The sequence below is a fragment of the Doryrhamphus excisus genome, linkage group LG20 (genome assembly GCF_037039965.1).
Source record: "Doryrhamphus excisus strain RoL-2023G ecotype Guam linkage group LG20, RoL_Dexc_Guam_v1.1, whole genome shotgun sequence".
Lineage (NCBI taxonomy): Eukaryota > Metazoa > Chordata > Actinopteri > Syngnathiformes > Syngnathidae > Doryrhamphus > Doryrhamphus excisus.
Window position 1 is genome coordinate 1,116,867 of NC_136376.1, and position 140,954 is coordinate 1,257,820.

At 42.9% G+C, this 140,954-nt stretch overlaps 13 protein-coding genes across 18 annotated transcripts; 8 read left to right on the forward strand and 5 right to left on the reverse strand.

Moving 5' to 3' along the window:
• Positions 1–10,219: 10,219 nt before the first annotated feature.
• rps24 (ribosomal protein S24) lies at positions 10,220–12,762 on the reverse strand. 2 transcript variants are annotated; one of them, XM_058058464.2, is made up of 5 exons: positions 12,663–12,762; positions 12,028–12,093; positions 11,739–11,948; positions 11,428–11,541; positions 10,220–10,298 (listed from the first exon to the last, which is right to left on the reverse strand). In XM_058058464.2, exons 1-5 carry the CDS (start codon positions 12,663–12,665, stop codon positions 10,296–10,298), a joined length of 396 nt encoding a protein of 131 aa, XP_057914447.1. In that variant the 5' UTR covers positions 12,666–12,762; the 3' UTR covers positions 10,220–10,295. The 2 variants fall into 2 exon arrangements, with proteins under 2 accessions (XP_057914447.1, XP_057914446.1); XM_058058463.2 differs by having other exon boundaries at positions 10,220–10,751.
• A 292-nt stretch (positions 12,763–13,054) lies between these two features.
• eif4ebp2 (eukaryotic translation initiation factor 4E binding protein 2) lies at positions 13,055–17,424 on the reverse strand. Its single transcript, XM_058059288.2, has 3 exons — positions 17,092–17,424; positions 16,090–16,269; positions 13,055–16,002 (listed from the first exon to the last, which is right to left on the reverse strand). The coding sequence occupies exons 1-3, from the start codon at positions 17,222–17,224 to the stop codon at positions 15,971–15,973; spliced, it is 345 nt and encodes a 114-aa protein (XP_057915271.1). The 5' UTR covers positions 17,225–17,424; the 3' UTR covers positions 13,055–15,970.
• Positions 17,425–18,093: 669 nt separating this feature from the next.
• ppa1b (inorganic pyrophosphatase 1b) lies at positions 18,094–22,749 on the forward strand. Of its 2 annotated transcripts, none has more exons than XM_058058079.2 (11): positions 18,094–18,262; positions 18,957–19,021; positions 19,314–19,367; positions 20,314–20,433; positions 20,521–20,607; positions 20,960–21,086; positions 21,160–21,287; positions 21,982–22,067; positions 22,148–22,223; positions 22,307–22,346; positions 22,418–22,749. In XM_058058079.2, exons 1-11 carry the CDS (start codon positions 18,112–18,114, stop codon positions 22,444–22,446), a joined length of 963 nt encoding a protein of 320 aa, XP_057914062.2. In that variant the 5' UTR covers positions 18,094–18,111; the 3' UTR covers positions 22,447–22,749. The 2 variants fall into 2 exon arrangements, with proteins under 2 accessions (XP_057914062.2, XP_057914061.2); XM_058058078.2 differs by having other exon boundaries at positions 18,095–18,262; positions 22,415–22,749.
• A 729-nt stretch (positions 22,750–23,478) lies between these two features.
• On the forward strand, positions 23,479–27,306 carry sar1ab (secretion associated, Ras related GTPase 1Ab). The gene is made up of 7 exons (XM_058059287.2): positions 23,479–23,587; positions 24,287–24,351; positions 25,197–25,316; positions 25,391–25,456; positions 25,544–25,647; positions 26,289–26,420; positions 26,619–27,306. The coding sequence occupies exons 2-7, from the start codon at positions 24,294–24,296 to the stop codon at positions 26,733–26,735; spliced, it is 597 nt and encodes a 198-aa protein (XP_057915270.1). The 5' UTR covers positions 23,479–23,587; positions 24,287–24,293; the 3' UTR covers positions 26,736–27,306.
• A 229-nt stretch (positions 27,307–27,535) lies between these two features.
• On the forward strand, positions 27,536–33,535 carry tysnd1 (trypsin like peroxisomal matrix peptidase 1). Of its 2 annotated transcripts, none has more exons than XM_078787363.1 (4): positions 27,536–29,141; positions 29,823–29,959; positions 30,020–30,205; positions 30,287–33,535. In XM_078787363.1, the coding sequence occupies exons 1-4, from the start codon at positions 28,102–28,104 to the stop codon at positions 30,487–30,489; spliced, it is 1,566 nt and encodes a 521-aa protein (XP_078643489.1). In that variant the 5' UTR covers positions 27,536–28,101; the 3' UTR covers positions 30,490–33,535. The 2 variants fall into 2 exon arrangements, with proteins under 2 accessions (XP_078643489.1, XP_057914058.2); XM_058058075.2 differs by having other exon boundaries at positions 29,823–29,953.
• Positions 31,474–57,209, reverse strand: spock2 (SPARC (osteonectin), cwcv and kazal like domains proteoglycan 2). Its single transcript, XM_058059278.2, has 10 exons — positions 56,851–57,209; positions 42,269–42,314; positions 39,414–39,528; positions 39,196–39,301; positions 38,079–38,187; positions 37,871–37,996; positions 36,423–36,641; positions 35,156–35,218; positions 33,596–33,727; positions 31,474–32,185 (listed from the first exon to the last, which is right to left on the reverse strand). Exons 1-10 carry the CDS (start codon positions 57,055–57,057, stop codon positions 32,049–32,051), a joined length of 1,260 nt encoding a protein of 419 aa, XP_057915261.2. The 5' UTR covers positions 57,058–57,209; the 3' UTR covers positions 31,474–32,048.
• Positions 57,210–62,709: 5,500 nt separating this feature from the next.
• Positions 62,710–64,131, forward strand: LOC131108316 (DNA damage-inducible transcript 4 protein-like). The gene is made up of 2 exons (XM_058059286.2): positions 62,710–63,124; positions 63,210–64,131. The coding sequence occupies exons 1-2, from the start codon at positions 62,962–62,964 to the stop codon at positions 63,707–63,709; spliced, it is 663 nt and encodes a 220-aa protein (XP_057915269.2). The 5' UTR covers positions 62,710–62,961; the 3' UTR covers positions 63,710–64,131.
• dnajb12a (DnaJ heat shock protein family (Hsp40) member B12a) lies at positions 63,927–68,510 on the reverse strand. Its single transcript, XM_058059281.2, has 9 exons — positions 68,323–68,510; positions 68,002–68,179; positions 67,307–67,452; positions 67,057–67,227; positions 66,020–66,099; positions 65,799–65,908; positions 65,547–65,719; positions 65,340–65,482; positions 63,927–64,499 (listed from the first exon to the last, which is right to left on the reverse strand). The coding sequence occupies exons 1-8, from the start codon at positions 68,453–68,455 to the stop codon at positions 65,361–65,363; spliced, it is 1,113 nt and encodes a 370-aa protein (XP_057915264.1). The 5' UTR covers positions 68,456–68,510; the 3' UTR covers positions 63,927–64,499; positions 65,340–65,360.
• Positions 68,511–68,582: 72 nt separating this feature from the next.
• trmt2b (tRNA methyltransferase 2B) lies at positions 68,583–71,463 on the forward strand. Its single transcript, XM_058059279.2, has 2 exons — positions 68,583–69,578; positions 69,677–71,463. Exons 1-2 carry the CDS (start codon positions 68,733–68,735, stop codon positions 70,280–70,282), a joined length of 1,452 nt encoding a protein of 483 aa, XP_057915262.2. The 5' UTR covers positions 68,583–68,732; the 3' UTR covers positions 70,283–71,463.
• A 963-nt stretch (positions 71,464–72,426) lies between these two features.
• Positions 72,427–77,448, forward strand: scdb (stearoyl-CoA desaturase b). The gene is made up of 6 exons (XM_058059284.2): positions 72,427–72,580; positions 72,681–72,874; positions 74,899–75,029; positions 75,107–75,312; positions 76,369–76,601; positions 76,772–77,448. Exons 2-6 carry the CDS (start codon positions 72,685–72,687, stop codon positions 76,969–76,971), a joined length of 960 nt encoding a protein of 319 aa, XP_057915267.2. The 5' UTR covers positions 72,427–72,580; positions 72,681–72,684; the 3' UTR covers positions 76,972–77,448.
• A 1,924-nt stretch (positions 77,449–79,372) lies between these two features.
• Positions 79,373–88,105, forward strand: wnt8b (wingless-type MMTV integration site family, member 8b). The gene is made up of 6 exons (XM_058059280.2): positions 79,373–79,514; positions 81,954–81,987; positions 83,439–83,577; positions 83,683–83,808; positions 85,020–85,162; positions 86,805–88,105. Exons 1-6 carry the CDS (start codon positions 79,378–79,380, stop codon positions 87,372–87,374), a joined length of 1,149 nt encoding a protein of 382 aa, XP_057915263.2. The 5' UTR covers positions 79,373–79,377; the 3' UTR covers positions 87,375–88,105.
• A 3,858-nt stretch (positions 88,106–91,963) lies between these two features.
• On the forward strand, positions 91,964–98,514 carry hif1an (hypoxia inducible factor 1 subunit alpha inhibitor). The gene is made up of 8 exons (XM_058058466.2): positions 91,964–92,395; positions 94,306–94,556; positions 95,034–95,182; positions 95,255–95,400; positions 95,579–95,685; positions 96,046–96,109; positions 96,324–96,434; positions 96,642–98,514. Exons 1-8 carry the CDS (start codon positions 92,216–92,218, stop codon positions 96,708–96,710), a joined length of 1,077 nt encoding a protein of 358 aa, XP_057914449.1. The 5' UTR covers positions 91,964–92,215; the 3' UTR covers positions 96,711–98,514.
• Positions 98,515–99,101: 587 nt separating this feature from the next.
• On the reverse strand, positions 99,102–103,079 carry cuedc2 (CUE domain containing 2). Of its 3 annotated transcripts, none has more exons than XM_058058783.2 (9): positions 102,963–103,079; positions 102,165–102,250; positions 101,927–102,070; positions 101,544–101,605; positions 101,339–101,469; positions 101,107–101,274; positions 100,960–101,024; positions 100,112–100,172; positions 99,102–100,046 (listed from the first exon to the last, which is right to left on the reverse strand). In XM_058058783.2, exons 2-9 carry the CDS (start codon positions 102,236–102,238, stop codon positions 99,900–99,902), a joined length of 852 nt encoding a protein of 283 aa, XP_057914766.2. In that variant the 5' UTR covers positions 102,239–102,250; positions 102,963–103,079; the 3' UTR covers positions 99,102–99,899. The 3 variants fall into 3 exon arrangements, with proteins under 3 accessions (XP_057914766.2, XP_078643491.1, XP_078643490.1); XM_078787365.1 differs by having other exon boundaries at positions 102,165–102,253; positions 102,963–103,071; XM_078787364.1 differs by having other exon boundaries at positions 102,165–102,277; positions 102,963–103,060.
• Positions 103,080–140,954: the final 37,875 nt, after the last annotated feature.

Below are 140,954 nucleotides of genomic sequence, written 5' to 3' on the forward strand. Positions count from 1 at the left end.
ACACACCTATTTCAACGATAAAGCCGTTAAAAAAATACCAAGAATGTTCCCGTAGTGATTGTGTCTGTTGTGAGAACGTTCAAACCTGCAGTCAAGTCTGGTGCTTGTGTGTCTCATGGAACATTACAGGAACATCCCAGACGTCTAGCAACCAGTGGTGAATGCTACATCACAACATTTTGGAATGCATCTTCTGAAAGCAAATTTGCATAAATATATATATTTTTTTTTTTAACCAGTCATGATATGCTATATCAGGACACATTATGTCATTGGATGCTCATATCACCTTGTATTTCGGTATGTGACAAAAAAAAAAAATAATAATTATATTAAATTAAATTATATTAGGAAAGCAGGAAGTGAACAAATGTCTATATGTGCCCTGTGATTGGCTGGCCACCAGTCCAGGGTGACCCCGCCTCTCACCTGAAGACAGTTGGGATAGGCTCCAGCACCCCCCGACCCTCGTGAATGAATTATTGTTATTGTTCTAAATCGGAGACGATGAGAACAGACATGCACGCATGCACGTGACAATATATTTTATAAACAAAATTTAAAAAATATTGTAATTAAAAAAATAAATAATAAATAAATAAACCTAATTATTTAATTAAAAATTTAAAAACATTTTATTAAAAAAAAATTAAAAATACCTTATTAGGCTATATTAGGAAAGCAGAAAGTGAACAAATGTAACAGTTACTCCCTTGTGTATGTTTATATATACATAGGTATTTTTATTTGTCAAAATACTATTTATTTGTAAATAAATTTAATTTATTTATGAATATTATTTATTCATAAATGTTATTTTAAAATGTTATTTTATTTGTTTTATTCGTATTTGATTTTGGTTGGTTTGTTGTGCTTTGGATGTTTTTCATATTTGAAATAAAGAAAAAAAATGTTAATAATAGGCCGTACTCGAGCATGAAAAAAACCACGATAGAGTAAAACCACAAACTTGTGTCTACTGTAGATCTACTTAGATCATGGATCTCCAGCCAGTTGATGTTTGTGGTGAGAATATTAAAATAAATAAATGTACATAACGTACATAAATCCCATCAGTGCCCCCCCTCCAGAAGAATGACCAGCGCCACTCATTGTGATCATCAAACACGCCCGTACGTCTTGCCGCCCGGAGCCCGGTGCCCAGATCCTGCATGGGGATCTACCAGGCATCTTCGGCTCCAAAGACTGTAGATCTGCTGGACTGCTAAACGCTCCCCAAAGTAGAAGCTGCTCCAGAAGCAAGTGATGTTGTACATCCAGCTTCTCCTTTGTCATCGCCGTAATCCCAAGGCAGCGACTCCTGTCGAAGCTTGAAATCCAAACGACACCCCGGATAAAACCACTAAGAACACAATCATATTTCACTTCCTGCGCTTAGGTATGTTCGGGAATCTTTTCATGTCGTCGTCGAATCTGAAAAAACATCACCGCTGGGATGTTTATTGTTGCGTTAGCGCTTAGAATAGCGTCGCCCGCAGGCATGAAATCACAAGTATGCTCCATGTGCCATTAGGGATTACCTCGGCGTTCCCTTTTATGACACGGAGGGAAGTTCTTCAGCGAATTGTTCCTCATGTAATGCATCGTAATGAGAGGCGCACAGTTCCCTTATTTCTAAAACAGCGATGGTGATTGCTGTTGAGTATTTGCAGCTATCGCTCAGCTAATTAAAGGATGTTTCCCTGCCAACTTCCCTGGACCGCTTTCTTCCTGACATCCATATTTCATAAGCTCTTCTCACCATTACCGCCCGTCTCCTATCCCGGCTCTTTCTCGTGCCAGTGCAGTTGACTGCACAACAGGGAGCAGCTTATATTCCAGGCTCCTCTTAATTATTAAAGCCATCCTCAGCACGCACTGAGCTTAATCCCGTCCACACAAGTGGAGACGGTGGTGACGCAGGGAAAAGACATTTCTTCTTCTGAGGTGTCGGGCGCTTTCATGAGGAGGCTGACCCACTTTCACCAGGTTTCATATCAGATAAGCCGCTGATAGCCCACAGCAACAACTCTTAGTTTTTTATCCTGAGGAGACACAATAAAGGCAGCGGGGATTGAGATGTGGCTTTTATATTATTTGGGGCGTGGTGTTTATTCCAATGGAGGCCACCATCTAAGGATATTTTGTTGGCCTCGTGGCAACGGCTGTTATTTTTTTTATCCTGAGAGGAATAAAGGAGGCGTGCATTGGAGATGTGATTTTAATATTATTTGGGGCACGGTGTCTATTTGAGTGGAGGCCACCATTTAAGGATATATAGTAACTGTTATTTTTTTATCATGAGGAGAATAAAGGCAGCGTGTATTGGAGATGTGATTTTAATATTATTTGGGGCATGGTGTTTATTCCAATGGAGACCACAATTTAAGGATATACAGCTGTTATTTTTTATCTTGAGGGGAATAAAGGAGGCATGTATTGGAGATGTGATTTTAATATTACTTGGGGCATGGTGTCTATTTGAGTGGAGGTCACCATTTAAGGATATACAATTGTTATTTTTTATCCCGAGGGGAATAAAGGAGGCATGTATTGGATATGTGATTTTAATATTATTTGGGGCACGGTGTCTATTTGAGTGGAGGCCACCATTTAAGGCTATACAACTGTTATTTTTATCCTGAGGGGAATAAAGGCAGTGTGTATTAGAGATGTGATTTTAATATTATTTGGGGCATGGTGTCTATTTGAGTGGAGGCCACCATTTAAGGATATACAATTGTTATTTTTTATCCCGAGGGGAATAAAGGAGGCATGTATTGGAGATGTGATTTTAATATTATTTGGGGCACGGTGTCTATTTGAGTGGAGGTCACCATTTAAGGATATACAATTGTTATTTTTTATCCCGAGGGGAATAAAGGAGGCGTGTATTGGAGATGTGATTTTAATATTATTTGGGGCACGGTGTCTATTTGAGTGGAGGCCACCATTGAATTATATTCAACTGTTATTTTTTTTATCCAGAGAATGAAGGAGCTGTGTATTGGATATGTGATTTTAATATTATTTGGGGCATGGTGTTTATTCCAATGGAGGCCATCATTTAAGAATATACCTGAGGGGAATAAAGGAGGCGTGTTTTGGCGTGCATGTCGTAAACAGCAGCAGTAGAGTAGCATTCTACTGGTCTCTAGGCTAACATATGCTCAATGCTAACGTGTTATTTATGTCTAAGGCGGCTTATTTGCTCTTATGATGTTGACTATATTGGGGAATAGCAGCGTAAAGGCGACTATAGGGGTGTTATATCATGTCTACAAGGCTTTTGCTATATTGACATGCAACTTTTTTGGTCTTACTTTGTTTTCATGCAGAATTTAATGATATCAAAAAGATGACTAAAGTAGCCAATAATTGCTTATTTTTTGTCAGCTGACATACACTGTGCTTATTAAATAGAATACATAGAAATATACATAGCATTGAATGAAAATGATTCATAATACAAAACCTTCCCATCCTGAGGAGTTGCTCAACCATTCCAAGAAAGCCAAAATCTGTCTGAATTCTCGCTTGGTGTCGTTGCTTAACATTTTACAGCATGAAGAAGTGGCGTGAATACGTGGCAGTACATCCAAAGAGTACTTGAATATTATTAGAATATTGCTTGATTTCATACGTCTGCATGGAGATTGCCAAAACACGAGCCAGTGATTATATCATCAGTCAGACATTTATATTTAAGGAATGAGATTAGCCAAGCACATTAGCCGTCGCCGACTAAAACAGGAAGCATCACTTACTCCGACTCATTTGGCCTTTAAACGACTCCACTTGCCGTACACGAGAGACACTAACAACGCCATAAATGAAGCATATCAGCAGCGACGGGGCCATATTTTTCTAAATGTGAAGGGAAATATGAGCAAATCCTCCTTCACGTTCACAGCGGTCCCGTTTAATGAATGGCTGGGAGATTGGCGCCATTAATCACGGCGTCTGTGCTGCTGATTGAAGAGGCTAATACGAGCAGGAATACCAATGAGCACGCTCACTCAAAGACGAACCCGAGTGTGCGGCGACGCCCAAACGTGTTCGCCATCCGAAGCCAATCTCCGCTTTGACAAGGAGCAAAGTTCATCACAATTAGGCGGGTGGCATGCAGGGGCTCCACTGCACCCCCGCGCCGCCACCCGGAGTATGCAAATGAAAGGAGTCGTCGCCAGAGTTGCTCCCAAAATAAAACATTTGCTCCACGCGGACAGGCCTCTTGGCTCAAGGGGGGTTCATTTTGTCCACAAATGGAAGATTTGAAACGGTAGATTTTTCCCCCTTATGGCCGCCATGCCTGGCAGTAGAGCGGAAGATGAAATTGAAATTATTTTCTGTCCAATTTATTCGGAAGCCCACGGCAGGTCCGATACTAAGCCGACAAAGCAAAAGCCACGAGATGAATTAGGCTGTTAATTGGGATGAAGTAGGGAACTGCTGTCAAGCTGGGAGTGTGCATGGTGTGCTGAGTAAAGACATGATAGTGACAAACAGGCCAATCGGTCTGTGGTACGATCCTTGTGTTTACACTTTTGTGGATTTGGTTCCTGAAAGGCTAAACTTTTTTGAAATGTGAACTTGTCTGAAATGGTTGACTGGTTAGCGTGCAGACCTGGGTTCAATTCCACCCTCGGCCATCTCTGTGTGGAGTGTTTTCTCCGGGTACTCCGGTTTCCTCCCCCATTTCAAAAACATGCTAGGTTAATTAGCCACTCCAAATTGTCCATAGGTATGAATGTGAGTGTGAATGGTTGTTTGTCTATATGTGCCCTGTGATTGGCTGGCCACCAGTCCAGGGTGGACCCCGCCTCTCGCCTGAAGACAGCTGGGATAGGCTCCAGCACCCCCTGCGACCCTCGTGAGGATAAGGATAATGGATGGGTGGATGGATGGATGGATGGATGGATGGATGGATGGATGGATGGATGGATGGATGGATGGATGGATGGATGGATGGATGGGTGGATGGATGGATGGATGGGTGGATGAATGGATGGGTGGATGGATGGATGGATGGGTGGATAGAAGGATGGATGGATGGGTGGATGGATGGATGGATGGATGGATGACTGGATGGATGGGTTAGTGGGTGGATGGGTAGATGGGTGGATGGATGGATGGATGGATGGATGGATGGGTTAGTGGGTGGATGGGTAGATGGGTAGATGGGTGGATGGATGGATGGATGGATGGATGGATGGATGGATGGATGGGTGGATGGATGGATGGATGACTGGATGGATGGGTTAGTGGGTGGATGGGTAGATGGGTAGATGGGTGGATGGATGGATGGATGGATGGGTGGATGGATGGATAGAAGGATGGATGGATGGATAGAAGGATGGATGGCTGGATGGATGGATAGAAGGATGGATAGAAGGATGGATGGATGGGTGAATAGAAGGATAAATAATAATAATAATAGGGTAGATGGGTGGATGGATGGATGGATGGATGGATGGATGGATGGGTGGATGGATGGATGGATAGAAGGATGGATGGCTGGATGGATGGGTGGATGGATGGATGGATAGAAGGATAGATGAATGGATGGATGGGTTGGGGGGTGGATGGGTAGATGGGTGGATGGACGGATGGATGGATGGGTGGATGGATGGATGGATAGAAGGATAGAAGGATGGATGGATGGATGGATGGGTGGATGGATGGATGGATGGATAGAAGGATGGATGGATGGATGGATGGATGGGTGGATAGAAGGATGGATGGATGAGTGGATGGATGGATGGATGGATAGAAGGATAGAAGGGTGGATGGATGGATGGATGGATGGATAGAAGGATAGAAGGATGGGTGGATGGATGGATGGATGGATGGATGGATGGGTGGATAGATGGATGGATGATGGATGGATGGGTGGATGGATGGATGATGGATAGAAGGGTGGATGGATGGATGGATAGAAGGATAGAAGGGTGGATGGATGGGTGGAGCGATGGATGGGTGGATGAATGGATATAATTTGTATTATGGTTTGTCTATATGTGCCCTGTGATTGGCTGGCCACCAGTCCAGCATGGACCTCGCCTCTCGCCGGAAGACAGCTGGGATAGGCTCCAGCACCCTTGTGAAGCAAAGCGGTAGAAAATGAATGAACTGAAATTGTAACGTGTTGATTGTGTTGTTAGTTGGTGTTTAGCACGTGCAGGTGATGACTTGGTGTAAACGCCCCAAGAAAGCATGCTATACGCGTTGGGGGGGTGGGGGGTGGGGGGTGGGGGGTTATTGTAAGCGGTTAGTTGTAAAAGCCAAGGACACAGCACACGTCCCCGTTTCCCAGTGGCTCCACACATTCCATCACACTGTCACTCACATCTGCTGCCCTTTCTCATTACGGCTCTCCTTTGCTTCCCCTTCACCGTGTTCCCCCCCTCCCTCTGCAGACATTCATGGCGTCCATAGCTGCTCTTCCTTGCTAACACATTTGCAGGGGAAAGGCTGTCGCTTAAAGAAACCCAGGATTAGACCGTGGGCATCAAACTGCAGCATCTAAGCGTGCGTATCCACAGGAGCTGTGCTGGTAGAAGCAGGCGTCGTCTGCCTGCATGTTCTTGCTTTCCCAGAGAGCTAAAACAAAACCACGTCAGGCCGCTGATGCAAAAAGGATAATTAGGATTCATGAAACACAGTTTGCCCTGCAAAAGCAAATCACATCCACCCCCCCTTCCAGCCGCCCACCCACCGCTACCCCCACCCCGGCGGTGCAGCCAAGGCTCAGATCATTTGATGCTGTATATATCAGCACCTAGCAACCAGCAGATGGGAGCGAGTGAGTGAGTGAACTTGGTGCGGGTTGCCAAACGCTGATGGGACACTGCAGGACTGCAAAAGAGAGCAGGCATGGCGAGGCCGGCAGGGGAGACGCCATCTCATTAGGATGCATTGGATCTTAGCAAGAAAAAGATGTTTGTGTGCCGCCCAAAACGGGCGGCCAGGAACGTAGACGTCTCATCAATTGTTTTTTTACTCTAAGGAGTCTGTTCCAGGGTCAAACCGTCACCAGCTGTACCTCTCCAATGAAGACCTGTTTGCTAATTGGAATAATATGGATGCCGGTTTGATTCCCTGACCATCTTACTTTCTAAGTAAAAGGCCAGTAAGGATAATTCATAATGCCGCCTACAGAGAACATACTAACTCCTTATTTCTAAAATCACAAATACTTCAACTTGCTGATGTAGTTCATCTTCGAACAGCTAAAATAATGCATAAGGCTAAAAATAACCAATTAGCTAAAAATGTCATCCAATACTTCTCTACAAGAGAGGAAGAAATATGATCTACATTTGAAACACTTCTATGCTAGGACTACGTTATGCTAGCCATAGCATTTCAGTATGTGGAATCAAACTATGGAATGGATTGAGTAAGGGAATCAAACAATGCACAACGATGAGCCAATTCAAGAAACAATACAAGCAGTTGATGTTTGCTAAATACAAGGATGAAGAGTCTTAAAAATAGAGAAATAGAAAAATATATTTTTTTAACAACTACATTTTTTTTATAAAAATTTATAAAATAAATTATAAATAAAATACATTTGCTAAAAACAAGGATGAAGAGTCTTGAACCAGTCATGATGTGCTATATATATATATCACTATATTGACACTTACTATGGTACCCATTATGGCATTGGATGCTCATATCACTTCATACTTCGGTATGTGACAAAAAAAAAATTATGAAATAATAAAATAAAAAAATAAAATAAAATAATTAATAAATAATGAATATATATAACATAAAATATGTATAATAATAAATAAATAATAAATAAATAAATGTAAAAAACATTTTAAAAAAATTAAATTATATTAGGAAAGCAGGAAGTGAACAAATGTAACAATTAGTGAGGGGTAGGATTTAATAAGCTTTGCTTCTTCCTACTCCTTTTGGACATGTGGAACTGGGAACTGATTATACTCAATTGGAATCTGATGCATGTTCAAATGAAATTAAACCATTACCAAATAAGCCAAACAAATCACGCCATCAACGCATGACCTCCGAAGAGTGTTTTCCTACAACATGTTGGTCTAGTTTCTTCTCGGCAGCCGATTGGCCCAAAATCCATCATGCGTTGCCGTAACCTTGGCACACGCAGTGCAGGAACTAATGACACATGTAAACACCATAAAAGGCACAGTCAGGCTTTTTAAACGCAGTATCTGGCGGACCTGCTGGCGAAAGCAATGAGTCATCAGTTGCTAGGTCACTTCTCCACAATAAGTCAATTCATGGTGCGGCGGCCATCGTGCTGCACCTGTTGCGAGGGTGTAAACACCTCGTAATAAACCTGAGCAAAGAGCAGCTTTGTCGGAGAGTCGAAGCAGGAAGGAGAGCGTTCTCCACGTGAGAGCCCATAATGCCCTGAAGGAAAAGCATGCAGCTTGATCAGGCTTTATTTGGCACATATAGGGGGCTCCCCCGGGAGGGGCCTGATGCTGACACTGCAGCTTCCGCAAGGCGTAAAAAAAAAAAAGTGGCTGTAAACACAGCAGCACGCACTTCAGTCCTTTTCTGTGGCCTTTCCTTTTAAAACGACACGAAAACGCCGACTAATCGCTTTCATCCTCCGCGTCCCCTTGCACGTATTTATTACATTAGTGTGCTAAACATCCCACTCCTTCTCTTATTAGAGCTCTTTTAATGAAAACACAAGAGAGCAGAGGAGACTAATAATTCCAGTCGCCCCCAACAAAAGGAGGAAGAGGCCATAGGAGATAAGAAGGAATGAGAAAAGGCAAGGAGACACCTCCTGGGACGTGCTGCAAAGGCTGCGGAGAGAGGAGCTTAATTTCCCAGCACCATCTGTTACCAGCGCCTGGGCTTGAAAGCTCCACTTATGTCAAACCTCCCACAACCGCACACCGGGTCCGGCCAGACGAGCGCATCCACGCTCACCCCCGCTTCGGCGCCGATAAATGAATCCGCCTGCCTCTTTTCTGGGTCATAATAAATTCTATTTAGGCACAAATAAGAGTAGGCTCAGGCGCAAATAAATGCTGTTTTTCTCCGATATATTCGCTGGGCTTAATCGATGGCTGAGGCCTCTTATGTGGGGCTGGCTTGCTAAATGATCTCGATCAACAGTCTGTGTTGAATCTCAGCCGTCTGGCATCGATTGGAGACGAGCCAATAGGGAATGGTGCATCTGTAGATATGTACAAAGTACACACGGGGTACTTTGCAGAGGCAAAACTGGACCTGCGACATCGCTACGTCGACGCAAACGCAACATTTGCATTCACTAGTTGGAACCGGACTGTTCAGGGCAGAGCCGGCTGGCCCATCAGGCAATATGGGCAACATGCTAAGGATGCTGTGGCCACCAGGGGGCGCCAACAGCAACACACTATTATAACAAGTAAGCCTTCGCACACTTTGTTTGTAAACATACATCAGCTTTTGTATTCAATTATTGCATCATGAAAATGCAGATTATGTGTAATTCTGTGTTTTTATAAACTATATATATATATATACACACAAATTATTGTGTGTGTGTGTAATTGCGGTTTGCCAGAAACCGCCATAAGGTGCACCGGCTACTCGGCGCATGTGCCTGAATACAGCGCACCTTGCTGTGCCACAGCAGGTGGCTCCCCCCCAATCACCTGGTAGCAGTGACGTGCTAGCTGTAATGTTATCTGTGATTAGGACAATTCACTATGTACACTTGGCCAAATTATTTTATATTCCAAACCCCCACGACTTTGAAGTCGTTTTGAAGACAAGGGCTGTCTTATCTAGTCTTTGAGCAACTGAGGTCTGTTCAGGTTAGAGACTAAACATCTTCACAATCTGAACAGTCCATGACATAATATTATAGTTGGGGGTAAGCAGGTAGACGGTGGAGCGTTCACTGTCATTTTCATTGCTTCATTCAAGCGGTCTTCTAGGGAGTCTAAATGCTATTTAGGTGGAAGTGAGATATACGGCATTCAGCTCCAAATGGCGCTGATAAAGGAACAAAAGGTTGAGTATTATTTGTATAACAAAGTATTCATGTGGGTCTTTGGAGCATGAAATGATGAATGAGTAAATCAGTAAACTACGGACAGGGGCGCCCCGGTGTGGTCAACCGAGGTACTACAGCATAAACTTGTATTGCTATTTAAGTGGGACTTGTTTAAGCATGGTAAAAAAATAAAATAAAAAAACATGTGAAACTGTCTTTTTCTCCAAACTTTTATTTGTGGACAATATACAAGAACATCTTGAGCATGAAGACCATCCCGGGTTGGCTGGGCTCACTGGGAGGGGAGACAAAACAAGCCAAAATTACTCCAAGCTTTATTTGTAATATTTATTCCTGGTATTGGGACGAAGACTTGAGTGAACCTCCGAGGAGCACATTAATAATGACTAACATGGTACGATGCCTGGAAACATGAAACATTGAGTTTCATCGTGGTGAGGTAAGGACACGCTGGCAAGGCTGCTCCACACAGAAAAACCAGACACTTGTGTTCCGCTTGACAGCAAGTGTCGGTTAAAACATAAGCTATCGTAGCTACTACGGTCCAGTGGTACGAAGGCCTGAGGCAAAGGAAGAATCTACCAAGGGGGGGGTTGGAAACACTAAAGGGGAGGGTAAACTGGGTGGGACATGCATGGTACAACTCCAACCTCCAGTATCTGCTTTGGATGTGCAGCACAAGGGCACTCCATGCTCCTACTGTATATTTATACCTGACACTTCATTTCTGCCAAAGTATTCCGTGGGATGCAAAGTCGGGAAGAAAAAGACGGAATAGAACGTTACTACAATGGCAATTTCAGGTAGACAGTATGTGAGGGTTTGTGGGTTAAAACTAAGCTACAACTCTGGTCTTCAAGCACCTGAGTTGCATTTGAAGATGCAACTGGGATGAGTGTGTCCAACCGGGTTGTTATTCAAACATTATTTCTGTTATTCAACCAGTATGTGCCACAGATGAGTTTGTAAACAAACCACTAAAGTAAAAGCAATATTTTACAGTGTCTTCTAAAAGCTGTCAACGATTAAGGTAATGTCACTAGTACATGGGTACTTCTAAACACACGTTTCTGATCTATTATACACACACACACTTCATAACAGTCAAGATTGACGACGCTAAACACCAAACCTTTAGTACTGTACTTCTGAAGCCATGCATACAAATACCAGGTACATGTGGGCTTAGCATGACGTCTGTTTTAACAGGTCAGGGAAGGTTAGCTATTATTCCAAACTGGACACAGGAATTATTAGCCTGCTGGTGAGCATTTACCTTCTATGGTATCCGAAGAACATTTGGTAAAATAGGAAGAACGACAAGATGCCGTCAACAGGACAGGACTTGCAAGTGCAACAGTAGTGCATTGGAAATATAGATGGACTCAAGTAACGCCACATACCTTTTTGCTGGCAGCGCCCACAGAGGATTTCTTGGTGCCTCGTACTTTCTTCATTCTGTTCTTGCGTTCCTTGCGCTGTTTCCTTGAGGTCTTCTTTTTCTCATAGAGACCGTGCTAAGGGACAGAGGTTCAATAAATTCACAACTAAGCTAGAAAGAAGGATTCATTATTCCTTGTGCTGCACATATGCAACATTACCTGAATGGTAAAATCAGTATGAAAGCATTAAAAAAATGAACCAGTTCTACCAGTACCACTAAAGGGGGGCTGTGCTGCACCAGGAGTACTGGTAGTGCTATATTGTGACTCACCCTGGCCAGTCTGTGTTTTGGCTCATTCTTCTTAGCGTAATCTAGGGAGTCGTAGACCATGGCGAAACCTGTTGTCTTGCCGCCACCAAACTGAGTCCTGAACCCAAAGACGAACACCACGTCGGGGGTGGTCTTGTACATCTTGGCAAGTTTCTCCCTGATTTCAGTCTTTGGGACTGTGGCCTTGCCCGGATGCAGAACATCGACAACCTGGAAGACAAGGACAAGCGATGAACACAAGCCCAAAAGGGAAGCCCCTTGATGGGATCATTTAACAAGTAAAACTCACCATTTGCTTCCTTTGAAGCAGTCTGTTTGTCATGAACTTGCGTGTCCTTACTGTAACCGTGTCGTTCTACAAGACAATGTGAAAACAGACATGAAATACGCCATGTTATTAACATATTAGCTAACATGTTAGCATCACAAATGCCACAAAAGAAAGCTGCATTTTAATGGACAATATGGTTATCATCCACAAAATATCTTAAACTGCTGGAATCTATGCCAAAACACTATCTTACACTAATATTGGAACTTATGCTAGGGGCCTCGAAACAAATTGCAGTATCGGAAGGATGCTAACGTTAGCCACCTATACACTTTTAAAATACCAATATGTATCGGTACATGTGTAATTAGGTCTCGAATGACTATTGTATTGTGTGAAATACACACAAAGTGAAATTATCAATTTCAAACCGTAATAGTCAGATCCCATGTCGCTCGCTGACGATGACATGTAGCTTAGCATTTGAAAGATGCCGATCATTTCCATTTAGACATCACGGACATTGTCAATATCTGTAACACATTACAGACTAGGACGCAAACTTCCACTCGGTGTGGGTAAAATGTGTGATTGTAAACGGATTGACTCGATGATTAGTGGATTTTAGTTGTGGTTTAGCCCTCGGGACTCACCATCTTGACGGCGGCCTCGCTCAGCGACGTAGAAAAGGAAGAAGGACCAGCAGGCGACCGTAGTAATGCCTGTCAGAAAAGAAGGTGAGCGCCTCGTGGATTCGCCTGACAGAAAAGCGAAAAATACTATACAGAATAGTTTGCAATTAGGAAAATATTTGTATTAGAAATTTAATTTAAAACAATGTGGAAGAGTTTATTGCTTCAAGGAAATTTACGGCAACTCTTGTGTCAGTAATGCAAGCTTGATGCGGTGCATTGTAGTAACAGTATTAGCAGGCTTTGTGGTTCGAAAATCTCAATGACAATATAAAGTATCTAGAATATGTATTTACATAAATAATACCCAATCCAGAAGTTACAAACAACTGAACTGAAGAACACAGTCATGCTTTCCTTGTTACAGAACTTTATTGATCTTGTAGCAACAGCGTCCACTGGCATTTTTGGAGTTTCATGAAAACATGAAAAATAAAGTTATCTTAAATCAGAACAGAAAGTTACAATAAGCTTGTTCCAAACCTTTTTAAAATATATATTTTTATGTCACATAATGATAAGCCCTCATTGTCCCACCGAACTGATGTGAAATAAATGTTGTCACAGATGGAAACGCATAACTTTCAAATGGGGTGAATTATTCTCATGGAACAAAACAATCACTAAATTAGCATGTGAGGGCGCTCATCCTTGACGTCATTCACCGTCCATACCCACTTGAGGAAAAGAAACAAAAACAAAGTAAAAATAATATGTTTTGTGTATTTTTTTTGCTCAGTTGCTGAATACAATGTCCAACATTTACAGTGAAAAAATAAACATCTGTTTGCAGTAGTACAAATTGATGAGCTGTAGTTTTTATGCACTGCATTGCATTTAAGTAAGGCGTGGGCACATGAAAAAAAACCTAAATAAAATACGGCCATTACGAGTAGAATGGATTAAGGACATGGGGGACAGACTTGCAGATGGCACCGTTCAAGCTCAACAAAACCTTTCCAGCCAAACAAGACCCTCGTTACAATAACCTGCACGTTTTTTAATAAAGAAAATAAAATCCATACAACATATCTGGATCACTTCAAGTCTTCCAAAAACAAACCTTTATGCAAAAAATTAACACCGGGCTGTTTTTCCACATAAAAGGTCTAAATATTCAAGTAAAGTATCACCTTCCTGTTTGAAGCTGAAAAAAAAAACACTTTCTGTGGGAATTAATGGGAATAGGCGCAAAATTGCATGTCAGGCTGGTATTATTGTAGTTTGCATGTCTTTCTTGTGTAATACTTTGTATACAATATTGTGACAAAATGACCACAAAATCCTAGTTAATTCTCCAAAAAGTGTCCACCTTTCAACATTTTCACAATTTCTCAGTTAAACCTTCCAGCTACTTTCGCAATTATAGTTTAGATGCACCCAGGATGTCAAAATAAAGCTCTTTAACTCCAACTGGAGGGGAAAAAAAAGATATGAATTTGTCCTTGCAGGGGATTAATGATACCATGTCCGCCAAGATTATCTAATGTTTAGGGCAGGGGTGTCCAAACTTGTTTTTTCCATTCAGCGACGTTCATCTAAAAATGGATTAATTACACGCTTAAATCCATCCAGTAATTTAGTATCAGAAAAATAACCTACATCTCAGCTTTTTGTACTTTTTACTTCAGCAACTAAATCCCCTTTTGAGAGTTGTCATATAAAAAGGTATCAGATTTTTGGACCTTAGCTGCCTAGAGGAGAAATACAAGCCGCCAGTGTCAGATCTGCTACACGTTCATCATGACAGAAAGCAGGAATATCCTCAGTGAGTCTAAACCGTAAGACACACAGGAAGTTGGCCAGTGTGTTTTGCAGGTGTCAAATCGTGCTTCATCTTATGGCTGCAGGCCCAGAAAAGACGAGCAGCCAAGCCACAAATGCACTTTGCTCAACTCAGATGTCGGGACGATTTAGCTCACTGCCTTCAATTCTAGTGATGTTTCTTTTGGCTTTTTCCTTTGAGATGAAGCTGTGACAATACATGCCACAGGTTAGCGTTACTGAGCTGTGGAGTGGCGTGAAAGCGGTCCCCAGCCAGGGCCACATCGTGACCATGCAAAGGATGCAAGGACCACTTTGATGTTTTGTCAATCTGTGTTTATATTGGCTATATTTAAAAAAAAACAGCATCTCAGCTTTGTGATAGATGTGAAAAAGCCGTTTAGCAGCACTTTTAGTTCTTTTTTCCATCTTCTTAAACTTTCTTCTTAAATAAGCTTTGTGAATTTTCTTTTCAATATGACGGTATAGTAAGTTTATTCCCATTTAATACTGTAACTTCCCCCAACCTAATTATCAAAAAATGGATTTATTTTTGTAACGTGCAACTTTTTTCTCTGCATATTTTGATCGTAGTCTCCTTTTCTGTGCTTTATTTTATTTTAACTATTTTAAGTTTCATTCTTCTCATAATGATGACTTTATTCCCATTTTTTGACTTCATTGTGGTAACACTAACACTTTCCAAATGTGACAACTGTATTCATTGTTTTGTTTCTCAAATGTGCAACTTGGAAAAAAAATAACATTTTATATATATACCTGTATATATATTACAATGTAAATGATGTTATTTTTCCTTCATAATATTATGATGTTATTCTGATATTCTTTTCTTGTTAGATTTCACCTTTTCCCTCAATATTTTGACGTGATTCTTGTAAAATGATGCTGATTTTTCTGATTTTGCTGTTTTTTTTGTTTTGTTTTCCTGTTAAATTCTATTTTTACAACAAATAAAGCAGCCACAGAGTGCAATGGACCCCGAGCCACGCTTTGGACACCCCTGGTGTTCATTAATTTAAAAATAATGAGACACACACCATGGAGCCTTTCGGGTAGGTCTAATATCCAAAATAAGGGGATGCAAATAAATGATTTGCTTTCCAACGATGAAATGTAAACTTTAAGGCCAAAGTAAAATAAAAGAAGCCCCTCCCTGCCTGGAGTAGGTGGGATGACCGTTTAGAAAGTGTGCTCTGTTAAGGATCCTTTAAAGTGTGCATGGTGGAACAGTACAGTAGTTATGGATATCTGCCCAAATAAACCCAGTTCCCAGTACCGGCACGCACTAAAGCCCCATGCCTTGAAACACACGTTACATCCAGCAGCGAGGAGGCGGAGAGCGAAAGAAGATGGCTGCCATGAGGGCGCAACAACATTGGTTTCTAATAAGCCAAGCCACTGGCACAGCGGAGCGTGCCAGGTCATTTACTTTTGGGTTTCTGTTGACTTTTTTTTCGTGTTACTGGTGCGAATGCGGTCTGTTAGATGTCCATTTCAAACTGAGCGTCGTCACCTTCAAGACAAAGACGAGAGCGAAAGGTATTATTGAGATGCAAACATTGTTGAGGATAGTTTCAACGGCGGACGTGATGTTACTTACCGGTGGCTGGCTTCCCGTCATGGTTGTTGATGTGGTTGTTGGCTTCGTTCTTGCGGTTCTCGTTGAGCGTGTTTTGGCTGGTCACTCCGGGGATGACAGGCAGGTGGGCCGGCGGGGTTTGGGCAATGGGCGAGTTCCGCATGTCCAGCAAGAACTTGCGGTCGTAGATGATCCGCGTCCCTGGAAACAACATGACAGAGCCGCTATTCATTCTTTTAAGGTCACGGGTGAGCTATAACTCGGCATGTTCATCAAAAGAAATGTTAAAACTCCATTCAATAAGTCAAGAAATTTCTCACTTTCGGGGTTTGATGCTCTCCAAAAGTGAAATTTGCTGACCTTTGTGCTTGACCCAGCACGTTATCACTGGCAAACCAATCAGATTCAGACATGTCTCTGACAAGCCGATACTTTGACCTGTCCCAGCAGTCACAATAACTTTATTATTACTTTATTACAGCTGCACTCGACTCTCCTGATTCACCTTTCAGCCTGGCCGTGCTACAGTACAATCATAACACAGATAAAGATTGCATTATCGTTAATGGCAACATATATGAAACGCACGTGCAACCATATCAACCAAATCAAGGGTAGTATCAACTTTTCAGTTCTCTTTTGTTGTTCAAAAATCACTTTTTTGATTCTGATTTTTGACTGAATTTGCAGAGGGCCAATGAAAAACGAGCAGCAGGCCGAAATTGCCCCCAGACTGCCCTTTGGGCACCCCTGTGTTAACTCAATACTGTACTCGTCTGACATGATACAGTGCAGGTGATCCTTGCTAATGAATAAAAAGGTGATTTCATAGCAAACGTCAGGATTTCTGCGTTGTAAAGGAGCCAATCACAGAGCAGGTCGCGAAAAGGGGGCGTGGCTTACATTTGTTTTTGTTTTGAACAGTATGACAAGGCAACTCGGGGCCACCATAATGACAGCAGCAGCGATGCTAAGCTAGCAGGGCTAACAGTCCCGGCTCGTCCCCGAAACATGACGACTTACCGCCAGGAGTGGTGGAGAATAAAGTGCCTCCAGGGGTGGTACAATAGTCATGAGGTAGCTGCGTTGTGTCGTTGATCAACACCGTCCTGGTCGGGATGGCCCTGCTCTCGCTCAGCTGACGACTAGTCGACATGTTTTTTTTCGGTGCCTCTTCGGTGACAATTTCGGCCGCTGCGGAAACTTGGCTTTATTTTTATCTCCCGACGGACGGTGGAAATCCGGGCCGTTTCCCCCGCTCTCTTGTGTCTTTCCGAAGGCTTTCTTGTCGCTCCTCGCGTCCTCCCAGCCGTCAGCACCGTCCCCTCCCTCGGCAGAGCAGGAAGCACGACAAGCGGTGATCGGATATGACGTCAGGAGGCGGAGCCACTACAATGTTCACTTCCTCGGAAATACAAAACGTAACATTTCCATCAATCGGGCATTATGATACATTGTAACGTATAATGGCATATAAAAAGGAGTGTGTATTATGTGACTGCATTAACACTCTAATATTTGTTAAAAGATACACATTATAGGAACCATTTAAAAGCGCTTTATGAAGGTCAAGCCATTATTGTAATTGTAGGCCTATACGCCAACACAATGATTTTCAAACTGCGAGTTCTACTTGTCTACTATTTATATGCGAGGTTGTTGGTCGAGGTCATACTGTACCGTACAGTGTGTTGTGTACTGTCTGTACCCAACTAAAGAACACTCTGAAAACATTCTGCAGCACCAGGCACAGACACACACACATTCTTTCTACAATGGAAATATAATATTCATCCCAACTGTTGATAAGATTTAGGTTTAGGTCTGACGAATTTTATTGGACACTAAGTTTCAAAGAGCTGACCATCTTTATTTTTCCCTACTGTAGTTCTACTATAGCTTTTACTTATAACGTGAATAACTACTTAAGTTAAGACGAGTGTGTGTTATTTTTAATTATACTGGACCGTATGAAATATCTTCGGCTGCCTTTTCTCGATAAAGTGCTAGTCTCCAACACTCCCTGAATGTCTCATCGGCGAAATGCGCATGCGCGATGCTCTTCCGCCCTGCTTTCGGTCTCCCCGGACTCCTCTTTCCGCCGCCATCCCTCATCGGAACCCGCATTTCATCATGAGCTTCACTGTGGAAGAGAGGGGGATCCCGAACTCCCTGAGCTATCGGCTGTTCTTCAGTAAGTACATTTGTAAGTCCATTTTTCAAAATAATGTTTATTTTCCTGTGAGGACGAGAGGGCACACAAATGCTAGCCGGAACCTCCCACGTGTCACTTATTCATTGAATGTTGCCATAAAATGTCATTACGTTGGATTCAGTTTTCCTTAAATTATTCACTTTATCGCCTTGCGCAGTGTTTATTTTTGTTAAATTTTCTTCTCAATTATTAAGAGAATTATCTGTCGTATTGAACCGGTTTGTCAGGTTATCGAACTGAAATGCAGGAGTCTGTCTCCTATAGAAACTTATTTTGGGATGGGAAGTGGTTCAGGTCGGTCCCACACGGATCTGCTGGGACAACGCCCTCTTATTTCCCACAAGTTGTGTATTAGCTTCATATCTGCATCCCCACTCCGTCTAATCGAACACGATCAGAACAAGAACATGCGCAAGTGAAGTGGATAATCTCGGTTTGTGGAAGCTTGTACACAATAGACGATCTTTGAACCCTTCCCGAGTGTACTGTAATAGGATGGCTATTATGGCTGTTTCATTTTTTAAATACACGAGTCTACATCAAGATTATTTCAATATAGAAGTGCTAAAAACAGAATTTGCAAGGAATCATAAAGACATATTGAATGACACGAGTGGCTGTAGGCAACCTCCTGATGTACTGCAGCTTTCACTAACTCCTCATTGTCTTCCAGAAAATTCCGAGGGGAAGTACATCTCACCGTTCCACGACATACCAATAAAAGCCGATGGCGGACAGGTACAATCACACCTAACATACTTTGTAAATATCATTTTTCTCATTGTAAATTGAGCAGCTGTGGCAATATTACAGTCACATTAGGTAATGTTTACCAGAAATGTGAGGTCATAGTCTCTCGGGCCATGACTTGGTCTCTTGTGACTTTAATAGTCATCCGTCCCGCCCTTTCCCGAGCCGATCACAATAATAAACGTATCGTTACCTCTGTGTCAGTCAGTCAGTATTGTGTCATGTTGTTTAGCGTACAGGGTATCTTGGATGGTAAAATCATGTTTTTCTCTCCTGACAGAACCTCTTCCACATGGTTGTCGAAGTACCAAGATGGACAAACGCAAAGATGGAGGTAGTTAATGCTCTCCTAAAGTAATTAGGGTTGCATCATACAACAGTTGTTATAGTCAATAAATAACTTCATATAAAGCGATATCGCCATTGAAATCAAAGTGTGTATTTCCATAATTTCAATAGTTTCTGTAAAATATACGTTACTTAATGGTATAAATATTTAGAAATTTCATATTAATAATTACAAATTTTTGTAATAATGTGCAAATATCAAAACAACAGGCAACTGTTGCTGAGGAGGAATAATGCAACATAGCTGCACATAAATGGCAAGAATATAATTCTATCAAACTATGACTGCCAACGGTAATTCTTTGTCTATTGCGGTGAATTGGTTCCAGACCCGACTGTGATAAGGGAATTTAGTAGGATTCTTAACTTGGAATTTCAATATTTTCCTACTTAGGAGTACAGAAAACCTGCCTATGACATTATAAATACTGCTTCGAACAATATTAGAGCCTTCTAGACATTAAATAACACCCCTATAGTCACCTTTACGCTCCCAATATAGTAGACATAATAAGATAGTCAAATATCATCTATATATTTTATTTTTTACTGTTTTCCTGTTCTGTGCAGTGCTTTTTGCGGTGGCTATTGCTTCATCAATGGAACATTACTGACACCTAGTGACCAGTATAGAGTATTACATATCATCACAACCTCTTGGAATGAGTCTTTGAGTTTTGAAACATGCATCTTTTGGACTACTAACAGGCTGTATTCATGTATGTATAGATAGAAATGTACATCTTGATGTCAACATTTTTTGCTAAACTTTCTGCATAAAGTTCCCACAAAGTTGATTCACCCGAAGTGTTACACCCATTTGGGAGCGGCGACGTATAAAGTCCTCTTTTGGAAGTGTTCCAACGGAAGCTTGAAGCGATGGTGATTTCTAAATAAAAGCACCAACGGCTTTGCTGTTGTTCTTCTTCCAGATCGCCACCAAAGACCTTCTGAACCCGATAAAACAAGACGTGAAGAAGGGCAAGCTGCGCTACGTGGCTAACGTTTTCCCCCATAAAGGCTACATCTGGAACTACGGAGCCATTCCTCAGGTTAGCTAGCAGCTTTTCACGCCAATTCTGCATTTTGAAAACATTTTTGGGGGTGCTTACTTGTTGGTGTGTTTTATGTTGTTCAAGACGTGGGAAGATCCAGGGCACAAAGATAAAGACACCGGCTGCTGCGGCGACAACGACCCCATTGACGTGTGTGAAATTGGCTCAAAGGTACCACCAAGCCCCCCCTTCCACTTTCTCATGCACTCCGAGTTATTATTAAAGGTTAAAGGGAAGTTTGGGATTGCTCTGGCCGCTCTGGACACGGTGAGCTGGGCTTCTTATATGGGCACGCCCGGGTACAAGCTGAGTTGGACCAATCACAGCAGAGTGGGCGTGCCCAGAGGCAGCCTGTGGGTGGAGTAAATGAAAACAGAGCTGGAATAGGTGCAGATCCTGGAAGATCTAGAAAGCAGTCTGAGCCAAAGGTCCCAAATCAGCACAATAGGCCCCCCTTTAAGTTACTACTGTATATACAGGAAATGGGCTTGCATTGAGAGTATTTGTGAACATGTCCGGTCAGGTGTGTTCCCGTGGAGACGTGATCAAAGTGAAGGTGCTCGGCGTCCTGGCTATGATTGACGAGGGCGAGACCGACTGGAAAGTGATTGCAATCAACGCTGATGACCCCGAAGCCGATGAGCTCAACAGTAAGGACCCGGAAATATCCGCTTTCCCCCATTTTCATCAGTCCGTCTGATGTCGTTGCCCCTCCATCTGCAGACATCAACGACGTGCAGCGACTGAAGCCTGGCTATCTGGAGGCCACGGTCGACTGGTTCAAGAGGTACAAAGTGCCAGACGGGAAACCAGAGAACCAATTTGCTTTCAATGAGGAGTTCAAGGACAAGGTGTCTTCTTAACAACTTCTCATTTTGTCAAATTGCATCGTAAGATATAAAAAGTATGACTCCGTGCTAACAAGGAAGCTAACGCCTGTGGTTTCAACACATCCAAGCCCAGTCTCTCATGTTCTAGAAACACGATGATGCACTTTTTCTGGTTTTGAAACGTGACTGTTCGACACCGTGGTGTACCTTGAAAGTCCTACGCTTATTCATCAGTTATACTGTGTATATATAGAAGAATACAATATACATATACATTATTAATATGAGCATTTATTTGTTATTTAATACATATTATTAAATGTATATATTTTTAACTCAAATAGAATATAGGTTTTGACACTTAATTAATTCACTAATGTAATTTACACAGTCTATTGATTTCAAAAGTGTTAATTTTAACAATGCTGCCTTTTTAACTTCATGAAAATGTCACCTCCGGTCAATAGATTTTATTACAGTACTTTTTGATTACATAATTTGTTTTCCAAGTCAAAATTTACTAATAAAAAAACAACCTTGCACTATGAATTTACTAATTTATTTGATAGAAGAGATAAAATTTAAATGTTTGTTGAACAAGTCATTTTTAAAGAGACTAATTTTCTTCAGATTTCAATCTGCTGTACAAAGGTTGACCCTTCCACGTATTCGTCTGTTGGCATGACGTCATTGCGTCTCCACCGTTTCTTTCCAGGACTTTGCCATCGAGGTGATCAAGAGCACGCACAACTTCTGGAAAGCTCTGATTTGCCAGCAGACGGACGGTGGCGAGCTCAACTGGTAAGCAGTCCCACTCGGTTTCGGTAGTGATATTACCGGAACATTCCACGCGCTAATGAGATCTTTTCTCGACAATGCAGCAAAAACACCAGCGTCTCGGCCAGCGACAGCCCCTTCTGCTGCACGGTGGAAGAGGCCGCGGGCGCTGTTGGTGCTGTGAGTAAAATCCTTGTGGTGTTTTTTTTCGTCGCTCGAATTGTTCACGTCATTGGTTGTGTTTTTCTTTTCTGCGTATTTAGACATGCCCGTGTGGAAAAGAAGAGCCCATTTCATCATCAGGTAACATACTGTAATCATGGAGTTTTTGTTGTCGAAACAACTCACCACTACGTTTCTTTTACTTGCAGTAGATAAATGGTTCTACTATGAGAAGAAGTAACCCGCTGGCTGCTTGGATGGACGCAGAGTAGATGCTTCATCCGTCGCAGGCACACTTGAAGATGACGTAACAATGGCAAATAGCGCAGGAGCAGTGGGACGGGTGGGACATGGTAGGTTTGCTGTCATGAGGAATATAGTGGGTAGATGTGACACAGAAAAGGAAAATAAGAATACTGACATCTTGAGCGATTAATTGTTTTCCGTTATTTATCAAAGCTGACACAGGTACGACGCCTATTAAAGTATGTGTGCCATGTAAGATACACTGAACTGCTTTAATAAAGCTTCTCTGGCTAAATTATCATCAGGGTGGTGGTTTCTGTCATTTGAATGTGGTGCCACCTAGTGTACACCGCTGTAATTACATCAGCTGAACTTTCAACTTTGGTCTTTGTTCACACTTTTGCTTTTTTTTTTAACTTACATAATGTCCTCTTCGTATTTATGACTTTATTTCCATATATATTAATATATATATTAATATTACAGCTGTTTTTCCCCACGTTTGCTAACTATTTCCCCTTTCTTCTTGTAATTCCCAGATTATTATGACTTTACATTTGTCATATAACTTTTTCTGCAACCTAATTTTCAAAAAATGACAACTTTCTGTTTTGTTTGTTTCTCATAACAATACAACTTCAAAATATGTTTAAAACAATGCTACTTTTCCTCATAATATGACATTATTCTTGTAAAATTATCACCTTTTCTTAGTTTACTGCAACTTTTTCTTTTTCTCTGACTTTGACTTTATTTTGTGAAATGGATTATATTTTAACCTTTCTATTTTGGGAAATAATATTAAAAATATATATATATTAGAATTGGTCCAGTGTTTTTGCAGTGCAGTTCCTAAAGACGTAATTAAAACACATATTCTCCAATGAATAACTTATGGGTGTATTACAATGATTTGATGACGTTTTTAAACACACTCCAATCAAGGTTGTGATCGTCGTGTCAAAAATTCAAGTAAAAGTGACTAAATAAAAATGTTGCTCATCTCCCGGCTAGCATATGTGTTAGCCGATGACGTCGGAGCGTGATGACGTACTTCCGGTTAAATATCAAACCTGCCGACTGTGCTGACATTTGACAGCTACCGGACGCTGGGTTCATAAAGTCGTCAGAACAAGGTAGTCACTTATTAACTTTCGATTCTTGCCTGTAGTTATGACATGTATTTGTTTTGTGCGTGGGTCAAACGACACGAACTTTAGCGCTTTAGCGAACTTTCAGGACCTCGTCTGTTAATAATTATTGTTGTTTACTTTCGGGCGACGACATGCTGTTATGGCTCCTGTATCGTAATGACGAGTTAACAACAACAGAAAGTGTGTCGGCATGCTTTTAAAGTTCTACCAAGTAGTTATGAGCGTATAATACAAGAATATGCAAGATAAAAGCCATTTAACGTGTTGGTCTTTCATAATTTGGTGACATTTGTAACATGACCGAGACTAACCAACAAGGGAGTGATTTTTTTCTAGAACTTTTCCCTCATAACGGCCTCACAGGCACTGCAAAACTCACTTGTAGTTGCACACAGAGTGACAGCTGTGTGTGTATGTGTGCAGATCAAGTGTCCTTGCAGCAACTTGTCATAATAAAAATAGTCAAGGGGAAGACCGGGGCCCAGGGAGCAAAGGCAACACATAAGAAATGGATGGTTGTACGCCGCCTTAGCCCTGCTTTTTCCATTTGTGCTTTTCAAGCTGCTGCTATTATGAGAGCTTACACATACCAGCAGAATTATCCAGGCGATCAAGAACACGGCGATCCACAGCTAGATTGCATATACTCATTTTGAAAAAACGCTTTTGTCTACATTACAGGCCAGCGATGTCGTTCATATTTGACTGGATCTACAGGGGCTTCAGCAGCGTCTTGTCACTTTTAGGTAATGTACAACCATGGCTGTTATTGTTTGTGTTCATTTTTCACACAATGAAGGGTCCGTTTTTGTCACGTGTCTACAAGTAATCCCTCTCTTACTGCAGTTCATTTGCTCCACACCACCACCATGATGAGTGAACTTCCGCAAAGTACAATTCCTTGTTTATAAATTGACTCTTTTCATAGTTGGAGCATACAGGGCGTACCCCGCCTCTTGCCCAAAGACAGCTGGGATAGGCCGAAATCAAACTACTCACCCTCTGATGACATCGCGGGCGTGCTGGAGCCTATCACAGCTGTCTTCGGGCGAGAGGCGGGGGGCACCCTGGACTGGTGACCAACCAATCACAGGGCACATATAGACAAACAACCATTCACACTCACATTCAATTTGGAGTGGACAATGACGCTAGCATGTTTTTGGAATGTGGGAGGAAACCGGAGTACCCGGAGAAAAGCCACGCATGCACGGGGAGAACATGCAAACTCCACACAGAGATGGCCGAGGGTGGAGAAGTTAACCACAAGGTGTTCAAATATTTAAAAATACCAAACTGTGTACTCACCAGCAGCTTGTATGACGTGCAGAGGGAGGGAGGAGTCTGTGTGGGCGGGTCGAGGGGTCGGGGCAGGTCTGGAACGATTGTCGCTTCAGTCATCTGGTACTGAGCAGCCAGGACAGAGACCTATGCTACTATGATAATGCGGTGTCAATCAGTTCCATTTCCTGTTCTATGGTCGTCATCACATTTATTTGGGGTAAAAATGATGGCGGCTTCCATTGTTTAGTTTTTTTTTTATTCCAACTACCGTTGATATTTTGATAAAAGCTTATTTTTATGTCTGCAGGATTGTACAAAAAGAGCGGCAAGCTGGTGTTCCTCGGACTAGACAATGCCGGGAAAACGACGCTACTGCACATGCTCAGAGATGACAGGCTGGGACAGCACGTACCCACGCTACATCCGAGTAAGCACTTTGAGCACTACAGTAGTACGGTAGTAGTACTCCTTCATTTTTATTTATCTCCTGTGCGTCTGTAGCGTCTGAGGAGCTCACCATCGCTGGAATGACCTTTACCACATTCGACCTTGGAGGACATACGCAAGGTGGGGATGAGATTGATGCTCGTTGGTGGACTGGAAGTTTTAGAATGACAGTTTTTCATCCTCATCCTCATCTCATTTCCCCTCCAGCACGAAGGATCTGGAAAAACTACCTGCCAGCCATAAACGGCATCGTCTATCTGGTGGATTGCGCCGATCACGAGCGGCTAGCCGAGGCCAAAGTAGAGCTGGATGTGAGTTGTTGAATTCATGTTAATGTTCGACATGTTAACAGCCATTTTAGCCACCATCAGCCATCGTCTCAATGGACAATACAGGTGGTCCTCCTTTATGCAAAGTTCCACGTTACTTCATTGTGGTCCGCAAATACGAGAATCGTCTGAGAATGAGCAGATAGCTACTCTAACATCCCGCATGACTTGACTTTTTGTCCACCCCCGCATCAGGAAGGCTCTACTTAGGGCAGTGCGCAAAAGAAAAGGAAAGCCAGTCAAAATATTAAGAGAAAAAAGTCCTCAAACATAATTTTAGTGGCATAAAGTTGAAATATGAAAAAAAATTAAGTTGTGATTTCTGGAAAAATTATGTTATGTTACGAGAACGTCAATATGAGTAATAAATTGTTGGAAAATAAAACTATATATACATTAGCGGAAATGGAAAAAAGATGTAATTTTATAACAATGAAGTCAATATTAAGAGGAAAAAGTCATATGCTAACGACAAAAAAAGTCACAATTTTATGAGAATAAAGTCAAAATATTAAGAGGAAAAATAATGTCATTTTGTCACCTTGAGAAAATCCACGGTAATAAAAGTGGCGGCTGAAAAGTGAGGGGTGCGCTCTCTTTAAAGATGCTCGCTGTGTTTTTAGGCTCTTTTAACCGATGACACCATCTCCAACGTCCCGGTTCTCATCCTGGGGAATAAAATTGATCGTCCGGAGGCCATCAGCGAGGACGCGCTGCGAGGGATGTTTGGTCTGCACGGACACACCACAGGAAAGGTGATGAGCATGTGATAATATTACGCAATTTCCTTCATAAATGGACAGTTTATTAATTTAGTTCATATTTGAATTGCATTTGTTTGATTTTGACACAAAACAAACTACATATAAAGTAAATGGTTAAATCAAGAATGATTCAGTCGCATCATGGTGCTAACAGCAGGTGCATTTATGTTTGTTTGTTGTCGTTTTTAGGGCAACGTGTCACTGAAGGAGCTCAACTTGAGGCCAATGGAGGTTTTCATGTGCAGCGTTCTGAAGAGACAAGGATACGGAGAAGGCTTTCGTTGGCTGTCTCAGTACATCGACTAAATCAAGGCTTCCTCTGACTTACAGAACCAAAACACACAGATATTCTTTCACTATGCGCACATGAAGTGGTTTAACATTCAGGTGACGCGTAAGTCAATTCTACCTTTAGGTGCCATGTAGAAGGTGTCATCGCCTCAAGTCATTTTCTAAACCCGGGCTTATTTTTAGCCGCTGGTGTTGACTTACACCAAAGGCATGCTTTAGTGCAGTTGACTTAATAATATTTGTTGTATGCAATGTTGTGGTGGGTTATTTACAATCTGAAAGCGTGACTTTTTGCTGTGAGAACAGTGTTATGCTACGTAATGGCATGGACAGGCTTGTGATGTTTTCATTGACAAGACTGGAGTACTTTGTGATTAACAGCTGCACACAACATGCACTGACATTATGAGAGTACTCCCTCAGCTTGAAATACTGCAGCCGATAAAAAGTAATACATGCAACAGTTTTATTTTTCTACGTAAGATATTTTGTACAAATGCTATTATTTATGAGGTCTTCATGGAGCAATCAAGCTGTTACAAAAGTTGGTATCAAGTTTGATGGGAATAAACACTACAATAGTTTATCTTTTGTCTCTGATATTTTGGTATTACTATTACAAAATCACACCAAAATCTAATATTCATTCATTCATTTTCTAGAAAACAAACAGAAGTCCCGCCTTCTTAGTTCCTATTGGCGTTTTCTAACCAATCACACGAGCGGGCAAGTGTCTTGTAAGCCAATGAGGCGACACCAGGAAGTTGTCGTAGTAGGGAAAAAATACTTGTTTTTCTTTATACATTCGTGTTAAAAAAGTTCACATCCAGTCGACTTTACCACGAAAGTGATTATATCTCCACTGGTGTCTGCCTCTAAAGGTTATATTTAAACTTGCAGTAGTTAAACATTGATATCGACATGGGCAAAGTTCACCTGCTCCGCTGCTTTGTCTTGCATAGTGGATGTAAAGGAGGTCGGCTTGACGGAAACGTTTCTGTAATGTGCCAGTAAGCTTTTTAAAACAAATATAAAGTATATATTTCTTCTTACATCGTCGAGTGTATTACAATCAAGGTAATGGTCAAGTCAAGGTAGATGCAACGCAACGGAAGTCCCGCCTTTGTGAAGCCCATTGGCTCTTCTATCCAATCGTAAAGCCGGTAAGTGTCCCTCGAGCCAATGGGATGAAACCAGGAAGTAATCGCACAACAGGGAGAGAAAACATTCGTTTATTATTTCTAACAGCCGTGGCAACATGTTATAAACGAGTTTGCTTTAAAACATCAGTTCTTGTATCATTACAAAAATATAGACGTTACTTACATCTGGACGTTTAGAAGTTAAACATCGGGCAAAGTTCAGACGCTATGCTGCTAGCATGATGGAGGTAAAAGACGCGGAGAGGTGTTGCTGTGTTGTGACTTTAACGGAAGCTTTTTCCACCAAAGTACACGTAAGCTTTAGTGGTATTCTCATTCAACCCGGAGCGGTAATATGCACCGGCCTCCCGTTTTTTCGTTTCATTGCCGACGAAAAGCCCTCACATGTAAAACACCGGTGTCTGTTTCGTCACAACTTCCGGGAAACACTTCAAATCAGCCTTACGTTTCCGTGGAGGCGTCGCTTGGAGGCTAATCCATGCAGACTGAACCAAGCGTGTCCACCTACCAGAGGCACAACACAGCAATACGAAGCTGAGTTGCAAATGCTGGTCAACTGCTTGGAGTTCAAACAGGCTTTCCAGGCGGTTTTCCAGGAGGCTGACAGGTGGCGTTTCCATAGCGACGAGGACGATGAGCTGATCCAAGACGCCGACTACCTCAGCTGGTTCGCAGTACTCAAGACTGGCAAGCACCTAAATCCGAGTGCCGCCTCCTGGGAGAGGAGCTCATGCCTTCAGAAAGGCTCACCAGTCCTGGCATGCGGGTCGCCGTTTGGTTCTCTGTGCGTGGACCTCTTCATCAGCACCATCAGCAGAGGCATCATCAGCAACCTCGCAGGAGAGGACAACGCCGTCATCCTCACAGACGCCCGCTGCGTACCGGGCACAGAAGGCGGCGGCCTGTTTGCGCTGAAAGACTCGGGCCGCCTGCACCTCATCGGGATGATCGTGTCGCCGCTTGGCTGGAAGGCCAACGAGTGGATCGGCCTCACGCTTGTCTGCTCAGTCCAGCTGATCTTCAGGAACATGATCCGATGCGCTGACGCTCAAGATCCGCTCCGAGATGCATGGCTTCATCCCGCCGAGGTCCTCCCGACTCCGGAGTCCACCACTGGTCCGTACCCGCTCGTGTGCTTGGTGGACAGCGGGCAGCAGTGGGGCTCGGGGGTGCTTGTGACCTCTGACCTGGTTCTGACCTGCCGACACGTAGTCAACGGGAAGTCCGCCGTCGCAATGAAGTTCCACCACAGGGACAGGTAACGATACATGTTGACGATATACTTATAACCTCTAAGACCGGCCTCCAGAAATAATCCGTTTCAGGGTCAAACTGTCACCATCATAAAACCTTTATTAAGTGTACAGACAGTCTTCGAAGTAATATTCTAACATTTTAGTATAAGAAATGTCAGTTACTGTTTCATGATTGAATACATTTTTTTTGTTTGTTTCTTTTGGCCTTTTCCTGATTACGGAGTCGCCACAGCGAATAAAAATCGCTAGTTGAAATAAAGTACAAATAAATGGCATTCAGAAGACTCATTCAAATATGTTATGATGGCATGTAGTATTCCACACATGTCACTAGGTGTACTGTACTAGTACTGTACAGAACAGGAAGTTAAAGTAACAAGAAACTCTACCAATACTAATATTTGTGAGCTTATGTCTTATTTAATGTCTTATTTCCTCATTATGTTTACAATATTGGCTAAGAGGAGTATAAAGGTGACTGTAGGTGGCGTATTTCATCTCTAGAGGGATGTAATTATTAAAAAAAATGAATTTAGAGGGTGGTTTCTATGCTCTAACTATGAATAATAGTACATAATAGTAATCATTATGATTATAAATATTCCATTTACGAAAAGCACTCATCGCAGTTTGGTCAGCGGTAAATGAGGGATGTTTTGTTTTGTTTTGTTTTGTTGTTCCAGAGTCCTCCATAGTGTAGGTGATGTCATCTTTTCCACAAAAGCATCGTCATCCTACGACGTCGCCGTGGTCCAGTTGAGAGAACCCGTCCCGGACGCCATAGTCCCTCGGATGGCTCAGAAGTTCCACCCAGGTTCAAGTCCACGTCCGTTTCAAGACCCGCTGGACCTCTCATTGACATTCAGGTGTTCCCTCACAGGCGAAAGTCTGCTGGTGGTGGGTTACGGCGGCTTGGGTCGCAGGTGCGGCCCGTCCTGGACATGCGGCATCCTCTCCAAGGTCATCAGCCTCCACCATCAGCCGGTCATGCTTCAGACCACGTGTGCAGTGCAAGCTGGGGCCAGCGGGGGCGCCGTGGTGCGGGCATCCTCCGGCGAGTTGCTCGGTGAGAAACGGAGTCGCCCCGTCTGGTTTTTTTTTTTTTTTTTTTCGAAAAGAAGGTTAACACGACGGCTTGTTTTTGAAGGCATCGTATCCAGCAACACGAGAGACACGGCCGCCGAAGTCACCTACCCGCACCTCAACTTCTGCATCCCGGTCACCGTCCTGCAGGGAATGTTACGCTGGTTTCATCAGCAGGGCGACGTGACGGCGTTTAAAGCGCTGGACACCACAGAGGAAGAAGTCAGAAGGGTGTGGAGGCTGCAACACGCGCAGAGTAAACTGTAGGCGGCGCTGCGTCGGGCCGAAAAAGGTAGGATGCTCAAAAGGAAGAAGTTTGGACTTCTGGCTTATAAAGTTGCCGCAAGTTTGGGTTTTTTCGCTGAGCTGTAAAAGCGTCAGCGAGTAATTGGCTGACAGGTTGCCGCTAGTGATTGGTCCCATTGGGCGGCGGCGTTGAGATCCACGAGACATCTGTTAGGTTGCGTCATCCACAGCCAACGCGTTCAATGTTTCATCCATCGTCGCACCTTCGGGTTTAACACTTTTAAAATAACAACTGTGACCACCTGAGCATACTGTACAGTACACCTGAACATACTGTACAGTACCCTGCAGGTCGACACCTTTGATGCTAGCTGTAGCGTTCTTTATAATAATAATAATAATAATAATAGTTTATTTGTATAGTGCTTTTCAGAGTACTCAGACGCTTTACAGTAGAGAAAATGAAATAAAAATAGAGTTGAGTAAAAAACTGAGTAAAAGATGCATTAAAATACAATATTGCTACATGCACCCAAGAAGGAAGTTACGCTAATACTTCAAATGTTACCATGGATGTGCCTGCACGTTACTACACGCTCATGGCACGGACGGAAAACCTTGTTTTTAGAATTTTTTTTTTCCAGCATTCATTCATTTTCTACCGCTTTTTCCTCACAAGGGTCGCGGGGGGTGCTGGAGCCTATCCCAGCTGTCTTTGGGTACACCCTGGACTGGTGGCCAGCCAATCACAGGGCACATATAGACAAACAACCATTCACACTCACAACAATTCGCTAATTAACTTAGCATGTTTTTGGAATGTGGGAGGAAACCGGAGTACCCGGAGAAAACCCCCGCATGCACGGGGAGAACATGCAAACTCCACACAGAGATGGCAGAGGGTGGAATTGAACCCTGGTCTCCTAGCTGTGAGGTCTGCGCACTAACCACTCGCCCGCCGTGGAGCCCGAAAGCGTGAGAACGCCACACAGAGAGCCAGGAAGGTACCATGTTTATCACTTTTTATTAAACACAACAACCCATCCACATGATGATACGATGCACACTTGCCACCTAAGAACAGGGTCTGGCTCGCCCACGGAGGCCTCGGTCGAGGGGCGTGTCCCGGTACACACAGTAGAGTAATTAGTATTTACAGGCTAGCGTGACGCGTGAGGAACTTTTCCAAGTCAAGAATGAGACGGGCACGACTGCCACACATGAGCTGAAGCGCACGAGGCGAGGACGGCGGAGTCCAAAAGGGGGCTTTCCCGGGTCCTCTGCATCCTAAAACCTAATCTAAGTCGAGAAAGGAGAGATCGTTTGAAACTACTTGCTGCCGAAAGTCTCCATGAAGCCAGCGAGAGAACAGCTCAAAGAGGTCAAAGGACGTACGAGAGAATAGAAGAAAGATTCACAAATGAATGACATGGGTGATATGTTCCCTTCCACTACATCCCTGCTACCTTGGTCTCCTCTCCTCCTTGGACACGTCGCCTCCTTGAGACCTTCCTGGCAGGATCTTCTTTGTTTGCGTGTTTGGAAGATGGGGATGCGGTCGGAGAGAGGCGTGTCTCCTCTTACCAGATGTAACCCTCGTCATCCACCTCTCCCTCCTCCTCCTCCGCCTCCTCCGCCGTCTCCTCGCCTCCTTTCTCCTCCTCGTCTTCCCATCCCACCGCGCTGCCGGAGTCGCCGGAATAGGCCGCTTCGTCGTCTGCGAACGGAGGGACGCGACATTAGGTACGCCTGCTGATCGGATACGACCCATGAACACGTGCTACAGTATACTGTATATCTTTATGGATGCAGTACACACTGATAGTACAGTATACTGTATATCTTTATGGATGCAGTACACACTGATAGTACAGTATACTGTATATCCTTATAACTGCATTACTACTGTATGATGATACAGTATACTGTATATCTTTATGGATGCAGTACACACTGATAGTACAGTATACTGTATATCCTTATGGATGCAGTACACACTGATAGTACAGTATACTGTATATCTTTATGGATGCAGTACACACTGATAGTACAGTATACTGTATATCTTTATGGATGCAGTACACACTGATAGTACAGTATACTGTATATCTTTATGGATGCATATTTTTGTTTATTGTTGGCCATTTTTATATTAGAAAGCAATGCCATGCCGTGGAGTACCTTCTACAGTACATCATATACTGTATGTACATAATGTATGATCATGTTGAATAGGAAATGGGAATATACAGTATACGATATTGTAATTATGATTTTAATACTGTATTATTGCTTCATGAATTGTTAAACGCCACAAGGGAAGAAATATATCATGTAATATAAAACTATTTTTGTGGAGGTACGTGTTTTTTCATCATATTTTAGGAAACCAATCTTGCAGTAGTGGAATAAGAATATGAATTATGGGATGTATGATGTATGGAAATATTAGGGCTGCATCAAGATTACGTGACAAGATTTGTCATTCAGAAAAAAAATGTCTGGTGAGCCTGGGATGATGATGATGATGATGATGATGATGATGAGCGAGTGAGGGTGTTCACTCTGCGTTGCTTTCAGCACCTTGGTACGTTTGCTCCATAGAACAAGGGCATGAACAGAGTGAGCCTTTATCGAGTGCAGCATAGTGTAACCTAGCGGAGATTAAATGAGTAATGCAGTACATTGTAATATATATATATATTTTCATTGTCATGTAAAAACTTGGCCTGGTCTTTTCTGGTAGACCGGTCTGGCGTACGGTCGCCGCCGGTGGCGTTTTAGCGGATGCCATGAGACGGCGTCCGCAGTCGCGTGCGTTATTGCATTCCATTCTCTCCAGCCTCGTCCTCCAGTCAACTTTGAAGAAGTTTGGCTAATGAGAAATGTCGCTATCGCAGGCAGAAGGACGGCGGAACGAGGGAGCAAAGTTTGACTTTGTCCCGACTTCAATTTGTTCCTGTGGCGGGAACAGTTCTTATCAGGGGACGATTCCGTCTAAGCAGGGAAGTCATTTATCCCGGGAGGACTTTCCTCTCGCTGACAAGCTTTACCATGCAAATGAGCGCACGATGCACGAGTCAGATTGGGGGTTAGGGGGGGTGAGGGGGGGGTTGACGAAACTCACCGCAATCTGGTTTGCCACGAATCCTGGAGCCGGCCACTTCTCCACCGTATTGATCCACGCACCAACACTCTCCCCTGTCACACTGCAGCTTCCTGTAGAAGCCGTCCTCATCGCAGTTGGGGATGAAGCGACCTGACGCACACACACACACACACACACACACGCATGTACATATTCATATACATATTTACATATTCATGATAATCATGTTCCATATGTACATATTTCTATTCATGGGTTATTGCAACATATGCTGCATGCATCACACTGGGAGGTGTGTGTGTGTGTGTGTCGTGTTAATGGGATATGTTCTTCTGTGTGTAGAAACAAATGCTGGTTGACGACCACAATGTATCCCACCAGACATCCTCTAGTTGATGTCATTTTTCTCCGAATATTAACACCATTTTCCAGTAAAATTACAATATTTCTACTACTACTACTACTACTACTCATCCCTCTAAATCAGGGGTGGGCAAACTTTTTGACTAGCGGGCCGCATTGATATGACAAAATTTACGGGGGGGGGGCAGACTATATATTTTACACGTAACAGTCCACCTGGTATTATTGTATCTGTAAAATTGTCATGCAATCTGCTATTATTATTTTATATTTTATATTTATATTTAAATATTTTAAAATAATAATTATATTATTATGTAAAATATGCAAATATAACAATAATATTATATATAATATAATAATTAGCATTAATATAATTATAATAATCATAATAGTTCTAATAATAATTATAATAATCTAATAATAATAATTATAATAATAATTATTATTATGTGCTTGTGTCCCTTTTTTCAGGAGCACTTTGTAAACAACAGACCATGTCAAAAAACAAAATTGATAAAACCATCAAAAGGTTGGCTCAGGCCATGATGCCAGGTTGTATGTTGAGTTTAAATGAAATACTTTGGAAAGATTGGGCGGGCCGTATTCAAACACTTGGCGGGCCGGATGTGGCCCCCGGGCCGTAGTTTGCCCACCCCTGCTCTAAATACTCTGTTAATACTGTTAACAAAGAAGCAATGTGGCAACTCTCCACTAATGCGTTTCACTACAGAGCAATATGGAGGTTTGAAAACGGCCACCAGGGGGCAGAAGGAGCTCCGATACCTTTCAGTGGAAGTCCTCCTTATTTGGTGCTTATTCTTTATTATTCATGAGAGCCAATAAGACAAATATGAATGAAAAAAGTGGCTGCTACGTTTCAAAACTGAAAGCGGGTCTGGCAGTCTAGACCCCGGCCCCCCCCCCATCCCCGTTGTCCTTGCAGAATCCTGACTCAGAGCCCAGTCAGCCAGCTAAAAACTGCAGCGCATATACACGTCCAAATACACACACATACTCACGTGGACACTTACACACACATTTACACACACTCTGGGCGGCTGGTACCGCCACCGTGTCCAATCCTAATCCATAAACCCGATCCAGACCTAATCCTGGTCTCTGTCGGGGATCTGCTCCATTAGAACCCTCAGCCAATAAAGACGGATTCTATCCTTTTAGGTATTGATATTTTTCCAACGTAAACGTACTCACCAAACTTTCTCTTCCCGCCGTCCAACACTTGGATCCTCTCCAGCTCCGTCAGGCAGGGGGGCTCTGGGGGCAAACACAGGACGCATGGACTCATCCAGCAGACGTTTTTAGGTGCATTGGGATTATAGTACTACTTTTTATAATACCGGGATGTTTTCCTGTAATCTTATCCCTTTTTTATGAAATATTGTCTCCTTGGAAATGTACTACATTGGTTTGTTATCATTTCTGCTGCTTGCTTTTCTCCGAAAATGACAATTGTAATTTTACTGACGTCTTCGTTAATACTAGACCTTCATTTTAGTTGTACTTGTTTTGTTTTCTATTACCATTTTATTTCTGAATATTAATAATGAAGGATTTTATTTACATATTTATGTACATAATTTTTATTACATTTTTCTTGTAATATATTAGTATTTTATATTAGTAATATGATAGTATTTTTTATAATTTTTTTGATTATTTAATTTAGTTTTCCTAGATAAACTTTATTTTCTCAGTACATTACAACTTTATTCTAGTGGAAACATAACGTCATAACGATTTTATCTTCACACGATTTTTCCTTCTAATTATATTTAGATATATTATATCTATATTATACATATTTATTTATATTCATATACACTGTATATAATAAATAGTGATTATCATTTTAAACTATTTTAATTATCTTAATTAATACAAATCTAATAATTCAGAAAAATGCTGACTTATTTTCTTGCCATATTAATACTTGCCACATTTATTCTCCAAAACGTTTTTTCTCCCTCCTAAAATTCAGATGTTATTTTTCCTATTTTTCCAACTTTATTCTCCCGACATAGTAAATTGACTTCATATTTTTATTTGATGACAGATATTGTTCCTCCTAATTCTAAGCCTATGATGATGATGATGATGATGGTATATTTCTTAGCGGCTGAAATCAAACGTGAGCTCCAGCAATTCCGCCTAGCAACAAGTGAGCAGCGTGTTGTGTTGCCGGGCGAAGGCGAGGAAGCAGAATATTCTATTGAAGTGACAGGAGCTTAGAAGCGAGTCCCAGCAGCTGCTGGTGGATCTCTGAGAGCTTTGGGAGAACAAGGCTGCCAGCAAGCCAAGATGATGCTCCTCATTTCCACCCCAGGGGAAGCGCAGGATGATATATGGTATGGAGAGCAGGAGGAGGAGGAGATGATAAATGGAGACAAGGAGGAGGAAACCACCACGCACTCCAGATGCCACCATCCTCCATCCTTGACGTGTGAAGGCGGGCACTCACTCTCTCTCCAGAAGCACAGGCACCACTCGGCCGTGGACACCTTGCCGTCCTTGTAGGAGTCGCAGGAGTTGAAGAAGGGGCGGATGCAGATCTCGTACTTGTCCAGGTTGATGGCGGCCAGCTCGGCCTGGTCCAGGTACAGGTCTCCGTTGGTGTCCAGCTTGGAGAACATCCAGCCGATGGAGTCCTTGCAGCTGGCCACCAGGCTCCTGTCCAGCACTGAACACGCACACGTGCATGTGCACGTGCACACACACACACGCTCGTATCAGCCGGCTGGACCATCAAGACCTTCTTTTGCTTTGGAGGACAAATATAAAGATGCTAACGCTGGAAATGAGCCATAACATCATTCTATGGTAATTATTGTCATATTCCGACTTCATTCTCATAAAAGTTATTACAACTTTTTATGTCATCATTACGACTTATGTTAGAAATGTGACCTTTTCTCATCATTTTAGGTTTTTTATCTTGGAATTATGTCAACATTTTTAGTCATAATTCTGTCTCAATTTTTCTCCTTTTTTTATGTTGTCATTTTTGACTTTTTGTTTAATAATTTTACCTTTTTATCTCATGAATTTGACTTTGTATCTCAATGACTTATCTCATAATTGACTTTTTCTCTTGTCATAACTTAAACTTTGTATCTTACAATTATGACTTTTCTGTCAGAATTCAGCTCATAAACTTGACTTTTTATCACATAAATTTGATTTTTTGTCTCAATTTTGACTTTTTATCTCACAATTATGACTTTTTATCTCATAATTATGACTTTTTATCTCATAATTGACTTTTTCCATCGTCATAACTTCAACTTTGTATCTTACAATTATGACTTTTATGTCATAATTCAGCTCATAAACTTGACTTTTTATCACATGAATTTGATTTTTTTGTCTCAATTTTGACTTTTTATCTCAGAATTATGACTTTTTCCATCGTCATAACTTCAACTTTGTATCTTACAATTATGACTTTTATGTCATAATTCATCTCATAAACTTGACTTTTTATCTCATGAATTTGACTTTTTGTCTCAATTTTTACTTTATATCTCATAATTATGACTTTTTATCTCATAATGTGGACTCTTTATGTCAGTGGTGGAAACGGGCTTCCATACTTTACTCTTAAAACTACTAGTTTCGCATTTTTACGCCTTAAATATGAAAAATAAATGAATCTGCGCCATTAATTCTGCCTAGCAACAAGCGACGAGACATGAAGACAGTAGTAGTACCAGTAGCAGTAATAATAGCAGTAGTAGTAGTAGTAGCAGCAGTATTAGCAGCAGCCACCTGACAGGGCGTTTTTGGCTCCATGCTTGCCGTAGTAGCAGTAGTAGTAGCAGTAGCAGTAGTAGTAGTAGTAATAATAGTAGCAGTAATAATACTAGCAGTAGTAGTAGTAGTAGTAGTAGCAGTATCAGCAGCAGCCACCTGACGGGGCGTTTTTGGCTCCATGCTTGCCGCCGCTGTTGTTCTGCTTGGCGTTGCTCTGCAGGAGCTGGAACCAGTCCCGGAGACGCTCGCCCAGGTCAGCCAGGTCCTGTCCAGTGCAGGTCTCTGGGGGCGGGCGTCACAGTGAGACCGGGAAGGCGGCGTGCGCGACATCGCGTTCATCGTCTTCAATCCAGACGCTCCTTACCGCGTTTGCTGTCCTTGGCGGCGGGCGCCGAGGTGGAACACGGACAGAGACCCGAACACTTGAGGGTCAGCTCCTTGCCCGTCAGACATGCCTGCTGCTCCAGCTTGCACTGCACAACACACATACACACAAACACACACAGACACACACACACACAGACACACACACACACAACGTGGGCAAGGGCGCGGGAAGGTGAAGCGGGATGACTTATTGTAGCGACGCCATTGAAATATTCATGAGGGTGGCGACTGAACGACTGATTGGGCCCAAGTCCAATCCAGCCTTCACCTGCACAAGGTCAGCGAGTATAGAAATCAATAACGCACCCCCCCCCCCCACAGTCTACATGTTTGTCGCCCCGTGAGAAAGTTCCCACGGTGTTCCTCATCCACTTGGGGCCTATTTTCTTCGAATATTAATCATATTAAAAATGGATTTCAGAAGAATATTTTTTGTTTGGTTTTATTTAAATAAAAATTTGGGGCTTGGAAAATGACTTTTTTTTAACCTAACATTAAACCTCAACGCTTGGAAAATTTAAAATATTTTAAAATCGGGGAAAAAATACTTATTCTTATTTTATTCGGGTAAAATTATGACTTCATCCTGCAAAATTACAAAAGAGAAAATTCTAATTTTAGGATATTTCCTCTTACAATATTAAATTCATGCCATAAAAGTATTTTTTCTTGTCGTTTGATGTTTATTATTATTATTATTAAACATTTTGAGTTTGTAAAAGGACATTTTTTCTACCTAACATTAAAACTTAACTGTGGTAAAATTCCACTTTTCCTCATTAAATCATAATTTTACCCTCTAACTTTTTCTTGTAAAATGACAGGAGAAAATAAAATTACAAAAATAAAATTATGGAATTGTGACTTATAATTGACTTTCTTTTTCTTGTGAATTATGTCTTTTTTCTTGTAACATTCCAGCTTTGTTGTTTGTTGAACGACTCGTATTCCATCCAAGATGGCCTCACTGTGGACCACCATGACGAGTCCACCACTGAAACCAGTACTGATCTTGTCTTATTGAGTTAAGGTAAATAAATACGAGGAAGGTAATACGGCGTCATCAAAGTCAGCGTATTCGTGTACGGGCGTACCTTGGAGGCGTAGTTGTGTCCATCGGATCCGCACACGGGTCCCGTAGAGGAGATGGGACATGGCTGGCAGTCGCCGTTGGACGACCTGAGAGCAGGTTGCTTGAGTCTGCCAGACCACACACACACATGAACACACGCGCACACACACACACACACACACACACGTCAGCCACCAAACTGATAGGAAATGACTCTCCAGGTGTCTCGTGTTCGCTCACCTGTGCTCCAGCTTCTTCCGGTTGATGCACACGGCCCTCTGGTAGCCCTGGGCGATGCACACCTTATGGGTGCTGCACTTCACCTTCTGGCAGGGATCCTTGGTGGTGTCCACGTCTAGGAATCACACCCAACAACACCAGCGTGACTTTGGTGCCATGCCAAGCCAAGCCAAGCCATGCCATGCCATGCCATGCCATGCCACGCCAGGAATGAGAGCACCAGTAAACATCCATCACGCCGCATCCCACCACAAACATCCGCTCCCCGCCACGGGCTCGTGTTAACTTAACAGGCTTCCACGGATTAAAGCGGCGCCTGCAACCGTGACGTTTCTATAGCAACAGGCGCTCGGCGGTCCAGCAGTCGTTTCTGGGCTGTGCTGTGATTTGCAGCTCAATCTGGCGTTCGCCGTGAGACCGTCGGCGTTGCTGCCTTCAGGACTTTTGTCTTTGGTTCGTTGCTGCTGACGTGCGTCTTCCGTCCTACATCCGCCCTACATATGTCCTACATCCATCCTACATCCGTCTTACATCCGTCCTACATACGCCCTACATCCGTCCTACCTCTGTCTTACCTTCGTCTTACATCCACCCTACCTCCGTCTTGTATCTGTCCTACATCCGTCTTACATTCGTCCTACATACGCCCTACATACGTCCTACATCCGTCTTACATCCGTCCTACATACGCCCTACATCCGTCCTACCTCTGTCTTACCTTCGTCTTACATCCACCCTACCTCCGTCTTGTATCTGTCCTACATCCGTCTTACATCCGTCCTACATACGCCCTACATACGTCCTACCTCTGTCTTACCTTAGTCTTACATCCACCCTACCTCCGTCTTATATCTGTCCTACATCCGTCTTACATCCGTCCTACATACGCCCTACATACGTCCTACATCCGTCCTACCTCCACCCTACATCCGTCTTACATCCGTTCAGATCCTGATGATCTGAAACTTTTAAGCGTGACAAACATGCCAAAAACTAAGAAATTAGGAAGGGGGGCCAAGGGGCCAACAAGGTGCCAATTAGAGGCCAACAAGGGGCCAACGAGGGGGCTGACAAGGGGCCAAAAATAGGCCAAAAGGGGCCAAAAAGGGGCCAAAACTTTATATGTGCCATCCATTTCCAACGGTAACGGTAACTTCCCTCAATGCTAACATAACCCCCCCCCCCAGTGGTTCTTAAACGAGAAACTTGGGTACTTTGTTGTACTTTGGGGGGTAAAACGCTCTGCTGCTGTAGAGTTTGTGGAGGTTCAGTAGACATTCCACTGAAGCAGCTGATATTTAAATATAATAATCAATAGAAATATAAATAGTCTCCAATGCTCAACAAGAGTCCCAAGGACTGCCCCATCTAACATCTTCATGGGGGGGTGGACGGTTAACCAATGTTGGACTTCCTGTAAGATGCTGATAAATGAAGAACTCCATGGAAGCGGACCGTGCATCCTTCTTATCTTTGACCGTCTTGCGGCAACGTGAGCCCGACTGATTGATTGCAACGTTCCAGCTGACCCCCCCGACCCCCCACCCCCCTGCTTCAGATAAGCTGTGGTTTCAAAAAGAGAGAGAAAGCTACCTGACAATGTTGTGTACGTGCTTGCATGCAAACACGTGTGTGTGTGTGTGTGTGTGTGTGTGTGTGTGCACGTGTGTGTGTGGTTGTTTGTTCTTCCAAGCCCCAATGATTGCCCCCCCCCAGCACGGACCAAGTGCTTCAATCAGAGCCGAGCCGACGGCGAGATTGATAAATGGACTCGACCGAAGCAAGAAGCCGGTGCAAATGAGCCTGACCTCTTGACCCCTCCCTCCCTCGGCCTCAGCCAATGGGGCGCCTGAATGCTAACTTACACTAAAGCCTTGACAAACGTAGCAGGCATCCATCGGCCTGCAGGGGTTCGGGGGGGGGGGGCTTCTTACATCATGGAGGTTATCTTCTCCTCTTGGTGTTTGGTCCTTGGCTCGATTAGAAGAACTTCTAGGGTGCAACGTCCCAACGACGTCTTTCAGCTTTTATGGAGGTGATGATGCAACGCTCCACTAATGCATTAGCCATAAGAACGGCCACAAGGTGGCAGAAGCGACTTTGATGAGAGCTCGGCAGAGATCACATAAACATATCAGATATCGATATCGGCTGATATCGGAAATTGAGACAATTGGACAATATGGACCAATATGGGACATCCTAATATTTTGTAAACATTGCAGCTGAAGGTTTTGTGCTGGTTGGGCACCCCCGTCTTCAACTAATTGCCGTCGCCAACACGTCCAACTTATAAAGACCCTTCATGCTACATCTTCTTTTCCTGGGAATTCTATTGCTAGAAGTTGTACGTATTTATTTACAACGGGAATCCCGCCCCTAGCAAGTAAAGACGAGTTACTGAGGCGTCCATAGACGTGTCTATTTGTGATGATGATGATGATGATGATGATGATGATGTCCATGGCCGCCAGCCACGTCTCCATGCTTTGACTTGCCTCTCTGGTCTTTTTCCATTCATAATTCCTAATTAGCCCTTGATGAAGCTCTCAGACATGATGCTAACACCGTGCTAATGGCTAATGGCCGGCGTTCACAGCGTTTCATTTCAGCGGCAAAGCGAGCCCACCGCCGCCACGCCGCCGCCGCCGCCGCCGCCGCCGCCGCCGCCTTTGATGTCATACGGAACTCCACTGAAGACATGGCCTGGATGCAGCAGATTTACCCAAAATAATGAACAAACGTTCGTGCCATGAGGGAAACCACATGGATTTGTGTGCTGGCATTCCTTGATTGGGAATGACGGGATGGAATGGAGGGAATGGAGGGAATGATGGAATGAAGTAAAGACTTACTGTCACTGGAGCCTTGGTTCTCATCCCAACTGCGGACGTAATCGTCCTGCAGAGAGAAGAAAGAAAAGCATGAGAACCAAAAAAGGAAGCGGCATTGTTGCACATCATCATCATCATCATCATCATCATCATCATCCCGGCACCCTGATTATGATGTTCGCATCCAGCCCGGCCGGCGTGATGATGTTTGTGCAAGGAGTGTGCATCAGTATGGAAATGAGGCTGACAAACGTCTTTAAAGAGCAGACATATGCTAATGAGGACACAGAGTCGGTTTAGGTGGGGGGGTGGGGGGGTGGGGGGGGGGCATTAGGACTACATGCGGTGATGAAGACGTACAACACCACACACGGTATGGCGGCTATGCACACAAACACGTATAAGAACTGACCTCCACTTCCTGATGGAATGACAGCCAGAAGAGAGAGAGAGAGAGAGAGTCAACATTAGTGGAAGGTGGACATTGAACGCCACACACACGCATATATTGCAACAATGCAACACATGAAATATCATTTTATGCTCTGGCGCACCCAAGTACTTCCTGCTGGTGGCGCCACATTCCCGGGGAAGGAAAGGTGGGTGAGGTATCTCCATCCTTCCATCCATTTTCTATACCGCTTATCCTCACTAGGGCCATGAGGGTATGCTGGAGCCTATCCCAGCTGACTGGGTACACCCTGGACTGGTGGCCAGCCAATCACAGGGCTGGATTACGTACATGAAGCAGGAAACCTACATTGAGCTTGTTTGCTTCCCGCCCACAACAGCTGAAATTTTTTTTTTTATTGCAAAGGTTGATCCAAAGTCATCTTTTATCACCCATGACTCTATAACTTGTATATAATATTTAAAAATATCATTTAAATAATTTACTGTAAAAGGTGTTTATATTGATTTCATGATCCACTAATCCCTCATTTATCACAGGTATTGATTCCAGACCCAACAGTGATAGGTGAATTCCTGATGAATAAACAAAACATTTCCGTAGTTAGAGCATAAAAAACTTGTCCATAGCCTTCTAAACATGATTCAAAACATTATTAGTCTCTATGACTCAATATTATCAACATAATACATGAAAATAAGATTTTTTTTTAAACTTCCTGTTTCTGTACAGTATTTCCTGCGGTGGCTATGGGTTCATCAATGTAACATGCCTGACACCTAGTGGCCAGTGTACAATACTACATATCAACAAAGGGTTTAAATCGGCTTAAATATGATGATTTTATTGGTTAGCATTATTGGCTAGTTTTTTGAAAAGCCTGAGTGAAGCGCCAAATGGCGAGGGATTCCTCGATTGTACAAGCGAACCTGATGAATATAAAAGTGGCCACAAGGTGGCAGAAGTCCATTTTATAAGAGCTCGGCATGGATCTTTTTTCATGTAAAAACACTCCACAGCGAGGAGGAAGTGGAAGAACGTGGAAGAGTGCAGCGTGAGGAAGTTTTACACAATTTAGGGAAATTTTAAACCCAAATTATATCTAGTTGATGCCGTTATATTTGTCAATAAATTGCTATTTTTGTGTTTATGTTGTGGTTTTAGCCTTGTTTTTAGCTCTGAATGAATGTATGGATATTGTATTTTAATGCATCTTTTACTCTGTTTTTACTCTACTTTTATTTCTTTTTCTCTACTGTAAATCGTCTTTGAGTACTCTGAATAGCGCTATACAAATAAAATGTATTATTAAAATAAATAAAATGTATTATTGGTATACTGTCGTCACAAAGCCAAACAGTTTGTGTAAAGTGAAAGTTAAAGTATCTTTTCACAAAAAGATGTTTTTTTCTGGTTTTTGTTTTTTTTAGTCAGGAACTGAAATTTTCCTGAAACTTAGCTATGTTCTACTGCTGATTACTAAAGAACAGAAAAAAGTAGAAACTATTTTTTTCCCTGATGAAAGACGAACATCTACTCTTTCCTTTGCTGTTCTTACCAAATAAATGCTAATAAAGATAACTTGCTAACGGCTAATGTCAAACCGACGATCATCAACATTCCCTGACATTTCCAAAGAAATGGATCGCGCTCAAAGACAATTAGCGGTTCTTTTGGTGAGCCAATCTGCCCGTTGAGTCACACCGGTGGGATGAGTGACTTCATCATCGCTGTAAACATTCCCCCGCAAACATCTCAGAGACCGTCTCGTCTCGCCTGACCCTCGCAGTTTGATGCTGTAAATATTTTCATCAAAACATCCCCCGCCTGCACGCTTTCTACGCCGTCCTTATCTCCGACACAATCCCCGAGCGTACTCGCGGAATCCCTCCGTACTCCGTTCGGGCTGGGGACCGATTGTCAGCGTTTGTTGTCTAAGGGAGGGAAAAAAAGGAAAAAGGAGTTTACAACCTGGCCGTTAATCCCACGTCTCCCGTGTCTCCTCTATTGATGACTCACCCGCCTGAATTATTTACTAATCCTGATTTGTGCTCCTGCCAGGACCGGTGAGGAAAATGTCCCGTCGGAGGGACTGACACGACTGGAAATCAATTGCCTTCAGAGTGTGTGTGTGTATTGGGGGGGGGGGGGGTACTCTCTGGGGGTTAGGATGGAAGTGACACACTGCAGCTAAGAGTCCAATTGTCATGTGGTGCCAGTGGACTGTTTTTCCATCCAAGTGGGCCATGATGCCCACACTCATGACACACCGTTTAGTTGGCCTGCACTGACTCCGCCCCCTTCTGTTTCTTTATTTAATGGACCTCCAAGGTCGGACCCCCATTTTGAAATACGACAGAAATCTGGACTGACTCTATTTGAAATGCAACATGGAGGACATATATGGAGACAATGGAGTACTATATATTTGTACATGTTGGCAGGTCTGCATTGAAATGAAGGCCTTGGTTCCCTGACGCCTTAAGAGCTGCGCTGGAGAATGAGTTGACAGAACGGGGCTTTTGGCTGGGTGGCTAGCGCTGCTTGACTGACTCTCCCTCGGTCGCCCGAGGTTTGAGGGTGACCACCATGACCACCGTGACCATCATGACCACCATGACCACCATGACCCATCCATCAGGAGATGGTGTCCGTCCGATTGCGAGAGGAGGAGGTCCAGCACCTTCCTCCTGTTCAACAAAGCATGGAGGTTCTCCCCTCGCATCCCAACAAGGCTGCCTGATTGACAGCCCCCAGTCCTCCGTACGTCTGCATGAAGCCTGCATGAAGCCTGCATGCCCCCCCCCCATGTAAAGAGTGCTGCCGGAGTCAGGAGTAAGACTCTGTCACAGTGATGGTTTTTCCAGGCTTGCAGGAATGAAAGAAAGCAGGTTTAAAAGAAAGCCCCGCTACGCTCGTCTGTCGTGACTGACAGGTGCTTCTTCGCCAAATGTCAGCTGTCGGACGCGCTCAGCGTCGACGCTCCTCAGGGGCGTCGCTCGCCGTGACGGCAGCCTCGCAGCCTCGCAGCTCAGCAGCCTCGTCGCCGTAATAACACTCATAAAGGTTCGACGCTCTGACCTTTTCTCATAATCGCGTTCATATCGACATTCATCGCACACGGACACCATTTGCAGCCACCAATAAAAGCTCTGCGGCCATTTACAGGGAATCGAGCATTAACAATGCCGGGACAGGAAACAAACCAACTGGTTGATATTTGCTACAGAGCAAGAGTTGAATTTCTTCCAGTTGGAATAGGTGCAGATGCTGGAAGATCTAGAAAGCTTTCTGTGCGTGTTATTGTGTGTAGCTGCTCTATAGGAACCAACAACAATACAAAAGGCCAAAAATTAGCATAATATGTCTTTAAAAAAACATTTTGTCTTTAATATATATATATTTCAACTTTCCTCCTAAAATGATTAAATAATTTTTCTTCATTTCAATTACTTTTCTTCACAAAAAAAATTAAATTTTTTTTGTCTTGTTAGGCCACATTTTTTCTTATTTTGACGTCATTGTCATAAAATTAAAGCCGTTTTTTCCATTTCTGACGTTTTAATTTTTCTTTAGTAATTTTTAATTTACTTTGGTCATATTTTAACCTTATTCTCTGATTTCCCCCAAAAATTTAATATCACAACAAAAATGTCTTTATAAAAATATGTATTTCTTTACTTTATGCTACTCAAATTATGTTCATTTTCCTCACAATATTACAATATTATTCTCGTAAAATGCTCTTTTTTTCCTCTAATATTTAAGTTTTGGTTTTGTAAAATTTCCACAAATTTATAATTTTTTGTTTCTTTTAGTTTTGTGGTTAAATTATGTTTTTAGAAAGTGCTGCAAGCCAATAAAAAAAAAAAACAGCTGCGGGCCGCTAATGACCTCGAGGCTGCCCTTTGGACACCCCTGCTGCAAACACAATAATAATACAATAATAGAATAAATAATTAAATTATATAATTCAATAAGTAATTGAAACGCCCACAAAAAATTTCTAACTTATTATCGACTTGGGGTCTGCTGAAAAAAAAAAAGTCAAATTTTTGGAATAGATGTGTTTTTTTACACAACTGACCAAAAATCAGGGGCGAAGAAAGATGGCGGCATCTCACACGCTCACTTCCACTTAAAAGAGTCTGATGCGTCTTCTAGAAATGGAAGCACGGAGGTTTGAAGAGTGGGGGTGTAATCTGTCACCTGCACTGCAGAATGAATCCCAACACAGAAAGGGCTCTGTACCCCCCCCAGCCTTGAGCTGTAATCTCCCGGGGGACTGGGGGGGGGGGCTCATCAAGGATGTACCACACGCCGTCCACCCGGGCTTCTCACATCCACATCTCATCCACGACCAAATCACCACGGAAAGAAAAAAGCACCGCAAGCGAGAGAGGCCATATTTTCTTTGGGTGACATCGACATTTTATTTTTAACCGCACGCATGGAAATGTTTTTGACATTTTTATCGGAATACACCGGATCCCCGCACGTCAGTATTCACCACCACAAAAGTGTGTGGATTTTTGAATAATTTATAAATACATAATAATTACATAAAAACGTATGTCAGCATAAATACACACGCCACAGACTTTTAAAGGAGCCATTTTTTTATGTTAAATAATAATCAGTTACTTTTATTGAAAATGTTGATCTGAAACCATAAGGTGCTGGGGGCGCTAGTTTGTGTCAATTAGTCTGGCTGGTGGTCCCAGAGCATCCCCCAAGCCAAAAGAGCTCCTCCGCTGTGTTGGTTAGGCCAACATCTTAAACGGCGTGGAATTTATTTCGATCCCTGGAAGGAAGCAGCGCTCCAAGTGAAACCAGGCCAGATAGCGCCGCGCTACAGAATCTAATCTGATGAAACGCGGCGAAACGGCAAACGTGGCCTTCATGCGTTCAGCCACTTATCACTTCCACCCTGCTTGAGAAACGCACACTCGCCGTCAGCATCAATTCACACATCACAGGAGACACCTGAGATGAAACAAAAGCCTGCAACATTTTTTTGGGTCGTCCGATTGCTACTATCCTCGCAGGGCCGCCGGCGTGTTTAGTGGGAGGATCAGCGTGGATTTGGAGAGACTGACGAGCTGGGATTTGCTTCTATTAGTGAAGCTTCGTTCAGAGAGACGACAGGAATGGATGGAAGAGCTAATACTTTTGCTGGAAACCAGAACCAGCTTGACGGCTAAGCTGTGATTGAATTGCAGGTCAGAAATACTGTAGTAGTACCCGTCTTAGTGTTGTTCCCAGAAAGGACTGAAAAGTGGTATACACGATCGTTTTACCTCCTCAGGCGGTCGGGAAAGTTTGACTCTTTAAAAGCCTTCTGGGTTTTGTATTGATTTCCTTTTGTTTGTCTTGATACGCTATATCTGCGAGAGCCTATTTCATCTCTGGGAGCAACAATTTTCAAACGCGGCTTTGTTTCATTTGAACCGACGACAACACTTGATGTATCCTGTAGAGTCTCCTCTTTAGAGTGCTTCACTTCAAGCTTTGTAGAATGAAAACCCAAATAAAGCTATATTGCAGATTTAGAGACATGGCTTTTTACTACCGAGTATACTTTTCAGCAATGGACAACGCTGCAAAAAGAGTACTTAACATTGACGTATTGACACTCGGTATCAAAAAGGATGTATGGTACTGGTACACGACACAAAACCAACTAACCGTTGGACCAAAAAGAGACCACCTTACAGAATGACCAAGCCCCTACCAAACCTGATCCAATAATCACCCCATCAACAACTAACCAATCGACCGACTGAGCAAAAAAAAAACGATAAGTGATCAATAACTACCCAGCTGACCAAGCAAGAGGCCACCAGAGCGAAGCACCTATTGACCGACCAACCGACATACAAAACAAATGACTGAGACTCCAACGGATCGTCCAACTAGATGACAACCAAGAATTGCCAAAGCACCTGAAAGAATAAGCGACCAACCAACGAATGAACTGAAAGACGGACGAGCCCGCTAGGAACAAAAAAACCAAACAACTGATTGACTGAGGAACCAACGGCCTGACCTCCAAATGCAGTAACACGGACTAAGCGACTGTCAAACAAACCAAGGCACCAATGGGCCAGTAGGAGATAACGACAAAATGACCGAGCACCTGACTGAAGGCTAACCAACCGGACCAACTAACCAACCTGACAAAATGACCGAGCAACTGACTGAAGCCTAACCAACCGGACCAACTAACCAGCCGGACCAACAAACCAACTGGACCAACCTAACAAACCGGACCAACCTGACAAAATGACCGAGCAACTGACTGAAGCCTAACCAATCGGACCAACGAACCAACTGGACCAACTAACCAACCTTACCAACCTGACAAAATGACCAAGCAACTGACTGAAGCCTAACCAATTTACCAACTAACCAACTGGACCAACTAACCAACCTGACCAAATGACTGAGCAACTGACTGAAGCCTAACCAGCCGGACCAACTAACCAGCTGGACCCACCTAACAAACCGGACCAACCTGACAAAATGACCGAGCAACTGACTGAAGCCTAACCAACCGGACCAACTAACCAGCCGGACCAACGAACCAACTGGACCAACCTAACAAACCGGACCAACCTGACAAAATGACCGAGCAACTGACTGAAGCCTAACCAATCGGACCAACGAACCAACTGGACCAACTAACCAACCTTACCAACCTGACAAAATGACCAAGCAACTGACTGAAGCCTAACCAATTTACCAACTAACCAACTGGACCAACTAACCAACCTGACCAAATGACTGAGCAACTGACTGAAGCCTAACCAGCCGGACCAACTAACCAGCTGGACCCACCTAACAAACCGGACCAACCTGACAAAATGACCGAGCAACTGACTGAAGCCTAACCAATCGGACCAACGAACCAACTGGACCAACCTAACCAACCGGACCAACTAACCAACCTGACAAAATGACCGAGCAACTGACTGAAGCCTAACCAATTTACCAACTAACCAACCGGACCAACTAACCAACCTGACTAAATGACTGAGCAACTGACTGAAGCCTAACCAGCCGGACCAACTGACCAACCGGACCAACCAGACCAACCAACTGCTATTTTTAAGGGTGAGTTTTTAGCAGTTGATGACAGCCGTCGGCCGTAAAGAGCCCATTTGCGGCGGACTGCGGCGCTGCAGGTGTCGTGGGATCACAAGCAGGTCATTGGTAGATGTCATGCCTGAGTGGTGGAGGTGCTCGCAGTTCTGGCACCCAGAGAGGGGGGGGGTCCCCAATTCCAGATCAAAACTTATACTCCAAAATGCATCCTTTGCTCTGCAGCTATTAGTCTCTTGTGTTTAGAAGGTGTAGCATCTAGATGAATTTGATCTGTATTACCGTTCTTTATTGATTGGCAAAGTCCTTCCATCCGCCCCCCGTTTCTCTGCAGCAGCTGCGTCCTTCAGATGTAGACCAACACACTGCAGCAGGCAAGAGGCGCATGAAAGGAAGCATTTATTCCCCACCTTCTACTCAATTACAGCACACGTAGGCCTTTGGTGAGCGGCCAAAAGCGCCTCACAAAGCACCAGCAGTCCCCTTCAAAAACCCCCGAAAAATAACTCTTTCTCCCGAGACGGCGCGTCTGCTTCATGGGCGCACCGCTGGACTGTCTGCAGTCTCACGGCTGATCTGGGCTGCGATTAGGAACGAGTGGCATGATGACGAGATAGACTAATGGCTTTTTCATGAGCTCTTATCTTCATTCGTATACGCATCAAGTGCCAAGACGCTTGAACGCATCGCAGGTAAGCTACTTCTGAAATGACTTTGGACTGCGATGGAGTACGACCAAGTCAAAGGCGGACGATTTGGAGTTTCACCTAAAATAGTTTGCCTGTCCCGGGAAAACACATTCATCTCAATTATCAATTAGCGGTTAGCTTATTTTTACACTTGTATGATGGTTAGAAAGTGCAAAGCATGCATGCAATCTCCCCTCCTCCCTTAAATTTAAAAGTGTTTTTCGTCCGTACGTTTAACCTTGGTTAGCATATGCCCCGCTTAGCATGTTTTTTGGTTAACATTCAAATTGTGCTTTGTTTTGTGTACATTCTCAGGTTAGCATGGAAATTGCCACGCATCTTGTCTCGTTATTAATACACTGAATTAGTCTGTGATCTTTTAAATCACAAAATGTCCTTGTTAGCATCATGTTAGCGTGCTAAGCGTGAACGTTGTTGTTGTGCGTCTCACTTTCCTGACTTTGCGATGAGTTCACGGCTTCATGTGTTTCTAATCAGGTTCCCGGATGCTGTTGTGGTCGTGACATCACAGCCAAGATGGCGTCGGCTCCGAAAGCCAACATCACCACTTCATTTCAAAAACTTGATTTGCCTTAACATTTTTGGCTTTACATTATTTTTTTCAGTTAGAGTACGCCTTGGTTAGAGTCTGACCTTGTGGAAGGGATTAATGGCACTAAGCAAGGTTCCACTGTTTTTAATTTTAGACTTGTTTTGCGTTAACATTTTTGGCTTTCTGGGACAGATTGATTGGATTTACATTATTTCTTTCAGTTAGAGTATGTTTTGGTTAGAGTCTGACCTTGTGGAATGGATTAATGACACAAAGCAAAGTTCCACTGTTTTTAGTTTTAGACTTGTTTTGCGTTAACATTTTTGCCTTTCTTGAACAGATTGATTGAATTTACATTATTTCTTTCAGTTAGAGTACGTTTTGGTTAGAGTCTGACCTTGTGGAAGAGATTGACACAAAGCAAGGTTCCACTGTTTTTAGTTTTAGACTTGTTTTGCGTTAACATTTTTGACTTTCTGGAACAGATTGATTGGATTTACATTATTTCTTTCAGTTAGAGTACGTTTTGGTTAGAGTCTGACCTTGTGGAAGAGCTTAATGACACAAAGCAAGGTTCCACTGTTTTTAGTTTTAGACTTGTTTTGCGTTAACATTTTTGACTTTCTGGAACAGATTGATTGGATTTACATTATTTCTTTCAGTTAGAGTACGTTTTGGTTAGAGTCTGACCTTGTGGAAGAGCTTAATGACACAAAGCAAGGTTCCACTGTTTTTAGTTTTAGACTTGTTTTGCGTTAACATTTTTGACTTTCTGGAACAGATTGATTGGTTCAGTTAGAGTATGTTTTGGTTAGAGTCTGACCTTGTGGAATGGATTAATGACACTAAGCAAGGTTCCACTGTTTTTAGTCACTATTTTCATTTTGCGTAACTAAAACTGTCAACATTGTCCTAAAAACATGAGAGTGGATCCACAGGATGGCGGCTGGTGTGCGGAAGACACATCCTGCAAGAGTAAAGCCTGCTGGAAGCTTCCCCGAGTGCCTTGCTGCATATTTAATATCTCCATGTGGACGAGGCGTCTGATGTTCCGGGGAGCCGGAATGGTGAAAAATGAAGTTATTAAGTAGCAGGTACAGACCGGACCGGACAGGAATGGGAGAGGTGTGCTCATTTCAGATAAGGTTTTTTTCCCTGCTCTGTGAGGCCAAGGGAGGAGAATTGAAGTGAATTGGGGGGAGAAAAACAGCAAAAACGGCATCATCATCATCATCATCATCATCAACACAGCGCCCTTTATGCCAAGCTCACCCTGACGTGCATGATGGATGCCACCAATAAAACAGCTTCATACTGAGAAACTGGCATTGCTGAGCCGCTATTCATCATCCACTTTATATCACATTTGAGTTCCAAATCAGCAAACGCAGAAACTTTGCTCCCATTTCATGGATCCGTGATGTCATGGAGAGTATCATTTTCCCAAGGGAAACAGATCCAAATGTATGCATTCAATGTTCTCTCCATACAGTAAGAAATAGTCGCCGTTGGTATGACCTAGTTTTAGTAGGATTTGCTTCTCTTTAGAAGGGCAATGAATCATACGAGGTAGGATTTTGCTAGCCTAAATTGGCTATGTAATAGAAATACATTTAAACATCGTATTTTCACACAGGTTTTCGTACACAATGTTGGCTTTCCTGCAACATGGCGCCGACAAACTAGTCCGCCCCCTTGTACTATATCCATATCGCTCCCCACCTGATGCCGCGCATTTTTATCGAGTGCCATTGCTAAATAACAATAATAATAATAATAGAAATAAACATATTAAATAAAAAATAAAAAATATATAAAAAAATTAAAAAATTAAAAAATTAAAAAATTTAAAAAACAAATAAAAAATAAACAAAGAAGGTAAACAATTGAATTCGCCTCGCCAGGACAATGTATCTGATCATATTTGCGGGTGTCTGAAACAGATTCATTGGATTTGCTTAACATAGGAGTGAAAAACAGCTTATTGTCGTTATAAGTATTTTTCTTTACTTTCGCTATTGTGTCCCCGTTTCAGCCAGCCCTCAGAACCATTTGAAAATAAGGGAAACAAACAGAAATGTTGGTCTGGGAGTGGATTTTTTTCCCCTGAATCTGTGATAAAAGGAAAATCAACAAGCGGTACGATTGAATGAAATCAACAACCTGAGCAGAAAATGCTAGAATGTTCGTTGAGGGAGGTGTGATCTTCTCTTCCTGTGAGGAACAGAGACGATGAAGGCAAGACTCACATGCCTAGACACACAATACTATTTGAATCAGGTGGTAAGCATTTGGAGGATTTGATTCTGTGTATCCTAGTAGAAATACACGTGTAAATAAATACCGTATTTTCTGGACTATAAGTCGCACCAGGCCAAAAATGCATTATTAGGTACATAAAAAACATACATAAGTCACACTGGAGTATATGTGGCATTTTTTGCGGATAATTTATTTTCCAAACTACTTGACCAAAACAGACATTACGTCCTCTTGGAAGGCAAGTTCTAACAATAAAAAAAAAATAAAGAACAGGCTGAAAAGGTGTAAGATATGCTAACACAATGGTTAGCTGGTTACCAGTGTTTATGTGACATAAACAGTTTTTTCATGTATAAGTCGCAGGAACAGCCAACCTATGAAATAAAGTGTGACTTATAGTCTGGAAAATACAGTATATATGTTAGTGGATACAGATATGAATGTACATATTTCTTGAAGCGCTTGGCCACGTATTGGCTGCCTCATAACCAGAAGAGTTTTTCGTTGTTTCGCCAGTTTGTGTTCCTGTTTGACATCATTCTGTTAGAGTGTGTTTGGTTAAATAAATAAATAAATAAATAACACTTCCTTCCTGGTTCTCCTGAATTTCCTTCCCCGTGTGGATTGGGTGCATTAGTGGAATGAAATGTTGAGTGCACCTGTCAGATTAAGGGATTGGATTCTATTATTTGTTGACTGTAACTGTTAAATCTAATCCTCTTGTCTTCTTGGGAATAGATTGAATTGGAGCAGGGATGTATTGGAAGTGACAGAGACCTCTTATCCCCATTCTGCTCTTCTAGGGTTAGTACGGGAATCCATATTAAATATTTACAGTACTGCTGCTTGTGTGTTGTGAGGGAGAGATGGTGCGCATCTCGTGTTTATGGAAGGAGCAGGAGAGCTCCTCTTTCATGCGGTGCAGCTTTGATTATTGCTTTCCAGTGTTGGATTAATATTCAGCATGCGGCTCTCCGAGGGCCGTGCGAGTCAACATCAATTTGTGTAATCGGAATACCTATGACGATGCCGCTGAGTGCATGTAATTCCCAGAGACTCAAGCGCTCATTTTCCAGTTCAGACTGTGCGGCAAGGGCTGATTGCATATTATATTTGATTACATAAAGCCGGCCGCACCTCTCTCCTCGCCGGAGAGGAGAATTCCCACTAAAGGATGCGCCGCATCTGCTCGGAGAGGAGGATAGAGTCGTCAAACTCCCGGAGATGCTCGCTCCATTTCAACACCGTAGTGCACACAGATTGCCGTTGCTACGGCAGCAAGTGCTTGCTATTGATGAGCCACCTCCCCCCAAAACCCCCACCCCCTGGGAGGCTTCTCTTGTCATCACGAGAGACACCATCACCTTCACCGCTACCAGTTTCAAACACATCATCGTTGGCTGTGCATGCAAATGCGAGGCCACACGCACAAAGACGGTGGCGAGAGACGCCCAAGGAGGAAGCGTGTTTGACGATGAATTACAATCATCATCTTCACACACGAGGGGATGATCTTTGATCGTGCTGCGTTTCCATGACCAGCCAAAATAAAATGTCTATGCAACCATAACTGCTAATATGTAGCCACAGGCAATGTATTCCGCCGGGCATCGGCCAATTGCTGTGATTATTAACAGCTCAGCTTTACTTCTGTTTTCGCTACCAATTCATTAAAAAAAATCTAAAACCAAAAGTAAACCCTCGTTTATCACAATTCATTGGTTCCAGACTCAACAGTGATGAGTGAATTTCAAAAAAAAAAAAAAAACCCTGGCGCCCTAACAACTATCTCAGTCAGCAGTTTTAGCTGCTGATGATATGTAGTATTCTGTACTGGACACTAGGTGTCAGTAATGTTCCATTGATGAAACGTAGCCACTGCAGGAAGTACAGTACAGTCTAGAGTGTATAGTATGTCCTATTATGTCTACTATATTTGGTAATATGAGTGTAAAGGTGACTATAGGGCTGTTAGTTCTTACAAAACTTACAAAATATACAATTTATAAATGAGGAATCCCACTTTGCAGAAATTCACGTAACCACGGTCAGGTCGGGAACTAATTAAGCAGTATTTGGACTTGCAAAAACAAGCGACAACCAACACAGTTCCGAGGTTATCCATGTTGTTTCTAACGTAAACGCAGGTCGTGTGTGATGTCACCATATACTTTGTTGCAGGCAGTGATGTTTACAAACAAAAAACTCTGGGTATTTGCGTCCGTACATAACCAGATTCGTCTCCAAATCTTCATTTTTTTTGTGCCAGATAGCTGCGATATCTGAGATTCTTGAGATACTCGCCTACGTGTGGACAGGGCCCAATTAAAAATTGTGGAACCATACAATATGGGACCTTTTGTGTACTCCGAGTAGTTGGATTAGTATGATTTTGATGGTCAAACCTCCATTTTTGTACACTCCAGTTTCTAATTTGGTTTTTGTCTCGGTTTTCAGACAGTATTTGTACATAAACTACTTTTTACTATATTAGTGTGACTGCTAAATAACCCGCCATGGGGACAACTGAATTTGAGTGCATTTTGATGAAAAAAGGTAAGAAACTACTGAATTCGACTTAGCCAGACCGCAATCAACAATCAGCCATTCTGCAGTTCTGCATCGTTTTCAGCATGTAAATCGAGAATTATTGCCCATAAAATGTATTTGTTCATATTTTGTAACAGATTCATTGGATTTACAAGATTCCCTATCGGAAAGGTTTGAATTCCAACCCAACCACAAATACCGAGATGCTACTTCATTATGTGCAGAAAACTAAAATAATTCTGCAATCTGTAATGTCGTCCTGCAACTTCTTTGGGGGGGGGGGGGGGGTCACGGTGATATGGGATCACCAGCGTCAGCCCCCGTTTCTCTCTGCAGCCTGACGAGTGTTGGCTTGTATCGAGACTGACGCTCACATTTCCCGTTCCTAGAATGATAGCGCTCATTTGCTGCAGGACCCGCCCCAGATCAATTAAAACACAATTAACTGGACTCATGTGGAACCTAATCCAACTCGCGCTTGTTCAAATCCTATTGTGGGGTTGGGGAGGGGGCGGGGGGGGGTCATTTGTAATCATGTTTCCAGAGCTGGAGGCAACATCCATACACATCGGTCGCCGATGCATCGACAGAACCCCTGCAGGCGTTGGTTGGGGGGGTGGGGGGGTGGGGGGTGTAATATGCACATCAATCCATCTCCACCCCTCTGCTCCACTTGCTTAATTCTCTTGTTTAGGAAATCTCCCGGGACGGGTGGGTGGCGGGAAGCTGAGGTATCCAGCCCCCATGAGATGGGAAGGCACCAACAGGCTGCCTTAATTCCTTAATTGGTCCAATGAAGATTTAGGAGGATGAGAGGCAGCAGATATTGCAGCCTCTGGTGGGACAAAAACATCAGATGGAACCCCAGCATCCGCATCTTGAACACCCATGACCGCCAACAACCAAATGAAGCACATTGAATGGAACAGAAAAGCAACAGCTTCAATATTGACAAGGCAAAGACGCATGGTTGTTTTTACCCGGTAAACAAGTTGCCAAATTGCGCATTGGTGTGTTTTACTGGCGCACTTACGTCTCTGAAGCGGTTCCAGTGCTTGATCTTGCGGCTGTATTGGGAAATGGTGGACAGCCACTGCTCGTCCTCCATGAAATTGCCCGTCTTCTCCGCCTCCTTGACGCTCCTCGCGTCGGCCTGGAGGCTGAGGCTGAGGCCGGAGCCGAGCTGCAGCAGCAGCAGCAGCAGCAGCAGCGGCACGGAGAGGCGCACCATGTCCGCCATGTGGAGCAGCTGGGGCGGCCGAAGATGGAAGAACACGTCGTCGCGCTCACACGCACACACGCACGGACGCACGCGCCGGCTCTCTGTTGTCCGCTTCGGGGAGGAAGATGAGGAAGATGAGGAGGAGGAGGAGGGTGCCGTGGATGCTGAGGCTGGAATGAGAAAGTGATTAGCTTCGAGGATGCTCTTCTTCTGCGGGGAGGGGGGAGCGGGAGGGGTGTAGCCTATGTAAATCTTCTATGGGGGGGGGGGGGGCTGCTGCACGTGGATGGTCACCAAATATGTTTGCATGTGGGTCTGTTTACAAAGGAAAACTACTCATGAATGCATGTGGACTCCAACTAGAATGTTTACAACTGAAAAAGTCACACCGTCGTCATGCTAGCAATGAGAGGTCAGTGAGTGTGATGATAACCATAGAACAGGAGCAGGACCAGTGGCGTCATTAGGCCTATTTTATTTTCTTAAGTAATGATAAATTATAAATATTACATCAAATTTAAATATTAAATTTATATAAATAAATTTGATATGTATTAATATCATTAATTATAAATTATAAATATTAAAGTATTATTAATAATAATTTAAGATTAATTATTTTATTTTTTAATTGATTTTTTTAATTTCATTTTTATAATTATAAATTATTAAATTATTATTAATAAAATTATTATTAATAAAACAATTTAATATTAATTAATAATTTGATATTTTTAATTGATTTGTTAATTGATTTTTAAAAAATTGACAAATTTTATATAATAGGGCAAAAGCAGGCTAATAAGCAAGCCAATAAGCAGGCTAATACTAACCTACTACTACTACTACTACTACTACTAGTAGTAATCAGAAGAATAATAGTAATAATGATAGGCTCATTCATAATATAATAATGATTATTATATCACTGATCACTGTCCACTGGACTGGACTGGTTTTGCAGTGTAGATTGTGTGTACTTGTGTACTAAAGCTGTCCAAAAGTGGGAAAGTTATATCCCGGTTCTTGTTCCTTATTTGTTTTTTGGATTTTTTTTTTAATGTCCACTACATTCGTTCATATCCTGTGCATCCCTGGGGGCTAAGCCCCCCCGTCCTTAGAACCTAGTGACGCCCCTGAGCAGGACTGTAGTACAACATCGGCTCAGCACATGATACAGTAAAACCTCGGTCATCATTTCCAACAAACATTGCCCAAATTTAGCTTGGATATTGTGCAGCGGGGGTTCTATAGCTATGGGGCCGTATGGGCAACTGCCAGGGCGGCATCCTCTTGGGGGTTGCCGTGAGGAAGCAAGAAAAAAGAAAATCCCACCGATTGTGTTCAACTCCTTTCCTGAAGTCTGGTTATGCCTGTCAGATCGGCACCCTGCCCCCCCCAAAGTTCAGTGCTGGGCCTCAGCCTCCAGTTAAACACAAGGTTTAAAACCGACTTTGTTAGGATTGGCGTACAGCCAGTAGAGAAGGCACAAAGCAAGATGGAGAAAAAAGGCCTAGGAAAGAAGAGACAACACCAAACCAAAGTAGAAACCAAACACGGCAGGCAAAGCCACACAAAAGGAGCTGCTGGGAAAAAGCCAGGTAGGTACACGTGACCTTACCAGTAAGAAAACATGGAAGAAAGGCAGCTAAAGGTGCTAATAGAGAAACAATAACTTACCATGATGCTAGGAGAGAGCGACCGGAGCGACACACGAGAATCCACAGCACAAAGTCCTGGTTGAACGAGGAGCATCCATGAAACATCTGACAACGATGAAGCACCCAGCATGGCTTCAGGAGACCTGATTGGGATCGCTCTCAGGTGTGTGGAGGTGGCTCCACCCTGGCGGGATCGGTTTTGATGAAATAACCTGCTAGCTTATCAGCTTGTTAGCTAACTAGCTTAGTCTGGAAGCAATGAACTGAACCACTGTAGCTCCCTAAAGCTAGCTTGAAAGCTAGCTACATGTTGAAAGCTAGCTAAAGCTAAGTACATGGTTAGGTATCATCATTAGGTGTCATTGACAAATTAACAAAGCTAAAGGAACCAAATTAGCAACAGGCGTATCAACACTAGCATAAGAGTAGCGTGATTAGCGGCTAACTCAAGTTTAGCCAAGTCCAACTGATCTCCGGTTGGGACGGCTAATAACGCCTCAGAGATACAAATATCGAGAAACAACAGTAATGGGAATAACGGCATTTAAAATAATAATAATAAAATATTTAACAGGTAATCTAACTAATTATTTTTACTTGAAAATACATCACCAACTTCATAACTAATCTGCAGCACAGCGAGTTACTTTTACTGGTAACTAGTTACTTTTGTAGTGGAGTAACTCATTTAGTAACTCAGTTGCTATAGCTACTCAGTAACTATAACTAATTACTTTTTTAAAGTAATGTTTCTGTGGTAGATAAGTTTGATGGCGTACTTTGTCTAAAACAAAATGGCAAATATTCCATTCCTAACACTACACAAGGTCATAGGATGCTAATTTATTTCAAATAAATTAAAGCTAATGCTAAAAGACATCGCCTGTGCTCGTTCACATTTTAATCCATGAAATGCCAATAATCTGCGATAAAGAAACGATCCAAACAGCCTTTTGTCCTGCATGTTCTGGTTTCCATGGCGCCAAATGCTTGAATCCGAGCACCAAAAGCAATAATCCTGACAGAGGAGGTAAATAATTCATAGTACGGCACTAAAATGAGCAATGGCTTCACTCCAGGACAAGTCCCGGAGAGACGACTTATAAATAATGACAATCCCGATCCCGTTTTTCTGTTGGGAGTCTTGCGGTTTCACTTCATGGAGTCGCTATCGACTGCTCGGGTGCCATCGTTCACCAATGAGCGATGACAACCGATCAATACACACAATAATTGTCATTCCTGGACACAACCGAGTGGAATGTACAAGACTCGTCTGGAATGGGAATGACAATGAGCGCAAATAATAAAGAAATTGGTCAATTAGGTCACATGACAGACTTCAAAGCATGATAAAAATAAAAAGTGCACATGTCAGCAGAAAGGAGGGTGAGAGAAAGCCCGCAGGTCCGTTTCTGCTTCCTCCAGCAATAAATCACAAGTGTCGCAGTTGCGGCTCGGCGGCGGTGACACAAAGCCGCACGGACACGCATGTGAACACGATGCCGCTGACACGCGGCGGGAGTGGTGACTGATGAATGATTGGACGCTGAGGAGGTGACACAACACTTCGTGTCCTCTCTTTGATGGAATCAAACACTGTAGAGGAAGGCCCCGGGTGGGGGGGCGGGGGTGGCATCCAGAACCTAAGGATCTGTGCAGGCAATGCAGATTTTTCTAACGTGGTTTTATTGGGTTTGTATGGAGCACCCACGCTTGCCCCCTTGCCCCCTTGCCCCCTTGCCCCCTTGCCCCCGACCACTTACATGTCAAAGCACAAAGGTGACACAAGTGCTCCAGTTAGCCGTCTTTGGCTGTGCCTTCCAGTAGCCCAAATTTTAGCTCACAATTCAAAGAGCACAGAGGGGATCTGGTGATTTTTTTTTTAATGTTAAGCTCCTGCTGGCTGAATCGAGACATGATCTCGATCATCAGCCAGGATGACAATCACTACCTCCAAATCAGAGTCCATGATCCTCTTCTGGAAAAAGGTGGAGTGCCATTTCCAAGCGGAGGTGTTCGAGTGCCTCGGGGTCCACGAGTGACTGAGAGGTGGATTGGTGCGGTGATGTTGGTACCAGACATATCGAGATATTGATTAGACGGCATAATTATTGCACAAATATGCTGGCCACAATACCAAAAACAGTATCAGTATCTGGTCTGACCACCACTTGTCTCAAGTACCACAGCCATGATGTAGAGTAGTAGTACTTGAGCTTAGTTTTATGGTATTACACAGTGTTTATTAGACTATTTATGTATGAATGCATTGGTTTGATTTATGTTCATTCATTTGAACATCCAGCAGGGAGCAAACAAAGACATCCAGCTATGCCGCTTCCAACAGCATGCGGTTGCTATGGCGACGGCACAGCAACCTCAAACTGGGACTCCTGTAACCCTGACTTTATTCTGACATGATTGCTGCAATGTTGCTGTTGAAAGTGGAATGGAAACCAGGAAGTAGAGCATGACAAAATGTGTGTTTTACATTCAAACTGACTAAGTTGCTCCGCTTCAGGCCAGCCGCTTCATATATAATACATTTACTACCAAATGGGGGTGGGGGGGGCTTTCAGACACCATGTTTTGCATATGAGGTGCTGCAGTGCAACAAAGAAGACAGTACAAACATTTAGAGATGGTTTTATTTGAATAGGTGTTTCCAAGCTGGCATATTTAAGCAGTATTACTTACAGAAACTGTTCGAACAAAGGCAGCCTTGGGAATACTTCAAATATTCTCCATGACTTAGAATTCAGGTCAATGATGGTGGTTCTATTGTTTTGTTCCTGCAGGTGACGCAACAAAGAAGAGCTCAGGGACAAAAGGTAGCAGGTGCTTCTTTGTGGTGCTTTGTCGCCATCTAACGGAAGTTGAAAGTATTACATGTCAAATCGGCGACTTGACTAAACTAAACTAAAATAAAATAAAATAAAGTAAAATAAAATAAAACTATTCATTCATTCAACAAAAATAAAATAAAATAAAATAAAATTAAATTAAATTAAATTAAATTAAATTAAATTAAATTAAATTAAATTAAATTAAATTAAATTAAATTAAATTACATTAAATTAAATTAAATTAAATTAAATTAAATTAAATTAAATTAAATTAAATTAAATTAAATTAAATTACATTAGATTAAATTAAATTAAATGCAAGTTTATTTCTTTTAATAATTAAGTTGCTAAAATATACTTAATTGATATAGCTATGAACATTTACTTATATTATATTATATTTTAAATTTACAAGACAAAACCGTTGTACATGAGGAAAAAAAGTCGTAAATGTACGAGACAAAAACATGGGCAATTATTTGACAAAAAGTCGTACATTTACATTTACAAAATGTACGATAAAGTTGTAAATAAAAAAGTTGTAAAATGGTCTTTAGGGACCCTCGTAAAATGTATTTCTCAATGAAAAGATACCCACTTGAAAATATGGGCTGGCTTTTTTAGCTGAACTTGTCCTAACATGTTCGCTGGGATGTTTTCCAATGTGGCCCTAATACTCTGTAGTACAATTGAATACTTTCAACTTCAGTATAACTTCAGTATAAATTAGTCAGGATGTATTTAATGATGTTAGTATATAAAGTTTTTACTGGATGTCTCACATATGAAAATACACATGAAGAAACGCGTATAACCCAATTGCAGGGTATGTGTTCTTATATCTAGATACAAAGTAATACTTTCTTCCGGCTGTCAACACTCATCATTCATCATTCATCATTCCTTCTTCCATTCGGTTGCAAAATGCGAATACGCAGACTACGTGCAAAACGTGAGGGTGCGTTTGATTTTCATGCCATTCCTCCACAGTCTCACCACTTTTCTTCTTTTCGTCTTCATAACTTTTTCAGAACGCAACTTTCTCCTTAAAAGTCCTCATTTGTGGGCATTATATGCTGCTTTCTTCTTATCAGGTGTTTTATTGTAAATGGCGTTGTTAAAAGGTCCCGTTCCGAGAATGTAAACTTTTGTTCTCGGGGGTCTTTGCCCCCTCCAGCCAGTTGAAACGTTACCAGGCAGATCGGACGCTGAGGACGTGAGGTCTTTGCTGATTGGCGGAGAAATCCAATGGGCGGAGCTTTGTGGCTTGCCTATTTAACGCTTTGTTCCATTGTTGCTGCTTGTGTTTTCCAGCTGGGTCCTGCTCAGGGGGGGTTCATAGTTGCAGAGAGGACCTAACAGTTTGAGGGTACCACTTTTTTTTTTTGCACTTTATTACTCGACAAACAAAAATGTCGTTCTCTTGCGGTCACTCTTTGGATGGGAGCTTCCCTCCTTCCCCGGCGGAGGACGAGGGCTCCAAGCGGCTGTCCTGGGGCAGGCTGCTGCACAGGCTGGCCGAGCTGAAGGGTTCCAACCAGAAGCTTTCCACACAGCAGTGCAACAGTGAAACTGGTGAGTAGTCTGATGCATTGTTATTGTTTTGTTTGTGCATCTTTGTGATTGTTGCCTTTTTGTAACACTTTTTTTTTAAATAAAGGTTCTGTAGCAGACATGTCCCTGTCAGAGTCTGAGAGCAGCTTCCTCTGTTACCCCCTGGAGGAGACCCTGGCTGCAGACGTCGTAGCCACCATTGCACAATCCCTCCACCAGGCGTCCCACGTCCTGGGCTGCAGCACGGTCATCATCCCAGACCCTTTGCTGCACCACATGGGTCAAGAACTGGTCCACTTAGCGGGCAGCGAGCCCTGCGGCCTGAGGGGAGCGCTCATAGACCTCTGCGTGGACAAGGGAGTCCCGGGTGAGCTGTGCCCCGTGGATCAAATCGCAGTGGACGCGAGCTTGGTGCCCACTTTCCACGTCACGCTGGTGCTGAGGGTGGAGTCTGGGGGATTGTGGCCGAAGGTGCAGAGGCTCTTTAAATCGGAGAAGACGTGCCAGTTGCCCGCCAGGCGGTCTGTGAGACTGAGCTCCGGTTTCAGGGCCATGAAGAGGAAGTTGTATTGTTCAGGGGAGCTGCTGGTTGAAGAGTGCTGCTGATCACCGCTGAGGACTTCTTTGAAAAAGGCACTAAGCGCACCATCCTTAACTGGTACGCAAGGCAGCTCATCACCTGTGGGTGACTTTTTTTTTTTAAAACAAAAGATGTAAAGTTGCTCTCTGGAATGTTATTGCTTTTTTTTTTTACCGGAAATAAATTATATTTTCTATACATAACATGTGTGGTCTCCTGCATGAAATACATTCCCCATCATTTCGACCAAATTTATTGGAAAAGAAAAGCATTCTACAACTTCTTTGAGCTTGTTAATTTAATAAATAAGGTTTACTTGTGCAATCACTTTCATTGATCTTGATCCGACGGGCTGCTCAGCAAATTCACGTCATAACATCATTTTCAGAATAAATGATATTCTGCACTGTTAAAAAGTCTAATTGATATTTACACTAGAGAGAACTATTTTTAAAAAAAAAAAAACTTTCTTCGTGAGTGGCTCAAGACATACGAGAAGGCCGAGAGGTTTCTCAAAACAAACGAAAGAAAGGGAGAGAGAAAAGCTAAATCTTAGCAGCTTCATTCACCAGACCACCAAACGGACCACGTGGCCGTCCTGAAGAGAGGGAAGAAAAACGTTTTTGTGGCCTGCGTGTACGGGAGGTCAATCGACGGGACGACGGGGAAGCTGAGAGTGGCTTCCCTGATGAGGTGTGCCGCCCACGGCGGTGCGGAAGGCGTCTTTTCTTCTCTTGGTTTGCGGCACAAATACACTCCGAGTGGTGGCTGGGCTCCAGACCGAGTCCTCCAAAAATGATTCAAGTACCAAAGAACCTGGAAGAGAAGGACGGAAGATGAGCTACAGGCTGTTTTTTTTTTTTTTTGCATATGGCGCATTACGTGGGAGGCTAACATGCTCAGAAATACAAACAAACTTGTGTTTGTTTGAAGTCACACGCAAGATCTAGAGATCTTTTTCACATACAAGTGGAACCTCTACAGTTGAAAACTCTTGAGCGTGAGAATGTCAATAACTTGGTTAGTATGGAGGTTTCTTCAGAAGGTGCATCCCATTACGTGCATTCTTAGGTGTCTCTTTTTAGCTGTTTTTATATCTTTAGAACGCATAGAAATGAGAAAGACGCATGTTCGCGTCTCATGTAAGGATTGTGGAGCACCTTGACAAAAGGCTGACGAGGGAAAAATATGCATGAGCGTGTCCCGTCACTTGTATGAAAAGTCTGGATGTCCAAATGTGGCGGGTTTTTATTGTCATGCTATCAAAAGAGAAGCTAGTTTTTTTAACTTATAGAACAGTTAGGAATGTACAAATTCTACAACAAACATTGACTTTACAGGAAATAAAAGGGTTTTATGATATCAACACTTTAGAACTGGACCAGATTGTTTGGATTCCCATTATTTCCTATGGGAAAAATGTTTGGAAATCCCAAAATGCACGCTGGAAGTGTTTGTGATCCATCTCAGAGGCAGGCAGCAGTGTTGTTGCCCAATGCGCAGACTAACATTAGCTTCAAGGAAGTTGCTTTTATTTCACTGGCCAAAGTTCTCCAAGTCACATGATGCTAGTGAGCAATAGATGCTGTAGTCCAACTCCTCCTGTTGGCTATTAAACAGCGTGCTAAATGCTATCGAGGACTCAAAAAACCTTACCCATCTACGTCTGTCTGTCCTCTATCCATCCAGTATGACCTGAATCTCAGATAGCCGGTTGCAACTGGGAGTTCCCATCTTCTGCGCCCTTTGGTACAGCTCGGAGTCGCCGAAATAGCGAGCGCGGTACATGAGGCCTTCCTCTGATAATGAAAGAAAAGCGTAAGGTGCAAAGCCGACTTTCAGACGCATCAACACGACACTCACTCTGCTGCTTCTCCTTCCAACAGTTGTTCCTGAGGTTGGAGATGTAGTCCTCCTCTACCGTCCTCTCCAGGTTCTTCAGGTTCGTTCCGGTGAATTCTTCACTGAAGCGCTCGCTCACATAGAAAGGCACCTTCAGGTGGGACGTATGCCTTTTGTGAATGTACCCAGCCGACCTGGCGGAGCAGACGACACGTGAGGACGGCGACTTGGTGGATTAAAAAAAAAAAAAAAAGCGAAAGGCGGCGCACTCACGGGCGGTAGCTAAGGCTGTAGGGAGGCTGTGTGACCATCAGCTGGCTGAGAGCAGACACCAGGATGAGAATAAGGATGGGCATCAGCTGGACAAACAGAGCGAGACCTCCCTGTTCACAGAAGGAAAACAGCCATTACATTGCTGTTCAACTACAGGAAATACTGCAATATATACTGCAATATATGCAGCTTGCTCCAGAGATATGGCAATTATGACTTACATCTCTCTGCTGCTCTCGTCTTTCTTGCCTATTATGGTGTGCGAAGTGCATTCTTCCATTTCTGTAAACATGTACATTACCTGGAAAAGAAATAGTGAATTAAATGCAAGCGCTTTACACGAATCCCAACATGTACAGTCCTTGCTCGCTACATTGCAGTTGGAATATTGCTCCCTCACTATGTAACATTATACATATTTCATGCAGTACTGTGGTCACTAGGCATCAGTAATGTTATGACATATGTCGCTAGATTACGTTACCTTTCACAATGACTGAGATCGGATGAAAAAGAGGTTCTCATTTCATGTGGAAGTGGTACATTTTTTTTGCTTCTTTTGCTTCTTCTTGCTTTCCTTTTTCTTCACTTTGTTTGAAACGTTTCCTAAAGTAAATTGGAGAGGCTAAATAGTTAGCTCGCTAGCTTGCCATGCTATCGGCGGCCGCCTCTTATGTCCCTGCAGCAATCTCGTAGCCTGCATAGTGTGATGTAACCAATATTAGGAGTGTATTTCACGTCTACAGGGCTCTAATGATAAAAAGCCACATTTAGAAAGTCATAAACATTTTTTTTTTTTATGCGCTAACTTTCTTATAGTAATTTCTGACTTTATTCCTAGAATATTCTGACTTTATTCTTGTAAAATTATAACTTTTTCCACAATAAAAAAATGTCCTAAATTTACAACTTTATCATTGCTTTCTCATACTACGACTTAAAAAACGTTTTCTTTAATATTTCAACTTTATGCTACTAAAATAATACTAAGATATTATTCTGGTAAAATTACTTTTTCTCATTAATGTACAAATTTACACTTTATTTTTGTAAAATTACTGCTGATTTTTCCATTCATGCTAGTGATGCTTTTTCATATTAATTTATATGTTTAGAATAATGCTATTAATAAAATAATAATAATAAACAATCAAATAACAGCCACTGGCCACACGTTGACCACACCTGCTGTGTAATATCGTCCCTTGAGAAAATGATGAGTGTGTGCTTATTGATCAAGACGGGATTGTGTACTGACTTGATGGGAATCCTCCACCAAAGAACATGTTGAAAAGGTCCTCCGGTGAAATATCTGCTTCAAAGTCGCGGTGCTGCCTGTGTCTGCTCGGGTGCGACCTCTCCTCCCCATATTGGTCGTACTGCCGCCGCTTGTCAGCATTGCTCAGCACGGCGTACGCGTTTCCGATGGCTGAAACGAATAAACATCACATGTGAAGTCAAGTGTGTGTGCTTTCATCTCACGGAGCTGGATCGTTGCTTCTTTTTACCTTTAAATGCCTCCGTGGCGCCAGGCGCATGGTTTTTATCAGGGTGGAACTTCAGTGCCAACTTCCTGTAGGCTTTTTTGAGATCATCGTCAGATGCTGTCTTTTCTACGCCGAGGATTTGGTAGTAATCTTTGCAGCCTTTAATCCTGCAGGGAAGATCGAACACGGACTCTTAAGAAACCATTCTCTCTGTTCTTGTTGCCTGGTCTATTGAGTACATTCTCAGGACATGAGCTGTAAAAAAATGCTAATTATATTGGGTAATAGGAGTGTAAAGGTAACTATAAGGGTGTTGCTTCATGTATGGAGGGCTGTAATAGTGTTAAAAACTATATTTAGATTGTAAACAGGTTTTCTATTATATAAATATTCCATTTATAAATAAGAAATCCAAAACTTGTCAGTCGGGTCTAAAAATTATTGTGATAAACGGGGGATTACTGTACTACTAAGTGCTGTTTTATTATTTTACTGTGCAGTCTTTGGTCCCATGACAAACATACCAGATAACCTCATTAAAGTATCTTTTTCCAATTTGTGCAAACAGGTGTAATACTCTAAAAGTCAGGATTAATATCTGTGGATTTGCACAAGAACTCATGAGATTGCGCACATCCAAACAAACGCTGTGATCATGCAAACATTGTTTAACTGGCAGCATAATGAAATGCAGAGAGCAAAACAAACACACTGACTTCCTGACCGCCTCCAGCTGTTCTGCGGTGTAAGGTTTTGCTGATTCTGCGTGGCCCTGTGCGGACGTTTCTGCCTCTTCTCTGTGGTGTCGGTGTCTCATGGTGGGTCCTTCTCCGTTAACAGTTCCGCCATGCTCGTCCGGAGGCTTTCCATTTTGCGACAACCTCTCCAGCAAGGCTGTAAAAGAGAAGGAGACGGATGTCAACCCCTATCTCTCTATGCTAATTAGCACCAATCAAATTATGCTAACGGCTACTAGCGCTGCAACTGGTAGCTTTCGTCCACCGTTTTGGCGTGAAAATACAAATACAACGACTTACTTTTGGCCTGCTCCGTCGGAAACAAACGCTCGGCTTTCTCTAGAAACTTCCTGGCCTTGTCTAGTTGGTTGTTGCTGACTGCGTTTAGAGCTATTTTAATGCAACGCTCTGCTTCGTCCTTGTTTGAGTCCATTGCTACACGGCGGAAGTATTTACTTGCGCGTACTCTGGACGCTTGGTGATGACGTCACACAAAGCTCAATTTAAAACTATGAAGTCAAAATAGCGCGACCCTTTGCCGGCATTCGCCGTCTGCTTGTTACCTTAGCTGACATTTATAACACGTTTTATGTATATTTGTGTGGCGGAAATCCATATTTATGATAGTTTGCCAATAACATAATCAATATTAGTTTTAACTTCGCTGGTATGTTCCAATTTTTGAGACCAAGCTAGCTTTTTGAGCTAAAATGGCTTACCTTAGGTCATATGTGTTTGTTAGGCGGATTTTTGTGTGGCCTAAGCTGTCTTTTTCATCTCATTTTTCATCTTTTTCATCTCAAGGCACTACCCCTACTGTTCAGGTAACACCACTAGTCAAAAACTATAATAAAAGGAAAAGGCACAAGAAGCCCCTCTTGGTTGATAATGTTTCCTGGGAGGAAAGGCTGGCCTCTGTGGTCACCCCTCTTTGGAAGCTAAGTTATGACGAGCAGCTGGAACTCAAGCAAAAACACCAGGAGAAGATCCTGGCAGAGCTATCTGGATATCTTCATTCCCAATCTCCTCCCGGAGAGATCAGCTTCCCAGTCTTGCCTATCCTGCCATCCCCAGTTAGGGACGCCTACCGCAACAAGTCCACCTTCTCCGTCAACAAGGGCGTGGATGGAAATCCAAAGACGGTTGGTTTTTACGTGGGAAGAGGCCGGGATGGGAATATCGTCTGCGTCAACGGAGACCACCTACTCAACATGCCAGAAAAGCACAAGCAAGTGGCGAGATGCTACCAGGAGTTCATCCGACGCTCTCCCCTGGAGCCCTGCCTCCTCTTCCACGCTGGGGGTCACTGGAGGGAGGTCACGGTGAGGACCAACGCGGCAGGCCACACCATGGCTGTTGTGTATTTCCACCCGCAGGAGCTCACAGAAGACGAGATTGCGGTCCACAAAGCGGAGTTGGTGGAGTTCTTCACAACAGGTGAGGGATCAGTTTGTCAGCTGGACTCGCTTTTCTTCCAAGAGAGTGCCATGACCCGCTGCACGCATGAGGACTCGCCTTACCAGCTCCTGTATGGTTGGACGCACATTCATGAGGAGGTAAAATTTTTTTTTTGGGGGGGGGGTTGTCATGTATGGATGTGATCATCTGGTACTTTCTATCATGCTTTCATGCACTGCTGTTGTTTGACTGACAGGTGCTGGGCTTCCGCTTCCGCATCTCCCCCGACGCCTTCTTCCAGGTGAACCAGGCCGCCGCTCACGTGTTGTACAGCACCGTAAGAGACCTATGTGTCCCCATTTCTGAGGACAAAGGAGGAACTCTCCTCGACGTGTGCTGTGGGACAGGTGCCATGGGCATCACCGCGTTCCCCAAAGTGGAGCGGCTGATCGGCGTGGAGCTCATCGAGCAGGCCGTGGAAGACGCCAGACACAACGCCGCCCTCAATAACCTCCGCAACTGTGAGTTCATCTCTGGAAAGGCAGAGCTCGTCCTCCCTGGCCTTGTGTCCCAGTTGAGCTGTAAAGAAGGGGGGCGTCTCACGGTGGTGGTGAACCCTGCCCGCGCCGGCCTCCATCACCGCGTGATCAGGGCCTTGCGAAACCAAGCCGCCGTCCGCCGTCTGGTCTACGTGTCCTGTAAACCAGACGGCGAGGCGATGAGGAACTTCAGGGAGCTTTGTTGTGCGGCCGACCCCAAGCGGAAACTCACAGGGGAGGCTTTTTCTCCAAGCGTGGTGGTGCCCGTGGACATGTTTCCACACACACAGCACTGTGAGCTGGTGATTCTTTTTGAGAGGTAGCCAATCACGTTTTTAGCATAACTCATCCGGCCGTGCTTTTATGGACCATGTGTCCAAAGTCTGCATTCTAAAAATTACATTTAACAAGAAAATGTAAAAAAACAACAACAGTAAGTCAGCAGTGATTTTAAGAATGAAGTCAAAATATTAGGAGAAAAAAGTTGTACTCTAACAAGATAAAGTAACAATTTTACTAGAATAATTTGGTAGTATTATGAAGAAAAATAACTATCCTAGTCACACAAAGCAGAAAAATTAAAGATGTTAATTTTGAAGTTGAATTGAAATATTATGAGAAACAAAACAATGGAAAAAAGTCATAGTTTATGGAAAGTTAGGTTGTGGAAAAAGTTGTGGGAATAAAGTCATAATTACAGGACAAAAATGTTCAAAAAGAAAGTTAAAATAGTTGGAAAATTAAAAATTAAAAAACAGCAGTAAAAATGAGTATTGAGTTATTTTTTGAAACGTATCCTTTCACTTTTCAGTACACGGCCCCGCTGGGTTAGGATTCAGGGATTTGGGTTGGGGTTGGGCCATCCCGTAACTGTTCCCACACATTTAAGAGGCATAAATGTGGTTAAAATGTCTTTGAAACTTGAATTTGAAACTTGGTTTCTTTTTAGAGGGGTGGCCTTCAACTGCTGTAACCGTATTTGTCCACTAGATGGCGGTGAAACTCTTCCTCATGCCATGTCTTGAAGGCCATGTCTTCGTGGGCGTTGTTATGCTTGTGCTTAACGTAAATGACACACCCCCCCCCCCCCGGACTTGTGTTCTATCTTGGCCAAGATGAAGGTCCAGACCTTAGTTGGGCTGCCCCAGTCTGACCACAGTACATGTCAGACTGAATTTAATATTACACAACCCCATGGGCTGTTGAACCGAAGTGCCTCTTCTGTTTTTTTTGTTTAAAAAAAAAAAACAACCAAAAAAACAAAGCTCCAGGCGAGTGGGACTAAAGGTTACAGACTGCCGGTGGCCATGTCTCATGTCTCCAAGGAGTCAGAAAGCTATTGTCACTGCTCTATGACATCATGGGGTTACTTGCGTTTGCAGCCTCTTGCAAAATGTTCGTCTGCTGTTTGAGCCATTTTGTAAATAAAGTTTGCGGCAATCTACCCCCCTGTGGGTTTGATTTCATAATTGGCAGTGGCTATCACAGTGCTGGGTTTGACCACCCATAGCAGAAACAACTGCAATCAAACGTTTGTGCTAACTTGCAATGAGTCTCTTCCAGGAACATGGACGAGGAAATGAAAGATCCACGTCTCTGTCGCGGCTGCTAAGTACAATATGGCAAAGTCGGCAATACCGCTGAAAGAAGAGATGCTAGAAGACCCTGAGAAAGTGAGCCGTGTTAAGGTGAAGACCCTTTATTGTATTATATCTATAACAGTACACTAGCATAAGATGGTTACTTCAATTATTGTTGTATAGTTCCTAAAGGTTTTAGGATGGTGACCGTTTGACCCATTTTTATTGCTTCCTGTGGGAAATTGATTTTAATGAGGCTCCACTGTTATGTTGTGTTTTTTTGCACTGTTTCAGTGTAAGTGCACTAAAAGCAACATATTAAACGACAGGCTCGTAATGTACAACTCATCTGGCCACCCTGTGCTGCAAATGTCACTTATTGACTTCCTGTCAGTAAGCTTACGCTACGTAATGATGACATTGATCACATTGCCTTTGCATTGAAATGACCTATAGTACATCCAATTTTCATTCATTAAAATTGAACCTCAGCAACCAACAAACAGTACTGGGGGGAAAAAAATGCCTTTTTGATATAAAAAAAAACTCAACAGGTTGCACAGTTGCTCAAAGGGTCACAACTCAAAGAGTCGCACAATAGATAAGAGCCAAATGAGTCATTTGTTTCGGCTCAGAAAAAGAATCGGATCTTTCGGTTCCCAAACGAGGACAACAATTTCATAGCAAAATAGGTGTCAAATGAATCGATCATGTAAAAACACAATGAGAACCAATTATATTGTTTATACGGCTTCATTTATGAATTAAAATGCAAATGATGGCAACAAAAAAAAAAGAATTATGAAACCGACCCTTGTCAAATTTGTCGATACTCAAATGTGTCGACACGCGCGTCACCACACGTGGACCAATCACGTTCCACGCTCGTTCACATCAAAGAGCCGACTCTACGAGCCGCTTCGTTCGCGAGCGACACATCCCAGCTGCATGGTGACTGGGAATCCACCCACAGGCACGACTTATTTCCAAACTGGACCACGACTGGACCTCCTCACGGCGAGCAACACGAACCGGCTCAAGGTAGTCTTTGTTAATATCAGTGTTCTTCTTTATAGAATCGAACTTTAAATCACATCAAAGAAGTTGATGTTTTTGTGTGTTGTTTCCCGGACTTGTGCAGCCAAATGCCGGACACCAGCACAGGTACCTTCGCGGATGAATCACTGGCGGCGGGGGATGTTTATGAAGACATAGGTCCCGAACCTCCGAGGAGGCTGGTGTGGAGGAACATCTTCCTCATGGTCCTGCTGCACGCCGGGGCGATCTACGGAGTCTTCCTCATCCCGACTGCTTCCGCACTCACACTCGCCTGGAGTGAGTATTCCCTCACAATGTCAACTAGCATATCACAACGGAAAGTCATGGGGATTTTGTTTTTGAAACGTGCAAACTGGATAAAAGTTTATTGTTGAATCGGTGCATTCAATGCTAAGTACTTCCTGTGGGGCTATTGAGGCCACACCCTCTCCATGCACCGTGCAGGAGATGTATTATATGTCAAGCAGTAGTTTAACATTGAAAAAAAACATCAAATATGTCAAATAATTTGGATTTATTTGGGTTTGTAGTAGCTTTGGGAGACTAAAGTAGACGTATTGGGAAGAAAAGTATTGTGACCCTTTGGGAATGTCTTGCTTTCCTGAATCAGCCTGTCATGAAATATGATGTTCATCAAAGTCAAAGGTGATGATGTACAGAATTATTAGAAAAAATAGAGACAGAATTTCTTTGGACTTTCATGTCTTTGTTTTAAAAAAAGCCCTCAAAGCTCTCATGGTGGAAAATATGTGAACCCGAGGACCCCAGTGGAGTTGGGCGCTACCTCGGTTTTCATGATTATTGCCAAATGTCTGAAATTTACAAAAACTGAGGCAATTTTTCCTTTCGGGAATAACATGGAGCTCATGGATCAGTTCCAAACCTAAAATATGAACAAAAATCTGTATTTTTATATAAGATAATTACAGTCTTACATGCAGAAACAATGTAAATAATGATAAAATAGGAATGATATGGATAAATGAACATTTAACATCATTATTAATGAATAAATAAACATTTAACATAATTTAGTTGTTGGCAAAGACGGTGAGGAGCGCTTGTCCCCATGGCGGCTTATTTAGCAGTCGCACTCAATAAAAGACACGATAATAAAAACGCATGAAGAGTGAGTCAGCAACACGTAGGTTCTTTGTCTGGGAGCTGGAGACCTCGGAACAATACCGTTCAGTACAGTAGAAAAAAAGCGAGGCACCGTTTTGGCCAACGACGCGAGTTGGGCTCGCTATGTGGCATCAAAGGATGCTTGGATGTGTTCAAGGCGGGTGATGCAACACTTGGGAAAAACCACATCCGCCGTTCGGAGCGGCCGAGTGAGAGCCCAGATCCCAACCCAATGGAGATGTGGTCTTGAAGAAACGTCCAAAGAATATGAAGTAGTTCTGCCAGGAAGAATCGATTTACAATTGTTTTCATTTTTCCAACATTTAATCTTTAAGTTTTTTTTTTTGTAATATTATGACTTTATTGTCATAATATTACAATCTAATTTTCTGAACTTTATTTTGTTTGTTCATTGTTTGATCATATTTTAACTCTCTGCTACTAAAATATTATTTTTCCTCATAATATTACAAGGTTATTATTATTTTTCTCTGAATATTTTGAGTTACAGCTGTTTTGTTATTTTAATAATTTTTTTAAAATGTTCTTATTTTATTTCCCTTATACATATTTATATACAGCATATAATTTATCATATTTATTCTAAATATGCTTCTTCACCTGATTAGAGCCCTCTAGGCGTAAAATAACACCCCTATAGTCACCTTTACACCTCAAAGACAGCTGGGATAAACTCCAGCATACCGTAGTGAGGATAAGCAGCATAGAAAATGAATGAATGGATGGATATTTTTTATCATTATTATTTTTTTTATCATTGGATGTCATCACACCCGCGGTGTTTTTATCATTTTCGACACAAAAGCATGAGAATTTGTAGCAGACTATTGAGGCATGTCACGGATTCCTCAACAGTCGCCACTTTGTCTCCGCTGTCTTGCTGGCATTGTCCCCCCACCCCCCCACCCCCCCTCGTCTTTGCAATGCTGAACTGCGTATTATTTCACGTCGGGAGACAAAGCACAATGTGCACTCCCATAGACATTCCATTGTGGGCGGCGTGGCACCACAACACGACCCGTCTTGGCCTGCCGAAGGTCGCCTGCGTGCTTCTCTGAATGCATCCAACACAAACAGGAACTGGACACGTGTTTGTCCATTATTGTTATTATTATTGACACATTTCTACCTTTTATGCCCCCCTCTGTCCCCAGCCGCCGCGTGCTTCGTCATCAGCGCCCTGGGAATAACAGCCGGAGCACACAGGCTATGGAGCCACAGGACCTACAGGGCTTCCCTCCCTCTAAAGGTCTTCCTGGCTTTTGCCAACTCCATGGCCTTTCAGGTAAAACGTCCTCCACATTCCAGCGTCCTCGTGCTCGACACCCTCTGACAGGTACCCGCTCATCTGGGCACGTGCAGAACGACATATACGAGTGGGCCAGGGACCACCGCGTGCATCACAAGTTCTCCGAAACGGACGCCGACCCCCACAATGCAAAGCGGGGCTTCTTCTTCGCCCACATCGGATGGCTGCTGGTACGCAAGCATCCCGACGTCATCGCCAAGGGCCGCAAAGTGGACCTGTCCGACCTGGAGGCCGACCACGTGGTCATGGTTCAGAGACGGTGAGGCCAGGGAAAGATGCATGTATTGTCATATTGGCATGTAGTAGTACTAGTACTGCATAAATGGTGTACTGCATATACTGGAGGTGGGAAGCATTTCCTTGTTTTCATTTTTCCAACATTTAATCTTTACGTTTTCTTTTTGTAATATTATGACTTTATTGCCGTAATATTACAACCTAATTTTCTGAACTTTATTTAGTTTGTTCTTTTTTTTTAATCATATTTTGACTCTGCTACTAAAATATTATTTTTCCTCATAGGACTATAAGGTTATTATTTTTCTCTGAATATTTTGACTTGCAGAGTCCCTTATACATATATATATATATACAGCATAAGTTTATAATTTAATTAATTAATTTAATTTCTTAACATTTTCCCAACATAATTTTTCCTAAATATTTTCCTAATTTTCTCATATTATGACTTAAAAAATAAGAACTTTATGATACTGAAATTACATTTTATGACTTTGTCATTGTATTATTTATTTTTATTTATTGTAATATGTACTTTTTCCTCAATTTTTTTTTAATTACAACTTTATTTTGTTTGGTCGGGTTCCCATAATATTACTTAATATTAAAATAACTAGCTAAAATGTCATTATTTTTCCTGATATTATGAGTTTATTCCCATAAAATGTTTAATGTGACTTTATTCTCGTAACATAATATATTTTTTCCCATCCTAATTTTCCTAAAATTACATCTAATTTATTTGTTCCTCACAATATTATGAATTTAAAAGGAATTGTTTTTTTTAATATTTAAACGTTTGCTACTAAAATGACATTTTCCTCGTAAGGTTATGATTTTATTCCAATAATATAACTTTTATATTGTTATTGTTGATTATGACTTTATTCCCATAATATTTACATCAGTTATTTTTTCTTCATGATATTCTTGCTGATTTTGCCATTTTTTTATGTTTTTTTGCATGTGTTAAAGGTACAGTCAGTCAAATGTATTGGGTGCAAAACAGTACCCCTCCCCCCAGCAAGCAACAAGCTACATTTCCTGTCTTCTTCCGTATGTCTTCATCCAAAAGGCACTACCAGCTCTCTGTGGTCATCCTGTGCTTCCTGATGCCCACGTTGGTGCCCTGGTACCTGTGGGGTGAATCCCTCCTGGTGGGGTACTTGCTACCGGGCCTGCTGAGGTACACGATGGTGCTCAACGCCACCTGGCTGGTCAACAGCGCCGCGCACATGTGGGGCAACAGGCCGTACGACCGCAACATCAACCCCAGGGAGAACTCTCTGGTGGCCTTCAGCGCCTTAGGTAAGGAAACACGGGCTCTCCTGCTGGGAACGCGCCAAGGAAAAGGAAAGCCATCGCCGTGGAAGTGAAGATGAACCCCGTCAATATCCGCCACGACCTTTTGACCAGATGGTCTCCAAGGAACCAAGCCAGGCAGAATCCTAACGTCCGCTTCTCCTTGTTGCGTTCAGGCGAAGGCTTCCACAACTTCCACCACACCTTCCCCTTCGACTACGCCACCAGCGAGTTCGGCTGCAGGCTCAACCCCACCACCGCCTTCATCGACCTCATGTGCCTCCTGGGTCTGGCCTCCGAGCGCAAGACCGTGTCCAAAGAGATGGTAGCCGCCCGGGTGCAGCGGACGGGCGACGGCAGCGCTACGAGTGGCTGAGGTGGAGCACGGACGCTTGATGGCGGCGGCGGCGGCGGCGGCGGCGTCATGAGGGTGAGAGGATGAGGCGTCTGTGCCTGCTGTGAGCTGGTGGAGCTTTTCTCCACGCAAATATTAAACCCGTTGCAAGATGGAGGTGGCATCCAGGCTTGATTGATGTCCTTTTCTCGTCATTTTCCAAACTCATCCTTGTAAAATCACTACTGTTTATCATCTTTGTGCTGTTTGGCTTTTTCTTGACCTTTTCCTGTTTAATCATATTTTGAGAATGTGCCGGGGGTGGCAACTGGGGCTGCAGTTTGGGCACCCCCGTTTTATTTATAAAAATGTTCCAACAGGGAATGATAAGTTTGTCAAAGACTGCAAGATGAGATGCTATAAAATATTGTCCCACCCCCCCACTCCCCCCTTTGTGGTTGTATATTTGATGGTGTTTAAAAACAGAACGTGTCGTCTAATAAACCCCATTTTTGTATATGATCAGTCACTTTTGCTCATCATTTCACCAAGTGGCCGTGGTTGTCATGGCCACGGATGTCCGAGTATTAGCAACCTGTAGCTGGTAGGCTAGTTGCTGTAGAAGCACTCGAATGAACGCAACATAAACGCAACATTAGTGTTTGGGCTTTGAATGCAACACTAGTGTTTGGGCACCTGGCCGCCTTCGCTTGTTGATTGGCATCTCAACCGCTCGTGCTAGCCGCACGTGCGTGTCATGGCGCCGCGCATGTCCAAGATAGCAACACACGCTTGTATTGTTTGGACATTCCTCACTGTTGTGCGTCCAGTATTTCTTCACCGCTCGACACGCCTGTACAAACTTTGTCCTCTCGCTTTCCGACACGATTAGATGGCAAAGACAACGAGATGTACTTGATGAACGCAGGGCGAGGGTGATGATGACGACGATGTGCAGTAGCACCCTCTGGTGGAGAAGCGAGGGTACGACAAGGCGAATGAAATCCATAACTGTATTGTTGGTATTTTATTAGTCGTTTTTTCATAAATATGGTCATAGTGATGGGTATTAATTTGGTCACATTAATTTTACAGTAATCTGAAAGCAAAATATGGAACTGTTGTCATTTATGCAGATTATTTGAATAGCATACCAGTAATTCTTTTATTAACATATTTTCATATTTATATTTTTAACAATTTAAATCAAAGCAACTATCGAAGTATATTATTTAAAGTATGTAATTAGGCCTGTACTCATAAAACCTTGATAAATTAAATTTTTTATTCCACATATGGCATTAATTTGCATTTTTATGATATTTAATGTGATTTTTGACGTCATTTCAATCAAGGCATGTACAATGGAAATACACTTTGAAGTAATTTCGTGTACTTTTAATAAGTACATAAGTACATATGTTAAAATGTACACGGTGTCTTGTTTTTGTCATTTTTGTGGTTTAAGTTTTACTTCCACCATACATACAATATTCATGTATACATTATGTATACAGTATGTACATATACATTATATATCATTCATATAAAATATAAAGGATACATTTGACACAATGTAAGGATAAGAAAGTTTATTATTTTTTTCAAATTTGTTTTGATTGGATGGAAGGGTGCAGGTGTACCTAATGAAGTGGCCCTGAATGAGGATTATTATCGTCTTTTCCTAATCCAGAAGAATGGCCACTTTTTCCTCATCCTTTGGTGGATCTTCAATCCAAAACACCCCCCACCCACCCCGGGGGGTAATTTGCCCCCAAGAAGAAGAAGATGAGGAGCGGGTCTATGTGGTTAGATGAAGGATGAAGGATGAAGGATGAAGGATGAAGGATGAAGGATGAAGGATGAAGGATGAAGGAAGAGCCTCCATCCAGCATCGGCAGTCCGGATTAAGGATGCAAATGTAATCCCTGCGGATCATCACGATGGGAAACAGCCTTTGAGCTCTGCGTGTTTTCTTTTCATGGGGTGGGTGGGTGGGGGGTTATGGGGGGGGGGGTCTTTGATGCATGTGATGACGTTTAGTGGTTGATTGAATCATCACACCCACCAAGCCTTCCTCGTGCAGAACAAACATATTCTGTGTTGTTATCAAAAAATCCCACTTAATCCCTCAATCCGGACAAGTTAGAAATCTCAAAACAACTTTTTTGCCCCCCCCCCCCACAACTCCGGGATCAGTGTTGCACTTTTCCTACAGGATTAGGCAGATCTTCCCTGCTCGCTGAATGTGGGGGGGTGGGATGGGGGGGGGGGGGGCAGCAGGAAGGCCCAGGGTGCCCTTTTTGATCATGTCTAGCTGAGATGCTCCGGATTGGTGGGCAACGTAAGGGGGGGGGGCGTTTCTTTAATTAAGCAGATAATCTCTTGTTGGGGACGAGAGGAGCTCCATTTCAGACCCCCCCCCCCACCCCCCCCCCCCCAATCCCCATGGTGGAGTTCCGTGCGTGTTCTCCTCCGAGCTCAGTATCCATCTCCTCCGCTCCTGCCAGGATGTTCATGCATTTGCAGGTCGGCTTCTACGTCTTCATCCTCCTGGTGCACCTCCTCAGGTCCTCCTGCTGCTGGTGAGTCTTCGTCCTCACGGTGGTGCTCTCGTCCTTTAGGAAGTTTGCTGTTTGCGGTGGAAGTCATTATTGGGGATGCAAGGATCGTCGGGAAGCAGAGCAGAGGAAATGAAAAGCAAACGTTGGAAAGATTTCCAAATCTTTCCAATAAAACTATCAGGATAAAAGGAGTCTTCATTGGAATGGAAGTCAATTCAAATTGAATGAAATACTTTACAAACCTTTTCTTCATTGTTTCAATAATATGCAATTATTGACTAAAATAAGCAACAAATACTTCCAAATATATATATTTTATATATATATCAAATATATATTTAGTCTCAGGGAAATACGTCAATGTGTTTCATTGGAATGAAAGGAAAGTCATTCCATTCATCTTCACATGAGATGGATGGATGGATGGAACATGTATGTTGGAACATGTATGTTGGATGGAACATTTATGTTGGAACGTGTAGGTTGGATGGAACATGTATGTTGGATGGAACATGTATGTTGGATGGAACATGTTGGATGGAACATGTAGTATGTTGGATGGAACAAGTATGCTGGATGGACATGCATGTTGGATGGAACATGTTGGATGGAACATGTAGTATGTTGGATGGAACAAGTATGCTGGATGGACATGCATGTTGGATGGAACATGTTGGATGGAACATGTAGTATGTTGGATGGAACAAGTATGCTGGATGGACATGCATGTTGGATGGAACATGTTGGATGGAACATGTAGTATGTTGGATGGAACAAGTATGCTGGATGGACATGCATGTTGGATGGAACATGTTGGATGGAACACATATGTTGGATGTAACATGTAGTATGTTGGATGGAACATGTTGAATGGAACATGTTGGATGGAACATGTATGTTGGATGGAACATGTTGGATGGAACATGTAGTATGTTGGCTGGAACACGTATGCTAGATGGACATGTATGTTGGATGGAACATGTTGGATGGAACACATATGTTGGATGGAACATGTACGTTGGATGGAACATGTTGGATGGAACATGTAGTATGATGGATGGAACATGTTGGATGGAACATGTAGTATGATGGATGGGACATGTAGTATGTTGGATGGAACATGTTGGATGGAACATGTTGGATGGAACTTGTAGTATGTTGGATGGAACACGTATGCTGGATGGACATGTATGTTGGATGGAACATGTTGGATGGAACATGTACATATGTTGGATGGAACATGTTGGATGGAACATGTAGTATGATGGATGGAACATGTTGGATGGAACATGTAGTATGATGGATGGGACATGTAGTATGTTGGATGGAACATGTTGGATGGAACTTGTAGTATGTTGGATGGAACACATATGCTGGATGGAACACATATGCTGGATGGACATGTATGTTGGATGGAACATGTTGGATGGAACATGTAGTATGATGGATGGAACATGTTGGATGGAACATGTAGTATGATGGATGGGACATGTAGTATGTTGGATGGAACATGTTGGATGGAACATGTTGGATGGAACATGTAGTATGATGGATGGAACATGTTGGATGGAACATGTAGTATGATGGATGGGACATGTAGTATGTTGGATGGAACATGTTGGATGGAACATGTAGTATGATGGATGGAACATGTTGGATGGAACATGTAGTATGATGGATGGGACATGTAGTATGTTGGATGGAACATGTTGGATGGAACATGTAGTATGATGGATGGGACATGTAGTATGTTGGATGGAACATGTTGGATGGAACATGTTGGATGGAACATGTAGTATGATGGATGCAACACGTAGTATGTTGGATGGAACATGTTGGATGGAACATGTTGGATGGAACATGTAGTATGATGGATGCAACACGTAGTATGATGGATGGAACATGTATGTTGGAAGGAACATGTAGTATGATGGATGGAGTGTGTTCCAAGTCATGTAAAGAACATGGAGTCAGCTGCTTAGCAATACCAGGAACAAATGTCAAATCAGGGTTGGCTGTCTTGATGGTACACGTGATGAATAGATCCATGATGGAAACTTTGGATGATTGATTAAGTATTTCACTGAAATATGAAACATTGTGGGGGGGGGCAGCTTCCATAGATCAGCTAGAGAGATGCCATGCTCATGGGGGCAGAATAACATCTTTATTATAGTAATAATAATAATAATAATAATAAAGATCACCTTGTCGTTTACATTTCAGTGCAGACATCCTATCTCAGCAACATTTCTCATGTCCCTAGCATTCCATATAGTATCCATATTGCTCTCCTGAGCCCGACGTGCGCCTTTAGGAGCGAACCTTCTGCAGTTTAGTGTGGCGGGGCCGTGACACCGCGACACATGACGCCCCCGCCTGCGCTAATGAGAGATGTTAGGCCAGGAATTTGTTATGGACGCTGAGCTTCTTGACTGAATAATCTGTCTCCTTTTCCAGGTCAGTGAATAATTTCCTGATGACTGGACCCAAGGTAAGACAACTTTCTTTTCATCTCTCCTTCCTCCACGTCCACGTCCACGTCCACGTCCACGTCCACGTCCACGTCCACGTCCACGTCCGTCCCCACCACAAAACACCCTCTCCTCTTCCTTTTTGTGTGTACAATACCGACCTGCCTTGCGTACACTTGACCTTACGGGAGGGGGCGTGTGTGTGTGTGTGTGTGTGTGAATGCAGGCAGCACCATTGCTTTAGTGGGTGGTCATCATTAGTGAGCCGGGCCCTGTGTGTGTGTGTATGTGTGTGTGTGTGTGTGTGTGTGTGAGGTGCTCTCCTCGGCCACTTGAGACATATTAGTTTTATTATCATTCACACGGTGGCAACCAGCATCGGAACAGACTAAAAGCCAAGCTTCACTCTAATAATAGTAATATTAGATAATATTAGACTATTTTTGAAGCATGTTTACGTTATTTCCATGAGGAATTGAACCAGCTCATTCTTCCCAATCAACTTCAAAATATCAACACATATTTTCAAATGTTATCCAATAACAATAAATAGTTTGTAGACGATGTTTAGGTCAAGTCCTCCACACACCTACCACCTGATTCACATGGCATCTAGGCATGTGAGTCTGCCCTTCCTCGTCTCACCCCGCTCCTTGCATGGGGTTTCCTTTATCAAGTATGATTTTCATCCACCCATCCATCCACCCATCCATTCACCCACCCATCCACCCAAATCATCCATCCATCAACCCACCACTCATCCACCCATCCATCCACCACCCATCCACCCATTCATCCAGCCATCCATCCATCCACCACCCACTCATCCAACCATCCAACCATCCATCCATCCATCCATCCATCCATCCACCCATTCATCCAACCATCCATCCGCCCACTCATCCAACCATCCATCCACCATCCACCCATCCATCCACCCACACATCCACCCAAATCCATCCATCCATCAACCCACCACTCACCCACCCATCCATCCACCACCCATTCATCCATCCAGCCATCCATCCATCCACCACCCACTCATCCAACCATCCATCCATCCACCCACTCATCCAACCATCTATCTATCCATCCATCCATCCACCACCCATCCACCCACTCATCCAACCATCCATCCACCACCCATCCACCCACTCATCCAACCATCCATCCATCCATCTACCTTTCTATCCATCCATCCATCCATAGGGCACATATAGACAAACAACCATTCACACTCACATTCATACCTATGGACAATTAGGAGTGGCTAATTAACCTAGCATGTTTTTGGAATGTGGGAGGAAACCGGAGTACCCGGAGAAAAGCCACGCATGCACGGGGAGAACATGCAAACTCCACACAGAGATAAGACCCATCACAAGAGTGTTGACATGACAGTAGCATGACTTGAGGTGGACCAAGTGAAAATGAAAGTTGCTGATGAAGAAGCTGTCTCCATGATCGGCAGGCGTACCTGATCTATTCCAGCAGCGTGGCGGCGGGGGCCCAGAGCGGCATCGAGGAGTGCAAGTACCAGTTTGCGTGGGAACGCTGGAACTGTCCCGAGCGAGCTCTGCAGCTGTCCACGCACAGCAGCCTGCGTAGCGGTGAGACGCGGCTATTGGTTCTTCTTCTATGTTCCACAACAAGCATGGCCTCCAACGGAGAGCATCCATCGGAAGATATCTAACCAGCGTCTCTGCCACCACCAGCCAATCGGGAGACGGCGTTTGTGCACGCCATCAGCTCGGCGGGGGTCATGTACACGCTGACCAGGAACTGCAGTCTGGGAGATTTCGACAACTGCGGATGCGACGACAGCAGGAACGGACAACGAGGTACAAGAAAGAGTGCAGTACTTGGCTGAAACCAGCAGAGGCGCCGTTGTCCAGCCGTTGACATGTAAAAATACATGTAATATTAATAGCACAAAAATACTAAATATATCAATATATTTCAGTTTGAATGTAATCATGTCAATTAATGTATTCATCAAAAAATATATATGTTAGTCTGCTTTTTAAGATAAAATGGTACATACTTTCATATCTGTAACCACAAAAAATTATAAAATAATTAAAATTTTTGTGTCCTTTTATGTCTGTAAATTAAGTTATTATCAATAATACAAATGAGTATATATGTGTGTGTAATAATAAAACCACACGAATACAAAATACAAAAAAATACAAAATACCATGACCTGTTTCACAATTTTTAAAAAAACATGCTAAAAAAAAAAAATCATATTTTATATTTATTATTTATATTTCTATATTTATATTATAACAATATTTTATTATTTTATTTGAAAGGACATACAAGAAATTACATTTTGTAGTCCTTTTATGTCTTAAAGCACCTGAAATCAAATGTATTACGATCAATATAGTACATACATAAACTGTGTGTATGTACTGTATATTATATATAATATATATATATTTTATGTCTGTGAGTACCTTAAGTAAATTAAGTTATTATCAATACTACAAATGAGTATATACGTGTGTGTAATAATAAAACCACACAAATACAAAATACAAAATAATACAAAATACCATGACCTGTTTCACTTCGAACAATTTTTTAAACATATGCTAAAAAATATTTTTTGTTATTTCATATTTTATATTTATTATTTATATTTATATATTTATATTATAATAATATTGTATTATTTTATTTGAAAGGACATACAAGAAATTACATTTTGTAGTCCTTTTATGTCTGAAATCACCTGAAATCAAATGTATTATGATCAATATACATACGTAAACTGTGTATGTACTGTATATTATATATAATATATATATTATATATATGAGCTGATTATGTAATGCACTAATCTGATGTTCAAATGAAAATAAAACCATATATACAAGATATGATAAGAAATGCTGTTTTGGGGGTGTAGGGACCCCATAGGAGGAAATGACATTGTACAGTCGCCTGCATCTTTCTGTGAACTGGGAGTGCACTAAAGTGGAGGTCAACTCGACCTGAGGTTGTGACGTGTCCCCCTCACTCCTGACGTTCTACGTTCTAGGTGGACACGGGTGGCTGTGGGGAGGCTGCAGCGACAACGTGGGCTTCGGCGAGGCCATCGCTAAACAGTTTGTGGACGCCTTGGAGACGGGGCAGGATGCTCGGGCGGCCATGAATCTCCACAACAACGAAGCGGGCCGAAAGGTACCGGGGCGCCGAGTGCTTGGCTTGTTTTGATGAGTCGTGGAGGTTGATTTCTTTTCTTTGACACCCACCCCCCCACACACACACACTCTTAACACACTTTAACAGCAAGTGTGCCACCCAAGCGTCCTTTTTCACTTAAGTGAGGTGCCACTCGTCCCCCTGTGCCCCCGCCCCCAGTCATAACAGTGTGCTCGCTGTAGCAGAAGGAGCCTATTTACCGCCGTGGAATCGGCAGGATCGCCGGTGAAGCTTAATTGGAGATCCAGGGGAGCCAGAGATGTTGTTTTGGAAATAAGTGTTTAGTTTGATTCTCTCACATTTATGTTGCTCTTTGTTTGGCTCGGGGGGAGTCTGAGGGGACCACAGGCGCGCAGCTGAAGTGCTCTTTGTTAAAGCCGCCTTGGTGGACCCCGGGATCCCCCACGGCACCTGGAGCATCATTGTAACAGAAAAAAAATGGGTCTAAAAAAGGAGAAAAATGTCTTTTTCACAGGCGCGGCTCCACGGGACCCCCCCATTGGGGTGTTGTCACTGCGGCTAAATAAATACTCCCATTCCTTCAAGCGCCCACAAAGGCACTCGATGTGAAACTTTGGAAAGAGGACGTCCCCTCTTTTCATGGGACAGATGTTTTTGTGTCGGGGTAAAGTCAGGAAACAAACACGCTGACCTTTTGGGCTTTTTTTTTCCTCTTTGGGCGTGCTTTGTTTTCTTCTGTTGGGAACACATCAGTCAAGAAGATGTCTGCAGTCCGCACTTGGATCTTTCTTACATTACACAAACCTCATGTAGGGGCGGGGCCGACGCCATTCAATTTTGGTGCAAATCTGGATAAATGTGCTTTCTGCGTCAGGAATTGTTCTATTTTCTCATAACAACATGGGAGGTACATTAGTCCCTCATCGCTTCCTACTTTGGAGCATTTGAAAAGTCATCACTCAATCTCACAGTGTCATCTTACAAGTCATCACACAGCAACTTAACACTCAAAAGGTATACCTAATAGATAAACAAACATGTACCAATATGTGTTTAAGCTTTCCCAAGCATTTCATTGGAACACAAGTGACATAGAAAAGGACTGGATGGTGCTGCAATGCTGCCTCTGTCCACTAGAGAGATCCAGAAGCACCCAGAGGGAGGCTGATGTAATTGCAGCAGCCCCAGGCACCAATGGGAAAAGAGATAAGAAAAAAAATCAACTCATATTAGTACATGTTTGGATATTTCTCAGGTATCCCTTTGAGTGTTAGGTTGCTGTGTGATGACTTTAGTGTTTTTTTGTAAGGGACACCAATGAGTGGACAAGCTCGTTGTGAGTGCGTGGATTCCTCGTGATTGAGTACCGCATATTTTATTATAAGTAAGAAAATGCATATCTAAGCAAATGTTATGTATTGTTAGCCTAAATTAAGCATTTTTAAGCATAAAATGTCTAAATAAAGTAAAATAGAAATATAGGCTGGTACAACTGGCACAATATGGTACCGGTACAATATGACTACTCCATGCAAAAGACGCATTCAGAGATGTGATATGCCATATTCCACACTTGCCAATATTCCGCACTCGTTAGCCAATAGGACTTCCTGATTTCCGGCTGAAAATGTCTTCCATTTGTCCCGACTCCCCTTCCCAGGCGGTGAAGGGGACCATGCAAAAGACCTGCAAATGTCACGGCGTGTCTGGAAGCTGCACCACGCAAACCTGCTGGCTGCAGCTGCCCGAGTTCAGGGAGGTGGGCAACTACCTGAAGGAGAAGTACCACCGAGCCCTGAAGGTGGATCTCCTCCGCGGTGCCGGGAACAGCGCGGCCAGCCGAGGAGCCATCGCCGAGACCTTCAGCTCCATCTCCCGCAAGGAGCTGGTCCACCTGGAGGACTCCCCGGACTATTGCCTGGAGAACCGCACGTTGGGCCTGCCGGGCACCGAAAGCCGCGAGTGCGTGAAGAAGGGCAAGAACCTGAGCAAATGGGAGAAGCGCAGCTGCAAGAGGCTTTGCGGCGAGTGCGGCCTCGCCGTGGAGGAGCGCAAGGCCGAGACCGTGTCCAGCTGCAACTGCAAGTTCCACTGGTGCTGCGCCGTCAAGTGCGAGCAGTGCAGGAAGACCGTGACCAAGTTCTACTGCGTGAAGAAGGGAGGGGTGAGGGCCAGGAACGAGAGCGCCGGCGGCCGCCGTAAGACCCTCAGACTGAGGAAGAAGCACTGAGCCTAGCATGGAAAAACGCTTGGAGGGTTTAAATGTATTTAAGATTTATTTTTCTACCACGTTTTTCGGACACTTGTCGCTGATTCGGTTCTTTTTCCATCAGAAAATTGTATTTATTTTCATATCAGCAAGGAGCAACACTGCTGTCATAATAATTCCAAGCTAAATTGTGTGATTACAAAATGACCAAATTCTAGCGAAATACTCGACTCCAACCAGCAGAGGCGCTATTCATTCAACTTGATGGAATCTGACGACAACCTCCGACATTATTGGGCTTAATGTGCGTGACAGTTCAGAACCATCAGAATTCAGATTTTTTTTTGTGTTGAGATTCGTAATTCATCGCTAAAAAAAATGGAGTGCACCACTTGGCTGCAACCAGCAGAGGCGCTATTCATTCCATTTCAGCTAATCTAAAAAAAAAAAACACAAAACCGATCGCTACTTCCATACAGACTTCTGCCAAATCACAAGTCTAGCATTAATCTGCTCACTATGGATGGAAGCAGGAGTTCAGAACACATCAGAGATTCTCCCGACCGGTTAAAAATCTTATTTTTTGCAAAATTTTCCAACAAAATTCCCATCATAAACGCATTTGTCTGCCCTCTTGATGTATTTAAATGTATATAAGGTATATAAGATGAAGCACTTTGTATGTACATTGTTAATTTATTGCACACCTAGTCGTATTGTTAGCGGTTGTTTTGGATAAGGATGCTACGAAAGAATAAACAAATAAATCCTTCCCGGTATCGTTGACTATGCTTCCAATGAAACGCTTCACGCCAGGGTGGGGGACCCTGCCCGGGGGCGGAGGGTTGTATCGGGAAGAAAAGAAAACTCTTCAGGACTCTCTTTTCGAGCCTTTCTCAATTTCTCCCGGACAAATCCCGCCCTCTTGTCACGCTAATCCTCAAAGAAACTCCACAAGTTTCTTTACTGTTTAATACGAGTTTAATTAATTTGTCCAGACAGAGTCGTAGCCCGGGGGTGGAGGGCATGAGGCAAGTTAAAAAAAAAAATCATCCCGCCTCTAATTTTGTATGCTAATCTCCTTTTTGGAGTGGCTGAGGTGGGGGGGGGAAATGTTGGGAAAACTTGAGGTTGCCGGAGCAAGGCTTCCTGCGGCTGTTTTATTCCCACTTGGGTCCTTTCCCTCCTCCAGGGCCTTCCTTTGCTCCATTTAACAATGAATGCGGAGCTAATCAGCTCTCTCGGAAATGCAGCGCCGTCCAGGAAGGTAATCCCTTCTCCTGCGCTCTCAAAGGACTGTCGCCTTGCAAAGGACTTTGGGAAAAGGCTTTACACGGATTCACACTGTTGGCTGAAAAGAAGTTAGTTCAAGTATTGTGCCCAAACAAGTGGCTTTTATAAACACATGCTTTGCCAGGGGGCTCGTCCCACCTGCCAAGGCCCGGGCGGGTTGGCGCACGGCGAGCCGAGGCCCGGGTCCTTCAGCCCAGATGGGCTGTGAAAAAGGAGATTAGAGGGTTTGGTGGTGGGATTCATTTCTGCACCTTCCTCCTTTTGCTCAATAATGTGTCAAGGAAACACCTTGTTGACATCTTAGTTAGCAAATAATGATCGTGAAAAGCCCCCCCCCCCTTCTCTGGTGACCCCACGCAGGCTCGGCCCAGCATGGCGCTTCTCACCGAGCAGAGAGCGGGCATTCCAGACATTTGATGGAATTTGGGAGCTTTGCAGTTCAGATGGGGTTGGGAAGATGAACGTGGAAAGCTAATTAATTGGGGGTGGGGGGGAGGGGTCTGTGCATCTGGATGATGAGAAATCTATACAAATATACAGTAAAAAAGGTTTTTGACCTCTTCCTGCTTTCTTATTTGTTTGCATGTTTGTCACATTTCAAACTAATTCTAATATTAGTCAATGACAACTACACACAAAAAGAACATTTGCAATAATAATAAGTGCTTGAGCCACCCATAGCAGCAACAACTGCAATCAAGCGTTTGTGCTAACTTGCAATGAGTCTCTTCCAGCGCTATGGGGGAATTTTGCAGAATTGTTGTCATTCAGCCTCATTGGAGGCTTTTCCATCATGAACCATCTCAGTCGGACTCAGGTCAGGACTTTGACTCGGCCGCTCCAAAGTCTTCATTTGGTTTTTCTTCAGCCATTCAGATCCTGCTGCACAACCCAAGTTGCTTTCAGCTCCATGCCACCAACAGACGGCTGGACGTTCTCCTTCACATCAATTCATGCTTCCATTTACCACAGCAAGTCAAAACAGCGCAGACCGCCGCACTACCACCACCACGTTTTACTGTTGCTACGATGTTCCTTTTCTGAAATGTGGCGTTACTTTTAGGCCATATGGAACGGGACACACACCTTCCAAAAAGTTCAACTTTGTCTGGTCAGACCACAGAGTATTTTCCCAAAGGTCTTGGGGATCATCAAGATGTTTTCTGGCTAAATTGAGACGAGCTTTAATGTTCTTTTGGTTCATCAGTGGTTTTGGTCTTGGAACTCTGCCATGCCATGCAGGCCGTTTTGCCCAGCGTCTTGCTTATGGTGGAGACATGCTGACGAGGCCTGCACTTCTTTGGATGTTGTTGTGGGGTCTTTTGTGACCTCGTCGCTGCGCTCTTGGAGTCATTTTGGTTGGTTTTGGAATTTGTGGATGATGGCTCTGACCGTGGTTGGCTGGAGTCCCGAAGCTTTAGAAATGGCTGATAGATCTCGATGAATCTCAGTCATGTTTTAAGAAGGGTCGGGAGGGGTGGAAAGGGGTGGGTGACAAACATGCAGACAAATAAGAGTAGGAAATATCGAGCACCCTTGAGGCAGTTAAAATGGAGTCTTTGTTGACTACGTAAGTCAGTGAAAGTTGAGTCTACATCGAGGACAAGTAAGTCAATAAAATTTGAGTCTTTTTTTAAAACAGAAGAGTCAAACAGGCAAGGTTTTTACAAAACGTTTTTGAAATGTCACATTAAAAAAAATGTTAAAAATTGTTGTTCGAGGTAGGCAGCCTTTTTGCAGCCTCTTGTTGCTAGGTGGAACTTGAGCACAATTATTTTCAAAAAATATTCACAAAAGGTGGAAGAGGATGAAAAAGATGATGGTATTCAAAATAAAACACATCAAAGTAACGAAGCTAAGACACTCAAAACCACTAGCGGGGCACTGCTCCTCCTGCCCCTAATGCAAAATCCCCACTAGATCCACTTTCATCCACAACCAAATAATAACCTTCTCTTCACGTTATTCCTGTTTCTGAAGGAAAATGCCGACCAGCACTCGGACGCACAAACATTTCCCCCCACCCAGCAAGTGACGCGACCTCCGACCCGGGGGTCTGAACCTCCATCTCCCGGGCCGGACCCTGCCACATTTCATTTGCAAACACACTTGACTGCAAGGTGGCGGGAGAAAGAGACGACAGCGCTGAGGAAGTGCGGGATGTGACGCTGAATCTTTCTCACAGAGATCTGCAGAGTCGGAAAAAAGCTTTTTCTTACGCACAAAACTGGGGGGGATTCATAATTGGCTTATTTGACTAATAAATAAAAATGGTAATCTTGTCTTAGGTAGTGAGTGATCGTGAAATGAGTTTAAAAAATGGAAAAAAGTACTTCTAATGCTTGAGAGAATCCCTGACTAATAGGATTTAAGGCTTAGGGGATCTGGACCTACAACATCTAGAGGGCCGAGGGTCAATATGAATGTGAGGGAAAGCAGATGAGGACAACTATCACGTGCTCCTACGGACAAGTATCTGTGGAATCTGCCTTTTAACAAATCCTCCGTACCTGAGTGACCCCTTCAACGGCCATCAGGAAATCAAAAAGAGCAGCAAGAGAAGAAGAAGGCACCGGCTTTTGTGTTTGCTGCAGGATTGAGATATAAGCTTCTAAAAGCTGGTGCCCCTCACAGGGGTGGTCAGTCTCCCGTCCCCAAAGAATGGCAGGGCAGAGGAGCATCAGAGGGATCAGCTCGGCTCATCTCACTGATCTGCACAGGAAACAGCGAGCATGGGAACCCACCAGGGAGTCCAAAGTAGTAAAGTCCCTGCTGGATGAAGGTGAAGCGGATAAAAACCACAATAACGGTTTTTTTCTTTCAGGAATGGTGTGCAGGTTGGAGATGGCTACTGGAACTTAGGACGAGACACATTATTAGGTACACCTGCACAATCTAACAAACTATGATACACTCAGTGCATCCTTCAACTATTCAGTGCACCTTTCATAAGGGGATGCTGTATGGGAGAGTTTATTAGTATGAGTATTTATGAGTATTTATCTGAAATGGCTGATCCTGACAACCAGTCATTTAGAAAGGAAAATATTGAAAATGATCATGGGTGCCCAAACTTTTTCATACCACTGTAAATTGAGACTTTGTTGAGTCAGTAAAACTCAAGTCTCAAAGAAAAAGTTTGTGATTTAAAAGATTAATTCAAATCAATTGCATTGAGAAATGCAAGAAAAAGGTGAAACACTCCCCTCTAGCGGCCAAAAGTACATGTTACGCTATTGGTGGTTGATATAAAGAGTTAATGTGTCGCCAGTACGCTAGGTGTCGCTGTTGAGCACTTTACTCAACTATTACTTCTAATTTGTGTGGTTTTTATTGTAGCTGTCAGTATGTAAACATCCATTCGCTCCCCAACACACCCGCGAACAAGCCTCTCTAAGTGCGAGTTTTGACTTCTTATTTAAATAATTCTGAATCGGAAAGGGTTTTTAATAACTCCGCGGTTGAGTATCACCTTGCGAGGGAGCGACTGGAAGACATTTGTGCTTGCTTTTGTTTGCTAAAACGACGGCACCGACTAAGCTAATCGGCGCTGGTTGACGACCACCACCATGGCTGCAGCGACCGTCGTGGAGGCTGACCCGGCTGCAAGTGAAGGAGCCACCGCTTTCCCCGGCATCCAAAACCGGGCTTGGGACGAGTCTCAGCTGCGGAAGTATTCTTTCCCCACCAAGACGATCCCCAGGCTTTCGCACACGGATCCCAGAGCGGAGATGCTAATAAACAATGAGGTAACCATGCTCGCTACGTATAATTATTTCAGATTTCGTGTTGCACAAGCAGCAATTCTATAGCACTTATGGGGCAGATTCAGTCAAAAGTGTGCTAGTGTCCTGTTTCATCTCGTTGAAGCTGCACCTGAAGTGACCTTAAAACAATGTACAACTGTGAACTTGACACACAACCCCACCTGCCTTCAAATACCTTAATATGCATCTCCAGAGCTGTGTTTAGCTAATCCAGTTTATCACCATTAAGATGGCTTAATAGGGACAAACTGGCGTCCATCCATGTTAAAGTCAGATGCAGCCTCTTCCAAAGCTTGTTGGCCATGTCAGCGGGTTCATTATAATGACGAGTCATGCACCGAGCAGACCGAGTAACTTTGCATTGCTTAACATTGCTTAACGTGTAATACACAAGTTGTTTATTTTTCATGAACAAGCCAAATAGTTTAGGGACTTTTTTGTTGCTATTATTAAGCAGGCATGCAACAATTAACATTGACAAGGTTAGCACACAAAGGCGTGAAGAAATAGTGATGGAATGTAGTCACTCAAATACAATAATATTAATGGTTTTATGGTTAATTTAGCAAACGGGAGAACACGAAAGCAACCCGAGGCAATCTGTGGAACAACTGAGCCTTTTGGGGTTTAAAAATAACATTTTATAGTGAGGTGAAATAGTGAAACATAATGCTAGCTAGCTTAAATTGCTCATAGACAGCCGTCCTCATAATAAATGGTGAATGGCCTCGGGGTATGCGCAAATATGAAAATGAATTTACATTTGGCTTTTGAACAAGTCTTATCAAATAAACTTTTTGAATTTGGCTCACGCTGAGAAATAATGAGTGTTAGATCAGACATTGGAGTGCCGAGATTCAGTTCACAGAAGGATAATAGATACTCTGATGTGTAATCTTTCTCTGGTAAAACATCTCTGGTAAGCGACTGGCCCCTATGTACTGTTTATACAAGGCGTTTTTCACCTTAAACATGGCGAAAACAGGGTGCAATCAACCTGTAAGTATTATTGAGTAACATTTAATGATTTGACTCTCATTGAGAGATTGTGTGTTGACCCTGTCATTGGAGTTTACATCCCCATGTAGCTAGTATAGCGTTATCTTTACTTTGTTAAACATCTCTGAACAGAGACTAGTGCCTTTGCACTTCAAAGACACGAAATGTGTTTTATCGCCCAAGTATGGGAAAACCGCGTAAATTCAGGTTAAATGCAAGTCTTATTGAGTAATATTGTCGAATTTGGCTGACATTGAGCGATGTTGAATGTTATACCAGACATTCGAGTCTCCCAGATTCCATTCATAGATGCCTCCACGCGCGCGGTAGTGGAAGTGTGTCATCTTTCCGTTGTTCAGACATCTTTGGTGAAAGTGAATTCAAAGCGTTTATTGTGCTCACCGTTAAAAAGCCTTTTTAATTGGGCTCGCTGTAAAGGCACGTTTGGTGAAGAGAGGCCGGGTTTCACTTCCTCCTTGTAGCGGAGAAGTGCTCGTGAGACGCGTGCACTGCAGCGGGAGCGCGCATGGCTGCGTACGTTCACTTTGTCACGTAGCCCCCGTTGCCAGGGTGTCCAATGGCGGCCTGCAGCACCAGCCCTCGGACGCTGCTGTCCGTGTGTGCATGGAGGTTTTAGGGCTCACTTTAGTGCACAGTCATCTGTACCAGGGGGGTACAGAAAATACATCCAATATAACAAATATTGCTGAAATACTATAGAAAATGATGCAAATATTGCATGTAGGGATGGGCGATATGGCCTGAAATCCATATAGTTATATATATACCATGATATATTCTTTAGCATATCAAATATAATACAACCATTCCAAGAACACGTTACAGGAAAGTCTCCTGCAATGGCCGCTGACGTGTACTCTTCTTCTTCCCAGGAGCCGGTGGTGCTAACCGATACGAATCTGGTCTATCCGGCGCTCAAATGGGACATCGCGTATCTCCAGGAGAACATTGGGAACGGGGACTTCTCGGTCTACATGGCGGAGAAGCACAAGTTCCTTTACTACGACGAGAAGAAGATGGCCAACGTGGACAACTTTGTCCCCAAGTCCCGACGTACGGAGATGAAATTCTCGGAATTTGTGGAGAAGATGCACGAGACGCAGCAGAGGGGAGGGGAGGACAGGTAGGGTGGATTTGTGGAGGATGTACGTCTGCGGGTGCTGCAGGTGTGTGTGGCAGGAAGGCTTCTACTTCATCCTCATGTTATGAAGTCCTTCAACATCTTGTAATATTTTTTATTTTTTATTTTTTATTTTTTATTTTTTATTTTTTATTTTTTATTTTTTATTTTTTATTTTTTATTTTTTATTTTTTATTTTCGTTTATTATATATTGACAGCATTATTTATGTTTTATTTAGTGTCATATTTTTTTTCTGAAATTTGAGAGACTAAAGTTGTATAGCCTAAACATTTGAGAGAATTATAATATTTATAATATTATACTATAATATATATATATACTATATATAATATTATAAATATTATAAATAGTTTTATAGAAAGGTGCGCGTAATTATGGGTTATGCTGCGCTTTTGTGTGGGTGTAGATAGCGCCATCTGAGTGCCGAGTCTATGAGTGCTGCTGTTGTGTCGCGCAGGGTTTACCTTCAGCAGACCTTAAACGACACGGTGGGGAAGAAGATCGTGGTCGACTTCCTGGGTTTCAACTGGAACTGGATCAACAAGCAGCAGGCCAAGAGGAACTGGGGCCAGCTGACGTCCAACCTCCTCCTCATCGGCATGGAAGGTACGCGGCGGCGTTCCCCCTTCTGGCACCGTTTGTGGTTTTACCGTCATCATGAACGTCCGCCCCACGTAGGTAACGTGACGCCGGCGCATTACGACGAGCAGCAGAACTTCTTTGCACAAATCAAAGGCCACAAGCGGTGCATCCTCTTCCCTCCCGACCAGTTTGAGTGCCTCTATCCGTTCCCCGTGCACCACCCCTGCGACAGACAGAGTCAGGTAAGCCGCTGTCACTTATTACTCAACTGCAGAGAGCACCAGGTGAATCATATTGCCGCTTATGTCGACTGTGTGGCCATTTTGCAGAACGTCTAAGTGAAGCAGGCTGTTGTTGAAGATGAAATATGACTTTAAGGACTTAAACATGTTATGTTATTTCATACTTTGTCATTTCTAGGTCAACTTCGATCACCCCGACTATGACAGGTTTCCCAATTTTAAAAATGTGCTCGGCTACGAGGCGGTCGTTGGCCCAGGAGACGTACTCTACATCCCTATGTATTGGTAAGCATTTATATAAATATAACTTGTATATCAGGGGTGAGCAAACTACGGCCCGGGGGCCAAATGCGGCCCACCAAGTGTTTGAATCCGGCCCGCCAGTTGCTTTCTAAGTCTTTCAACTTTTAACATACAAACTGCAGGCAACATGACTTTCAAGTCGGATGTCTTATTTAGTAAAAAAAAGTAAAATTATGATGTTTAAAGTGCTTCTGAAAAAACATAAAATTACAGATAAAATTAGACAAATAATTCAAAGGAAATTATAAGCATAGAATAGTGTGTGTGTTAAATATATGTTCTATACTGTACATACTGTATGTTTCGACGTTTTCTCATCAATATTTCTCATTTCTCTCTCAGGTGGCATCACATAGAATCCCTGCTGAACGGTGGAGTGACGATAACGGTCAACTTTTGGTACAAAGTATGCATCTTTACTCCTTTTCTTCTCCCCCGTTAGCATATTTATTAGAGATACATCAAACCGATGCAGATGACTTCCAAATATGACATCACTAGGGTATCGAGGGGGAGGAGCCAAATTCCTTGGCCGAGTACGGTGCACTGTATTCGGGCACATGCTCTTCTTGTGGTCACAGGTTGCCTACAGCCACACTGAGTTTTTCCCCTGTCTGCAGGGTGCGCCCACGCCCAAGAGGATAGAGTACCCACTGCGAGCCCACCAGAAGGTGGCCATTATGAGGAACATCGAGAAGATGCTGGGAGAAGCGCTCGGCGACCCTCGAGAGGTAAGCACGTTAGATTCCCTGGTGGCGATAGCACACGTGGGCTCCGCCGCTGCGCTACCGGTTAGACCGCATGCTTCCAGGACATCGAATGAGGTCACCTGTCGCGAATGAAATCCCCGCGGTCGACCGACTCTCCCCTTGCGACCCACTTAGGCTTTTATTTTTAGGGCTGGGAAACAAAGTCATGTTCTACTTCTGTTTCTCCAGGTTGGACCTTTGCTCAAAATGATGATCAGGGGACGATACGAAGATTCTCAAACAGGGTCTGACACTTAAAACTGTGTGTGTGTGTGTGTGTGAGACTTTGGACTGTATCGCTGCATTGCAATAAGCGGCCATCTTGAAAACCATCGCACCTCTCCGAGTGCCATGATTATCTTTTTGCAAATCTCATGGGAGTTTACCGTACTTGAACAGGTTTTTTTTTTTTTTTTAGATATTATTTATATGACTCATTTTCTTCTCCGAATGTGAGAAGTTTGGAAGAGCCACTAATGAAGGACGTCATGGGAAGGGAGGGGGGGGTAAGGAGTGTTAGCACAGCCTGGCTGCTAGCTTTTGCACATTAGCGCTGAGCCTCATTAAAAACCAAGTAGACGACAAAGACGCTTGATGTGTGTTAACATTGTGACCAGTGAGGGGTCATCTCATGACAATTTGGGAGGGGAATCTGTCTGTAGTTTCCCAACTCTAAAAGTTTGGCGAAAACCACAAATTGAGAGTAAATCAAGGTTCCGCTGGATTTAAAATGATTGGTGCGTCACTTTTGGTACAAAATCCTCCGAAATTCTCATGTTGGATGAACGCCCTTCCAGATCCACCTCAGTTAGCCCAGTCGCTTATTGGAGAAATGGAAGCAACGTGAACCTTGAGTACACGATGGACCACTTTGATGTTCACAACCAGTATTATCCAGGTAGATTGGAAACTAATTCATCATCATCATCATTGTGTGGTTGGGAAGGATGTACCAACAGGTGGTATTATTAAAAAAAATAATACACTCCTGATCTAAATTTTAAGTTGAAAAATTATAACAATGTACATTTTGCAGTGTTGCATGTTAAGGAGGTTCTAAGTAGAGATTCAAAACGGGCATCTTCACATAGCTGGCTGCCGCTTGACGCCCCTGCGCAACCTGAAGCCCATTCTTTTGGCATTTTAAAGATCTACTTTAAAAAATATATATAAAATAAAATATATACAAAAATAATTTTAATTTTAATTTTAATTTTAATTTTAATTTTAATTTTAATTTTAATTTTAATTTTAATTTTAATTTTAATTTTAATTTTAATTTTAATTTTAATTTTAATTTTAATTTTAATTTTAATTTTAATTTTAATTTTAATTTTAATTTTACAATAAAGATCTACTTAAAACCTTCTTAAGATGCAACAGTGCAAAATCCTTGCAATTTTTCAACCATTTTGATCAGGAGTGTATATGAGGGCTGTTTGTGTTCTTAATTAGGATTTTATTGGATGAATTACCGCTCTAAGCAGTGTCGGAACAGAGTAAGAGTGGACATGTCTTCCTGTCCCGGTACTTCCGCAGGACCGCATCTTCACCCTCAAGAGGGAGCATGTCGTGAGATGCTGTTTCTTTTGCATGCTAACGTGCCAAAAACGCCAGAGGAAACATCTCGGCTTTGTTCTTAGAGCACATATCTGTCGAAAGCGACACACGTCGTCATGATGAACGGGACAGCACCGACCCCGCTTTGACTTGGAATCACTCTTGGAACTGTCTGAGTCTACTTACATGAAAAAAAGCCAAAAAGAGGGGAGTTGTTTACTGTTTGACTATTCTGACTCATGACTGCCCCTAATGGTTTGGAGTGTGAGGTACAACACCTGTCAAAGGCTTGGACCCCCCCCCCCTTCCCATATAATAGCATGGGAAGTGTGTCTAAACTTTTGATTGTTGCAGTGCAACCGTGTTCTTCATTATTCCAATCAAATAAAAAATTGTTATAAAAAAATCCAAAGAAACATTTCTTAGAACACAAATAGACGCTACAGTATTTGGAATTAGGTGTTGTTCATAATGTGAAATAAACGGGGCTTTATTTACTGGATGGATGAACTTTTGTGTGCTTTTGCTTCTCCAAGTAAATAATATTTGCATGGTGGCGTCAGTACATTATTATGCAGAGTAATGCAGAGTAAAAAATTATGAATTGGTTCAACACCCCAAGTCAATTCATGCAGAGTAGAATTCCTTCTTCATGCAAGGAATCTTCTCATAGAGCATAGGAAAACCTTTTACCACCTGAATATGCTTTATATCATCACCATTAGAGCCCTGTAGACATGCAATAACACCCCTATAGCCATCTGTACCTGCACTTTGGACAGCCCATAATAGGCCGTATTCAAGCACAAAATACTGCTGATTCATGAATATATATTTGCAAAACATGAGAGAAGCTACAACATTCGCTAACATAAATAAAAAAAAAATCAAACATGAGCATAGTCGTCTAGAAAATTAGTATTTACTATAAATTGTGCGTTTTTTTTTGTCAAAGCAAAAAGGTCACAACTTCAGTCAATCGCCATTTCATGTTTTTTTTGCAGGGGTGGGGAACCTTTGTCCTGTCAGTCGCCATTTTAGTTGTCCTTTGAGGGACATACTAACTTTTGTGCAAAGATACAAAGTCCATTTTTGAGGTTTTATTTGGTTTTCCAATTGCATGGTGGGCCAGATGAAACGCTCCCGCGGGCCACAGATGGCCCCGGGGGCCGCAGGTTGCGCACCCCTGCTTTACAGTAACACCGTTACATCGGTCAAAGTAACAATACATCTCCAGCATGATGGCCTACAGTGCACTCCAAAATATCAAATAAAAATATATACATATCTTAGGAATAAAATGACCAATCACACCAAAATAATTCAGCCAAAAATACAAATGAATGACCCAATGAGGACCACTTGGTCACAGCACATACCCGAGACTGCCATTTGAAGCATGATATCATAAATACGTGATAAAAATGGTACTTTTTGGAAGGGGGTCAGGCTTACATGAACGTCCTTTCCTGGGAGGGAGATGCGGTCATAGAAAAGCTGTAATAAATAAACCCTCCGGTCTCAAACCACCGCTCACGAGCTGATTTGATTCTTCTCACGACTCCATCAGAGAAGAATCAAACTCGAAGCTCTCAACACAAGATGAAATAAGTAAAACACTGATATCATATGTACAAGCAGGTGAGACTTAAAAACAGCAACTATAAAGCACCACTAGAATTCATTTTAACGCATGAATCCATGGAAGTTTGTGAGAGTACAAAATAACATCAGAAATGTAACACAAAGTCATAATAATAATAATAATAATACATGGTTGAATCGAGTACAAACTCACTCGCATCCTTTAGTCCAGACCAAAAAAAAAAAAAAAGACAAGACGTAAACGAGATGAGTCACAATACTCGCAAGCGTTTTCGCTCGTCATCAATGAAATCGATATTTCCGAGCCGGCTTGAGGTTGACGTACGTCTTCTTCATATCGTCCGTCTCGTTCTTCTTCACCACCTGGTAGCGTTCGCCCTTGGTGGTCACCACCTGGTTGCCATGGTAACGGACAAGCTTTTTGGGAGCCTGCGGGGTCGGACGACAAGAGTGAGGCGCGTGTAAGTCACGTGACCGTGACCATAAGGACTTACGTCTTTGGGGGCGACGGGTCGATGGGTTTTCTTGTCCTCCTCCCGGTCCACCAGCATGTACCTGCAGAGACGGAGGCGGGTGTGAACAGCAGGTGGCGCTCTGGTGCAAAAAGCTGGGCTGGTTTAGATTTCATACAAAGCACCAGTCATCCGGCTTGGCAGGCGAATTCTGCCTAGCAACAAGACCATGACAGGACATAACCCGAAAATAAATCCAAACAAATCCGCCGATGGATCAGACTTTTTTTTAATATCAGCATTGTCAATTTGTAATCGAAAACATATTTTAAACGATGTTTTAACTTTCTGATTTTTTTTGTATTTTTTACATTTTAATTTTTTATGTTGAGTACTGATTTTTTTCTTTTGCGTTTTCAGATACATAATATAACATTAGCTATAATTATAATAATTATTAAATCAATTAAAATATTTTAATATAATTTTTCTCCTACATTGGCTTTATTTCATATGTAAAATATACACAATAGAAATATTTAATCGCTTGATTGTGTCAGTTTTTAATTTAAATAAATATTTATAACAATTTATTTGTAGTTTCAGTTGTATAAAGCATAAAAATATATTTCATTTTTTAATAAAAAAATATTTGTATATTATGTTTTCTGGGTTTCCTGGATATATGACATATATACAATACTGATATGTTTGTTGTGCAGTGACAATACTGTATCTATTATTCCACGATTGTATTCACTGTATTAATAAATACAGCTATGACACCACACAGGAAATACGCCAGCAACCACTTTTTTTTTTTTACCACCACAGACTCGATCCAAAGTCGGCCATTCTTGCCCCCTTTGGATATTATCCTTCTCACTCACTTCTCCAAGATGCTCTCTTTCAGTTTCTGGTCTGCCACTGAGGAGATATTCTTCCCCTGATTGACCTTCAGCCACAAAAAAGGTCAGGTTATTTCGATAAACAATCTTAATGTGGTCGTCGTGTAGACAAAGCAAACACAAGAATACGTTAAGTGGAGAGGGGCTGAGTTGGACATCTCCCTCGATGATAAGGCGAACAGCTTCCTCCATGTCTCCTTTGGCAATAGACAGGGCGCTGCGGGTCTCGGACAAGCTGCACTTGGGGAACATCTCCAGGAGGTGCTGCTCCTGAGATTCCCACTCTGACGCCGGCAGCTGCAAACGCACACGGGAATCATGCTTCTTCCTTTGGACCGCTTCCCGGCAAGCGAAGCATTACCTTGGCTGTGGCGCCCTCTGTCTGTGTTTGTAGGCACTGCATGTCACTGCCGGGTGGAGGGCCGCTTGGTAGGTCTGAGGTGAGTTTGGGTGAGCTGTCCTCTGACTTTGGCGCGCCGTTTCCTCCATCCGCTAGGGCAAACGCGAACACGCCATCAGTAGCCGTGTAAGTCACACAAAGACGGAAAACATCACACAAACGGTACCTGAGGTTCTCGCTGTGGCGAGCGTGGACGCCAGGCTGAACATCATTTCGCAGACTTTGACGCTGCAACATGAAAACATTCATTTTTCTCGACTTCTAAAGAGTACTATGTGACACTGTCAGCTACTTGCTACCTGGTATACTTGTGTACTTCATATTTGTATACTTATGTCTCAATATTACACAATTATCCACATCATTATACTATCCATCCATTGTCTGTACCGCTTATCCTCACAAGGGTTGCGGGCATGCTGGAGCCTATCCCAGCTGTCTTTGGGCGAGAGGCCAAATTTTATAATTTTTTCCTGAAAATCATTCTATATGAAGTAGCCAAAAACAGCAAAATATTACCAGAAAGTACAAAAGTAGTAGTAGTATTACCTGTCAATTTCTGCAAATCCTGGAATGTATGCCTCCAGCATCTCGGCAAAGACCTCCACGTCAAAGTTCTCCTCCACACTCTGCTGGGAGCCCAAATCTTCCAGAACTCCGGTGATGTAGGAGAGAAGGACGTCATCCAGCATGCTGCGTTCAATCACACCCGGGAAGTTATAGTCTTAATTGGCACTGACAAGAGCACGCGTTTAAAATGGAGCGATAAAAAGTGGACTGCACTTACCTGAGGTCTGCATCGGGAATATAAGTCTGGATGAACTCGTGCAACGCACCGTGGATGATTTTGTGGAGGTCCATGGTGGTTTTTAACTGCTTAGTGGAGGAAATACGGATGGCCTGTCATGCAACGCAAATGCATCTATAAAAGGGCGGAAGTGAGCCGACTGACCCCCCCAGAAATAAGCACAACACCGGCTGTCAATGGAGGCTAAATTTGGCCCCCTACCAAGACTTGTTACATGAACAAGTTACAAAATTCTTTCTTACGAAACTCAAATCTTGAAGAAAGTAAATATGGAGCTCGGGCTACTCGGGTAACTTTTTTTTTTTTTTACAAGTCGTCGAGTTTTGCAAAGCATTATTAAAATTAAACACCGTGAACGAATTAACATGCATTTAACAACTTTTAACCGTGATATAAATGTGTGTCTGTACTCGACGACGCTAACGTATTCAATTAATGCAATTGTGTGTCAAGTCCTGTGTAGTGCATTGCTTGGTAAAGTGCTAGCAAGCTAGCTACGGAGCTAACGGCTAACATGTTGTGTTCTTATCCGTGCAGCAAAAGATCGCCCAGACGGAAGATTTTGCCAAGTTGCGGTCATCATCGACCTCAGCTACGATCTCACCTCGCAAGGAAAACATATAATGGTAATTATTTTTCATGTTTTAACAAACCAACATTGTGGGGGCGTCGTCAGCGAGCTAGCTGGCTAGCTAGCTAGCTAGCGAATACACCTTAAAGCTAGCCAAAGCTACATCTGTTATTCAACATGGAAGCGATGCAAAGCTGCAAACTTACTGAGTCCAAAAGTATGAGGACATGAATGTGTCGGTTTCAGTGAACTCCTGAGAAGATGGTCAGTGCAGTGGGTCCGGTGTGTGTGCGCGCAATCTTATTAGCAATTCACAACATTGCTACGTCATTTCCTCACATTGTAAACCATCCCTCTTGTACTGTAATGGAGTCGTTTAAAACGTCACCTACTAAATATGCCGGCACAAGCCAAATTGACGCATCATTTTTATTGCCCGTGTATGTAATCCACGGAAGAAACTGTGTAGGAATTCACGCAATGACACATATTGCAATCAGATAATTAGAGAAATGAGTGGCACATTTCACACCCTGGTCACACAGACATCTTCCTGGCTATGTTCCGGCTCTGATACTACAGCCAGAGGTGGAATATTGCAGGTTCCTGCTATTCCAGAGGTGTACAAAGTGTGGTGAGGGGGCCATTACAGGACACGGCTGTTGGAGGTGTGTGTCATCATGTGACAGATACTCAGGTTCTGCTTTATTGCAAACACTCCAACATCCACTTCCTGTTAGATATTATCCACACTGAAGGGAAAACTGTCCTCGTGACTGTTAGATCCCCAGGTTGCCCCAGGTACAGGGGGTCTGGGCCACCTATGTCGATTGTCAAAGTCTGCAGGCCAACACCTGTGGGATATTCACTTAAGCTGGTGCCGAGGAGACTCGCCCGCCTGGTCTTCGGCTGTGTAGTCCATGCATCGACTGATTCCTCCGAAGTCCACATAACCGGTCCTGGCGGTGTTGCTAAGAGATGACCAGCATGCCTCCATCATGTCACGTCCAAACAGAGTCCCCTCTGGCACATAACGTTTAGGTGCACCTCTGTAGTTCCTCGCAAAGATGGTCTCCCCTGGTGTGACCTGTTATGGTGTTGGCTTCGAACATTGCCCATGGCTCGCTGGAACAAAGTTGGTGCTGAAGTGATTCCAAAGAGTGATCTGTAGTCATGTTAGAGTCCCAGGTGGGTATTGATGATGACATCATCGTGCATCCACCTGCATTTGCAAATAAGCCTGATTTAGGTCAGATGGTCTGATTCTTTGAGCCTCACGTAGATCACCAATGGGAGTGGTTATTGCTCTGATATCGAGGCAGGATTTACCGTGACCTCGAAATGCACCAGGTTTGAATTCCGCTTTTTTTTTCTGTGCAGCAACAATGGGGAGATGGATCATTCATTCATCGCTTCAGGTTCCAGGACAACATTTCCAACTGAAGCTTCTAAATCAGTTTCCATGTGGTTCCCGCGTCGTCTCACGCATGTGCAGAACCGATTGTGTTTCTGGTACGTATTGTATAGTGACTCACATTAAAAGAGTGTTCTTTTGCCAGGAAAAGGTTTGACAAACAGCTGTACATCAGCTTGCCAGAAGATGGCAGCATTGAGTCATTGGTGACACACAACAGTCAAGCTTGTGGTCTTGCCAGGGAAAGCTGGAAATGTACTGTGAATTAACCAAGTTCCAGCCAAATAATGCACAATATAAGGCTGTCTTTCATTAGAATGCATGTCTTACGCAACACCACTACTGTTTCACAATGCGCTCAAATAGAATAGCATGAATATATTGGACTACTACTACTGCTAGTGTTTCACACCAGCATAGTGAACATAGTGAACATTACCAATCAAAGGTTTGGAGACATGTCCTCATTCAGTAGGATGTGAAAGTGTCTCCAAACTTTGGTCCTGTATGTAAATCAGCAGCACATGCGGCAACTGCACATAAATACAGAAAATAACTTAAAAACACGTGTAAATGTAGACAACCAAACACCATATATAGTAATGTGTGTAGATACAAAATATATTTTCGTTTCATGAAATTTAAAATATAACGTATATGTTAAAACCCTTGGCTGTACTTCCTTTTAAGTCAGGTCCTTAATTGGCCTAAAAAAAGCTTATGTCACATATTTATTTCAAATAACTACCATCTGTTTAAATCCTTATGCATACAGACACTTGTCCATGCTATTGAATGAGTATGTGTCTCAAACATTTGACTGTTCCTGTGTGTGTGTGTGTGTGTGTGTGTGTATAATTCACAAGTCAAGTCAAAGTACACAATAAGACAAGAGATGAAAAACCAGTGCAGAGTATTAGTTGAAAGGTGAAAGTTTAGCTTGCATTGTAAATATCCATCACTCAAAGATAAAACGTTTAAGAAAGCCTAATGGTGCATTTGCACCTTCCGCAGGGGGGGTGGGTTGGGAGGGGGGCACAATCAAGCATGTCGTGCAACAATGTCGAGCCGGGCCTCAGAATGTGGATATTGTACCGGCGCCACACATTTCCATTTTCACTCAGACAATGACGACTGGGGGGTCGACTGCGAGGGATGTCAGCGAGAACGAGAAGCAGAGAGAAAGATAAATTCCAATTCTCATCAACAAAACACCGAATGAGCCAAATTAATTACCCTTTACCCAACTTTAGACAATAAACTGTCTCCTCCAGCAGTATTATTCTATTAACGTACAATTTGCAGTTCAGCTACAGTGACTTCATATTTGGATTTTATTGTATTTTCGAAGCCAATGTGTAGCATCGCATCCGTAATATAATGGCTGGGAATTATTCGATAGTTTCAGCTGAAACGCCCGTGCAACAGAGATGGTATCAGCACATTATGTGCGGGGAGAGTATGTTTAAAAGCAAATTTCACTTAGCGTAGCTGTCTGCGAGCGTCATAAAAGGGCATTTACAATGTGAATTCAAGCACAGAACAGTTTAATTAATGGCAACCTCTACTGTATAAGGTCTCCGTCATAGTCATATCCTGTCTTTAATCAACCATCTTCTCCGTGCTTTACAGATGCCATTGTGTACATTTGACAAGTTGTTAATGACGCACGTGAAGCGTTCAGTCAATTTACTTTCATACGTGGTGCTTTTACACTCGAAGGGACATGCTATGAGGTGGCGTGTGGTCCCGGGTCGAGGCTGACCTCATCCAAATCCGGGCCGGGTCACCTGTGTCTGCCTCCTGTCCCCCTTTTTAGGAAATGGGCTCTAGTCCCCCTCCTTCAAACTCCTCAAGTGAGGGTAAACATGGGTGTGACTGTGATATGTAGTCACATTGTCAAGATGAAGGTAGCAGTAATCTCTACAAGCCTTCAAGCTGACATTATTTTGGCAAAATGACATTTAAAAGTGCATATATATATATATATTAATATATATATATATGTACACAGTGTATGTGTTTATATACAGTGTGTATACACACAGATCTTATAACTGAGAAGGAATGAGTATACGAATTGAAAGCCCTTTTGTCCCTGAAAGTACTTCATCAAAATGCATGCACATAAGGAAACAATGCAATTTAGAGATTTTTTTTGTAATATTTTGCTATATTTAATATGTTCTTGTAACGCCGCAACTTTTATTCTTAGCTTTGCAACTTGATATTTGGTTTTTTGTTACTGTATGGCTTTTGCCTCGTCATATTATACAATGATGTTTCTTTTATTAATATCACGTTATTACTGTAGAACTTATTTCTAGTATTCTTACATCTTGTAATGTTATTTTATTTTGGTCACTGCCTTGACTCATTTTTTTAATGTTACGTCATTGCTGTATGACTTATTTCTCCTAATCCTACCACTTTATTTTTATAACATTCCACTAGGACTAGGACTCTTTTACGACTTGTAAGAATAGTTCGACTTATTGTATTTTTATTTTTGACACTGCTGGTTTTTTAATGTTGCGTGATTATTGTACGACTTATTTTGTGAAATATTTTGACTTGACTTTTGACACCGCAACAACTTTTGTAATGTTGCGTTATGACCGTACGACTTAAGTCTGGCCTTGACTATTTTAATGTTAAGTTATTCTTGCAACTGTACGGCTTATTTCTCCTAGTCTTACTACTTACAACTTTATCAACACCGTTAGGACTTTTCTCTTGTAAAGTTACGCCGTTGTTCTTTAACCGGACCACTTTTTTCACAGCGTGATTGCTCTTTTTTCGTAATTTTACAACTTTATTGTTGCAATGTTATGGTATTCTCCAAAATTCTTCCTGTATTTGTGTCGCATCACAACTTTGTTACACGTGTTTTTCCTAGAAAAAAAGTTGACCATTGTCTTTATTCTTGTAACATTACGAATTTTTTCTCGTCACTTTTCAACTTTAATCTTGTAATGCTACAGCTTGTTTTTGTGTGGCCCCTATACTGTGGCCCCTATACTCCTCTAATCTAATAATACACTACATGGTGATATGATAAGTAATCCAGCTCCTGTGTACAACTATGTTAGCATGATGTCAGCAAACGGGTCAGCCTCTCCTGTCTCGGAGGGCGTGTCCCCGTCGAGCAGTCGATAGGTTAACCTGTCCGCGGCATCTGTCTTTGGCGGCCCCCCCGCACATTACCATTGATCTGAGGGAAATAAAGAGCACACGTGTTATTATATACAGCGCAGGAAAAAAAAGCAGGCCTTTCACGTTGATGGAGTGAAGAGGCGGAATGTATGACATATCGCCCTGGCGACATCTTCTGTCTTCCTGTCAATAGCGCAGCCTTTGCCCGCAACCCGGATCAATAGAGACTTATCTTTTCACCATAACACATAACAATGTTGTGTGGTGGTGTTTTTTTTTAAATATTTTTTTCTGAAGTATTGAAATTCTAATTCCATCTGTCGCATGTAAAGTCTCGGTTGTAGACAGTTTCTTTTTTTTTGTTTCAGTCTTTGAAGGAAGGGCTTGGGCCCACCAGTTTGAGATGTGGCAGTTACAAATTTACATGTTGATTTTCTGGATGTTTATCTGCAGCTTTTGGGGGTCTCTCATGTGTGAGACTGCTCAGCGGAGAGAAGACACCCCTCTGTAAAAACATCTGTTGTGGAAAGGGCTGTCAGACGTTTGCGGCCTCCGTCGCGTTCGTCGGTTTTGTTTTTTTTTTCTTCTTCCAATTGAAGAAACATTTAGCTCAATCTGGAGTGGGTACGTAGGATGTTATTTAACCATCTAAAAGTTAACAAAATCATTTAAAAGGGGATTTAGCTGGCATTACTTACAAGCTGCATCAGGACGATAAGAGAAAAATGTGAATTATTCATAAAGATGCATTTGTTATCTGATAGGGAAGGCTGCTGGAAAATTGAAATGTACGAGCAGTGCTTTTCTATCAACACTGAAACAATCCTCCTGGTGTGTTTGTTGCATTTCTACCCAGATGAAACCCTTGAAACTAATACAAATCTCGCACTCCCGGAATATTAAATGTATGTTTGTTGAGTGATCTTTGTGTTGACATTCTACACGACGGCTCGTGCTTTTTTTGCACAGGAAGTGTTTTCACAATGCCTCTTCTGTAAATGCCACAGGGCACGTTGCCTCCGTGTCCTCCCTGTTGGCTGCCATCTATCTTAGTCAAGGGGCTCCTTGCAGTCGTTTTGCTCTTGTCTTGCGAAAACAAAACGAGCCAGAGGAAGCCTGCACACGACGATGCTGACTTGTTTTATAAGCCCGGTTTAGCCTCAGATTTCAGCAGAGTTTAATTTAGGACAGGGGTCGGGAACCTTTTTGGCTACGAGAGCCATGAAGGCCAGATATTTTAAAATGTGTATCTGTGAGAGCCATATACATTTTTTAAACATTGAATGCAATAAAATGTGTGCATTAACAGTTTTAGATAATGGGCTCTAATTACGTAGACCAGGCACACTACCCCACGCCAATGGGGTGTGGCCAGCACACTTTCGTGAGCAGCGCAGTGTCTAATAATAAATCAAATACTTGTTGCCATTAATACAACTTCTGCTGCTGCATAGTTTTGCACCGTACTCCGTAGACGTATTTCATTCTTTTGGCCATCTTCGTCAGAAGGCTTGGTTCTGCAGCTTTAGCTATTTGACTAAAGGAGGAAAGTTTACATTTACATGTTTTTTTGACATCTCACTGACCGAGGTAGACTACAGCATTACCCAGTAATAATCAAGTTTTGGTGTTTGACCTGGAAAATATCATCAGGAAAGATAGATATGGTTGGCCGTATTGCAGCAGAATATAGATGGACAAATTAAAATGCATAAGAAAGTTGTTGATTTTGAATATTATTTTTAACAGTCATTTCTGTGATGGTTTACTTTAAAATGTTAGCAAAAATACATTTTTATTGTAGTTAGAAATGCTTGAGAGCCAGATACAGTCATCAAAAGAGCCCTACCTGGCTCCCGAGCCATAGGTTCCCTACCTCTGATTTAGGAGATGAATGCTGACTGGAAATGCTCTTTTCCCTTTCCCCCCCCTCTGAGGGACACGTCCAACTTGCTGGAAAAATGACCATACAACACATGATTATTATTTATTAGCCGTTGTTGGTATTTGTGGGTTGCTCCAAGGCAGCACAAAGTGAATATACAGTAAAATATTGAATGAGATATTACTAGTAGGGATGTGAAATGATTACAAAATTGAATCAAATCAGTTTTCAAACTAATCACCATTTACAACTGTATGTGAAGTATGCTCATTTTTACTCTATTTTATATGTATGTAGTGACAGTGCCAAATCATCTGGACATTTAACTCAAGCTTAAAGATACTGTACCACACAAAATGTACAGTATTTGCCAAACTCTGCAGCACAACATCACAACAACCACACGTCAACATGAGGAACAATGAGGGATTGCGTTCAAAGACGGCATGTCACTAAAGTCAGATGCTTTGAGTGATAAGAATATCCACTTCTTCTTTGACTTTTTCTGTTTATTTGTAAAAAAAAAATCACAAATTTCAGTTTTTACATTATTTTGTAACAAACGGTTCCGTTCCAAAATCAAGTATCTAAACTGGGCACCGTGCACGTTGCTGAATTAATGGCTGCAGTTGGGTGGCAGCAGTTTGATAGATTTAGTTTGACACGACTGAATCGGGTGACTGACTTTCATCCTGCCAGGATGCACGGGAGGTCTGCAAGAAGTTCCACCCATTCCTAATTCATAATTATTCAGCATTGTTTTCTGCGTGGCATTTTCGGTTTTGGCCTGGCATTTTGGAGTGAATTAGCGAAAAGCACGGCACCGCTGTGAATGTATTGTTGGATGCAGTTATTTAGCATTGCTTCTGAAAGGTTTCCGGCTACGGCCCTGTGGTTGAGGACAAAGCTAAGATGGTGATGTTTTGTTCAGATGAGCATAAATTCACCTGCATTGAATTGGTTTCACCGCGTCCTGCAATTTTATTGTATATGACTCATGGTGGAAAAACATTTTTGTGGTTGTTAGAATAACATGGCAAGCTCAGGAAAAAAATCCATTCAGCTGTCGGAGCCCAGTGTGAGCGTATACGTGGAGGTGTGTGTGTGTGTGTGTGATTCGGCTGCAAACAGGTGAGTGTTTTCACCGTATAGCAACAACCCCATAAACTACCTGATAACCCATCCCTGCGACTTCTTATCTGTCTTCCAGACAATCCCTGCTCCCTGAGCACGTTGTCGTCCCCCCCACGTCCCACCCCCCCACGACCCCTCGGGCCCATTATCAGATCCCGTACGAGGGCTCCCGGCAGCTGCGGTTATTGTGGAAGAGTACGTTTATAGCCCCCATGATGTCTGTGACAACAGCAGCGTTTATGAGGGACTACATGTTGTTTTGCGCTCACTGAGAGCCGCTTCTTCGCTTGTTTGACTCAAGGGCTTTGCTCTCTATTTTTATTAGACTTCTTTAAATTGAATATCAGGAAAAATACTCTTTCTGTAATTGGCTAAACATAGGTGTGGAGGCTCATTGAATAACTTTAGATGACTGATAAGCATTCACACCGCTTTTCATCTATTCCTCTACTTATTCCCTCTCATATTTTTGACTGCTAACTCCTCCCACATTTAGCAACGATACAAAACAATCCAACGTCAAACTGTTCAGCTCATTCAGGACAGATGATTTACTGTAATTCCGTATTTTCAGTGACAATTTTCCCATTAAAAATGAATGGGCAATTAATTTGGTGCCCCCTACTGGTGAGAAATAATTGTACTCTTTCCATTACTGTAACATATTGCTCCTTTTCCAGTTTGACATAGCTCAGGAAGTAAAGTGTTTGTCCTTAATAATAATCGTAATCTGGGATTTGATATCAAAACACTGATGAGACCTGACATCCCATCACATGACCCTCACCCTCAATGCATGGGGTCAGCCATGGCCTTCCTGATGTGGTAGAATGGACAGTTCTCCTCCTATTTTGTGTGGAAGTGGTTGGTTTTTGGCTTCTTATTTTGTCATTTTTCCCTTCTCAGTTTGAAACCCTTTCTTAAGTTTTGAGTAAATTAATTGGAGGCAAAAAAATGTTAGCTCGCTAGAGTAACAGGAGTATAATGGTGACTACAGGCTTTCACAATGGTTAAAAAAAGCATATTCAGAAATTCATCAACAAGTCTTCTATGCTGTAACTATGAAAATATTGTATTAACATTGAAATCTACTTTGAGGAATTTCACTTACTGCACTTGTGTCTGGAACCAATTAAGGGCGATGTTGCCCCCTGTTGGTGGCAAGTAATCTTACATTTAATATATTATACTGGCAAGGCAAATGTCTTATGGTTGATGGGTCGATCCTCGGTCAGCGAATAGATTTCACCACATTTCTGGGATGTTTCAACATTTGAGTTCGCACATTCACACGCAATTTCATCTGGTTCACGGTCTTTTTTTTTTTTTTTTTTTCAATCATGTTGAAACTGCGACGGCCGGTTCTCACCATCTGTGGCTGACGTCTTATCTCCGTCGACCATTCACGTACACATTTATTGGATTCCAAGTGTCCGGGATCAATCTTTTGGCCACCAAAGGAGCATAACTAATGGTAACATTAGAGTGGCTTTGTGAGAGGGACTGGCCGGATGCGGGTTAACCAAGCAGGAAATAATCTATGATTTTATACCCTGCATGAATGACCATAGGATATGCTGAGAATAAATTAATCCCCTCCGCCTTGAAATTTTTAGCAGGTTATCTTTTGAATGGAACGGTGAAAGGAGGGCAGAAGGGTTTGTTTGGGATGATTTGCTTCCCCTTTTGCACGCACGTTGCACATTTCTTTGCAGATAATTCTGTCGTCTCAATGCCCGGCCGGGGTCAGACTAACTTTTCTGTCTCTGACCGCAGGTCTAGACAACCTCCCGCTGGAAACCCCCCGCCCTCTCCTCTCCTCTCCCTTCCTTTTATCGAAACCCGCTTCTATTTTCCTTGTTGTGCCCAAACAAGGATTTTATAAAACGGGTGACATCGCCACACAAGCTGTCTGCCGAATCCTCCTTAATTAAAGTGACGTTTAAAGCCTTCCTCAGACACTAATAAACCCCCTCTCAATTAAGATCCTCCTAATTACTGTGTGCAAAGGAAAGAGGGACACGCACAGACAGACAGTGTGCTGTAAGCCTGCTGGCATTTGGCCCCATAAGCTGAGTGCCACACAAAAGAAAATGATGTCCCCTGGGTTACCCATCCTTCCAGAGAGATCTCTCTTTTTTTTTTTTTTTTCCGCCAAACCCCCACCCGCCCGACCTCGCTCCCCCTCTCCTGTTTTCTCCTTTATGAATGAAAGTATATGCCACGCAGGGCTGAGAGTGTCCATTCATGGAGCGGCTGGAATGTGTGAATAAGAGGGCTTTGAATGAGGCATGAATCACAGCCACCTGATTAGTCATTAAGCAGTCTTTTGACGTTGCCATTGTTTGAATGTGCATGGTGGAAGTGAGCGTGCTGTCATGTAGAAAGGCCCCGTTCACTCAACAAGGCTGATTTAGAAAAGAAATAACACAGATCTCCTTAGAAGGCACGGTTGGCCATTATCCCGGCGAACTGATTGATAAACGTCGGAGTGAAAGGAAGCACCCTGCGTCGTGGCTGAAGTGGAGGTTGCGCTTCATCGCATGCGTGGACACTTGCTGCGGATTTGGGTGGCATGCACCGGCCTACCCGGCAAGGTTAAACGTGTTCGGGCCGTGCGCCGGTCCGCAGATTAATGACATTAACGAAGTTTCCATTAGTGCTGCAACTGGGGGAGACATGGGCGTCCATGCGGAAAGCCGCATGACCGAGGCAGAGATAAGAGAAAATGAAATACGTCTTCGTGGAGACAAGTGGCGGGGGGGTGGTCGGCTGCAGGAAGTGCCACTCCAAATTAGCCGCAGGCCCAGTTTGTTGTTACTTCATTAACCCAACAGCCCCGGGAAAAGTAAAAAGTGGGGTCACAACCTTTAAGCAACGGGGAGGCCTGAAGTTTGCAAAGAAAGGCTCCCTCAGTCGCCGGCTGCCTGCAAACTATTGACACAATACTGACACCTCTAGAAGCAGAACCTTATTTAAAGGAGAATGCACTTTGCCCCCCCCCCCCATCATGGCGTGTCTTCTTCCCTTCCCCTTCTTCCCTTAGATCAGAATTTACAAGTGGAACATTTGATTCCTAAGGTTAATACAACGGGACCTCACTTGACGTCCGCCCCGGTTAGCTTGTTTTTCTGTTCACGTTTGTCTTGGCTGGCGTTCGCCCGCTTGGTTAGTGTCCAGTGAAGCGTCGGGTTGTTTATGCTGCCATCTTGGATCACGTCCTGAAGATGAAATCTGAGTTCTCGTTCTGAAAAAAAATCTCAAATGAATCACAAATGACTTAACTCATCAGACAATAAATGATGAACTCAATATCGTTTGCGGCTTCAGTATATCGCATGCGCATCATGCATGGCTGGTTCGCTCACCTCCAAATCGGCTGGAAGAGAGTTCACAAGTACCTTGGCACGTTTGGTCTGTAGAACAACGGCATGAACAGAGCGAGCCTTTTTGTCAGTGATACAGTCTTTGTGTGGGTGTAGGCGGGGCCGCTAGCATACACACAGAGTACAGAAGGGAGTAACAGTAGAAATTAAATGAGTGGATTTTAATAAATACAGTATATATTTTTAGATTTATTCATTTTACTTTTCTTGAGAGTAATGTTAAAATCTTGTCTCATCGCGTTCTTGTAGACACAAAACAATCCCTAAGAATTTATGTACATTTTATGCTTTAGTATCACATATTTGAGTTATTTGTGACTCAAGATGAATGAGATGTGTTTTCCCTATTTAGGGAAACATTTTTTGAACCAAACATCAGCAGAAGTCTAGGGCTGTGAATGCTGCTTCATGCTATATTGCTGTAACATCAGCAAATACTTAATATGAATGAATTTATTACAAAATAGCCTCAGGTGTACTCCCAACATTGTGTACTGTATTCATCATCTGTACTGAAAAGAAAATCTTTATGTATATACGTATCTCAAAATATGCATTTACACTATCTTTGTCTTTATATTATGTACATGTGGTGTAGTACAAAAAAAATATATATATATATTTCTCCCTTCCGATTCCCATGTGATGTTGTGACTGTGTTGCACTTGTTGCTCTCTGACATTTGGGTGGTGTACTTCAAACCAGAGCTTGTGTTGCATAATGCCGCCCTTGTTGTTGAAATGCGAGCCCGAGCGTGGCTCTTTCTTTCGCAGGCCGGGACTTTATCAGAGGCTACAGTTACATACCCTTAGGAGGGCTGTTGTTTGTAACGTAACCTTTGCTGCTCCTTTACTTGGTGTACACGCTCGCCATAACAAACAATGTGGCAATTCTGCACATTATGAATATAGATGAATCCATAATATGAGCTCCTTTGAGTCCTTCAGAACGATTTATATTGAGATTATAAGAGGAATTATGTTAACAGCTTTATTCATGTATTTGCACTGCAATATTCTTTTACCTTAACCTCACATTCTGCCTTGCTGGTACCTCCTACAATTTTAAAATCCAATTTTTACAGACGTTTAGCACAATAAAATCGATCCAGGCCCGACTGTGGAATCTTTTGGTCGTTAGAGCTTAGAAAACCCGTTTACGACCTTCTAAAACATTTATTTTACCATTATTAGAGCACTCTAGACATGAACTAACACCCCTATAGTCATCCTTACACTCCTATTATCCAATATTGTAGAAATAATAAGAGAAAGTACCACATAAATAAGACTCATGTTTATGTGTGTTGCTGTGAAAGTGGCGTACAGGAAGTGAGTTTCATCTTGGCCTGGGTTATGGCCGCAACAGTAGTCCCAGTTGTGAGATAATTCAAAGCCTGTTCTTGTGTGTCTCACCCAACATAACCCTTGGAGACCAGTGTATAGTACATATAATACTATAGTACATATACCCAAAGTCTTCATTTAGCCATTTTCATGCTTAAATGCTTCGTTTAGGTATAAAATAAAACATGTGCTTAAAATGCATTTGTTTGTATTAAACCACAAACCTGCCTAATTTATGCATGAAAAAAAATTATTATATATATATATATGTTGTTGTTTGACTTCTTGTTCTGTACAGTAAGTCCCGCAGTTTTGTCTCATCAGCGGGACATTATTGACTCCTAGTGACCAGTGTATAGTACAACATACAGTATCATCCATCCATCTATTTTTGTCATCTTATTTGGCTCTGAGTTTCACATATCATCACAACTAATATAATGCATCTTCTGAGTGCCTTATATTTGTGTTTTTCTTCACTTTGCCATTTTTGTGCTTGAAAAGGCTTAATTTAGGGCAAAAATTTGTCAGATTTGCTTCAACATTATTGGACTAGCAGGCTATATCAACCATGAAACAGCATTTATTATTACATTTTTGAAAAAAATGCGACAGACTGAAGCCTTGAAGGTGTGAGGGTTTACTGTATCGGAGTATTTAGCTTCATTTTTTTTTTCGACCCAGACCTGCTCAGCAACATGGTCCCCGAGCAGCTGACTTGGCCAGAAAGGGTGTCGCACGCCGGTAGGCAGCATCAGGGCCTGCTGAGCCTCTACCCAGGCTGCAGACGCATCTGCCTGCTTGATTTCACCTGCCAACCGAGCATGGAGCATGGTGCATTTGGCTTATTAATGTTGTTTTTCAGTCTGAAAATAGGGTGGCAACTTCCTAAAAAGTAGGTTCCATAATCTGCAACAGACTGAGAGTTGCTCCTCCAGACAAGAGTCACCTCACTAATCTCTCTTAGCAAGTGTGTCTGTGTGTGGAGGTCCTTTTATCCCGCCCAGCTTTAAAACATCGCTGGCTAACAGGAGAGCCATTTACACCCCCCCCTCTGTCCACAAACGGGCGGCAAAGTCTTTCACCGGACCCTGTTTGACTTTCAGTCCCTGGAAGAAACTTGGCCAGCGTGGCGACATTAAGAAAGCCAGTTCAGTCTGTCTGCGTCTACTCGAGGAACCGACTCCGGCTCCCCCTCGGCGCCTTTTCAAGAGGCTCCTGTAGAAGCGTCCGCTCAGCACTTTCCTCAGATGAACACCCAGCGGCTAAACAAATAAAGGCCTCGCCTCTAGCCATAGTTTCTCAACATTCCTTATTGACTCCATCTTTATTATCTTTATTATGCACAGCCTCGCTTTGCAACAGCTGATCATTGTAACCTCCTACCGAGCACCGTGGTGCCACCTTCATTATACCTTTATTGGATAGATATGACCATGGTGCCACCTTCATTATACCTTTATTGGATAGATATGACCACTTATACTCTCCATTTCATGATAAACCACTCATCTACATTATAGAAACAAGAATCTATTGCGGATTGTCGCTCAGCATTTGTCCACTTCCTTGGTTCTTTGACAACAAGGACTTGCTTTCCTCCCGTCCTCCAATTCATTTGCTGGTCCTGAAAAAGCCTTGAATTTTCTCTGCTGCATGAGGCCTGTGTGTAATGTGGAGCCCAGCCACAATCACATTGTTCATGAGTGTCCTGTTCCAAGCATCAACCTTGGACATCCTTTGCAATATAATGCGATCCTTTTTCATCATTTTGCTACTTTTAAATGATCCATTTTCCCTTCAAATATATCTTTTTAAAAAAAAAAGATAATTTATTTTTGCCTAAAATGGACTACTATGTTGGCTGGTTCTGTTGTTTTTATTGAGGTAATGTAGCTCCCATTTCATCATACATACATCTCAAGATAAGCAAATTGATCAACAAAAATGTGCCTGGTAAGAAAAAAAATCCTGCATTTCTCCAAAATCCCCTTTAGACCTTTATTTCTGATATTAAATCTTGCGTAAATTTTCCCACTTTTTGCTGTGTTTGCAGCCTACACACGAGTACATGATACTGTATCAGTACCCGCATTGAAGTAAGCATATCCTGTAGGTTAGAGCCTCCCATTGGTTAATTACTGCAGGGGTGATTATGTTTCAGCTGGCAACAAGTTATTTAAGTCTAACCGGTGCCGCCAGCGGCTTGTCACGAGTGGAAAGCATCTCCTCCAGAATGGTGAAATTATTGCCATCAAACTACTCAAATGGAGTTATTATTATTATTATTATTATTATTATTTAGCAGATTGTTTGTATTTTAACCTGTATTTCATTGCTAAATGACGTAAACTACAATTAGGCATTCACAAATTTATTTTCTCATAATATTACATGTTTATTCTCGGGAATTTGTGCCCCCCCCCCAAAAAAAAAAATTATATGATAATTAGGACTTTTTCATGTTAGATGACTTTTTTTCTTAATATTTTGACTTTATTATTGTAAGATTCCTGCTGATTTTTTTTATTTTTGCTTTTTTTTTTCTTATTATTTAGCAGATTGTTTGTATTTTAACCTGTATTTCATAGCTAAATGACGTAAACTACAAATATTAGGCATTCACAAATTTATTTTCTCATATTACATGTTTATTCTCTGGAATTTGTGCCCCCCCCCACAAAAAAAATATATATGATAATTAGGACTTTTTCATGTTAGATGACTTTTTTTCTTAATATTTTGACTTTATTATTGTAAGATTCCTGCTGATTTTTTTTATTTTTGCTTTTTTTTTTTCTTATTTAATTGTATTTTTGACCGGGCCAGCCCCGGTCCGCAATTTGGACACCCCTGTATTAAAATAAATAATTCAGTTTTGCCCCGATTTAAGGTGGGTGCAGATGGTCTACTGAGAATTTGAAGGCTCCACCTGACTAAAAGGATAAAGACGTAAACCCAAAGGAGCCACAATCCAAGTCAGTCTTATTTACCTTTGTCAGGTAGTCAGCGCTGGGCTTTTAACCCCAGACATGGAGTCTTTCCTCGCTGTTTACGGAGCAAGGCTACTGTGGCAGGGGGGGTTAAAGCAAGGTCGTCACTTGGCTGCAGCCGTGAGAGTGACCTGTTATTCCAAGACTGGACAAATAAACACATAAAGGCACTTAACAGGTGTATATGACCCCAGCAGTATAGAGTGGGTGCGCAAGGGGAGGCTCACTCATCACAAACAGGCAACAAATATGGCCGTGAAGCCACAATATGCAAACCCCCGAGGTGCACAAATATGCCCTCAGAGACACGCATAAGAATTAAAGCCGGTCGACAGATGCCGTATGGACCGTTCCTCTCAGCAGTCGGGGAAAAAAAGGACCCTTAGGGTTTCTCTTCTCTGACAGTACACCAGGGATCAGCTGTGACACAGTGACACCGATCCCTTCATGACACACACACACACACACACACACACACACACACTATTGTGTCTGTTACAGGATTTCATTCACACGCTTTTATTATTAGTATGATGTTGTGTTTTCTTTGTATATTCTGCAGCCTTTGTCCCGTCACGTGTTTGCTCTGCCTGGCGAAGAAGAAGAAGAAATAAAGGTTTTTGCTTGTACTGCTCCTGTTTGGCCAGCTGAGGCCATGCTTTCTCCAGACTCCACGCTCGCCACGCTCGCCATGCTCGCCACGCTGCAGAGCTGGATGTGGGTCATGGAGGAGGCCTCTCATTTGCACACACAGGAGATTTCCCCTCTCTGTTGTCTGCTTGATGTCTTGTGTTTGTCCTTTTTGTTTATTTCATACTGGACAAGATTTCCCGTTGTGGGCACCAAGCCTGGTATGATGATACATTCATGATTTCATCACACAGTAAATGAAAATGAATTTGCTAATTTTTGTTGCATTTTCCTCATCAGGCATGAGGCTTCACTCATTGCTTTCAGCGCGTTGCTGCGTTTCTTCCGTAGAACAACGGCATGAGCGGAGCGAGCCTTTTGGTCAGTCTATTTGTCTCCGTGGGTGGAGGCGGGGCCTGGAGCATGCACAGGGAGTGCAGAGTAGTGATGATATTAATAGGTACTAGCAATATATTTTTTTGTTCTACGTTCTAAGTTAATCTTGTCCCGTTTTCGTAGACCCAATCTTTAAAACCTATTCTCTATAGTATTATATACTATACTATTTTTGTTGTATAGTATTACAACAAACACACATTTTTTCTTTAATATTTCAACTCTATCCTATGGAAATGACTTTACGTTTTCTTGTACAATTGTGACTTATTACAATTTTTTTCTTTTAATATTTTGACTTTATTCTGTTTTTTTTCCATTTTCAAAATATTGAAACTTTCCTTTTGCAAATATTCTAATTGTGACTTTATTGACATAATATTTTGACTTCATTTTTGTCAAATTATTCATGAAATTTTTTTTTTCTTTAACATTTCAACTTCAAGATACTAAAGTGATATTCTTTTTCCTCATAACATTAGAAAGTTATTCTCATAGATCACTTCATGTTCAATTGCAGCTTTTTGTTTCTTAATATTTTTACTTTTTTTTCAACTGATTTTGACATTTTCTGATGTTGTTGCTTTTGTAGATTTCACTTTAAATTATATTTTTACAACATGCCCCGGGCAAATAAAAAACAGCTGCTCTAATGGCTATAATTGGCTGATTAATAAATAATCTTTTGAAAAAATATTTTTGAAAAAATCGTATTTTGGGGAAAAAAATTTAATATGTAATTTGTAATTCAAACTTGTGATTTGTTTGGGGATTTCTATGGATTTAAAATCTATTTTAGTACGGACATAGTAGTTCATTGGTCGTGTGAAGTGTTTCCATAGCGGGTGTAGTTTTTGTTCATTTTTCTGTGGTTCTAGTCTCCGTCCAGGTGTAGACCACAAGCAACCAGTCCGATGTGTGGCCCGTGAAAGGGATATGTTCTCCTTGGTCGTGGACTCAGAGACGCTCCTTTGTTTCCTGGCATGTCTCACATACTTTAAGAGGCCAGATAAGCCTCGAGACCATGAAGCATTGCTTTATGTTTGGCCTCCGTAACGTCCCGGAGAAGGCAGGGCCCATTCAGGGGGAGATCTTCCAGCCAGCAGGTAATATGTCGTCCTCGCTGGGTCCAGACCATGCAGTTTTTAGCTGAAGAAAAAACTGGACTTATCTATAATAGTCCATCCCCATCAATCATTTCCTTTTATTTTCCTTCCCTGGCAGCTGAGGGGAGCAAACTGTGAATCTGGGAAGCCACGGAGGGGGTCGGTGGGGGAAGAGTCGGGATGTGTGGGTTTGACTGTTTCCTGAAATCGGATTAGCAGCTACTCTACACTTAGATGGCGGGGGCTTTGGTTTAGCCCGGTCCAAGACCACCCATCAGGTAAACAGGTTCGCTCCTGAATGGTGAGAGAAAGCGGGGGCAGGATAAACGCTCACATGGATGCCGAGTGAGTGAAAGTGATACGGAAACGATTTCATTTGGGGGGAAAAAGACACAAAAACATTCCCGTTTCTCCAAATGTCTTCTCAACTAATTTGAGAGCTTCCTTCCCCTCGGGCCAACTTCACAAAGACCAACATAGTGTATAACCCCCCTGCTCCCTGGCCTCCCCAGATATCAGACCTTACCCTGTCAGGGTGCTGCCGCACCACCCAAAAAACCAAGTGAGTGTTTGGGGCATCCGGCTCGCCAACAGCCTCTGTGCTGTCGCTGCAAGCCACCCAGGCTTTGTTAGGCAGGCCTTCTCTGAGCTCGCAAGCCTTCAAGACCCCCATTATGCAGCAGGACTCAGCGGGGCAGAAAGAGCAGGAGTGTTTTTGGCCAGTCATGTGGGCACACAGGCATTATACACTCTTCAGTGGCACTGCAGATATTCTGTGAGTCTTGCAAACAGAGAGGGAGGCCCCCGCCAAGAAAAAGGCTGCAAGAACAAGTTTTGATAATTGGGAGTTATATAAGTTCCCCGAATCCTCACGGGGAGGGGATTGGAAGTTTTCTTGCTTCCTCTTTTCTGCTGTTGTGGCTTGTGGAAGAAGCGTTGCGCCGAGGCCCCCCCCCCCCCGCCGCCAAGGTGACAAATCCTTTCACATGTGAATCATTGTGGAAAGGTTGAGGGAATACAGTCAAGTGATCCCGGGGAAGAGCCCCTAATTGCCTGCATTGCTGAGCCAAACAACGCCTCGTCTGTCTCTTCGCCACATTCGGGATACGTTCCCATTTTTGTTTCTTATGTGACCCGCATCTGACTTGACAATTTAGAGATTTTTAAAAAAATATCAGATATTCTGCAGTACACACTCCGAGGGTCAGAACAGGTCAACTTGGACCGCCCTGCTTTCAGTGCGACACTGTGCTGTCCCGCCATTCCGGAACTCCCTTACATACGGACGTTGTCCTGCCTCTGTAACGGCTCTGATACTCGCTCCAAAGTGCTGTTTGCACCGAGCAGCTTCCGACTTTTCCATGCAGCATGAAGGCGTAAATGGAGTAAAAACAGTAGCTGTAGTATTCATGTGGCTCGTGGGCATGCATGCACCTCATTTCATTAACAGGAAATCCACAGACGAAAGAGTTATCTGTGGCGGGACAGAAGGAGCGGGAGTTTTTACTAATCAGGGATGGACAAACTCAGGGCTCCTTGCATCTCAAACATCACTGATTCTGTCAGCCCCCCCCCCCCCCCAGCGCACAGCAGGCGGGCTGAGCGGCTCTGATCAGCGGTGTTGTGTTGTTTTCCTTTTCTTTTCCCAGAGCATCACACAGGGGAACACGTGCGTGTGTTTGAGATGCAGGGATGCATGGTGCTCGCCCTCCCCTGAGTAGAAATGCATGAACTGTTAGCAAAACATTGTTGCTGCCGCTGTTGCCTTCTATGTTAATAAGACGGGGATCGGGGCGGGGATCGGGGGGGTACACAGATGTAATTCAAGGTTGACATCACATGGATGATAATGCACCTGGAGCGAGAAAAGCTCGGATGAAAACTTAGGCGAGGCTTTTAAGGCTGACGTTTGTGCGGTTGGCTTGGCGCTCACACTGGTGTTTTTGGGCAGCAAAGGGAGGACTTGATTGGGCGGCTTGCGTGATATAACTCTGATATTCCCGTTTGCTGGATAGAATACGTTGGTTAATTTAATAACTCACTCATATTTATTAGCTTAAATGACAAGAAAGCCCCCGACATGACTTTTGTGTCAGCTACCCTGGCGCCGCAACATGCATCAGATTACAATTGAGTACATCCCATAATCAGTTCACAGTTCCACATGTCCGAAAGAAGTAGGAAGAAGCAAAGCTTATTAAATCCTACCCCTCCATCTGGTACTTTTACAATCAGTAACTGTTACATTTGTTCACTTCCTGCTTTCCTAATATAGTTTAATTTTTTTCAAGTTATTTTTTATTTTTTATTTTTGTCACGTACCGAAGTACAAGGTGATATGAGCATCCAATGCCATAATGGGTACCATAGTAAGTGTCAATATAGTGATATATATAGCACATCATGACTGGTTCAAGACTCTTCATCCTTGTATTTATTTGTATTGGCTCATCAATTATGTCTTATTTACTCTTTGTTTATGTCTCCTATGTTGGTTAATACAAGCGGAAAACTGACTGTAGGGATGTTAGTTCATGTCCAGAGGGCTCTAAATGGTTCCCTGTTTGGAATCTGTCCATAGTGTCCCAGCTCTAAAAGAATGACCATTGGTCACAGCGTTTGGGAGAGTTCCTATTGTCTCATCAGTGTAACAGTACTGACACCTCGTGACCAGTGAAGAATACTACATCGCACATCTCTGCAAGCGCCTTCTGAATGCCATATAATTAGAACTAGAAAATGGGAACTGCGGCGTGACATGCTTTTGTTGTCCTTGTAACACTGGTCCATGTCGTTTATGTTTCAGCTCACGTGAAAGGAATCACCGTTCACTCGGAAGCCGTGTCCCAAGCGGTCTCTGCCCCCTTTGTTTGGTGCGCACCAGGGTTTGGATGTGAGCAACAGAATCCCACACCCTAAAAGTCAGTTCAGTGCAGACGCAGCAAGTATATATATCAAGACTTCCATCATAATAACTTTGTCTTTGTGTTGTTTTTTTTTTTTTTACCACAATAATGTGTGGACGCAGCCTGCCCGGCCAGCCAATTACCAGACCTCCGTGTGCCTCCGATGCGGCGTTTCAAGCCGTCAAGCCGCTCCACGTCACTCAGGTACGTCTCGTAGCGACCTCAGAGCCTGCCAATGTATTTATGAATGCGTGATTTTGTGGGAAAGAAAAAGTGCAGCGGCGTCTCCTTGCTGTCGAATAACCGCTAACCCCAGCTGTGCGAGTGTCTGTGTGTATTTTATCTGTCTGTGTAATGCTGTGGCTCGCCGGACCACTGAGGCGGAACTTGGCCCCAGTCAGGCCGCTGCACTCAGGGTAGAGACCAAAAAAAAAAGCCTCCAGCCGTGCTTTCCCGACGCTTTCAATCTCACTCTTCCACTGGGATTTGGGAGTAGCTGGCCTCTCGGAGACGGAACATGTATTTATTTTGTACACAACACACTCAGGGATCCCTGGCCCCTTTTCAACGTGTGCATAAAGTCCATCTTAGCCGCCATGACGTGTCACACTTTCAGGATGATTCAGGGACCTTGACCGTTTATCTCTGCATCTCCCGCCTCCTGCATCAGAAGGGAAACCGCACACCGCCGGCAGTGGGGTGTGGGGGTGAGGGGGGGGTCGCTGGTTAAGCGTTTTCATGCTGAATTTAAAATCAGATTACACTCAGGCTTGTTCAGTTGACTTAATGGATTTGAAGGGACGAGATCCTATTAATAAAAGAATAAAAGAGATGGAGGGACGTAGCAAAGAGGCGATGTTGCCCCCGAGGCTGTGGGCCCCACCAGTGGAACCGCGGGGCTAATCTGCCATGCAAATTAAATCCTGCCTCTATAAACTGGGCCCCCCTGTAATGTCCCCCATTACACACCTTTTATTTGTTGTGATCTGACACCACAAACAGATATTGCTCCGGGAACATCACATTGATATGGGAATGATTGCGGGAGAAGATGGAATTTGCATCTTTTCTCATGCTGGCAGAGGGATTGGGAATATGATGCCGTGCTCCCCAGATTGGGACTGACACTCATTCGGTGGAAGCTATCCTCTCCGGATTCACCAAAATAATCTGCCAGGCCGAGTTCCATGCAGGACTGAGAGGTTTAATCAGCCGGCGTGCCAGTATTTGCACGGCAACGCGGCTTACCGTAGCCTTTTCTCTTTTGCCTTAATGAGGTTGTACTTTGCTTCATTCCTTTGGGAGTCGACCCCCTCACGCTGTTTCTATTGCGCTGTCAAAAGCACCTGTAAAAACACACACACGTCACATACCCTAATCCGATTTGCACTTAATCGTGACAGGGATTAGCGCGTACGTACATTAGCCGCGGAGCTGTGAAACTTTCAGGGCGCTCCCTGCATTTTCCCGCGCCAAAGTTCACCGCTCGGTAAGCTCGGGACTGATTTTTTTTCAGGGCAGACAACGGCTAAAGTGGAAAAAAAACCCCCAAACAATTTACATAAGTAGCTTTGAATGTTTCCTTCTCGGGCTTTCTCTTTGGATAATCGCTGGAAATGAGTCGATGGATTTCTAGCTGGGATTGTTTGCCCGATTGGTGGGAAAGTCGGGGAAACCTCGTTAGCATCAACCCCAGTTAGCACGCTTTTCCTGTTTACCGCAACATTTTGTTGTTGTTCTTCTTCTTCTTGTGTTATGTGCTGTGGTGTCCAAAGTGTGGCCCCAGGAGACATTCAACGGTACAATCTAAAAATATCATTTTAATAAAAATAAAACTACAAAAACAACAACAATAATGTATTTTACAAAATGTTAAAACATATTTTTTAAGCCATAGTATTATTTAAAAAAAGTTAGATTGATAACAGATAAAAGAATACTAAAGTCAAAATATTATGGCAATAAAGTCACAATTACAAGAATAAATAATAAATAAATAGTTGGTTATTTTATGACAATAAAGACAGCATATTATAAGTTGCAATTTTACAGGAATAAACTAGTAATATTATCAGGAAAAATTATGTAACTTTAGTTACAATATGAATGATGTTTGGAAAAGTTGGACAAAAGTTTAAAATCATATTCTGGTATTGTTATGAGACGCAGATTTAAGAAGGTGAAAAAAAAATTTCAAAGTTTCGACAAAATTTTTATAGAATGAAGTCATTAGGTTAAGAGAAACAAAACGTTAATCTTACAGGAATAAAAGTCATAACATGGCGGGAAATACAGTTGTGACATGATGGAGCTAAAATAGAAGCATAATTTAGAAATCACAACATCTTGTGAGATTAAAACATGACAAGATTTTTTTGTTGAGAAAAGAAATGTCTGGTGGGCACTCGGCCTGAGATGATGATAAAAAAATAAAGATACATCCGATACATTGTCGTGTGCGCCAGTTTTCCTCGGGTTCACTTGGTTCCATAGAACAACGGCGTGAAAGGAGTGACGCCGTTTGCCTCAACGGGTGGAGGCGGGGCCGCCAGCATGCACACAGAGTGTAACGTAGCAGAACGAAGCGACTCATTTCTGTCAGCAAACGAGCAGAGTACATTTTCTCCGGCGTACACGAACACCATTTGATTGCAGTGTCAGCGTAGGCGGGGCTTCATCGCCGTCCAATCAACGGGGAAACGCCAACACGTAAAAACCGAGCTCAAGAGCTCCCGCCGTCTAGTATCGACGGAAACCGCCTGCGCAAGACCAACTGGAAAAAAAAAAAAGGGAATGTATCCTACGCCTTTGATATCAACATCCTGCCAAATAAAAAAATGAATATCCACCTTTCAAACAAAGGTATGCCTGGGAGTGTGGACCTCATTTCAAGCACAATTAACTTGAAATGGAGTGCTGCAAGATCAATAGTCCCCAGTTGATCCAGAGGGAGCTGTCAGTCTATGGAAATGGCACACATATGGTAATATCCCCAGCTTAACAACAATTTAGAGGATTTACTGTTGCTGTTTTCAGGCCCACATGAATAACAAACAGTGGGCCACCCCCTGGGAACCATTTTGTTTTATCCCGGCTTCAATTAATCTTTAAGGGGGAGGATACCATTCGGGGAAAATGGCACGGGGGGGATACGAGGATGGCGTTTGTAGATCCGAAAAGGTATATTGCTAATTATGAAAATGGCAAATAGATGAGCAAGTCATGCAAACGCTACTATAGGGTTTGATTCCGTGTCACATGTGTTGTCGACCTTTTCCCTTTCTAATTAGGTTTCTTTTTTCCTATCTTGGTAGTACATGTATAGATTGTCCTCCTTCTGGTGGTACTACCTAGCCTTAGGTCATGAAAACCTTGAAGACAAGGGAGAAAAACCGTCATACACCGCCGATGTGGTTAAGCCACGCACGGTCAGACATTGCGCTGTCACCAGTCCCGCTGGAGTCAATTCACAATTGATTTCACTCAGCACGGCCATTGATGAAGTCCGTTCAGATTAAACTGTGGGCTTCTCCATCGGACCTGCGCTTTGCAGAGCTGGTATTGGAATTGACTTCCACGTGTCGCCCTCAGCTCAAGCCAGGTGGCAAATTGAGTCACAAAGCACAGGTATGTGATGGATAGACGGCACCGGCCGAAGCTACGGCGTCATCGCGTAGAAGTACGTTCATTCAAGTAAAACGAAGAAGTCTGGGAAGCACCGATCATTCCCAAGAGTCAACACATTTCCTCATTGATTCCGCGTCTTCCTGCATTCATTTCCTCATTCATGAAATTTTCGTTTTTCTCTTCATTTTTACTGCATTGTTTTACAGATGGGCCGCACGGTGGTCGAGTGGAGTTTGCATGTTCTTGTGCGTGAGTTTTCTCCGGGTACTCCGGTTTCCTCCTCTCCATTCCAAAAACATGCTAGCTTCATTGGCCACTCCAAATTGTCCATAGGTATGAATGTGAGTGTGAATGGTTGTTTGTCTATATGTGCCCTGTGATTGGCTGGCCACCAGTCCAGGATGGGATAGGCTCCAGCATACCCGCGACCGTAGTGAGGATAAGCAACATAAAAAATGGACTATTATGCTATTATTGCACTTCTAAAAAATGTTGGTGTCCATTACTGTATTTGATTGACTAATATTAATTCTACTGATGCACTAACATACGTACGTATTTCTGCTAAGATACTCCTTAATGCCACGCCGGCCTGCTATGATTTGCTGCTCAAGGCTAGGGGTCGCTTGTCTCCAAAACAAGTCCTCCACATGCTGATCACCTCATTCAAATAGCCTCGGGTGCCGTTATTCCCCGAGAACTTGTCTCGTTTCTCGACTAGATTTTCCCAAATCTGGTTCCTACTTTTGGTTAGAAAATTTTGTCTTTAATATTTCAACTTCTTGCTCATAATATTTTGACTTTATTTTTCCTAATATTTGGATGTTTAGGCACTTTTTTTTAAATTTTCATTTTAATCTGTTTTTTTGGGTGTTTTTTGGTGTTTTTTCTTTGTTTTTTTTTTTTTTACAGTTTTGCTGTTAAAAAAAATATTGTTAAGAACGTGCCGTGGGCCAATGAAAAAAAACAACGGCGAGCCGCACTTTGGACACCCATGGTTGCAACGAAACGGGGCATGCATGCTGGTGGCCTGCCGTGACGTGGATGTGGAAACATGATTTAAACATGTTGAAACGTGTTGAAACATGAACCTGCACGGCGGCGGGCATTCACCATCCTGCATCCCAGGCAGCGTGTTCGGCTGAATCCAAATGGCCACAGTGATTTCGTCCCGTGTCTGTGATGAACCAGGGGTGACGTTGGTAAAGAAGCCATGCCTCTTCCTGACTCCAGCTTTTATCATGTAAATAAGGCAACTGGGACTACACAGCACTGCAATTCCCCAGCCGCCATTTGGTCCAAATGCAACTTTCCTGCTCTTTCGGGCCACAATAAGGAACGTATTTGGATCCCTCAGTTTTAATTTACTCAGAATGGCAGCAAAGCGGCACCGGGGACCTCATCTCACGACTGCTGCGCTGGCTCCGGTGGCAGCGGCGGGGGCTGGTGGTGTTGTATATTTAAATGTTTGAGCGCCACCGCAGCCCCATCACAGCGTGTGCATTGCAGCTCTTTGTAACACCTCTCTGCTTTCCCGGTGAGGAAATAGGCCCCTTGCACAGCTGTAACATTTCATTCGTTATAATCCGCAACAGCACATCAGTTCGCTTATTATGTCTTAAAAAAATCCTCCTAGCGTCCCAAAGAGCAAAGGGGTAAAAAAAAAAAAAAAAAAAATCCAGCGAAGAGGCAGTGGCTTGAAATTGACAGCTGTTATTGTGCCGTGCCATCTGGTACATTTGTCAGGGAACAGAAAGGGTTAATATTCTATGATGTGCGGTGGCGGTGGCACAGCCAGAGCCAGATCCGCCGTGCCAGGAGTCTGTGCACCCGCTTGAGAGGAGCCCACAGCATTAGCATGGCACCATATCCGCCAATGTGGCTAATTTAATGGGTCAAAAACAGTTGGGAGAGTGCCAGAAGAGAACAGGCAACAGATTTTTTTTCTTCTTCCCAATCCGCACAAAGCGACAAAAGGAATTTTTACAGCTTTGCTTGCTGCTTTTTAATAACACCGCCTCTTTGAGAACAGAGCCGTTCTGCAGTTAGCTTTTGTTTGCTTTCCTCAGTTGGTGACTTATGCGTTTGGCCGTGTCATTATTCACTGACCGCAGATGTAAATGGCTCCAAACAATGGGAACGCACGCGTGCTGCTGTGGGCATCGCCATCGCCCCTGGAGAGGACAAGGCCTGCTGAATTAATGGGCCTCCCGCGGCTTAAATAAGGAACGGCAAAATCAGCCTAAACGTCCCCCGATCACTTGACAGACAGGGCCCAAAAATCGGAACAGCAGGTAGTTATTATGTGAATTGCTGGGGTGGGACACATTGAAGAGGCAACGCGCCACATCAAAACACATCACGCTGCGCTGCATGTGTGCGAACGCAACATTTCAATGGAAACGCCAACACACACATCAACTGGTGTGCTGTACACGGGTTTCCTGTAGACCGTAGATTTCCGCCATTTCTTCTCAAATTGATGCCGTCTTTTTATCTTTACAAGAATGCGTTTGGACTTCAATCATTGGATGAATGCTGACAAGCAGTCATAAAATTCTAGATAGGACCGCCCTAGTCTAGTTTATGCCCAAAGACTAGGTAGGACACACAGCAGCAAGACTAGATAGGACGGCCCTAGTCTAGTTTATGCCCAAAGACGAGGTAGGACACACAGCAGCAAGACTAGATAGGACGGCCCTAGTCTAGTTTATGCCCAAAGACTAGGTAGGACACACAGGAGTAAGACTAGATAGGACGGCCCTAGTCTAGTTTATGCCCAAAGACTAGGTAGGACACACAGCAGCAAGACTAGACAGGACGGCCCTAGTCTAGTTTATGCCCAAAGACTAGGTAGGACACACAGCAGCAAGACTAGATAGGACGGCCCTAGTCTAGTTTATGCCCAAAGACTAGGTAGGACACACAGCAGCAAGACTAGATAGGACGGCCCTAGTCTAGTTTATGCCCAAAGACTAGGTAGGACACACAGGAGTAAGACTAGATAGGACGGCCCTAGTCTAGTTTATGCCCAAAGACTAGGTAGGACACACAGCAGCAAGACTAGACAGGACGGCCCTAGTCTAGTTTATGCCCAAAGACGAGGTAGGACACACAGCAGCAAGACTAGATAGGACGGCCCTAGTCTAGTTTATGCCCAAAGACTAGGTAGGACACACAGCAGCAAGACTAGATAGGACGGCCCTAGTCTAGTTTATGCCCAAAGACGAGGTAGGACACACAGCAGCAAGACTAGATAGGACGGCCCTAGTCTAGTTTATGCCCAAAGACTAGGTAGGACACACAGCAGCAAGACTAGATAGGACGGCCCTAGTCTAGTTTATGCCCAAAGACGAGGTAGGACACACAGGAGTAAGACTAGATAGGACGGCCCTAGTCTAGTTTATGCCCAAAGACTAGGTAGGACACACAGCAGCAAGACTAGATAGGACGGCCCTAGTCTAGTTTATGCCCAAAGACTAGGTAGGACACACAGCAGTAAGACTAGATAGGACGGCCCTAGTCTAGTTTATGCCCAAAGACTAGGTAGGACACACAGCAGCAAGACTAGATAGGACGGCCCTAGTCTAGTTTATGCCCAAAGACGAGGTAGGACACACAGCAGCAAGACTAGATAGGACGGCCCTAGTCTAGTTTATGCCCAAAGACGAGGTAGGACACAGAGGAGTAAGACTAGATAGGACGGCCCTAGTCTAGTTTATGCCCAAAGACTAGGTAGGACACACAGCAGTAAGACTAGATAGGACGGCCCTAGTCTAGTTTATGCCCAAAGACAAGGTAGGACACACAGGAGTAAGACTAGATAGGACAGCTCTAGTCTAGTTGATGCCCAAAGACTAGGTAGGACACACAGCAGTAAGACTAGATAGGACAGCTCTAGTCTTGTTCACGCTCAAAGACTAGGTAGGCCACACAGCAGTAAGACTAGATAGGACAGCTCTAGTCTAGTTCATGCTCTAAGACTAGGTAGGACACACAGCAGTAAGACTAGATAGGACAGTTCTAGGCTAGTTCATGCTCAAAGACTAAGTGGGACAGACTGGATAGGACAGCTCTGGACTAGTTCACGCTCAAAGACAAGGTAGGACACACAGCAGTAAGACTAGATAGGACAGCTTTAGTAAAGTTTATGCCCAAAGACTAGGTAGGACACACAGCAGTAAGACTAGATAGGACAGTTGTAGGCTAGTTCATGCTCAAAGTCTAGGTGGAACAGACTAGATAGGACAGCTCTAGTCTAGTTCACGCACAAAGACTAGGTAGGACACACACCAGTCAGGCTGGATAGGCCAGCCCTAGTCTAGTTCATGCTCAAAGACGAGGTGGCACACACTTCAGTCTGACTAGATAGGACAGCTCTAGTCTAGTTCATGCTGAAAGACTAGGTGGGACAGACTAGATAGGACAGCTCTAGCTCTAGAGAGCCTGGTGCCAAATTCCACACCATTTTTCATCCATTTATTCCTCTTCTACCTGCTATTCCGCTTTATTGTTTGTTCATAAACTCCTCCCACATTCAGGACACATTTACTGTAATTTCATATTTCCGTGATAGTTTTCCCATTGAAAATGACAAAACAAAAGCAGGCTGGTGCCCTTGTTGTTTTATTGATTTGAATACCTTTATTATTGACTGTATAACTATTATAATTCATTGTAGCCATGCCATAGTTCAGTCTGATTGGCTTCTGGCCGCCCTCTTCTAGCGATACGGCTTTGCTCCAAACAAGAAATCTCGTCACGGTTTAATCTGGCGAAATCTTGTCACACGAGACACCTCTACCTGGAAGCGACTGAGCATTCATCTGATGATGATACAAATTGGAACATATCTGTTAGCGTGTCTATCTCGGTGGCGCCATAGTTGTAACCCCTTACATTGTAAACTTGATGCTTGGGCCATAAATAACAGCAGCATAGTAAACCCTGAATCCAGTAGATGCGACTTAGTTTGGAGGCTGAAGAAGAAGAGAAAAGCCCATGTAGAAGATGAAAGAATGCCTATTCCAGCAAATACCCCATATGTGTCCCAAACCCGTCATGCTGAAGAATATGCTCCCTGGCTGGAGGATACGTGCCTTCCTAATTCTGAAAGCTGGTAAACAGAATGGCCCGGCATTTAAAGACACAGGCGGGGGGTAAATTAGTGCTCCGAGATGAATTATCATACAATTAAGGATGCTGGGAAATGCCAGAAAGGAGAAAAAAAAACCCTGACTAAGCCACGACCTTTACTTTCATTCCAATTTTCCACACACTCTGTAGTGCTGATTGCAATGAATGGTCATTTTGGGTGACATTTGTGCTGAGGTTTTGGGGACTAACTTCCTCCATCTTGACGCCGTTTGTGTATGCGGACGCGTGTAGTGGAGTCGTGCGGAGTGATGAGCCCGCTCAGGTGGTCAATAATCTATTACAGCACACTCTCCCCGAGTAGAGTGACAAATGTCTGTCAGATGAATGGACCCACAGAGGTCAGGAGTGGGCTAGTGACCCCGCCCCCCCCCCCTCTGTGTAGGCTGCCACTACACAGGTGGCAGGTGTCCGTTTCTCCCAGACGCTCATCTCTAACAAAACATGCAGATTTCTGAAAGTTAAATGACCTTTTGGGTGCTCCGGTTCCATTATTGGCTGCCCCGCGTCCATGTTATGGTAATAGGAGTGGACATTTACCATTTAAGAGTCAAATCAATAGCGAATTAAATTTTTTAGCAATGCAAGCTACACTCGGAATCAGCGGTAATTAATCTTGACAGAGTCTGGTTACGCTGATCTCGTGTCACTTTGCCCCAGGGCGCCCGGAGCTACCGACTGCTTGGGAGTCTAATAATCCAGTTGCATGATTTTTAATGTACGGGTACATTTGTTAGCAGTGGATTTTATTGGCTATTCATGATCTACTGCAAGCACCTTATCTCAGAGGAATATGAAGAAGATATGAAAGATATTAAAAAAGGCATTGATTTTATCATTTGTGTAAAAAAGACTATGCAACTTACTTAGAAAAATGGCTTTCACAATGGCAGTGGAACCTCGTTTTGCGTATTTTTCACTTTGTACGAAAAATATTCCTTTCTGCCGCATTCCACTTGTCGTGGGACTGGGGTATAACCAAGGTTCATAAAAATTGTGCATAAAATTGTGGTAACTTTTCATGTGGCCTAGCTGGTGTTGGTGGCTAACACTCCTGGCTGATTGGATGGATGGATGGATGGAACGAACCAACAGATCGATCTGTTTATCTATCTCGATGAAGGCATCTGGCAAATTCAAATTCTCTGACTTACAAACGTACAATTTGCTACTCCACTCAGGAATGTTCGGAAATGCATTATGCAGTATTTGTCACCTCACCGGAATACCGCCAACAGAAACTGGAGAATCCAATCTTGCGGTTTGCATGGGGAGCGTCGATAAGAACACGGTGACCCACGGGCGCTCTTAGAATGAATAGTGTGTCCTCCAAGCTGCCTCCGAAGGCATCTTTCATTTTCATGTGAATAAACAGGCCCATTTAAGCCCTCTGTCTTTTCCTGCTGCGTTCTGTCGCAGAATAGCTTTGTTTTCTCCCGTTTCCGTTGAGTAGTCGTCCATTGCAAATGAACTGCAGCACCAATCTGTCATTCTATGAATTCATGTCAAAACTCTAGCATATATAAATATATACTCTCTGTCTATATAGTGGTGCGTGTTTGTTTTTGTTCAGGCTTCTGTCATAGACAGGCCGTATCAGGTCACCTGGGCTACGGCAGCTGAAGAACAAAGACTGAGCCACCAGCTTTTGCAGCATAACTGTTGATCAAGTGGAAATTAAGTGCGCCTGAATGACAAGCTGTAGCAAAGAATGTGTTTGCTTGCCTTTTTAATAGACTTACAACTGATTTGACCTCTAAAGCCTGTGAAGCCTCCCTTGGGATGGCCTCCGGCAAACACACACACACACACACACTCAGAAATGCATGCAAAGCCCCAAGGGGAATTTATGCCGTAGGATTAGGCCAACGTGTAGTGAAGGGAAAAGGGACGACTACACGCCTTCCATTCTCAGGTCATTCAGTCGATTCCAACTGGACTGGTCACGTTGTCTTAGAAGACGTTTGGCCTCATCAGCTCACACTCAAAGACGCGGTAGGATACACAGTAGTCAGACTAGATAGCACAGCCCTAGTCTAGTTTAGGCCTAAAGACTAGGTAGGACACACAGCAGTAAGACTAGATAAGACAGCTCTGGTCTAGTTTATGCCGAAAGACTAGGTAGGACACACAGGAGTAAGACTAGATAGGACAGCTCTAGTCTTGTTCATGCTCAAAGAGTAAGTGGGCCACACAGCAGTCAGACTAGATAGGACAGCCCTAGTCTAGTTTATGCCCAAAGACTAGGTAGGACACACAGCAGTAAGACTAGATAGGACAGTTTTAGTCTTGTTCATGCTCAAAAACTAGGTGGGCCACACAGCAGTAAGACTAGATAGGATGGCCCTAGTCTAGTTTATGCCCATAGACGAGGTAGGACACACAGGAGTAAGACTAGATAGGACAGCTCTAGTCTAGTTCATGCTCAAAGATGAGGTAGGACACACAGCAGTAAGACTAGATAGGGCAGCTCATGCTCAAAGACTAAGTGGGACAGACTAGATAGGACAGCTCTAGTCTAGTTCACACACAAAGACTAGGTAGGACACACACCAGTCAGGCTAGATAGGACAGTTTTAGACTAGTTCATGCCCAAAGACTAGGTGGGACAGACTAGATAGGACAGCTCTAGTCTGAGAGCCTGGTGCCAAGTCCTCTCAAATAGGTGGTAGCTCCAGATTTATTATCATGACATAGACTCGTATGACCATTAAGAATGTTCAAGAGTCTTACGAATGATGTCATCATTTTAGTGTTTGTTGCATGTCATCAACAGGTGAGTAGTTTTGTTTTATTTTTGTTTTATTGTACAGCGCTTCGCTTATTCTTAGGCACAAATGATTCTTACTGTATGAAAAATAAGCGGGACAATAAGAGGTCGCTGTGTTAAAATGTAAAAGTGCGGCTCGCCGAGACGGAAAAAGCGAGACAAAAGGAAGGCAGATGATTAAGGACACAAACCCGTCAATGGGCTTGCATGGACTGCAGCCACAAAAGCCTGATTAGGCCGTCTCTGCGCAGTCGGGGAGGCGTTGCGAACAATGCGGTCCGCTTCCCCTCCATAACAACAGAGCTTCCTGTCTGACCCGTTAACCTCTGTCAGCGACAATTCGCGTCACGTCGACCGCAGCGGCCCGTCAGGCACATCCCTTCAGGTGTGGAAGAGATGCTGAGTTAGTTAACAGTAACATTAAAACAATAAGTATGATATAATAATAATAATAAACCTTGTCAGACTTATCCATTGTCCAAGTTTGTCTGACGATGTTGATTTTTACATTTTTTTCTGTTTTCACCAAAAAAAAAAACAAAACAGCCACTGCCTATAAATGGCCCTTGGGACGCACTTTGGACACCGCTGCCCTGGACAGAACAAATCGGTTTGAAGCAAACACAAATGGGTAGCGGTTTTGGTCGGCAGCATATTGGAAAAGAGGATCACACATCCATCACTGTTTTCCAAAGTCAACGCTTTTGTGTGAATGTCTTATTTTGCCTTAACACTAACACTGTGACACTAACACTGTGACACTAACACTGTGACACTAACACTGTGACACTAACACTGTGACACTAACACTGTGACACTAACACTGTGACACTAACACTGTGACACTAACACTGTGACACTAACACTGTGACACTAACACTGTGACACTAACACTGTAACTGTAACACTGCAACACTGTAACACTAACACTGTAACTAACACTATAACTGTAACACTAACACTGTGACACTAACACTATAACACTAACTGTAACACTGTAACCCTGTAACCATGTAACACTAACACTGTAACTCTAACACTGTAACTCTAACACTATAACTGTAACACTAACACTGTGACATGAACACTACAACTGTAACACAACAACTGTAACACTAACACTCTGATACTGTAACACTAACACTGTGACACTAACACTACAGCTGTAACACTACAACTCTAACACTAACACTGTGACACTAACACTATAACTGTAACACTGTAACACTAACACTATAACTGTAACACTAACACTGTGACACTAACACTACAACTGTAACACTACAACTGTAACACTAACACTGTGACACTAACACTACAGCTGTAACACTACAACTCTAACACTAACACTGTAACACTAACACTATAACTGTGACACTAACACTGTGACACTAACACTATAACACACTATAACTGTAACACTGTAACACTAACACTGTAACACTAACACTGTAACACTAACACTATAACTGTAACACTAACACTAACACTAACACTATAACTGTAACACTAACACTAACACTATAACTGTAACACTAACACTGTAACACTAACACTATAACTGTAACACTAACACTGTAACACTAACACTGTAACACTATAACACTAGCTCTGCTTTCATGGACCACTAAGGATTCATTATACAAGTATGAACATCTAAGAGGTTGAAATCAGAGGGTATGTACATTTTTACAGTGAAGAAAATAAGTATTTGAACACCCTGCTATTTTGCTATTTCTCCCACTTAGAAATCATGGAGGGGTCTGAAATTTTCATCGTAGGTGCATGTCCACTGTGAGAGAGATAAACTAAAAAGAAAAATCCAGAAATCACAATGCATGATTTTTTAACAATTTATTTGTGTGATACAGCTGCTAATAAGTATTTGAACACCTGAGAAAATGAATGTTAATATTTGGTACAGTAGCCTTTGTTTGCTATTACAGAGGTCAAACGTTTCCTGTAGTTTTTCACCAGGTTTGCACACACTGCAGGAGGGATCTTGGCCCACTCCTCCACACAGATCTTCTCTAGATCAGTCAGGTTTCTGGGCTGTCGCTGAGAAACACGGAGTTTGAGCTCCCTCCAAAGATTTTCGATTGGGTTCAGGTCTGGAGACTGGCTGGGCCATGCTAGAACCTTGATATGCTTCTTACGGAGCCACTCCTTGGTTTTCCTGGCTGTGTGCTTCGGGTCGTTGTCGTGTTGGAAGACCCAGCCACGACCCATCTTCAATGCTCTGACAGAGGGAAGGAGGTTGTTCCCCAAAATCTCACAATACACGGCCCCAGTCATCCTCTCTTTAATGCAGTGCACTCGTCCTGTCCCATGTGCAGAAAAACACCCCCAAAGCATGATGCTACCACCCCCATGCTTCACAGTAGGGATGGTGTTCTTCGGATTGTACTCTTCATTCTTCTTCCTCCAAACACGCTTATTGGAATTATGACCAAAAAGTTCTATTTTGGTCTCATCTGACCATAAAACTTTCTCCCATGACTCCTCTGTATCATCCAAATGGTCATATGCAAACTTAAGACGGGCCTTGACATGTGCTGGTTTAAGCAGGGGAACCTTTCGTGCCATGCATGATTTCACATCATGACGTCTTAGTGTATTACCTACAGTAACCTTGGAAACGGTGGTCCCAGCTCTTTTCAGGTCATTGACCAAGTCCTGTCGTGTAGTTCTGGGCTGATTCCTCACCTTTCTTAGAATCATTGAGACCCCACGAGGTGATATCTTGCATGGGGCTCCACTCCGATTGAGATTGACCGTCATGTTTAGCTTCTTCCATTTTCTAATGATAGCTCCAACAGTGGACCTTTTTTCACCAAGCTGCTTGGTAATTGCTCCGTAGCCCTTTCCAGCCTTGTGGAGGTGTACAATTTTGTCTCTGGTGTCTTTGGACAGCTCTTTGGTCTTCGCCATGTTACAAGTTAAAGTCTTACTGATTGTATGGGGTGGACAGGTGTCTTTATGCAGCTAACGACCTCAAACAGGTGCATCTGATTCAGGATGATACATGGAGTGCAGGTGGACTTCTAATGGGCAGACTAACAGGTCTTTCAGGGTCAGAATTCTAGATGATACACAGGTGTTCAAATACTTATTAGCAGCTGTATCACACAAATAAATTGTTAAAAAATCATGCATTGTGATTTCTGGATTTTTCTTTTTAGTTTATCTCTCTCACAGTGGACATGCACCTACGATGAAAATTTCAGACCCCTCCATGATTTCTAAGTGGGAGAAATAGCAAAATAGCAGGGTGTTCAAATACTTATTTTCTTCACTGTAAATCCTAAGCGATAGAAACCCCCCCCAAAATAGTCGTTAATTAATTGATTACAGATTGATTGACAGATTAAGTTTAGCATCTCCAGTTGACATTATCCACTAAAATGCACTGGAGTATACCAACTGTGGATAGTGGCCGTCCCTGAAAGTCCAACCTGCCTTTTTTGTCACCTGATAAACAACACAGACAGAAGTTGGAGAACCGCGGCTCGTTTTCATCGCTTTTGTCGGATGCTCACACGCTTTGATGCGACTTTGGCAGATGGTTCCCGCTGCGATCAAATTCTGCCGGAAAATAGAAACGCTGTATCCAAAGTAAACAGTTAACCATTAAATTGCTTCTCCTGTTAAACCGGGTTTAATTAGCTTTTCCCACTCTTTTTTTTACCCCCCCACTCGTATCCCACATTCCATCTGGTGCATCATAGTGGGAAGTTGTTGTTTTTTTTCCCCTTTTTGCTCTTTTTTTATTTCCACTGGCTGGTTTGAAGTCATCCTTTGTCTGGATAAGGGTGGGGAGGTGTGTGTGGGGGGGTCCGGGGGGGTATTGTCTACATATTAAGTGAGGTTCTGTGCAGGCTTCAGCAGCATCTTGACTCCCCTAAGCTGTGGAGCAGCTGAGGTTAAGTGGTCTCCTCTGCTCATGGCACCCATCTTCTTCTTCTCGGTGACAGCTGGGGACCAGACTGTTGCCATAGATACGCACGCCACCCACCGGTCCCACCGGTCACTCACTGGTTTACTTTAAATAATCCCACACCTACCGTCGATTAGCTAACAGCGATTGGTTGGTAAAACCGCCAGGCAGAGAACTAGCTCGTCCAATTCCGTTTTCGGAGCAGTAAAACTACATTTGAATAACTGTAGCTTCCTTTTTTGCCCAAATTGCTAAACTCCTCACCGAAGGATTCCAAGAGATAAGCCAGTGATCAGGAAAATCATTTCAAATGAAATTTTCCAATAACACACACCACAGGGCAATGTTTTTGTACGCTGTGCCGGCTTATAAAAACCCCGAGTTCATCTCCTAGCGACTGCATGAATTTACTATGTATTAACAATTTAACAACACATTGTAATTCTTGGCATAGCGGTTCCTTTTATTTCCAAGTTATATAGAAGATTGTGTTTGTGTAGGGAGATAATTTAAAAGTAATCACATGAATGAATGAATGGAAGCAATGCAAAGGATGGTTAACTAGAAAGTAAATTAGAAATAACCTTTATAAGACTGGTGGCGGGTTTAAAATGCTAATGGAATGCGCTACCACAGCTTTGTTGAGTCAGTCTTCACTCATTTGGAATTGAGCGACCAAAAGTGTTGGAACATGTGACTGACAGGTGTGTCCCATCGCAGTGCTTATTCAATCAATAAATAGCACAAAGCTCAGTTTCAGATTGGGTGGACTACATTTAGAGGTGAAAACAACATGTAAACCAGAGAGCTGTCTATAGGCGGGAATACAAGCAATTGTGAATCTGAGAGATGATAGAAGAAGCAAGGCGCAAACGTTGGGAGAGCTGGGAAGAAAAACCCAGAAACGACGACTCGTGACATCAGCAACAACCTGAAGGTCATCGCTATCTACTCTTCATAGAAGACTTCACCACGCTAGAAGGTGCAAACCACTCATCAGCAAAAACATGAGGAAGGCCAGGCTGGAATTTGCCAAAAAAAATACACCAATGAGTTTTATGGACTTTTATGGACCAACCGAATGACTGTCGTTGACAAGACTCCATTGTGTCTTAACGACTGTCATTTCTGCACCACAAAAGAGTGAAACCCTTCTTGTCTGGGAGCAGCCGTGTCCAAAGTGCCATCGGCTCAGTCTAAAAAAAAAAAGTTAAAGTAGCAAAAATTTTAAAAATCAACTGTAATTCCACAAGAATAAATGCAAATTATTCAGAGAAAAAAGTTGTTCTATAATGAAAAGTTGCCGTAATTTCACCGGAATAACGGCATAATATTATGAATAAAAATATACCTTTATTTTAGTAGCAAGGAGTTGAAATGTTCAAGAAAAAACAACAAATAATAAAGTTTGGAAAATTACATTGTGGGAAAAGTTGCTGTTGAATAAAAAGTCTGAAAATAAGAAAAAAGTGGATAAAGATATCTGTAATTTTACAAAAATAAAGTCAAAACATTAACATAAAAAGTCACAATTTACAAGAATAAAGCATAATATTACAAGGACAAATAATGCTGTAGTTGCATAAACTTGAAAAATATTTTTCAGACCAGTGTTAATAACAAACAGAACAACATACAATGTCATTTTTGGAAAATTAGGTTTATACTATTTGAATAAAGTCAAAATATTATGGGAATGTGAGAAAATTTACAAAGACAATTTAAGAAGAAAGTTGAAATATTTGGAAAAAAATAGGGAAAGTGCCAATGGTGAAGTTGATACAGTTGCCTACTCACGATGTGCCCCCCCCTGGAAGAGGCTTGGACACCCCTGCTTATGGGGATACATATTTTGAATCCTGCGCCGCCAACCCGTCAGACTGCAGCTATCCTATCTTGTCTTTGAGCATGAAGTTTTACGGCAAAGCGGGATAAATGCCTCCCATTTGAGTGCGGTGTTCCCAGCAGTTCCACTGTGAGCCCCACCATTGTTTTAACTTTTAGGAATCCATGCCGGGGACAATGAGGAGAAGCCATCCAGGACCCCTGACCAGCAGGCTGAGATTAGGGCACATTTGTTCCACAATATTGTCGCCTCCTGCTTTTCTAAGGCTTGTGCTTTGGCACAGAAGGTGCAGGCAGATATTTGGGCAGCAGCCAAAGCCCTTTTTTCCGCCAGCGGGCCACCCCGCTAGAGCTGCAGGTGCTGGGAAGGACTCCCCGCCGCTTCCCAGCGAGGCCCCGGGACCTTACGGGCTGATGGAACAAATGCTGGTCGGGGGGAAAATAAACTTATTTCGTTTGGATGACAACACATCGCCTCGGGTTAGGTTGCGTGTGTGTGTGTGTGTTCCTCAC

Excerpts from the sequence above, each read along its gene's own strand:
- rps24 (XM_058058463.2), bottom strand. Across the intron at positions 11,949-12,027 it reads TGCTTCAAAGGAAGCAAATG|GTTGTCGATGTTCTGCATCC; the intron begins GTGAGTTTTACT and ends CTTGTCTTCCAG. Across the intron at positions 11,542-11,738 it reads CAAAACACAGACTGGCCAGG|CACGGTCTCTATGAGAAAAA; the intron begins GTGAGTCACAAT and ends TCTGTCCCTTAG.
- eif4ebp2 (XM_058059288.2), bottom strand. The coding sequence starts at position 17,224 with ATGTCGACTAGTCGTCAGCTGAGCGAGAGCAGGGCCATCCCGACCAGG. Across the intron at positions 16,270-17,091 it reads ATTCTCCACCACTCCTGGCG|GGACGCGGATCATCTACGAC; the intron begins GTAAGTCGTCAT and ends TGTTGTTTCCAG. Across the intron at positions 16,003-16,089 it reads TGACGGGAAGCCAGCCACCG|GTGACGACGCTCAGTTTGAA; the intron begins GTAAGTAACATC and ends TTTGTCTTGAAG.
- ppa1b (XM_058058078.2), top strand. The coding sequence starts at position 18,112 with ATGCGCATGCGCGATGCTCTTCCGCCCTGCTTTCGGTCTCCCCGGACT. Across the intron at positions 20,434-20,520 it reads ACTACGGAGCCATTCCTCAG|ACGTGGGAAGATCCAGGGCA; the intron begins GTTAGCTAGCAG and ends ATGTTGTTCAAG. Across the intron at positions 22,347-22,414 it reads AGAGCCCATTTCATCATCAG|TAGATAAATGGTTCTACTAT; the intron begins GTAACATACTGT and ends TTTTACTTGCAG.
- sar1ab (XM_058059287.2), top strand. The coding sequence starts at position 24,294 with ATGTCGTTCATATTTGACTGGATCTACAGGGGCTTCAGCAGCGTCTTG. Across the intron at positions 24,352-25,196 it reads CAGCGTCTTGTCACTTTTAG|GATTGTACAAAAAGAGCGGC; the intron begins GTAATGTACAAC and ends TTATGTCTGCAG. Across the intron at positions 26,421-26,618 it reads ACGGACACACCACAGGAAAG|GGCAACGTGTCACTGAAGGA; the intron begins GTGATGAGCATG and ends TGTCGTTTTTAG.
- tysnd1 (XM_078787363.1), top strand. The coding sequence starts at position 28,102 with ATGATGGAGGTAAAAGACGCGGAGAGGTGTTGCTGTGTTGTGACTTTA. Across the intron at positions 29,960-30,019 it reads GAAGTTCCACCCAGGTTCAA|GCGAAAGTCTGCTGGTGGTG; the intron begins GTCCACGTCCGT and ends GTTCCCTCACAG. Across the intron at positions 30,206-30,286 it reads ATCCTCCGGCGAGTTGCTCG|GCATCGTATCCAGCAACACG; the intron begins GTGAGAAACGGA and ends TTGTTTTTGAAG.
- spock2 (XM_058059278.2), bottom strand. The coding sequence starts at position 57,057 with ATGGCGGACATGGTGCGCCTCTCCGTGCCGCTGCTGCTGCTGCTGCTG. Across the intron at positions 37,997-38,078 it reads CGCCAAGGACAGCAAACGCG|AGACCTGCACTGGACAGGAC; the intron begins GTAAGGAGCGTC and ends GCCCGCCCCCAG. Across the intron at positions 32,186-33,595 it reads TCGTGGCAAACCAGATTGCG|ACGACGAAGCGGCCTATTCC; the intron begins GTGAGTTTCGTC and ends CTCCGTTCGCAG.
- LOC131108316 (XM_058059286.2), top strand. The coding sequence starts at position 62,962 with ATGTCGTTCTCTTGCGGTCACTCTTTGGATGGGAGCTTCCCTCCTTCC. Across the intron at positions 63,125-63,209 it reads GCAGTGCAACAGTGAAACTG|GTTCTGTAGCAGACATGTCC; the intron begins GTGAGTAGTCTG and ends TTTTAAATAAAG.
- dnajb12a (XM_058059281.2), bottom strand. The coding sequence starts at position 68,455 with ATGGACTCAAACAAGGACGAAGCAGAGCGTTGCATTAAAATAGCTCTA. Across the intron at positions 66,100-67,056 it reads TGGTGGAGGATTCCCATCAA|GTAATGTACATGTTTACAGA; the intron begins GTCAGTACACAA and ends TTTCTTTTCCAG. Across the intron at positions 65,909-66,019 it reads GACGAGAGCAGCAGAGAGAT|GGAGGTCTCGCTCTGTTTGT; the intron begins GTAAGTCATAAT and ends TTCTGTGAACAG.
- trmt2b (XM_058059279.2), top strand. The coding sequence starts at position 68,733 with ATGGCTTACCTTAGGTCATATGTGTTTGTTAGGCGGATTTTTGTGTGG. Across the intron at positions 69,579-69,676 it reads GGACGCACATTCATGAGGAG|GTGCTGGGCTTCCGCTTCCG; the intron begins GTAAAATTTTTT and ends TTTGACTGACAG.
- scdb (XM_058059284.2), top strand. The coding sequence starts at position 72,685 with ATGCCGGACACCAGCACAGGTACCTTCGCGGATGAATCACTGGCGGCG. Across the intron at positions 72,875-74,898 it reads CGCACTCACACTCGCCTGGA|CCGCCGCGTGCTTCGTCATC; the intron begins GTGAGTATTCCC and ends CTCTGTCCCCAG. Across the intron at positions 76,602-76,771 it reads GGTGGCCTTCAGCGCCTTAG|GCGAAGGCTTCCACAACTTC; the intron begins GTAAGGAAACAC and ends TGTTGCGTTCAG.
- wnt8b (XM_058059280.2), top strand. The coding sequence starts at position 79,378 with ATGGTGGAGTTCCGTGCGTGTTCTCCTCCGAGCTCAGTATCCATCTCC. Across the intron at positions 79,515-81,953 it reads CTCAGGTCCTCCTGCTGCTG|GTCAGTGAATAATTTCCTGA; the intron begins GTGAGTCTTCGT and ends CTCCTTTTCCAG. Across the intron at positions 85,163-86,804 it reads ACAACGAAGCGGGCCGAAAG|GCGGTGAAGGGGACCATGCA; the intron begins GTACCGGGGCGC and ends TCCCCTTCCCAG.
- hif1an (XM_058058466.2), top strand. The coding sequence starts at position 92,216 with ATGGCTGCAGCGACCGTCGTGGAGGCTGACCCGGCTGCAAGTGAAGGA. Across the intron at positions 94,557-95,033 it reads CAGAGGGGAGGGGAGGACAG|GGTTTACCTTCAGCAGACCT; the intron begins GTAGGGTGGATT and ends TGTGTCGCGCAG. Across the intron at positions 96,435-96,641 it reads CGCTCGGCGACCCTCGAGAG|GTTGGACCTTTGCTCAAAAT; the intron begins GTAAGCACGTTA and ends CTGTTTCTCCAG.
- cuedc2 (XM_058058783.2), bottom strand. The coding sequence starts at position 102,238 with ATGGACCTCCACAAAATCATCCACGGTGCGTTGCACGAGTTCATCCAG. Across the intron at positions 101,470-101,543 it reads CGCCACAGCGAGAACCTCAG|CGGATGGAGGAAACGGCGCG; the intron begins GTACCGTTTGTG and ends CGTTTGCCCTAG. Across the intron at positions 101,025-101,106 it reads TCAGCCCCTCTCCACTTAAC|GTCAATCAGGGGAAGAATAT; the intron begins GTATTCTTGTGT and ends TTGTGGCTGAAG.